At 36.1% G+C, this 110,817-nt stretch overlaps 4 protein-coding genes and 1 pseudogene across 4 annotated transcripts; 3 read left to right on the forward strand and 2 right to left on the reverse strand.

Annotated features, from left to right (window-relative positions):
• Window positions 1–4,263: 4,263 nt before the first annotated feature.
• Window positions 4,264–48,781, forward strand: LOC132551571 (E3 ubiquitin-protein ligase SMURF2-like). The gene is made up of 18 exons (XM_060215725.1): window positions 4,264–4,354; window positions 5,658–5,696; window positions 15,612–15,720; window positions 16,163–16,296; window positions 23,824–24,004; window positions 38,020–38,103; window positions 38,390–38,616; window positions 38,987–39,071; window positions 39,267–39,446; window positions 39,743–39,905; window positions 40,131–40,234; window positions 40,822–40,936; window positions 41,207–41,385; window positions 42,345–42,482; window positions 42,825–42,945; window positions 43,294–43,495; window positions 43,648–43,732; window positions 44,201–48,781. Exons 1-18 carry the CDS (start codon window positions 4,297–4,299, stop codon window positions 44,298–44,300), a joined length of 2,304 nt encoding a protein of 767 aa, XP_060071708.1. The 5' UTR covers window positions 4,264–4,296; the 3' UTR covers window positions 44,301–48,781.
• A 1,847-nt stretch (window positions 48,782–50,628) lies between these two features.
• LOC132551650 (anti-sigma-I factor RsgI2-like) lies at window positions 50,629–58,814 on the reverse strand (annotated as a pseudogene).
• Window positions 58,815–65,746: 6,932 nt separating this feature from the next.
• LOC132551645 (uncharacterized) lies at window positions 65,747–76,768 on the forward strand. The gene is made up of 6 exons (XM_060215821.1): window positions 65,747–65,933; window positions 71,170–71,275; window positions 72,669–72,865; window positions 73,998–74,016; window positions 75,687–75,714; window positions 75,951–76,768. The coding sequence occupies exons 1-6, from the start codon at window positions 65,861–65,863 to the stop codon at window positions 76,215–76,217; spliced, it is 690 nt and encodes a 229-aa protein (XP_060071804.1). The 5' UTR covers window positions 65,747–65,860; the 3' UTR covers window positions 76,218–76,768.
• A 2,702-nt stretch (window positions 76,769–79,470) lies between these two features.
• Window positions 79,471–98,410, forward strand: LOC132551572 (uncharacterized). The gene is made up of 7 exons (XM_060215726.1): window positions 79,471–79,525; window positions 87,695–87,800; window positions 95,772–95,926; window positions 96,483–96,507; window positions 97,532–97,559; window positions 97,762–98,155; window positions 98,346–98,410. The coding sequence occupies exons 1-7, from the start codon at window positions 79,471–79,473 to the stop codon at window positions 98,357–98,359; spliced, it is 777 nt and encodes a 258-aa protein (XP_060071709.1). The 3' UTR covers window positions 98,360–98,410.
• Window positions 98,411–103,040: 4,630 nt separating this feature from the next.
• Window positions 103,041–106,980, reverse strand: LOC132551672 (spermine oxidase-like). The gene is made up of 3 exons (XM_060215852.1): window positions 106,856–106,980; window positions 104,865–105,026; window positions 103,041–104,206 (listed from the first exon to the last, which is right to left on the reverse strand). Exons 1-3 carry the CDS (start codon window positions 106,978–106,980, stop codon window positions 103,042–103,044), a joined length of 1,452 nt encoding a protein of 483 aa, XP_060071835.1. The 3' UTR covers window position 103,041.
• Between the last annotated feature and the right edge of the window lie 3,837 nt (window positions 106,981–110,817).

A 110,817-nucleotide genomic window follows, 5' to 3' on the forward strand; every position in this document is an offset into this window, starting at 1 on the left:
ATAATGAGACCTACAACGAATGCGTGTTCATAAACACTGATCATAAATTTCTCAAAGCTTTCTGACAGTGGTAACCATGGTTATAAGTTATTATCATTCCGAAACGACATATATACATACATAACCAAATGCTAATGAATTGTAAATCATCGAAAGCATACATTCACAAATAAGCCCAATCAAGATATCATATCCGTGTTACCAAGACCCTCATCTCTGGCTTGGAACTGAACGACAAAATTACTACGACATCTAAACGACATGTGCATCGTAATTGTTCATATGTAACCGACAGAAATAACCTAACGGAATTAATAATGCCAATCGGCATCTAAGTAAACAGCATCCGTTGGTGATATTATTTACCAGTTATGATGTTTGTGTACCTTTCAGAATCGTCCATGTTGGCGCGAAAGTATGTATCAATCTTAGTGACACGAAAGCTTGGATAAATGTCACGCCTCCCCATTCTGTTAAGTGTTTCAATGACGCCGACTCAAAACGTCATAAACTGTGCATGCCTGGTTATGATGGCCCTCCCTGAGGTTAAAATCTTATAAAAAAAAAAAACAGGTTATACCAACTGACAATTACAGGAATGTCATATAGTTATGATAGAATGGCCAATGTGCCCTAAGCCAAAACTATTTATATAACCTGTTATGCCACGCTCTTGTCTTCCCAAAGTTAATCAAATTGGATATGAAGACAAAAAATAGGTCTCTCTCATATCGAAATCGCACTGACAATAAATACAAGAAGTCTAATGGGCCTGAAGCACTCACCGGGTATATCTTTTATTTCTTCAAATTCATTTAATGAACTTTTAAATTAGGGGTACACCTTTTATTATATAAATTAACAAACACAACTTCTAGATGGGCCTTAATGGTAAATCTGAGTATGAGAAGGCTAGAAGATATGTAAGTATGCAAACTTAGTAATAGTATTTACTGCTGAACATCATTCATACCAGAAACGTGTATAACACGTATATACGTCTCTGTTCATACCAATTGAAGCGTTTTAGTTCACGAGAAGAAGTAGTTTAAAGGTTTTCACACATTTGACCACTGTGACCCTGAATATCAGACAAAGTAATTTCTTTTCGCAAACTTTGTCGGGCTTCATCCTAGGTACATACCAGCCAAATATCATGCCTCTGGGCCTTTTAGTTCACGAAAAGAAGTCATTTTAATATTTGAACAAATCTGACCCCTGTGACCTTAAATATAGGTCAATGTCATTTCTTTTCACAAACTTTGTCGGGCTCCATCCTAGGAACCAGTCAAATATCAAAGCATTTGGTACATCGGTTATTAAGATGAAGTTGTTTAAAAGAAAAAGTTGACGACATAAACTCACGTGACCCTTATGATCTATAATAAAAAACGCACTCACTTAACACATTCTGTATGGTTTGAGGTGAAATAAGTTTGAAATCTAGTAAAGTGATCAGATGTTCCACTGTTACAATATCGATTTAAACTAAATTCCCTTGAAAGCCAATATTATTATGCGTTCAAATAGCATATTTGTCTTTAATTTTTCTGTATATTATGTACCACCACATTTAATGAACCCCCCCCCCCCCCCACACACACACACACACACACACACACCCTCCCAAAGAACCAGTAGATTTGCACGAGTTGGCTCTATTGCCCTCATTTAAATGGTAATTACGTTTTACGCGTGTGATTCGCTTAAGATCTTTAATTACTAGATTGGGGATTAGTTCCGTCATCGCTAACATAGCTATTAGCTAAGAGGTTAAACATTTCAATATATATTGAGGCGTCATTACGACAATATTCTATTTTTGTCGTTGATCCTAAGAAGCTCTCGAAAGAAAATTCCCTCACATGCCGCATAATTCCCCGCCAAAATCCTCATAAATACATCGAGTGATTTGTGATGACTCGGCGAGAGCATTTAGTGGAAGATAAACCAACATCCACATATGTATTTCCTTGCTTGAGATATAAAGCTTTTTCTGGTTTTCAGAAATAAATGTCACGTAAATCAATATTGTATAAGTGTGAAGAAAATTGGAAAATGGGCTTACATGCTTTCCATTACGGCGGATAAGCTTGATGAATGCCCGACCCCAACCCCACCGTGACACACACACGCATGGTCAATGCTTTCACTGAAGAAATTCGCAGAGCAACAAATCACGCGAATCATAAGTAGTCACTGAAACAATGTTGATGAGGACCTAGAATAATTTCAAGGGCAAATGAGAGAAATGTGAGGGAAAGCTCCCTACAACAGTGCCCCATAAAGGCCTTTGACAACTCTGATCTATTACATGGTATTCATCTGGCCCGAATTATATCATTGCTAACCTGAATGCATTTTATGACGAGAATATATATAAATATCAATTTATGAGGTTTAATTCAGCTGTTTTACGAAGTTTATATAACACTAAAGGGTGGATGGAGGGGGACACGAAGCCGAGATGGACAAGGAAAACGCCGAGTAAGCGGGGAGGATGTGTACGAGAGAATAAAGACGATAATGATTTAATCTCTAATGTCTGCGGCGTCCTGTTCAATTTCATACTGAAAGCATAGGATATAGGATGGGGAGGGACAGGAAACTAACATGTTAAGGGTTCGATGGGAACTGGGAGCCTCCCGCAGACACAAAAAACGGGTGTTTTAATCGTCGACAGAAAGCTCAGTGGTTCACCGAAGAAAACTGTTGTCATATCACGTGCCATATTACATTTAGCAATCTTAAAAGACTCTATTTTGAGAGGATAATGAACGATTCCAATTCTAATAAGAAATTAATAATTCCTTCGAACTTTGACAGTGAGAATGGCGTTTGTAATCTCCATGTCCACTCAACTCTTCACGATTCTAAGTCCTCTCCAATCATTTATTGTAGGAATATACCGAAAATTCGTAATACCGGTAAATGACAATTTTCGGTAAATGTACACATAATTTTTTGTGTTTTATAATTTGATAGGTTAAGCTTGACACTCCCCGATCATTACTTCCGGCTGGTACTTAATCCTAGCATCGGCAAATATTTAAATGCTGTATTATTTCCGGTTCTACTAATGCTACATCCTCCTCTGTCTGACACATGATGCTTTTTTAACAACCTGTTCCTATTTAGATCTCCCTTTTGAACAGTGCATTTTGGAGGCATGTATACACATATATGTTTACATATATTTTTTGTCATTGAAATGTCATGGATGAGGTACGCATTGAAGAAATAAGTATAACCTCGTTCATTATCATAAATGTACCCCGGGTAATATTCGGTGTCTACGAAGCATAGGCTTTAATTAATGTTGTGTTTACATATTTTCTTGAGAAAAGTATGAATTGAAAACAAAACACACATAAAAAATAATATCAGCATGCGATTTCTTTGTGTGGTACAAAACGGATCTACTTTAAAAATAGACTTTTAAAAATAACATTCTCGTCTCAATATGTACATCCAATATTGAAACTCATACTTTAATGAACATAATGGAATGTATTTTTTTTTTCGCGCGCTGCTTAGAAAAAATCCTATCGGGTGCAATGAAGTACAAACATATCAGGCGCAACGATGCTTCAAAACTTTAATCGTTTATTGTTATTTGAAAGATATTGGATACCGTCCCAAACACTTAATTTTCAAATTGTTTAAGCTTTTTAGACAACTTACAACCCAAGGATGATCCTTTAAGCGCTTGTGGCACTTTTTTTTGTATAAGCCATTTATTTTATGATTTTATACACACACGCAATTTTATCAAAAGGAAATCGCTCACTAATCGATATATAAATATAGTAAATTATAAAAGAAAATTATGAACCAAATACAGAACAAAATTACCGCTGACATTAACTTTCGTCATTTGGATAGCGTAAAGTAAATAGTAGTAATGTCACTTCCTCTGTTCCTTCCCGTTTAATCCCCTCCTCCCCCACCCCTATGCATCAAGAAGAGAGCATGATGACAACGTCACATCCGGTATGCGGGATCACTTTGTAAATAAAGAAAATGGTGCATATTTCTCATTCAGCATTTCAAAATTATTTTGAAAAGTTGGGTATTACGTTGAGAAAAATTGTTGTCGTTATGATGTGCAAAATCGTCATATGAAGTGTCATCAAATACTACGGATTGATGAAGATATCTTGATAATGATTACCCAATACCGGAAGTTGATCTGTTCTTGTCTAATTTGCATATGAGAGTCGAACTGGTGCTTTCTCCTCAAAGACAACAAATGAATGGATGATACTGTTTATATCATGAGTATGATACGGAGCAATGGCTAGCAACGGATCAAGGCGACATGGACAATCTACAATGAAAATTCGCTTAACAGGTATTGATCACAGGCCTATAAAATTGACCAATTTGTAAGAGAAAAACGCAGTTTTGTAACGCTGGTCCATTGTAAAGAACCAACCCAAAATAAATATGGCTGCCTTGTCCCAACCCGTCAATAGTGAAGAAATATGTTTAAATGGTCACGTTATCGGCACATTTCGTCAAACATTACAGTCTATTTCGATACGTTAGGTAGAGTCGTGACCATTCGATCAATTGTCAAGTTATTTTATGTATGAATATGCGAGGTTTGACGGTGGCTGACTGATAATAGAGGGAAATTGATATCCAGTGTTAATTTCTAACACTGTACTACAGGTCTGTAAGCTAACATAGAAGAAAGATTGAATATGTTTCAGTTGTGATACGTTTTAAAGGCTATTTTAATGTAAATATATTTCCTAAAATGTAGGTATTTATCTTAATGTTCACTTTCTTCCAAAATGTTACTCACACATTTCATGTCTTGTTCCATGGGTGAGTTGTTGCCATCACTGAATTTAATTATATCTCAGTCATCTGGTTCATTTTGAGCTGATTGTTAGTATAAGGATGTGAGGTACCTTCAAGTCGGCATGCCAATATGAAGATTGTATTACAATTATTGATTTGGACCCCATTCCACATGCGAGATATATAGTCTTCTAGGTATGCACAGTGTTGTCACTTTGACTGAATTTTTGTTCTTTATGTTGATGGATAATTATGTGTACAAATCTAATACAGATATTCCTGGTTGAACAAAAAAAGTTAACAGTTAAGTAGAATGGTAATGTATGTATTTTGTGAGATGGATAAGATATACATGCAGTGAATAGAACTCTCAATCTCACATTCTACCAAGTTAGACGAGGGCTAATTGATAACATGTTCAATTGCAAGACCATAAAGGATACAATTTTCAGGTTTCTCTGATATCAGTTCTTACCACATTTAAACCTTATGTCCCTCTGCATACAATAACATTATAAAACATAGCTTTTGTAAAATAGAATAAGCTTGTATCTGTTATGTATGAATTAACATGAATCTTGTCTTTAACTACTCTTATGATGAAGCCTCTGTGATAGAGGCAAAACTAGCAGACAGAATAAAAACCACACTTAACTGGTAACATTTGAGTATGTTGTGATTAATATCTTCATCAAACATATAATTTTAGTCTTTGTTTAATCGCCCTCCATACCCATGGTATCCTTATTCACAGAGAAGTACCCACCTAATACCCTCTTATTCACATCTGACGTTGGCTCCTTTCCTTTGAAGTAACTACTTTTATGCTACTTTTCTTTTTTCAGTACTATGTGCCAAAAACTTAGCCAAGAAGGATTTCTTTCGTAAGTACAGTCTGAGTTTTTTATATAATATATATATATATATATAATTGAGTGACTATTTGATAGGTTTATGTTAAACTAAGATGACCATAGTAAAATTCATGGGCTTTGGTGAAGAGTCAAAAAATGCCAGCAAGATATAGTGTTTTATTTAGGTATTATTTGCATCTAATAACATGTTCCGTATATTTACTTTCACCAGCATGTTAAATTCTTACAAAATATGATGCATATGTCATTGTCTTACCACAATTAATATCACAAAATAGAAGCTGTTACAGGAACTCTTAAACATGTTTATTTGTGTGGTGAATATTTTGTAGAGGTAATTTAATGTTAACATACTTGTGTTTGAAGATGAGGAGAATTCATATCTCCTGTGGGTTTCAGCTAAAATTATGTGAATAATAGTTTGACTGAGCATCATTATACCTTCCCATGAAAGGTGTGATATCCTCTCGAAAGTTTTGAATAAAACCAGTTATCTCAAGTTTTACTGTCAATTCAAATATCGGCAAACTGGATTAATTTTAAAGTTTTTTATACATATTAAAAGATATGTGAATTGTAAAGAGTTGGAGAGTTATTGCTTCATTTTCATGTTGTTTTGGGAGCATAATTTAAATGTGTCAGATTATTGTTTTTGACAATGTATATAAACAAATGCTTTTCCAATGCACCTGCTGCTGTAGCCAGAAGCTAGCGTTAGTATTGGTATATTGGGTCAAATAGTTTTATGTGCCCAAAGGGCAAACAATCTTATACAAGCATACATATCTGTCAGTTTGGATTCAGTTTGTTCCTTTAGCAACTTCTCAATAACCAAGGTTTAGAGTAAATAGCATACTGAAATCAAGAGCAAAGTTTGCTGTAAAGGATGACCTTGACCCACTTTCAAAGTCTCAAACAATTTTTTCTGATAAGAGAAATGGTCGTGATGCTCAGCTATAGCAGTGTTTGCAAGTGATTTTGTTTGAAAAAATATAATAATGAAAATGTCAGGGGTCTTGATACTTACTCACAACCGGAACATGCTGGTGTAATGACATTGACCCATTTTCAAGGTCATAGGTCATAGGTCAAATGTGATAAACGTTTTTAAAACCTCACAACAACTTCCAAGCAACCAAGGGGTCCAAAGTTGGACACATATGGCTTCTTGTCCTTTGTGCTATTTTTTTTTTGTTAGTTTGTTCACCAAATTTATCACCTGGTGAACCGCCATGGTCATTTTGATCTGTTTGTAGTAGTTGATAGCTACTGCTTTACCACTGAACAACATATTGGAGGCCTGTCACATGCCAATCGGAACAATTAGGGTTAAGAGTCTGGCCTAAAGACACAATCTCATCAGCACAGACTAGTATGTATCTCGGCTTCCTGTGAAACAAAAAACTGCCACAGGTTGGAGTGCAGAAGCACATACCTGGAATCGTTACCTAGTGTTACATAGGCTAACACCTGAACTGACTGAGCTATCATTACCCTATAATTTGTCAGATGTGAGGTATGAATAGTTTATAGTCACAATGATGTTCATTACTGATGATCATGAAAAAAAATCATGTGAATTATGTTGAGATGTAGAAATTGTGCGGTTTATAGCATTTAGGTCACCTGGCACAGTTGTAATCAGAGTTTAGCAGCTCTTGCACAGTCATGTGTTATGTTCTATAGAGACTATAGCTATATTTTGGCACCAAGTCTTGACAATGTTTGGATCTTTTAAGAACTCTATGCTATGTTGTACTGGTTTGATGTCATGTTGCAAGCAAATTCAGCATTGAGTTTCTTTCTATATACAAAATTAAGAGAGAGAAAAAGAATGAATGTGCAGCATGTATGATAATACTTGTAAATAAAACAATAGTACCAGTAATTGATATGTATGACATTTTCCATCATGTTTACATTTTTATATAAAACACATATTTAGAAATATTCAAAACTGTAAACTTATTCACTGATAGTTTTTCTGTGTACATGTATTAGTAGTATTAATACTTTGAGATAATGAAGTTTAATGAATGAAGGCTGATGATATAGTGTAATAACTGATCTCCAGATTGTCTTAAATAAAGATTTGTGTAAATCTCAGATTTCTGCTGGACATTTAGATTGCCATTTTGAAAAGGTAGTAAATGGAACACTGTTAACGTAAATAAAATATTGGGTACTCTGACACTGGTTGTTATAGACAGGTTATAACTACAGACAAGTGGTCAATAAGACAAGTTTGATTAAAAATTTGTCATCCAACTTCAAAGTATGCTAATTCTATTTGGAGAAACTTTAGTTGACACTAAAGCACTCAGAGGGTTAAATTGACAGATGATGAGTCACTAAGCCTTCATAGGTAGACCGTATTTACTACTGTACCATGATAATATACACCTTACACCTACAATATATACCTAGGTCACAAGTACCAAGTTAGGGGTCGTCCAAGATAGTAAAAATCTTTTAAGTCAGCACATAACATTTGTCCATTGACTGATATCGTGATATTGACCATACACCTGTGTATGTAGTATATACCCTGCAGAAATGTTTATCATTCATAGCGACTGTTTAAAAGATTGTGCATGCCTTTACATGGTCTTGTTAGGGACAGAGGTGTCCAGTTATTTCATGTCTTATATACAAATGTTCATCAATTCATGTTAAACACAGTGAAAGAGTCTAAAGGATTATTGGTGTAATAAATGAGTAGGACATGTCTGTAATTTTTTGTCTGTTTGCTTATACCTGTCAGCAGGTAAAGAATTTTCAAAACAGCTGGGTTTGTTCTTTTTTTAAGTAAAAATTTCATTTCAGCAATATCTTTGGTAATTTTACTTAAGATATAAAGAATACTTTTTTTCTTTAATTGAAATAATATTTCAATAAGTTGTATGATGAGCATTTAATTTTTTTGCCAACCGTCATCAGATGTGGGGCTTTTCAATTTACCCTATATCCATGGTATGTCATCTGTCAATCAACAGTTCTTGTTTTCACGGGTTCCTTTGAAGTACTGGTTGGATCTTTCTGAAGTAAGATCTCCACAGTTTCCTAGTTGTGCCATTTTGATATTGGGACTGATGGAAGAAAAATTCTGACAGTTGACCATCTTGTAATTTGACAGTGAATATACTGGCTGTATGGATCGTTCCCAAATTTGATGTATAGTTTCCCCTTGGTCCCTTGTTATGCCCTTGAGATTTTGTGACAGATCAATGAAACAAAACAGCTGATAGGCAGCCATATTGGATTTCATAATTAAAGATTATTATCACTATTTCTTTGGAGGAATTTTCAAATTTCATAGAATAAACAGCATAAACATGAAAGGAAAATACCAAATGACGCCCAATTAATGATGGGCACCAAGATTTTTCTGGGATTTCTTGTTATATCAAATCCATACCACACCAGGTCCTGATTAGTGTATATTACCTAGTATCTCTGAAGTATCTGTTTTGAACTTGACATTGTGGCAAGTAGTAGGAAAATAATGGTTATATGTAGAACACTGAGCCACCCGGCCACCCATGGAGGACATGGATAAACAGACACAACCTATGTGATATCTCTTTGTTAGACATGATTCGTGCAGTAAATATGTGTAAGGATCACAAATCTGTTCACAGTACATAAATCTGCTTGCTTTGACATCTACTTCACTTTTGTTGTTTTTCTAGGTTATCATAGTCTATTTAACTAGAACAAATAGTCCCAACGTTTACAACCCTTCCTTTTACTTCCAAGTCGTCGGCGTTTGTTGGGACAGTGCACCTTTAATGGGTATACAGGTGTATTGATCGGTTGACTGAACATACTGTATGATAATATTGGAAAAAGCTGAATGACAACTGTCAACAAACAATAATCAGTGGAATTTGAATGATAGTGACATGAGAATGTTTATTGATATTTTAGTCATAATCAGAGTCTGACTATTTCCTGTAGAATACACAAGGTCATTTAAACTAATCCACAGTGTGGTAACTGGTAAGACAGGCAAATATTATTTATGTGAAACTATGTTATTTTCCTTAAACCTGTAAAATTGATTTTGCCTACTCCAAAAACTGTCTGTCATTGGTGTATACATCAGTGATTGTCTGGACATTTTCAGCTGGTAATGCCTAAATATCTTGATGCCACTTAAGTGGAATAGTTCTCATATTTGTTCATGTAATATTTTTGTAAACATGTCCGAACCTAACAAGAGTTATCCCTCTTATGCACATATCTGTGACTTGTACTTCAAATGAAGAGGTTGAATAGGAATATTTAGGAAATATCGCTGGAATAAGATAGGAATATAACAGGGTGTACTCATTGCATCTACAATATAGGTCATGCATGTTTACACATTGTCTGTACTATAGCAGTGTCATGACAAGTACATGTACCAAGTGATTATGATTGTAAGACAATGTAAGCTGCACAAGTATTTACATCCTTTTACAAATGTTGAAAAAAGGCCACAAATTCAATTGAACCAAAATTTCTAACAAATATCTAATGAATATTGAAAACGTTTTAAGTGTTTAAATAATTTTACATTTGTAACATATACTACAAAGGAAGTATATAACTATTAAGTTTCTAATAAACATGAAATTTGCCAAATTCTCTTCATGAGCTACAGAATAAGTGAGTGAAACAGGCCCACTGTGCCTTATGTTTAATTTTGCTTTTGTTTGTTGCATATATTTGAAGATTTTGGATTTGAATATTTATATAATTATTATTATATCTGTGTACACAGTATTACATACAGTACTTTGATGTCATATCTTATCCTTCAAGTAAAAAAAAAACACCCACCATTTGTTTGTGCTACCATTTAAACAAGACCTGAGTAACTTTTCAGTTTTCATTAATCTGTTAAATTAGTATAGAAATCAACTTAGGTGTGATTTGCACCTTCATGGTGTAGAGAAGTTTTTAATTAATATGATTGATAATCATACCTCTTTGATTGATGAGAACTTCCAGACTTGAAATGTCATTATGTGCACATATACCTGTGCATACATGTTTACATTGCTCTCAAATGCATAAAATTTGCATTGGAATGCGATAGACAGATCATCATGATTTATTTATATCAAGTTACATGTGTTGCGTCAGTGTTTAGTAAGTGCAGAGTAAAATAATACAAGGGAAGTAACTCCTATAGCCGTGCTGGAATTTGAAGACTCTAATGATATGCTATTATTATTCAGATTGATTGTAAGAAATTACTGTAAATTTATATATCATATATGTAGATATTTACCAGATACATAAATAGAACAACCTACCATAGACAACAAGTACCAAAAATCATTTTTAAGTAATTATAGTTTAAACCGTAGGTGTTAGTTTGGTATGCAAATTGAATTTTGATTTAAACCGTCTGTATAGATGAGCATTTCACTTTTCAGCAGATATCCATATAAAATTCAGACTGTTCAATTTTATCGGTATGATTTTTTTTATTATTATAAAGTTCAAAATGTAAAATTTTACCTGTATGATTTGTTTTAGAATTTTTATACATGTAAAAGCTTCCACCATTCTCATGGTTTGTATTTGAACTCCTTAGTAATGTTGAAGTAGGTTTTCTCCACTCCAACCTCCCTCCTGCCCCCTCCCTTTATTTATAAACATTAGCCATGTAGGTATCTTTCCATTGTAATTATACCCTGGCCAGAATGGAAAAAATGTTTAATTTACACCCGTGCACCACCGATTGCAGATATGCATTGTATCATGTAGCATGAACCATTATTTGGTGGCAGCTACTCTCAGGGCCGAACAGTCCCTGTTGGAGCTCCAGGAGGAAGTTAGGGGACTATAAAAAGACCCCAGGTGGACCCTAAAGCTCCATCTGTCAATCATGTCTGTTGCATCTGTGATGTTCTGTTCTTAACACCATGGGAGCATCAGATGCATGCCTGTATCCTTGATATGTATCCAGTTAGCATTTGTTTTCAAAATTATGCACGTATCAAGAAACTATTTCAATATGTTTAGTACACGTGCATTGCATGACATGAAGGCTGCTACGTGATCGAATTAACAGCCTAGATTTGCTGTAGGTCGATGGGCTGAAATTTGAACCATTCCTATGTCACTTCTTTGCATTAGCCATGTGTGGTTTTACGTGTTCATTGTTTACTTGGGAAAATTTACGCCATACACTGACTCCATTTTTAATTTTAGATTGCTGCTTTTATTGCCAAAATGCATCGTTTGCAGTTTAGGTTTACAATGAATGCCTATATAACTAACAGTAGAAGAGATATGAAGTGCAATGATTTTGGCCAAGCTATGATGAATAAAATTTCAGGAGATGATTTTGATATAGGGATTTTTAATACTTATTTGTAAATAATTTTAATTTATTAATTGAAAGAATGATACTTGTTTAAAAATGTTGAAGTTTATTGATTTGTTTGTTTATCAGAAAGTAATTGATGTTTAGTCAGTATTTTCATTTTTGCGCGACTTACATAAACATGGCTTGTATATAAAATATTATAACACATATACATGGCTTATGTATACAATATTATGATACATATACATGACTTGTACCAACACTGTTATAATAGATATACATGACTTGTATATACAATATTATAATGCATATGTAAAGTGATCTTACCAGTATCTTTTAATAAATACTTACTAGAATAACACTTGTGGCAAGAGGGAGGAGTATCTGACAGACCGTTTAAGATAGTAATAATAATAATAATATATAATAGACAGGTTTCTTATGTCTATCATGTTCAGTTAGGAGTGATGCCATATGCCTGGGTCCTGTAAAAACATTGATGTCTGAAATTATCAGTTTTCACCTCAAAAGTAATACCCTGGCAGAAATAAGTTTTCAGGATCTACTTTGCAAATCATTTAATTGTACTCTAAACTAGAAACACGGACGTTTAGGTTTGTTGTCTGTTTCTTTGACTGATATATCTGAATGACTTGGGCACCTGTACAACTATGGAGAAGAGATGTTGCTACTGCATAAACGACTATAAATGTAATTATCTAGGACTGCTGCGGATGATTATTGATGATTATTACATGTTGTTTGGCCATCCCCCAAAGCAGGTGTAACCTTGTAGTATACAAAAAAAATAATCCCCGTAATAACTTTTACACTACATGGGCTAGACATGTACTGGATAATAATGTATAATGAATGCCAAGGACAAATTTATGAAGCATAAAGGGAGATAATAGAGGATATATAGGTGCAGTGGTATAGAAAGCTGGAGATTTTCCAATGTTCAAACTGTGAATGTGGAAAATTTAGCATATTGATTACTGAATTTGAATGTCATATTTTTTGTGGGGAGGTCAGTTGTAACTTTCGGGAAATTTCCATTTTAATTCCATTAATTAAAGTAGTGGACACTGGAAAATCTGTTTTTGAAAAAAAATCTGAATGGGAAAATCTCAAAATATTACAGATTTTCTTTTTTCTAATTACATAATATTAGAGTGGCTAATGAGACTAGTTATTGTTGAGGTCTACCTAAGACTTGAGAGTCTTATGTTACTGGGGTAAAAAGCCTGAAATTTAGAGATTAAAGGAAGTAAATGTTAGTAAATGTAGAATGGAGTATTTATAATAAAATATGTTTAGACACATTCCACATGATTCATGTATAATAAATAATGAATAAACCCTACATCATCTGTTTATACTGGGTAGATGTACATGCTGCTTTATAACACATGCATAATTACAGACTGATCGTATACAGCTGGGGACAGTAGCCTTGTTAAATAAATTACTCATTCCTATTAATTGAGTGACTAATTCATACACATGTACTTGTTGTTCTTTTGAAATGATCAGATTTATGAAAATTAAGAAATTTATTGAAATATGGGATTAATACACCTCTTTATCTAAATAATTAATTTTCTTCCTACCCCTTCATTTTTTAGATCTTGAAGGTTCTCTCCATCAAATTGATTTTCCTTAGTTACTTACTAGGTTTCAAAATTAAGGTCCTTAGCACCACTGAAAAAATTCAGTTTGTATTTAATGATGCTATTCACAAGTGTGTCTTTTGTAAATTTATAGCTGCTTTTGCTGTGAATTTTAAACTTAGTTTGAGTGTAATTTTATAGATAGGTGAATAGTGGATTTAGTCTATTTAAGGGATGTCATTCTACTTATCTGTCTCCCAGATTGTATATTCAAAATAAATACTAATGGTTATTGAGTGGTTAAATGACTTACAGGTATGAAAAAAAATTAGACTTGGTAATATTCTAACCCTCAAAGTAGCACAGGCCCTAGGATCACGAAGCAATCTGAAGTCTGAAACTTTGTGAAGTTTTGACTTTGCCAGTCATGGGTAACACTATGAAAAGAGATGCCATATATGTCATTGACTAAGTACAAACTTGAGTTTAAGATTGTGTCACGATCCCTGAGCCAGATTCTGTTGATCCCATGCATGAATGTATAAGTTGTGGGATATCTGTTTTTGATGTCCGTCATACCTGAGCATGAAATGGTGTCCCCCTGGTTATAATCTGCTTGTTTATCACCTGGACATCAGGCCACCATTGTTGTCCAGCCATTACATTTATGTCACACCTTAGATGTACATGGAAATTAAACTCTGTATCTCTGTATACATAATTGTGAATCTACAATATTTATTTAAAAAATAAACAGCAAGTAAAGCATATCATTCAATAAGAGAGGTTTGTAACTGAAAATAGACAGTAAACAATGGCACCCTAAACAAAGAAATGAAACTAATTACATGTTTTACAAATTATTTTTAAATTAATTAATCAGAAATCATCAGAAATGTTATTGTATTTATGTCACAATTCAATTGGAGAATGCTTAAGGCTGTATGCTACCTTCCATTGAGGTTTATCTCCTTTCAAAAAGTGTTCTTCACAAATCCAAGGAAGGATGTAAATTGAATACTCATAATCCCCTCACTACTGAAATTCAGAGGAGATGTAGGAACTCCATACATATGTCCCTCTGATCGTATGTTGTGGTATCATTACTGAAGAGATTTTAATCAAACACCCACATACATGTAGAGAACCACAATATCTCAGTTCAAATTTCAGGGTTGAAGGGTCAAGGTTAGAGTGGCTGTTACTATTTCTAGAAAATCATTGTTAGCACTCTAGGGGCTACATTACTTGAGGAAGATTAAGCATACTGTTCCCCTCTCATGATAGGCCATAATATCTCAGGTTAGTTAAAGTCTCCAGATTTTCAAGATTGTAGGTTCAAAGTCACCCTAAATACTTTCTTATCACTTTTAGTCATTGAAAGATTTTGATCAAATTGTACATATTTTATAACATTTTCTAAAGGTTGATAATGTCAATAGAATATTCTACAAACTGCGCATATTTATAAAGGACACTAAAACATTTCAGGGTTATAGGGTCAAGGTCACCATATCTATATTTCAAAAATCTTTTCAGCGCACTAGTGGCATCATTCCTTTTGGAATTTTGATCAAACTTCAGCCACTTGGCCAAATTTCAGCGTGCATTAGTCATGGTTGAATCTGGAAATCTGTATTATCTGTGATGCCTTGTGAGGAGTTAATTAAGGAATGAGTGATACCTATGATAATTACACATTTAAGTGTAAAAGATAAAGACTGTGATTTTAAGGACAACTGGATACTAGTTTTCTCAAAAGTAAAGTACTATTTAAACCAGACTGCGATAGCAGGTCTCAATATTACTTCTAAAATTTTATGGCTTTTATATAATTATGTTGTAAAAATATGCATGCTTTCTAACTCATATGATCATATTTCCATCATAGAGTAGCATAATATTTTGGTTTTTTTGGACAGAGGAGTTAAGTACTAGACTTTCAAAAACTCTTTTTCCTGTAATTATTGTTTGCATTTTCAGGACTTCCGGATCCGTTTGCTAAGATCAGTGTAGATGGCTCTGGGCAATGCCATTCAACAGATACCAGTAAAAACACACTTGACCCCAAGTGGAACCAGCATTATGACCTGTAAGTAGAAAGGATCAGTTGTGTAAGACAGGTGCAAATATTTTATTACCTTTATTTTTATATATCCTATCTACTACCAAAACAAAAGCCTCAGCTTTTGAGCAGTGATACAACTGATTAATAACAAAGTCCTTGTTTTCAGATTGTATTGAGAAACCATATTGCCAGGTGATCATGTGAAATCCAGATACATAAAGTTTTTTGTCACTAGAATGCCTCGTGATAGTATCTTTCAGATTTCTACCAATTCCAGAATAAATTCACCTGTATCTAATTACACTGAAGTAAATGTATAAATCACTGAGCATGTACAGTTTTCACCTATTTGTCATTATTGTCTGGCTTTGAATTTTTTGAATTCTGTTGATTACATTTATAAATGTTTTGTCCTTTGGTTATTCTGAACCCACTGATGACAGACCCTCTGGCCCCTTTATGACAGGTACATTGGAAGTAAAGATTCAGTAACTATCAGTATTTGGAACCACAAGAAGATCCACAAGAAACAAGGAGCAGGTTTTCTTGGTTGTGTGCGGATCAAGTCCAATGCCATCCAACAGCTCAAGGACACTGGATGTAAGTACATGATGTTTAACATGATTTGTGTGAAGAATAATAGTCTACATGCTTTCAAATTATTAATTCTTCCTATTATTTGTCTTAGAATACAGAATTAAGATACAGGATTAGGATAATTTTCAGTTATCTCCTCCTTCCCTAATTTCTCCTCCAACCTAAACCTTTCTAATCCTTCCTGTTTCAATCCTAACCTTTCTCCTTTTGCTGCTTCAATCCTAACCTTTCTCCTTTCTCTGTTTCAATCCTAACCTTTGTCCTTCCCCTGTGTCAATCCTAACATTTCTCAGTCCTCTGTTTCAATCCTAACCTTTCTTCTGTACCTGTTGTTTTTCTTAATCTTTCCCCAGTTAAATGCTAACCTTTCCCTTTCCTCTGTCTCAATCCTTTTCTTTCTCCTTCCCCGGTTTCAATCCTAACCTTTCTCCTCCCTCTGTTTCAATCCTAACCTTTTCTCCTTCCCCGGTTTCAATCCTAACCTTTCTGCTTCCTTAGGACCAGTTCTAACACTTTTCCTGCATTCATTTCTGTTTCTTTATCTAATATCCTATTCCTATCCTAACCTCTCTGCTCTGGTTTCAGTTCCCAGTGCCAGATTTTCTGTTTGATAAAGCACTCATAAAATTGTGTTCCATTGTAACTTATTGATGTATGTGTAGAAATACTGTGGATGGATGTTACAGTTAAGAAGGCTTTTGACATCTGTATAGCTGTCTTTGCTTTTAGTCAACAAAGGCAGTGTGCAGGTTATTACTTCTATTATGACTGTATTTGAAATGTTGATGTAGATGTAAATGTCCATTACGGACATTGCTGTCAAGGTGTTTACCTCAGTCATGGTAGCCGTCATAATGGTACGTAATAGACACTGTTATACAAGCTGGAAATTTAATGATAGCAGTCTGTCATTATTGTGGATATTAATCTGTTTATATTGACAAGAAACTAAACAATAAGTTGAACTTGACCCAGATACCAAGTTTGTCTTCATGCACATAATCATGTCTTATTGAAAATTTAAATTTTAGTGATGGAATTTTTTATTAATTTATCACTGTTTACAAAGGTCATATATTTGATGCCTCTGCTAGGATTCGAAGCTGGGACCGCTTGCTTACTAGTTCAACTTAACCAATCAAGCTACAGAAAAGTTTCTCTAATCAAGCGGTATATTGCATGTAGTATTTAACAAGGGTAACATACTCAACCCCCAGGAAGTTACATGCCCTCAAGCTACCTGGGTTTGCAGTGATGTCTGTGAAAGTATTGCTCAGTATTATTCCTGAGGCACCAATGTAACAGAGGTCATTATGTATTTCAATGCCTTCACTAGGATTCATTACTGGGACCTGTGGTTTATTTGCCTCAACCAATCAAGCTAAAGAGAAGTTCTCTCTTGCTGGGCGATATATTGCTGTTAGTATCTTACCAGTGTTATAATTATGTACTCCCCATCCAGGAAATTACATGTCCACAAGTTTCCAGTGTTTACAGGGTCCTTGTGAAAACAGCTAAGTATTATCCACAAGTCCCTACACCGGCGCTAATGTAACAGAGGTCATTACTTAGCCCAATGCCTCTGTTAGGATTTGAACCCAGGACCTCTGACTTACTAGTCAGATTCTGAACAAGCAAGTTTAGGAGATCTCTCTCTTTAATATGGGGACTACTTGGTACTATTTACCAGGGCTACATCATTATTCATAAAAAAAAATATTTCTGATACTAGATTCGCAGATTTGGTTGTTTTGGTAGATAGTTGTAACCCTAGAATTCAGCTTATCATAAAACTCTTTTTCAGTGAAAGTTCTATATGTTTCAAATACCTTTGTTCTGGAGATGAGAATGTTTTCTCAGTACTATAAAGAGCTGTAGACAGAGCCTGGCTGGACTTTATTATCTTACATCAATTTTAGAGTACTGTAATTACTTCTGCAGCATGAATGTAGACATACTGCTGACTAGGACATTTCTCTTTATCATAGCAAAGAGACTATTACTTATTTCCTTTTCTTTTTTATCTCTTCTTTTGTCAATATGAGAACTTGCCAAGATTTTGTATATAGCTTCATAACTTGGTTCTAGGAAATCTGACATTGATAAAGATTTCAGCCATTTGACCTCTCTGCCATTTCGCGGACTTCATTTTTTCATTAAATCATATTAGTGTGTTTCAGGTTAAGGTGAAGGTCACCCTTACCACCAGTTCCTGTTTGACCCTAGTGACAACTGATTTTAATAGACTTAACTTTATATAAAGAAGAGAAAGGAAGACATAGATATTCAACGTAATTCATTAGATTTGAGTTGATACTTCAGGTTGATATTGAAGTTGCCAACATCAAAATCTAAGTAAGTGTTTACAGGAAGTCATCTGACCATGACACTAATTTTACATGGTGACAATGGCATTCAAGTCCTGTAAACATTTTCCATTATGAAAAAAATTTGACATCACTTGTAAATACCATTGATTGTGTAACTGGAAAATATGGCTTTCATTTGTAACCCAATCATCGTTTGAAAGCTAAACATTTGCCAATGTCTGTGACAGATATACATACATATATCAGAAAAAAAGTAATTGATCACCATGTACTTAAAATGTTTGGAATGCGGCTGTTACAGACAAAATGTTTACCCTATGTGGGACTGTGTGAACTTGTTGTCAGTATGACATTTGACAGACAGGACCAGATAGGGAGGGGGTAATGTTTTCCTGCTTTGGTAGAATGTCGATGGGACCAGTTATTTGGCTACTTGGCTTGCTGTTTTGTGCACAAACCTCCATAAAAAAAATACAGCTGAAACATAAAAATTCTGTCCCTGAAATCTTTCGGTTAATTGCTGTCATCTTCCTAATTGTACACTCCGTTATTACACAGTCTCACACATGTTTCCAATAGAGCTATTGAGTGAAGGGAGGTCTGATGATAAATAGCATGTCTTGCGCCTTTTGCACAGTGCTTTCAATATACTCCAAATCTGATAGTGCTCTTTTAGTTTTGATTTTAAACTTTTGCAACTATGTGACATTTGTAGTGAAATTTATGGTCTCTGTAGCGACTTTTTCATACCTATTGGTAATATCGAAAAAGAAATATTTGACGGGAAAAAAATTCCAAATTATGCTTATCGAACATGTTTGGGGTTTACTGGGTACAATTAGTATGCCTCATCACCAGCTGAATGATATAGATAATCATCGATGTTATTTTACTGGCAGTAATTTGCAACTGGTGATTTTATCAATATCAACAAAATAGTTTTGTGTTGCTATGTTGTAATAAATAAAAGTTATGACCAGATTTATTAATATTCTGAAGGAATCCAGGTCTTACATGGTTGATACATGACACCTTAGACTGAAAAAAATTTTGACTAGGATATATATCTTCTCACTCGTTATATAAAGTTATGGTCCTTGGTTTACCAAAAATGATCTGCTGTTTACAATGGCCAACGTTTGTATGCATGTTTCTAGCCATTAGAATGGTTAAGTTTCCCATGTGGAAATTTTGTTGTGTATCCCATTTAACAGAAATTAGCCAAGTTGTGTATTTTAATTGTCTATAATATGTTCTATGTGGGTAAAATTATAAACCAACACTATGTATTTCTAATTCACATATCCCAGGTAAAACTACACCAAATAAATATATCCTGAAGTAACACAAAATGTTATCAGAAACATGACCAGAGCTTAAATACATAGGAATGTTTTATAATCAGGAGCCAATCAGATATTTCTATCCTTGTACTGAAGTAAAACTTCAGGGTTGATCTTGATACATATTACATTTGACAGCTACAACGTTTGGTGATATTCCTCACTGATTAATGACATTTTGATAGAATCACAAAGTAAACTGTATTGGAATTCATGCCTTTATAATTGAAAGACCAAAATTTTGTTTTGTAAGTCAAACAAAACAAGCACATGTTGTTATTGACTGGTTTGTTTTCTAGATGTTTTGGTAACTATAAATTTGGTAACATGACCTTCAGTGTTTCTGCCTTTGCTAATTCTGGGTGGGTTTGGTAATGTAATAGTGTTTGACAGGGGGATACCTGGTTTCATATTTTTACTATACAATGCAGTTGTGTGATAATAGTTTCAAATATCATTTATGTTTAAGTAGTTCTACCATCCATGACATTGATATTGTGACATAGTGACATTCATGAGGCCTTCTGCAGCTGGAAGTGTTAGGAGCTAATATGTTAGAAGCAAACACATTTAATGTAAAAAAAAAAAAAAACATTGTAGAAGAAAGCTAGGATTTATTACATTCATACAAGTTAGGAAGTCATCTACTGAGGGACTACTGAAACAGGTTGGACTGCACATGTGTGAATGCAGCAGTAATGCCCAATTATATGAAATGGTAAATGATGGAAAATAAAGTTTGTTTTTATTTATATGTATCAATATTTGTTTTATGCTGTTGCCATTTTGTTTTGAGAGGCATTACAAACATACCAGTTTATTTTGTTACATTACATCCTGTTTGGGGGTTTTATCAGGGATTTTAAACACAAATACAAAGGTTGACTGTACAAATATGTTGTAGTAGTTCAGGTTTCTAAAGACAATTAACCAATACTACTATGAGAATGTTGTCATACAATTTACATTGGAGATTGGTTCAGTCAGTGAAACTAAGTTACATATGAGATGGAACAAAACAATGGTACTAAATCATACTGAAGGAGAGGCCAAACATTGATACAGAGTTACATGGGAGTGGTGGGCCAAACAATGATACAGAGTTACATTGGAGTAGTGGGCCAAACATTGATACAGAGTTACATGGGAGTGGTGGGCCAAACAATGATGCAGAGTTACATGGGAGTGGTGGGCCAAACAATGATGCAGAGTTACATGGAAGTGGTGGGCCAAACAATGATACAGAGTTACATGGGAGTGGTGGGCCAAACATTGATACAGAGTTACATTGGAGTGGTGGGCCAAACATTGATACAGAGTTACATGGAAGCATTGGGTCAAACATTGATACAGAGTTACATGGGAGTGATGGGCCAAACATTAATACAGAGTTACATGGGAGCATTGGGCCAAACATTGATACAGATTTACATGGCCAAACAATGATACTGAGTTACATGGAAGTGGTGGGCCAAACATTGATACAGAGTTACATGGAAGTGGTGGGCCAAACAATGATACTGAGTTACATGGGAGCATTGGGCCAAACATTGATACAGAGTTACATGGAAGTGGTGGGCCAAACATTGATACAGAGTTACATGGAAGTGGTGGGCCAAACATTGATACTGAGTGACATGGGAGCATTGGGCCAAACATTGATACTGAGTTACATGAGAGTGGTGGGCCAAACAATGATACAGAGTTACATGGGAGCATTGGGCCAAACATTGATACAGAGTTACATGGAAGTGGTGGGCCAAACAATGATACAGAGTTACATGGGAGCATTGGGCCAAACATTGATACAGAGTTACATGGGAGTGGTGGGCTAAACAATGATACAGAGTTACATGGGAGTGGTGGGCCAAACATTGATACAGAGTTACATGGGAGCATTGGGCCAAACAATGTACAGAGTTATATGAGAGTGGTTGGCCAAACAATGATACAGAGTTACATGGGAGTGGTGGGCCAAACAATGATACAGAGTTACATGGGAGTGGTGGGCCAAACATTGATACAGAGTTACATGGAAGCATTGGGCCAAACATTGATACAGAGTTACATGGGAGTGGTGGGCCAAACAATGATACAGAATTATATGGGGGCAAGGGCCATACAATGGTACTAAGGAACACTGAAGGAGGGGCCAAACAAAAAGGACTCTAAGTAACATGGGGGCAAGGACCATACAATGGTTCTTAGTTACACTGAAGGAGGGGTCAAACAAGGGCACTAAGTTACATTGGGGCAAGGACCATACAATGGTTCTTAGTTACATTGAAGGAGGGGTCAAACAAGGACACTTAGTTACATTGGGGCAAGGACCATACAATGGTACTTAGTTACACTGAAGGAGGGGCCAAACAAGGACACTAAGTTACATTGGGCCAAGGACCATACAATGGTTCTTAGTTACACTGAAGGAGGGGTCAAACAAGGACACTAAGTTACATTGGGCCAAGGACCATACAATGGTTCTTAGTTACACTGAAGGAGGGGTCAAACAAGGACACTTAGTTACATTGGGCCAAGGATCATACAATGGTTCTTAGTTACACACTGAAGGAGGGGCCAAACAATTTTACTGAGTTACATTGAAGCAGGGACCAAACATTGATACTGAATTACACAGGAGGAGTGGGCCATACAATTTTACTGAGTTACATTGAATCAGGAACTACACAATTTCAATAAATTACTTTGGGTACATTTAGCCAAACAATGATATTGAGTTACATGGGATAGGGACCAAACAATATTACTATGTTACATTGAAGTGAGGACCAAACAACAACACCAATTTAAAGGCTTATATGTCTGAGAGACATGTTCAACTTTCGGTCAAGATTCAACAGATAAAGAATTATATTTTTGCTATTTATAGAGATGATTTTTTTTAAAGATAAAATGTCAAAATAAATGGGTGTTTATACATAGACTTGCTTGTGTGAAACTTGATACTTTGTGTTGTATTCTCAACAGGAAATTCAAACTGAATGAGTTCTTTATTTCTTTTCCTTGCGTGGTTTTAATTCATAGATGTAACTGATAATGTTCTCTGAAGACTTGAAGAAAGAACATAAAAACTGCCATAAAGATACTTGAATATTTTTACATTTAATATATTTTGTCTATTGTATCTCATTTTTTTTTTTTTTCCTTTTTTAAATTTTGAGGTGGTGAATGTAAAATCAGATCTATTACATAAAATGGTGTTGTGGAAAAAATGCTTCATGGACGAATAGATTTGTGGTTGTATATTTGAAGTCTGCGTGCACCCATTTCATGTATTTAATGTACAAAGTGAAATGTAGATATTGCTCTGACAGGGGTCAAGTGTCAGATGGGATATCTATTTAACCTGCGCTGGGGGTCGAACTTGACAGAAGTTACCTGGTGTGTGTGGGTCTACAGGTAGCATTATGCTTCACAGGGAGGAGGGGACAATTTGTCTTAGTGGGGCACCATTTATCTAGCTGTTAGCACTACAGTATGGACGGCTGTCATAGCTGAGGGAGAGGTTCACTTTATACACACGTAACGTGCAGCAACTCTCTATTAACCTGTGTTGTGTATGGACGGTGTGGTCTGTGCTACTACTACCTCAGTGACTACAGACTGTATATATATACACAGACTGTCACCATTGGATAAGCTAACGTGCAGTCTCTACATCCATACATATCATTTACTTGTAAACTGTCTGAGATTTCAGGATTAAACAGTTTGGTCAATTTATGTGCAGTGATGGAATGACTTCTCATAAGGATTATATGAAACACCAATGTCGGTTTGTGTCTCCATGCCTCTACGCTGTACTCAGCAACGACCTTCGCAAATTTCTGTTACAGTCCAGCGACTCGATTTACAGCGGAATAACAGTGATGATAATGACAATGTTCGAGGACAAATTGTTATCAGTCTCATCTCCCGAGACAGGGGCAGTTCTCTCACAGGATCGGGTCCCAACGTAACCGACGCCTCGGTCATCCCTTCATCCATCCCCAGTGATCCCAATGAACTACCTGAGGGGTGAGTACCAGTTTTTCTCTTCTTTTTTTTTTTTAGATTATTTGTTAATCAGGAATTTATATTCCAGCCTTATCAGTTCAACCTACCATAATAACAATTACTAGTATTCTAATAATTTTCTTTTCAACAATTAAACTTGTCAATTAACTCACATACCATGAGATTTATTTATGAAATCTGACGAAAATTAAATTAAGTATTGAATTGATTTTTTTTTAGTATATTTTCTGATATCAATTTTCAAAACTTAATCTTCTTGGCATGAGTATATTGAACAGTTCATCTACTGAAAATAAGATCATCTGTGAGAGTACTAGTCATTTTTATTAAGTTTACCGTGATAAAAGTATCCCAGTTGTCCACTTATTGTTAAGTCAGCAAATTTGTTCTGCTTAAGAGGTATGAAAGGGCATGTCAATTTGGGTAATTTAGAAATGTTTTGAATTTCACACATTTGGTTTCAGCTCATAGAGGAGATGAGTAAGGCAGATTGTTTATTATGTACTTATGTGTTCAGTTTGAAATGTTAATTCATATGCAGTCCTACTGCATCTGTCTCTCGGTCAAAAAGATTACATTAAATCAAACATGAAGTGGCATATCATTAGTGCCAACAATAGCTACCATTGTCTTCATGTGTCAGAAATTGTGACCATGGGATGATTAAACAATGGTTATTATTGACAAAACTGCTGTTGAAAGGTCATCTTGATGATATTACATCTAACAAAATTATCTTAAATTTTTATTTTGATATCCCCCTAAATCTCAAAAATAAAGAAATTGTGTGTGGCATTTAATGTAGGTCCATAACAGTTATTGATTGTTACAAGGACAGTTATAAAATACCTCACAAAGAATTTTAAGAAATATTCATTTAAGCTAAAATAAACACCCAGAAAAGAAGCTACCAGATAACATCAAGACAAATGGTTTCAGCTAACCATACAAACCGTTCTTACGAAGTGCATAAAATTTTCATTGCCTTATTATTAAGTTAGTTTCTTACCACAGAAGGTTAGATATAAATGAAAACCTTTATATTTCAGAATATTTCAAATGATGATTATTGCTCAATGTTTTAACATTAAATTTCATTTTAATTAACCAATGGATTTTATTACTAAGTTAAACATGAAAACTAAGTTTTAAAGAGAGTAACTTTTAGGAAGTTTTTGATTACTTTTATTGAAGTAGTTTTTGCTAGTTACTTATCTATTAGGTTTAAGAAGTTGGAATCGCTGATATGTCAATAAATGACAAGTGGTGTTAGTATTAATATAACAGTAATGTTATTGGACTGTAAAAGGGGTGTAGTGTATTTACACTATTAGGAGATATCATTGAATTATCTTGGTCAATTATCAATGGCAGTTGTATGGTGTACCAGAAAAAGGAGGGGTACATTCAATGTTGAATATATTAGTACACTACAAAATGCATTACAGAAGGAGGGAGCCCTGGAATAGTACATAATTGGTCCAGTTAGCTCCCTCAAAAACCATATTCCCTCTTTTGAAAAACATTATAAGAACAACTTTTACATGACTATGTTGTCCTCAGTTCAGCACTAGCATTTGTTCATAAAATGTGTAGTCAGATATGATGGAAATACTCAGTAATGATAGAAAATTTTCATAGAAATTGATACTTCTTCTCAACAAAGAAGATTAATAGTAATTTTTGTTTGTGAGATTTCATTTAAAAGTCTTGTTTAATTGATTTGATTTTAGTATGCAGTGTGTTTATTAGGTTAAATACATTATGATATATAAAAAAAAAACATACGATACATGATAATTTGCCAAGTGTGTAAGAATACCATTAAACACACATAGATGTCTGTCATCTCACCACAGCACTAATATCATAGATCTACACAATGTCGGTTTGGCAGTTTTTCTCTGACAACATATTCTAGATGTTTCAGGTATTACATATGGTGAATGTTTCCAGATGTTTTGAAATTTATTATTCATTTGTATTGACATGTTTTTAGTAGGATTATAATTTGTCTTGAGAGAATAGATGTTTTTAACACCATTTTTGATAACAGAAAAAGGTGTGATTTCTTGCTTTTATACAATATTGTTTGAACAAAAACATGCATAAATGAAAAAAATTGAAAAAACCAAAATCTCAAAATTTTAAAACCTTGTTACAAGGAGTATATACAGACAGCCACACAGTTTTCAGGAAAAACATAATTTAAACATTGCCAATAAAAAGATTTTCACAAAGGATGAACAGGAAAGGCACTTTCCAACACTATATAAATTTGTATCCTTTGAGTGTACATTTGCCATCCATGTGGGAGGTAGGAAGGAACGTGTTTGTAGATCATACTAACCTTTGTAAAAGAAACTTGGGTAAATAAATATGCCCTATGGGGTAGAAAGAAAAACATATTTATAAACAGGCTTCAAGATCAGATACACAACAGTAAGCTAACTGATATTGTGTCCTAAATAAATAAATGTGTCATTTTTGAATTAAAATCTGTGTGGGAGGGAGATACATAAATTAAACTTGATAAAAGTGTCAGGATTAGAAATAGAGGCCTGCAATGTTTTTATTTTAAGACTTTCTGGTGACTATAACATCATTGTAATACATATCAAGCTGGAACACAAAATCCTGTTTGTACAGTCGACAGATAATGCCAGCCACAACCTAGATATCTTTTCTGTCATCTTCAAAAAGTTAATTTGTTAGATGCACATAAATTTCACGCCTACATGGAGTACGTTACCTGTGTAAGCATTAATTGTGTTGAGATTGCAATCCTGAGGACATTTAATCATATAGGTCTATTTGACATTTCACGCTCATGACACGAGTGGCTCTTATACTGATAAGTGACAGTTTTTTGTTTTTCTTTTATTTTTGGCAATCTTTTATTTCTCATAGATTTAATTCTAGCTCAGTGAAAACAAATGAAACACCGTTGATTAAATGACTTTCATTGCTCTTTTCACCAATGGAATGATTTTTTTTCAACTTCCTGTTCAGTCCTTTAACTTGCAGCTGGGAATCTGTTTACAGTGATCTACCTGGTAAATTGTTGACAATGATATCCACTTAAACGTCCCCATCACGCCCACTACACTTTCTCGTTAGTGAACTTTTTACCTGTGTCATCAGTGCATAGTCCAACACACAGGTAGATCCTGCTTAGCTTGACTGTAGGTGGACATCTAAGAAATTGTCTGGAGATTTTGATGTATGGACATGGTACAGTAGATTTGGTCAGCGATAACTAATTGACCGTCAAGTTAACATCCATGTAGGAGTATAGTGTGTAAAACTGTATACAGAACTGTAATTGCCATGGTTACTGGTAATTGATGTTTTTGTTTACCACTAAGATATCAGCAGTAGGTGGACATTTGAGGTCTGTATCATGCCAGTAATTAATTATAAACCATTAAGCTCAGCCATGTATCAACACTGTGGATTGTCTTAAGTGTTCAGCCTAACTATATTTAGTAAACAGCACTTGAATTAATTCAAAAAAAAAAAAAAAAAAGTGTTGTTCAGTATATCAATCAATAGATAAAATGTATCGGAGATATTGGCATAAAAAATTGTAGATAAAATTTGTGTCTCAGTAAAAGCTGTCGGTTTGGATAGTTCAGTCAGTAAGAATATTGGCCCAAGTAAACTTGGTTGAAGATTGAGGTGTGTGCTTTATCGCTTCCTACCCATGGCAGTTTTTGCTTATCAAGAAGCTGAGAAACGAACTGGTCATTGCTGACATGATTTTGTCCTTGGGCAAGACACTTCATCGTATTGCTCTGAAGAGCATGCGATAGGCCTCCTGTATGTTGTCCGGCTACTACAAGTAGACCCCACCTGAAAATGGCCCTGATTGTTCATTAGGTGGGAAAAAAACCAGTAAAAAAAAAAGAGTGTAACACAGAGGCTAACTCTCTACTGACAACGCTGTTGTGAAAAAAGTTAAGGATGCTTTTTTTTTTTACCTTATGCTGATGTAGTGCAAGGATAGATGCTTTTGCAGACTTCAGTTCAATTTTGACTGTGTGTTACCGTACATGATGTCATGTTCTTTGTCCTTATTGTAATGTTATAATAACGGAGAAAAAAAACACAACTGTATCACAAAATCAGACATGGCCATATCTATATAACCAAACAACAAAGGAGCTATGTGATGATAATGCATCACATCTGTAAACAGGGAAATATGGTGCACTCTAAGGGCATGTGTCTTTCATAGAAATGCAACAGCCTTCAAATGATTTATCATGTGTCAGAGGGAGTATTTGTGTATTAGAATTATGTATAACTGTGAGAAAATACGAAGGGTAAGCTGAGTGCAATATTGAAAAAATGTCTTTGATAATCAAGAAGACCTGCCATCTGCATAATTGTGGATACAGTGGGGGAGTAAGGGGTGGGAGGGCTGATTAATAGTTAAAGATTTGTTGGTAGGGGTAGAGAATAGGAATATATTAAGGGACTGAGCAGAAAGTGTCCTGGAATTTTAGAGAATTCTCAGTAATGTAGATAGATGGGGAACGCTCTATCCTGGATTCATAAATGTTTCTTTTTACTTAAAGAAATTCCTTAAATTTGTATATTGAAAAGAATTATTGAGGTAAAGGGGAAATATTACTCCAACATGTTTTTGCTGAATTTTAATGTGAAGATAGTGTGGATTGGGTTTCTGGAGGTGGGTAGGGACAGAGATGGAGGAGGTGCTTTAGCATTATGTGAATGAAATCAGTGAGGGGAGGAGAGAGGTGGTGGGAGGGACAGATTGTGCATTGTACTGAAGGGGGTTTAGTAATGTTTAAGGAGGGTTAATGTAGGTCGGTTAGATAAAGAGATGGAGGGATTAAGGGGAGCGTGAGTGGAGTGTAAGTGATGATGATTTGATTCATGTTTGGCATGGAATTGGGTGAAGTGAGGGTGTGGTCTGAGGTGGACAAAAGGAGATGTGGTGGGTGGGGATGGGGGAGTAGAGGTGTAGGGGATAGATTAGAATTGGCTTGATTATTGGCATCAAGCAAGGAGATGTCAGGTCAGCATTTTGTAGGGACAGGAAGTTGAATGGAGGAGGTAGGTGGGGGATGGGGGTTGGGGGGGAATGGTAAAAAGGCTATAGTGGGGCAAGACAAAGGTGAACTATTCAGACAGGAAAAAGTGGCTTAGAGATCACAGGGTGTGGTGTGGGATCTTTGGAGTCTGAAAGAATAGTACAAGGCCAAGTGTTGGAATAAGGATACAGGTATATGCAATCTTCTTCCATCACACTGTAATACAGAGTGTACTGTAAATTAAAGAATGTTACATATCAACAAGTAAGAAAGAAAATGACATCTACTTTCAAGTCACTGATGGAAGTTTTTGAGGTCATTTTCCTTCATTAAAACTGGTTATGACCGACTTTTAGTAGTAGTCCCATTGATATTGACATACAAGTGTTATTACTGTACCATCAAAAACTATATATCTGTCAATCTTTTTCCGGGTCATATGTAAACCTTGACCTTGAATGTATACACTACAGGGTACACGACATGAACTTGTTTGTGGTTTGTAGCAGGTAGACGTTATATAACGACATACAGATATCGGTCAGATACTTACAGCATGCACTGTGAGAATAATGCTTTTTTTACAGTACTACTCTGTGATATAAGAAATAGTCTCAAGTTTCACTTGATTTAAAGTTGACAAAGACAACAAGTTAAATGGTAGTTACATATTGCGTGACCACATATATGTTGAGGATGGACAAATCGGTGCAGACCACTTATCACCGATTACTCCAACCACATATAAACAAAGGTGGGTGTCAACCAGAATATTCTTTCCTAGCAACCCACGACTTTCCCACACTATGCCTGTGGTCCTAGCACTAGTTCAAGTTTTCACCTGTTGAAATGCAGACTGTCACCTGTATCTCCATGATATATGAAGACACTCCCATATGTTAATTTTGATACTCTTTTCAACCTTGTGTTGTCCTAACTTTTGGTCAATAGTTGGCCAATGCATATCTTATTAGTGTGGCAATAAGCCTTGGTTAATATAAGCCTTGGTTAATATAAGACCATTTACATTTTTTGCAGTTTAGTAGAATTATTTTTAAAAATACTTCAGAGTCATATAATAAACCATGTACACTTGGCATTTGCTATAGGATAATGTTTAGGATTCTGAGTCTTATTGCATGATAAAGACTCCTGTACAAAAGGACCACCTCTGCCATTGTGGAAACCTGTACAAAAGGACCACCTCTGCCATTGTAAAAACCTGTACAAAAGGACCACTTCTGCCATTGTAAAAACCTGTACAGAAGGACAACCTCAGTTATTGTAAAAACCTGTGCAAAAGGATCACCTCTATTATTGTGTAAACCTGTACAAAAAGATGTTTGCTTTTGTGTAAACCTGTACAAAAAGACATTTGCTTTGTGTAAACTTGTACAGAAAGATATTTGCTTTTGTGTAAACTTGTACAGAAAGACGTTTGCTTTTGTATAAACTTGTAAAAAAAGATACCTGCTTTTGTATAAACCTGTACAAAAAGACGGTTGCTGTTGTGTAAAACTGAACAAAAGGACCACCTATGCCATTGCTAAACCCTGTGCAAAATGACCACCTCTGCTGTTGGTAAAACCTGTTGACTATAAAAATCTGTGTAAAAGAACCAACCATCTCTAGATCTGCTGTCGTAAAAACTGATACAAAAGGACCACTTCTGCTATTGTGAAATATGTGCAACTGGACCATATCTGCTGTTGTAAAAACTTGTATGAAATGGTCACCACTGCTATATTTTAAATCTTAACAAAAGGACAGCCTCTTATTTTGTAAAACCTTGTACATAAGGACCATCTGTTCTGTTGTAAAAACCTGTACAAAAAGAACACCTCAGCATAAAGTACAGTTTATTAAATGTCTACTTAATGTTTGCTAATTTTTTATTTGGTTCCTACCAAAGACAAGAACAACAGCATTTTCATGCAGTATGACCTTTTTGTCCTGAATGCCTGAGCCAAGTGGTGTTTATGTGGACTGTGGCACTGAATGATTTGTGTGGAAATTTTATCAGACTGACAATTCTAGCTTGTAGACATTTCACACATAGATCTGTTGTAAGCACCAATGTGTGGTAAGCCCTTAAAGATCTGAAAGCAGAGACATATTCAGAGCTTTTTTTATTACAGAGACAAAAACTTTTCTTTTTAAATAAAAATTGAAAACTTTCAAGTTTTAAATGTGTTTTTGTTAGACATTTTTGGACCATGAAGGTTTATGTTTATGTACATATATGCTAGTATGGAAGCTTAATAAATTTGAAGAAAAAAATGGTTTAAAGTTTCACTAGAGTTTGTATGATAATACTCGACATATATTGTTTTCATTAAATGAGTTAAATTTGTTTAAAAGCCTTTCAGGTCTCATTTTGACATTTTCCCTTCACTGTTTCTGCCAAACACAGTTTAATTATATGACCATTTCAGTGTCCGCCCACCCTAAACTGGAAATCCAACCTCCTGTAAATGTTTCCATGAAATACAAGCTGTTGGATTTAGTCTGTATAACACCAGACAACTCAAACCTTGCCTGGAAATCTAAAATCCTGTACCTACTACTTACCACATGACAGTCTCATTTATCATGTGAATTATTGTTTAAAAAATCCGTGCTGATATACATATGATTATAACTATGTAATTTACATCAAAATTCTAACATGTCTACTTCATGGAAATTCATTTTCACACTTTCTAAATTTGTGAGGATTTTTTAAAAATCTAAATCTGATTTTTACTGCAATGCAGATAATTCAAAACTGAAGTAAAGGTATACCTGGAAAATTCATATTTACAAATATGCATGTACATGTATGATACTACAACCTTTTTTCATTTTACAAATTTGATCAAGGGAGATAACCCTGACCCAATCCAATGGTGAGGTAATTTATCACTGTAACTACTTATCAGTCCTGTACAATATGGTCACCTGCCTTCCATCATTTCTGTTTTAGTTTGTCTGTGTAATCTGTAAACCTGTATTTTGAACAGAAATATTTGGTCTATTGTCTGGTTAACACAGGTATCAGAATACAGGTGTTGATATTCAATTAAAAATGATTATCAGTAAATTCAGATTACTTTTGTTTATACTTCTGAAGCAATTACATGTACATGTAATGATTCTCTCAGACTCTTTCATCTCCCATCACCTGCCTCTGTCTTTGGTACATCAGAGGAGAACAATCAGTTTGGTGTACAGGTGTTTTACATACATCTACAGAGCTATGACCTAAATTTCACGGCTTGTTTATATATATCAAAGGGGCTACTACTCAGTTCATTAATAACCTGAAATGTGTCTGGTACACTGACTGTACATGCCACATTATCTTAAATCATACTGACTTCTATGTTGAATGAATCTCCGCAGAAAATCTGCTTTGGTTCTTAAATAATGACATAATAATATTTTTGAGAATGTTTAATTGTATGAGATATGAGGAAGGTAGATTTGACTTTGTTACCAATAAGGTCAGTGGTGAAAAGATTAGATTACCAATATGAAAGAATGAGTGGAGAAAGCAGCACACATTAATATCATATCGACCAAAGACAAAGAGATCTTTTATGTAGCTTGATCATAAATCAAGTAGATTTGATGATAAGACCACAGTGAAATCAGGTGAACAACATCCATTATTGAGAAGTATTAAGATACTATTACTGCTAGAACAATGTAGATGGCATTTCGATGTTTGACCTAATTTTTTATGCTCCCTCACCAAAAGCTGACCCAATTCTGACTAGGTTATGAGCGTTTAATAGTCTTTAACAATGAATGACAGTACTTGTTACAAATCACCTGATAATATTAACCACAAGAAACTGCAGGTAAGCCCCAGACAATGAATTTTATGAGATGGTATGAGTACCTAACAACAGCTACCACTAGACATGGTATGTTAGTAAGTACGGTATTACCAGACATCCTCGTAATCCCTCTGCAACACTGTGACTTTGTAAGTGAGATCTCCATTCAGACGACTAGTGTAAGACATTTTTTGGCAGTTGAGACAGGGGGATGTGTTTTGGTTTTGTAGTAAGTTATTTACTGTAGTAATATAGGGGGTGTAATAACGTCCATGTGCCAAGTCTCAACCGCTCCCAATTTGCTTCACTGTGGTGCTTAATATTGCTACTACATCTGTGAATCTTGCAGCCAAACTATCCCATGTTACAAACGTCTTCATCTCTACATAACTATACAGCCGCACTGATGTTCCTGTTATTAGCGTCATGTACTTACACAATTCTTACTACAGACTTGGGAGCCAAGGACTTTGTAGTAGAGGCAGGCAAATTAATGTCGAACCAAACATGAATCCCTTTTCCTTGTGCAGATGTAAAAATATAAACAATGTCTTGCTCGTACACATGTTATGTTGCTTGCGGTAACAGGTTTAATCGGGAAGCCAAAGTTTCTATACGTTTTCAAATGTGTCCAAATAACTTCAAAGCTAATTGCAGAGGTGACGTATACAATAAATTTGCCCTTAGTGATGTTGATTTTTATACACACAAAACTGTTACCAGGTGATCTTTGCACATCGGTCATAAAAATCTTCTTCATCACGTAAGCTTAGAGTAGTCTTTTACCACAAAGATTGAGGAAGTGTGTCGGTATGAGGAAGTACAGATAATGTGTTGTTCGTAGTTTCAAATCAAACTACAAAGAGATTTTAATATCTTGGAAGCTCAAGTAGTATGGTTTATAACTCCATAAAGTCTAATTGCTATATTGTATAACATGTTAATTACAAACGTATAATTTGTTAAAGGGTTTTACCGTACCTTTAATTCCGGCTTATTCAAACAAAAAATAATAATTGTTTCATGTACATAATGATGCTCTTAATACAGTTTTACTGTACATAAATTCATCTCAATAAGTGACAGATTTACAACATGCATAGTCTTATTATAGATATTTTACAGTACATTCGTTGATAATCTTTGTCAGATGTTTCTCTCGTAGCATATTTAAAGTACAGGAAATATAGCTTACATATGAGACCAACTTTTCTCTCCCAGTATGATATAATACCTTAGTTCAGTGTCAGAATTGTTCCATTTTCTACTTTACATGAACTGATTAGTACTTCAGATTTATCAGACACATTCCGAGATGGAGAGTGGCACACTGAGGTGATATTAATTTACTCATTGGAGAAATTTTGTTCAAAGGAGGTTGATCATCATTTTAAACACTTGTCAAACAAAGGTGTTTTCTACTACAACAATCTTTGAGAAATATTCCGATAGTGAAAGCATTACTTGTGAGTGAAAGATATTGCAAGTATGTAGGTTGACAACATCATACTAAGGAAAGTATCCCTCAGATATATTGTAAATGTAGCTACTTATCAAAACTGCTGTATAACAATATATGTATATATAGATAATATGATAAAAAAACTATGGCATAATTTGTTAATGAAATTATTATTATCGAATTGATTGAATAATTAATCATCGTTGGTTTTTAGGCTAAACAATCCTAGCTTACTGATTGGTGAAAATATTCCAGTAATTTTACTAGTGACCCCTAGCGACAGTCTTATGCCATGAAACAATGCCAACATCTTCCAAAAAAGTGTCATTCATGCTTACTGTCACTATGAGACAATGAAGTATTATACTAAAAACCAAAATTGAGAGACGAGGTGGTCAGGAAGATATCCTGATTGACATTTGTGTGAATCATGAACTGGCATTGCTCTGGTTTGTGGAGGATTCTCCAAGGCGGAACAATATGGTGAAACACACAGAATTATCATTGACATCTATCTAAAAGTCAGCAACAGACGATAATCAGGCGATTGGTAATTTGCCATCTTGCTAGTTAGTTAGTTAGTGTGCATTAATATATACAGTAATAATTTTATTTGTTTTTGTTGATATTAGATTTCTGCATACCAGATAATTCCAACAGTCAGTTGTGGCTGCCTCGCAAAATCTGTGATCTTATAGCTACATAATATGCACACTCACACCATTTTGGACCTTTAATTTTTCATGAAAAATTGCACACTTTACATGCAGGTTTTTACAGTCGCTAGATAAATCATTTCTTATCTGTTGTTGTTTTTGATTTAATATCCAATGCAAATGCTGGTGGAGAAATCTCTTGATTTGGAACTTTAAATTGTTTTTGTTCATTGTACATTTTTCACAAATTTCTCTGAATTAATGGAAAATGTCTTCAAAATCAGTTAGTCATCTTCTATAAAAGTTTTTTATTGTTTTGCATATGATGGATTATATCTCACATTTAAAGTTAAAAATAGATAGATTACAAACAAGTTTAGCCTTTCAGTAATTTCAGTAACATACTGGTGTTTTATTATAAAAGAAATTACAAACCTTGTTTTCAGTGAAAGTATTCCCTGAAGATTTCAACAAGTTTGACATGTGCTAATATAGATTGCTAATTTGTAATAGTTTTGTTCCAATTTCTATTCATCTCCTTGGCTATGGGATCAATACCAAAACCAAGTGTGACTGATTTTTTGGTAGACAGTCTGTTGTAAATAAGTGAGTTGGGGGAGGAGAGGAGGTTTGTTTCAAATATTACAGCCATAAATAGCAGTATGCTGTGTCACTCTTGTGGTGTTTTGATGTAACGGAGGTACAGTTATAGGGTTTGTATACTGCTGAATTCAGACCCACTTTCCTTGCCTGATTTAGAGTGACCTGTATACAGTACTATTATACCCTATAGCTTAGCTCTCAAAACATGCCAGAAAGTAAAAAACACTTCTGTTTCTACCTTATGTGCATGTCAAATGAACATTACAGGCAATTCAGTATGAATTAGACTTTTGTTTTCTGAAACTCGGGAGAGATGTCGATGAAAGCGATAAAATTAGATGGTGAAAATGATACACCAGTACAAAAAGCCTTTTTATTTGATAAGGGGAGACAACAACACATCTCGATTACAGTTAACGGGGTTCTATTATTTATTTTCATTTAAACGGTGAACACTGGGATTTATTATCTACATCCATAGGTAGAAACCCACTTACTGATTTCTTTGTGCATTAATGATTGTACACAATTTGATTGGAATATGTTTATCATTTTAAATTGTGTACGCTCTGTTATATCAGATTCATTACATATCACACACTTACTTATGTACCGTAATTATCAACAAAATTAATTCAGTGGAAGTTATACTGATGTATAACAAGGTGTTTACACACTCTCTTCACTTAGGTCAGAGCACTGCTTGATACTTTTATTCTGACTATAATAGGTAAAAGTCTAGTTACTGTGCTGAATGGCCTGTCAGGCTGTTTTCAAGTATAAAATGACGTGTAAAATATAACTCCAATATATTTCAGAAGCATCAGATATGTTCCAAATAAGTTGATACTTTGAGTTGCTATGGAATCAGTGTGACAAGATCAGTATTAAATGTCTGTGATACGGTTGTAATATTGACGGTAATATATTTACTGTCGCTGTTTGCTGTTTTGGTGTGGGATAAATTAATATAATTGAGTGTTTCCCTATGTATGTTAGGAGGGTATATGGTGAGGCCTTGACCTTGTGGTGTCTGTGACAGCTGCTGAAGCTGAGAGGCCATAATTACTGTTACATTGTTTACAGTTGTGTATGTATATAAAACAAGGACCTCCAGACTCTAATTTGTATGGATACAAGGACAAGTTAATTTACTTATAACATCTAGATAAACAGTTTTATAACGTACACAACTGCATATAACTTTGATGGAAATATCCATTGTTGATATATGACAAAAATTTAGTTTTAGAAAAAAAACATTTCTTTAGTACTTATTTCATTACTGCTTTAAGCTTACGATTCTTGAAGATTTGGGTTCTAGGTGTCTCAGAATAGTGTTAAAGTTTCAAAGCTCTGTCAACTTAATAGCTCAGGGAACATGGGTTTGTAGCAGATGCTTTACAAGATAAAAGATTTGGTAAAATTATAGCAGATCACCATTGAAGCAAAGAAAAGTAGTTCTAAGAAACAGTTCGCAGAATGTAGTAGCTAAGTCTGTGTTTATAGGTAAGGTGTATATCTTTACTAGTAGTGTGTGATGGTTCTCTTCCAGGTCAATAATGCTGAAAGCAAGAAAACATGTTTGACCCAGATATTCCTGTATTCTTTGTGATGTGCTATTAAATATGCACAATGTCTTGTATATACACACTTCTACCCTTGTATGCCAATAATATGGAAGCACCTCAGTCCAGACTCTTTGATCCTTATTAACTCTGAGGATAGACAAAACTTTCAGGATTAATAGAAAGTACTATTATAGTTATTGTATATGTTACCCAGTCATATAGTGTGCTCCAAGGACTATGATATAGAGCACACAGCAACTGTCACATCTAGCAGTAATTACCCGGACTTACTATCAATAGAGATTTATATCTGGTGTCAATAATGATGTAACACAAGGGTTTCACACTTTAAAGTGTTGAATGTGCACATTGGTAAATATTGATGTATTGATCAGTTCTTTTTCACCATCTTATATTTAATGTTCCTTTTTCTCTTAAATGAATTTTCATTTCATACATGATTTTATGAAATGAGTCTTAAACATACATTTTTATAGGTTTGAAAGAAAAACGTGGACGAAATCAGTCAAAGTCTGCCAAAATGTTTTTGCCATTTTTAGCTTATGATATAACATCTCTCTATAATATAATGTCAATTGATTTCTGGTTAGCTCTGCCAATGCAAAACACTCCAGGTAATATCACAACAGTGACATATATAAAAATATTACAGGAGTGAATTCACTGGATAGGAAGTTGATTGTTTGATAAATAGCAGTTATTTATTTCATCTGTCTGTAGTGTATTCTTAGTGTGGCCATTTTTGTGAGGGTCTTGAATTCTCAAAATTTGGGTTATTCTTTTTTGTGATGTTTCTTTTATTTTATATTTTGTAGATGGGAAGAGAGACGTACAGCAAGTGGGCGTGTACATTATGTTAATCATCTGACACGTAGCACCCAGTGGGCACGTCCGACAAGGTATGTCGTTTCTCATTCATATATGACAGATATAGCAATAATAATGATCAATGCCCCTCCTCAATAACAATTTTCTTTTAACAATAAAGCCGAAAAATTTGAAAATTAAGTGTCAGAATTTCGTCAATTTTTCTTTTCTTGGGTTTGACAAATATCTGGAATAATTACAAATAAACAGATCTGTAAATTCACAAATACGGTCTAAAATCTTTAGTAGTGATGTGGAATTTCTTCATTTGGTTGTTAGTTATAACTTCTAGTGTTTATATTTTGTGTTTTTTTTCAGGCCAGCATCTGAGTTTGTACGAAACAATGCTGTTTCCAGTGCACACAGCCGGCAGCAGTCAACAAACAGCGGTAGTCATGAGAACAACACTAGTAGCTCGTCTAACAATAATAATGACGATAGTGAAACATCCAACCCTCCCCTACCACGCCGACGATCTACACGACACCGTAATTACCTCAACCGGTCTCACCTCCACAACGCTGTCGACCTGCCCAGTGGCTATGGTAAATATGAAGGACAAGAACAATGTGATCAGATATTTTGTAGATATTTATGTTCTTTAAAACAAAGTAATACACAAACACACTTAAGCAATAATTTCATTTTAACTCTTTCACACTTAAAGTATTACATTAAAACATGATTGCATTTATAGTAAGTATTGTGGATTTGCCAAAAACATATAATGCATTAACAGCTTATTGGGCCAAATTAACCATGTTTTAAAAACTAATGTAGAATAGGAATTAGCTGAATTGTTGGATAACATAGCATAATATATTTGTAACATTTCCAATATTTTCTACCATCTTAGAGGACAAATTTAACTAAAGCAGCAATGAAAGTAATAAACATTATGTTTTCCTTCTTCAGAACAACGAACAACTCAGCAAGGTCAGGTTTACTTTTTACACACGCGGACAGGAGTTAGCACGTGGCATGACCCAAGAGTTCCAAGGTAAGTGGTCGTCTGTACCATCATACGACTTGTTCATTGTTAATTAAAATGTTATATCATATGTGAATTCATCCCCAGTACAATCATTTTAACAGTTTAAACAGTAGAATAAAAAAAACTTTTAAAAATCTGGTAATCTGTACATCGTACACCTACAGGCTTGTTATTGTAGTACTTTGTTTTTCCTCCTTATAGGGACCTGTCCAGTTCGGAGATCCGAGAGGAAGACCTCGGTCAGCTACCAGCTGGATGGGAGACCCGTCACACAGGGAATGGCCGTGTGTACTTTGTAGACCACAACAACAGGACAACACAATTCACAGATCCTCGGCTCTCTGCAAACATCCATCTACTTCAGACGACTACTCGATCCACGTAAGTTATTCCCTCCATCTCACAGCTTAGTCATCAAAGTCTTCAAGATTAGTTTCTAAGGTTTCCGTACCATCAGGGTCCATTCTTAGTAAGTTTTGTTGAGTCATATTGAATGATAGGGTATCAGTGTTTGTCTTTGTGATCAGTTGCAGTGAAGTCATAAGAAACATTCTTTAGCCATTTTCCCTCCAAATATTGTTTACAAATTTGAGAAAGTAAGATTGAGGAGAAATGTTTGATTGAACTTGTTTAATATTGTGTGTATCTAAAGCTGTTAATATTGAATATTTCTGCAGGAGTAGTAACAACAGATGTAATGATAAAGAGAACGAGTCGCCTGTGCCTAAATACAAACGAGATCTTGTCCAGAAAATGAAAATACTGCGACAAGAGTTTTCCTCACTACAGACTCAGACAGGCCACTGTCGAATGGAGGTGTCGCGTGAAGAAATATTTGAGGTAATAAACTTTCTTCATATAACACATATGCACCGGATCTCTTTCTGATATCTTACCAAATAGCTGCACTAATACTCAGTTATTGTTGTAAAAAAAATTAGGTCACATGTTCTTGAGCTGTACCTACATTCTAAGTATAATGTATGTTGTACATTTGGCTTGATCTTCTGTAATTTACAGAAATTCTGATACTGGTATATTCTAATGTAAATATTCTATCGCCAGGATTCCTACCGACAAGTGATGAAGCTCCGAGCCAAAGATCTAAGGAAGCGGTTGATGGTGAAGTTTCGAGGGGAGGAGGGTCTAGATTATGGAGGTGTAGCCAGGTACAAACCAGCAGGGTCTCTCTGTTACCATCAGTGACATGTCCAGTATTATTTGCACTAGAAATAGTCATACATTGGTACTATTCACGATTGAAACATTGTAGCAGAAATGTTGCAGGTTTCTGTTATACACATATCATATACTCTTTTGTGTGCCCTAAACATGGATATCATGTAATCTTTTGTGTGCCCTGAACATGGATATCAGGTACTCTTTTGTGTGCCAGAACATGGATATCATGTACTCTTTTTTGTGCCCTGGTTATGGAAGTAAAATGCTAATTGTTTTCAGCACAGATATAGCATGTTTATTGACAAAAAATGGTCCTTGATGGCCCTGCTAAAGCACATCAAGGAATCTTTACAGGCCCCAGTTATGTATGTGGATCACAACCTACAGGCCTTGATTATATGTATCAAAACATCAAATACCTCTCACTTCCTGCATATTTAGTTAGGTTACCCGCATTAAACAATAAAACACTAAATGCCCTTGGCTTGCTTCTATAAAGAGCATTGAAATAGAACAATATGGCAATAGAAATAGATACGGTCACTGATGTTAATTTGAGGTGTTTTGGTTACAGGGAGTGGCTGTACCTTCTGTCCCATGAGATGCTAAATCCATATTACGGCCTGTTCCAGTACGCAAGAGATGATGTCTATACACTCCAAATTAATGCTGACTCAGGTGTCAACCCTGTAAGATTTTAATTGATTTTTGTTCCTTCACATTCACATATTTGTTCTAAATTCGTACAAGTAGGTGAAGTTTCAGAAAGCTTCCAAACATAGATTTATCATGTGTAATGTTGTTACATATGTATTTTATCTGACTTTTAGAAATTTCATTGTTCATAACAATTTCTTTTTTTGTTTCATTAAATTTGATGAAAAGTCGAGAAGTCTATAAAAACAAAAATTAAAAAAATCAGTGTCAGCAAAATGCTTTTTATTTTTTAATATTTCCAGGAACATTTATCTTATTTCCATTTTGTGGGCCGCATTATTGGCATGGCAATATTCCACGGCCACTACCTCGATGGAGGATTCACTCTGCCTTTCTACAAACAACTTCTCCAGAAGGCTGTCACTCTTGATGACTTGGAGAATGTCGACCCAGAGCTGCACCGCAGTCTAGTGTGGCTACTGTAAGTTAAGGGAGACAACTGTCTCAAAATAGTTGCATTGAAGATCTGGAGATAAAAAAATTTAATTGCCGTTTAGTGAAAGTTTTGTTCATTGGGATTATGGATCAAATTTGTCTTTGTTTTGATAAAGATGCTTAAAAGGTTTTCTTTGAAGATCACAATAATCCTGTTGCTGTTGATTTCATTCCAAAACAATGCTCTTCAAACTTTATACCTGAAAATTAATGACATAGTCTTAAGCCCTATTCAGTTAAATGTATATATACAACTTGTTAGTTATCATAGAACACAATCACCATCACAAAGTGAGACATAGTTGTTACTTGTCTGTTTGCAGCATCAACATTTGTGTTGAACTCAAAGTTCTACAAAACCTGTTTTGTAGTCATATATAAGCAAGAACATCTCAGCACATAGTTTCAATAATGATTTCAGTCTTTACTTGGTGATTAATCCTTTTGTTTTGTTTTGTTTAGCTCATAATTGAGGTTAATTTCTTTCTAAATACATATGTTGTCATAATGAAACTTAGAATTTGTATCTACACATGGCCAACCCAACCTACATTTTAGATTCTGAATTTATTTTCTGTTGGATTTTGGTAATTGTATTATGTTCTAGTATTTCATCACTATGATATACAAAGTCGAAGTGTGTGGCCAGTCAAACTTTGGTCAATCATGTTACAGCTTCTTAATTTGTAAAAAATTTGATTTCTTAATGTAGCTTTGAAAAAATGAAATCATATAGTTTTGGCAATTTTGAGAAATACAGTTATTAGAACAATAAGTATAGATGTAACTTGGTTGCATAATTGTGTTGAGAAGCGGGCAATACACAAGACTTATAATTGTGTTCTTCTTGTAAAAATGTTTTTAAAACATAGTGGTACTCTTAATAAGTGAAATGCCTTTATATTTACACGAAATATGAAAGTTTTATTTTTGTTTTCGTAACAGAGAAAACAACATAGAATCAGTGCTGGATCACAACTTCTGTGTGGAACATAACTCCTTTGGGCAGTTCACAGAGTATGAACTAAAGCCTGGTGGCAATGACATCCCTGTGACAGAGGATAACAAAAAGGAATATGTTAAGTAAGTTGGCATTTATTGTAGCCAACCTTGGTTTTGGTATGATGTAACTATATCAATGGTTTTGGTGTTAAGTTAAAGAAATCATTAAAATACAATCTCAATAATATAAATAGGAAAGTGAGATCAACATGGATCTTCATTTTTTTCCCACGTGTAGAAATTTTGTAGAACAATACACAAAATTATGTTATGGTGGATTTAGGTTCCTGCGCTTCAATATTTCAAACTGAGTGGTGTCATCAGTCTGTATCTAAGCTAACATGTGATATTCTGTTTTTGATCATCAATATTTTGAGTGATTATATTTACAGCAATCAATACATTGATCATGTTTTATTTCAGATTGTATGTACACTGGAGGTTCATGAGGGGGATTGAAGCCCAGTTTCTTGCCTTACAGAAAGGATTCAATGAAGTTATTCCACAACATTTACTAAGACCTTTTGATGAACGTGAATTAGAGGTTTGTTGAAACAGCATTTTTCAAGCAAAAGTCGAGTCATGTCAAGAGCTGTCATTGTGCTCTTGAGCAGTAGACAAATAGCAATTTGGGATCGGATGGTGATGGGAGGGGAAGGGGGGGGGCAGACATCTCAACAGACTTGGTTCATATTTTATAGTATTATAATATCATGTTTTACATTTGAATGGCTTTCGATTTGCAATAGGAGTCAGAGTTAGAGAAAAGGAAATTTTAGTTTTTTATTTATGCGTGCGTGCGTGTGTGCGTGTTTGCGTGGTATAAAAGGGAGATGTCCAAGTCCACCACATGTATGAACAAACTGTAGAAAATTTGATATTTACATTATAGTTAATGATTGGAGGCCTTGGAAAGATAGATCTTCAGGACTGGAAAAACCACACTCGCCTAAAACACTGTACTCAGGACACTAATGTAACCAAATGGTTCTGGCGCGCAGTTGAAGGTTTTGATGATGAAATGCGAGCAAGACTTCTCCAGTTTGTTACAGGCAGCTCAAGAGTGCCACTTCAAGGCTTCAAGGCATTACAAGGTAGGAATGATTTGTTTTTGTTTAACTAGAAGCTAAAACACTCAATGAAAAGTCTGCCTCTGTAATATAAAGGCAGAATTGAAAAAATGGCCACATTATGATTGGTTTCAACAGCTGTGCTTGCATTCATATCATTCTTTTTTCAATCTCAGGATCCACTGGTGCTGCAGGTCCACGATTGTTTACCATACATTTGGTGGAGACCAACACAGACAATCTACCCAAAGCCCACACATGGTAAGTACATAAAGGCAGCTAGGTTGGTATAGATCTCAACTTATTCACACCCTTCAATATATTATGGAGATGTCATTAATTACAATGTCTGTATGTAAGAACACAGTGATAACCATGAAGGGCTGATAGATAGGAATTTTGTACAGCTTGAAATCAGAATTTATTTAGAGGTGTTGAAACACTCCATTATAAGAACATTGCAGATAGGAAAATTTGAAACTGTAAGAAGCATGGGTAAAAGATCGATGAACAACTGGTGCTTAAGGAAATCTATATACCAATATATTTCAGTTTGATAGTTTTGTCAATAAATACCTGTTATACAGTAAATATTCATTTTTAAAGTTATATAGATAAATGTCTATTATGTAATGAATTGTTAACTTGGAGATTTCTTTCTACAATATTTTATCAGCCATTGAGATGTCTTTGAGCACTTCGTATTGTTTTTTTTTATATGTGTTGCAGTTTCAATAGGATTGACTTGCCTCCATATGAATCATATGAGAAATTACTATCCAAACTGACTTGTGCTGTAGAAGAGACATGTGGCTTTGCTGTGGAATAACAGTGATGTGAGATTCCTGCAGAATTTAGGTGTCAGAAGTTGTGACCTAGATCACAAACATCAAACTGTGAGAAAAAAATCCATTTGTGGTTCCTGTGAAATATTCTTTGTCACCATGGAATGCTTTGTGTGAAAGAGGGGTTTCAGTTGATGGTAGAACAGCGTTGTCTACAAAAGTCATGTGTAAGAGGAGATTGCAGACATGAATATTAAAGAGAGAATGGAGGTGTCAGCGTCATGGAGAGTGCAGACGTTGATGTCTCAGATCATTCTTGTCAGGAAGTCAGGAATCTGGATATCATCCTGGTGTGAAGATTGGTGAAGAATTTTTTTTTTTTTCCAGATTGAGAGAGAATTCATGAATCACAGTAGTGTTATTGGACAGTTCTGGCGAGTTCAGAGTCAAACTTTGTCTTATGAAAAGATTTCTGAAGAATTATTTTTAAATATTGCTCTATACATCCTCATTTGCATGTCAAGAAAAAATCATTTTGTAAGGTGCTATTTCTGTCTTTGTATATTTTAGATCTTGGTAAACAAATGAAATGAACAGGAAAAAGTTATACGAATTGTGCAGAGAGATGTGAAACATTTTAGTAGATGATTTGTTTATTGTCAAATGAATGCAAGATCATTGTAATGTCCTCACAATTGACAGATTTAGACTACCTAATACCATACAACGGATCATTTTTCACACTTTTCTCTGAAAGTCTCATTTTTATTAATTTTCCCAAATTTGAAATAATGTCCAATTAAATTGGTTTAATTGAAATAAAGTGATATCAGAAAATTTTACTGAAATAAGTGAAGTTACCTCCAATGAACATATGCTGCCATTGTTCGTGATATTTGTAAGAAACACTTATGGCCTGGTTCTCTCTTAAGTGTATTCAAATCTTAAAACAGGCTGATAGTTGCCTCACTAATGGTCTGAATGTATCAACAATAACTTTGTGTTTGCTTACTGAAAACCAGATAATTTACTCGATGTTTTATTAATCCAGCAGAGACATAAGAAGTTTCAGTTATTTCAGTAAACATCAACAAGACAGGATTCAGACAAACTCCTTACATTTCCTGAATATCGCATGCAATACACTGTTTTTAGTTCACTGTCCAGATCACCAATCAGTGTTGACTCACATATCCAGGACATGGTAGGTCAGTAGTGTAGAGCTGTCCGAATAAATAGATGTAGTTTTCACATCACAGACCAAACATTTTGTTTTTAACAAATATATACTACAATTTATGACATCAGTGCTGGATTCACATTTGTTTTACTGTAGATGGACACATGTGCTCATAAGATATGTTTATTTACAGTTGTTTGTCTAAATATCTTGTCATTGCAAGAGCAGATGGCTCTCTTGTATATGTGTTGTGTGTTGACATTTTACTTTTACGAATGAATTGTATCCATTTTTAGTGAAATTTTATCTGGTTAAAAAAATTTTCAGGTTTAAAAGGGTATGACAACGTAGAGTGAGAGTGTAGGATAGGAATGTAAGATTTTCTGCATGGAATTAATTTGCAATAGAAATGAGACATAGAATGAGATGAGAGCATGTACTAGTTATTAAGCTCAATGGACTATAGATAGTAAGCTTGTAAAGTTAACCTAGTTAGTTGGCTTTCCAAACACAGAGGATGAGTTAGTTATTTCAAGTTCACTTACCAAGGTTTAAAAGCTTTCCAAGCCCTCTGAGGTATTAAGCTTTGTGAGTAACTTATCAACAGTTTTAAGTCAAAGTTTTCTTGGTTTGTGAGCTTATTAAGTCCACTGGAAGAGCAAGTGTGCTAGGCTCTTTAGGTAAGTAAGTTTTGTAGGATGTTGATTCTTGTCACGTTTCTTGGGTTTGTAAGCTTACCAACCCCTATCAGTTTGTGAGGTTGTGCATCATTTTCTTGGCCAGTCCATTCATACAGAAGTGATAAACTATATTTAATTTGTGGAACGTTTAGACATTTGAGTTGTGAGAGTTGATCATTGTCCTTCTGTGAAGGAATTATGTGACAAGATCATCCATTGTTTTAGATACATCTGTGTCAGACTTTTCATCAGAAATCTTGTACATAACATCACAAGTGTGTGACCTTACTACACTTTTCATTGAGAGATTTGTATTCGGGGATGTGTGTGTGTACATAAAGATATATATATATATAATTGTAGGTATAAAATGTATATGTATGTAGAGATATCATGACATGTAAGATTCTATATATAGACAGGGCTGTCAGTGTGTGATGAAACACTCTTTTTAGCATGTTTCTACACTCATACATGGCTCTGGTTTTGCTTTGTACAGATTCGTGCTGCTGGACAAGCCGATACAATCTTCACCATTTTTAACTGTAAAGCTCATTGTATTTGTCAGACTAAAATTTTCATTTTTGTCTTTTGTTTTTTCCAGAAAAATATTTTTGAAGTAAAAAAGAGAGGGTGAGGGAGAGGAGAGTGGATTTCCATTATAGGGCAATGAATAGAAATCCTGATTGCTACAGAATTTGTATTTTCAAATGTAGATGGGTTTGCCATTGTGGTAAAGTGTCTTTTATTTTGACTCAAAATTGAATGTTTAAAATTCAGAGAAAAGAAGCAGAAGTATTTCATGAAAAAGGGAAATACTGGGATAAAGTTTAGAACCACAATGAAAATGAAAATTGGAACTGACAAAAATGATGGTCTTTATGGTAGCAAACTGCAATGGTACTTGGCTTTTATTTATTATTTCTTTGTATATTCAAAAAAATATTTGTTGTAATTTTTTTTTTTTTTTTTTATTGTTACTGATTAATACTATGAATTAGCTATTAATCACATTTAATATTTATCATCTGTTCAATACTTTGATTTTAGTCAGCTTTTTATCTAAAACAAGAATATTGTATATACTAAAATCTGTTAGATTTACTGCCTTAACAACTTTTAATAACCATCATACACAACCAGAATATAAATTTGATGAGAAACCATCCAAGTCACAGTAATTATTGTTTACTCCTGTAAGGTCCTTTACTTGTAATATTTATCTCATTTTTGTGAGTTCTCGGATACTTTTTTCAGGTTTTATATAAGCTCTCTGTACAATTGACTTCAGTTTATACATCTTGTGTAGCTATATCATTACTCAGTGCTAGAGAATTGCAGTTTTATACATATGATATTTGCACGATTACATTAACTGAAAATTCAGGAAACACATGTATGTAGAATCCAGTTCAGTATTATCCATGATAAAATGGAAGTTTTACCAAAATCATATATATATCTGGTTTTACAGTCTGACATAAAAATCTTAACAACAAGGAAGTGTTGTAACCAGACTCAATCTGTAATATTTGTAAAATTAATGTTAGTGCATCTAATCAGATAAAAAATGAAAGTTGACTTTTCAAGTACAAGTATTGCTTTAGTTGGTAATGATATTAGGTCAGTTCTCTCACAGTAGCCTTGTTTATGAGGAGTACAAGGAAGATGCTTAGTCAAAAATCATCACTGCTCCATGACACCTCTACTTTGTTAGTGTATGTGATCCCTGATACACTTGGTTGAGCATGAGTGACTACACTTTTTGTCAGAACGGTTGTATATGGACAGACTTTTGTACTTAATACAGTCTTATTTTATGTAAATTGTTTTAGATGAATTTGTTCAAGAGAATATAATTTCAGTCATTTTTTTTAAACAATTTTTATCTATAAAAAATAAACTATAAACTGATAAAACTAAACAAAAATTGATAATTACCGGTCAAAATCTGCTGATGTTTGTAAAAAATTTAAAGATATTTCTGCGGTTTTGTAACTAGAATGTCTACAGTTTGATATGGTCTCCTATATAGTGTAAATGGTGCATCAGGTGCGAGACTCTTTATTCTTACATCAAACAACTTGTAACAGATCTTGTTTGGAGAGTCTGTATATTCACTGTGTAAAACCATATTCATCATGGAACGAGATTGTTTCTAATAGTAGCTAACTGTTCTCACACATTATATTTTATAACTGAAAAGGATATGGATTAACCAACTCTTGTAATAATATATATATATATAGGAACAAAAAGACAAATCAACAGGATTCTGATATCCCTGTAATTATACCCGGATCAATTTAGCCAACAAGTTAATAACTCCAGAAATATTGGGGTGAAATGCCTTAAAAGTTTAAATCTATGTCCTTACTTAAAGTCTACGAACAGCACATGTATAAAGCAGTCCTCATCAAATTTTCTTCATGTAATCCTTTTTCTCATCACATACATGTATTAAAGTTCCATTTTAATTTCTGAAATCCTACTGTTTCCTTAAAAATGGGAACAAATTTCAAACAGCTGTCTAGCAAAACAATTTAAGGAAGTTGACCTTCATTTTATTCTACATAACGACAAGTTTTAGAAGGGGGTGCGTTACTGTACATTGTATATCATTATGTTCATTTCATGAAATAAATATGTATGTGAAGAAGTGAAAGGAATTGTTTTGTTTGTTTACATATTGCACAAGAAAGAAGTAGCATCACAATTTTGTAATAGATTTCAACTTGCTATAAAGACATCAACATCATACACAACCACAAGAATTCTGTATCAAGTTTCATTCTCTTGTCTACCCTAAGTTATAGTGATGAACCATTCAACCGAAATCTCTTAGTGGAGGCCCTCTACCATAAATATATGATGGGGATCCACTCAGAAATCAGTTATGAAATTGATTTTGTGGACATAAATAATGTCTTCCCTTATTTGTCGAGAATAAATTTCCCATTCATTACAGAATATTTACAAATGAAAAGGAAACTATGTAGATATTTACCTATAACTTTGAATGGATGTATGTAAACATAACTCATCATTTAACCTCCATCATCTTAGAGACCTTGATCACTGATCTTGAATTGTGTACATATTTCATTCCTTAAACATTTTAACTGCTAAAAAGGTGAAAATTTAACTCCGTTGTAAAACCCTGCAGTTTCACTTTCATACACATTGACTGATATTATACTGACCAGAATTGGAAACTATGGAATCTAAGGACAGGGCGGACTCTTCTACATCTTATCTCCGTCTTATCCCTACCAAAACAATCAACTACTTTTAAAGTAAATTTTTCACTTTCTGAGAGTAATATCTCTGCAGCTCTAACTTATGGCCTTTACACCTGGCAACTTATTCAATATTCAAGATCTTGTTCTCAGTATCTTGATTTTCATGCAAGATGTGGACAATTTACAGACAAACTCACATTGCATGGTTTAGAGCAATGGAGGTGATGAAAATGATGGGGAAGTTTTACAGGTGTCATAATTATCTCGTTAAGAAATGTAAGTTTTCTTTAATTGATATGAAGCTGGACATGTTTAATGCTGTTAGTATACCTGTTGATTCCATTGTTGTTTACTATATACCAATTGAGGAACTTGACATGTTGCTTACTCGAAGTGAGGAAGATTTACATGACGAGTGTAGTCAATGGGACAGAAGACGCTTAGTCTTCCAGAACACCTGGTCTTATACTTGCAATTTTCTGGGGTCTTCGTGAGAATCTTTCTTTCGTTCATATTTTCCCCTAGTTTTATTTACTTCGATTTTCTGTTGATATTTTCTTGTTTTATAACCAGGTGATTTGCCGTTAGATTTTATGGCATTATGACATAAAGTATTTATCAGAAGTAACCGGGTGTTATACCTTTCAAAACTTATGTCCGGCAAAAGATTTATCAAAGGAAAAACAAGCAGATGAGTCAGCTCAAATACATTTTACCTTCATTCCAAAGGAAGGCATAATTACCATGGAGATCCATGGTGAATACAGCTACAGTGGTGATCCGCTCTATGCTCTACCTTAAAGTTACGTGAACATCTACTGTGTAATCTATTATAAAGTCACTATGTAGATTCACTCTGAAATCCCCTGTAGAATTACTATGGAGGTTCACTCTTTTATAAAGTAATCGTGAGGATCCACTCTGTACTCTAAAATAATGGGTATTCACTCTTAATAGGATCGACAATTACCAGAACAATTACGTCAAAATCTGTATGTCCTTTCAATCGATGGGCATTCATCTCTTCCCTAAAGTTAATTTGGAGACTCACTGTGATATCTACGATAAAGTTGTTGTTGAGATCCGCTCTGAATTTGAAATCTGCACCAGCAGTGTATAAATCCATTCAAACCAACTCTTGTATAAAGTTATTGAAGTATTCAGCACAGCAATTACCATGACTTTACCATTGTTTGTTTATTTTACAGTGTTCGTACAATTCAATAAATTGATAGATATTACAGAGCACGTCCATCTATGTTCAAATTAGTTAACCTTTTCTCTGTTCAAAATAAGAAAAAAAATCATTAACTTAGCAAATCTTCTAGTTGTTGCTTCTAAGATTAGATCAAATGTCACAGCAAATCCTATTGTCCATCCTCCATAATATGTATTACTCTAATCAGTTAATTTTTATTTTATTTTGATATGTTGTAATTGTTTATGTTGATTAGCTGAAGGCCAGTAAAACTGTAAAACCATACTATCAGATTACTATTTGAATATTAAACACAAAATGTTAAGATATTATCAACTGACTGTCGAGGTTAACTCAATCTCAACCATAAACTCTAGAAAATAGCACCGAATGTTACCATTCATTAAGTATATTGAGGAGAGATCAATTTGGACTGTTTGAGATCAAGTCTGGGCCATTTGTTGGAATAACGAAGATATTCTAAACACCATTAGGTAAAAGTAACAATATCTTCTTAACATTGTGCATGACTTAAGGCTAACTTACATTGTCCCAAGCGAAACCGATGAACATGCTATAGATGAACTAATTTGAAATACAATTTTTAAGAACTAATGTATTATTTTCGATCTATAACTGGATATTGAGCACAAACAACCTGTTTGAAAAAGACGCTGATTCAAGTTAAAAGTTACCAAAGCAAGTTTTATTTCCGACCTTGGTACTGAGAACAAGCGGGGACGTTCTGTGCGTAGTCACAGGCATTAGTCTTCTCATTGAAGACCAGTCGAGGTGGACAAGGTTCTCGCACTGCCTGGCCATAGGAACATTGATAGTAGTACCCACAGTCTTTCGGGTCGAGGAAGTAACCATCCACTTTGCCAAAACAGACGTTACCATTTGGATTTGGAAATACTGAAAAACAGAGATGGACACTTTTGTTCATGGCAGCTTATCTCCTTGCCTAAACAGATATTTTCATTCCCATTTATAGATACATGTTTTTATTCTAACCTGCCTACAATCTTCAGCGACAGCTATCTCCGTGTATTTACTGTAAATAGAACGAACAAACATGATACACATGTCATCTTACATACTGGAAATATATGACGATTTTTTTTTCAAATGACAAGTAAAACCTTTGGGTCTAAACAGCTCTACGTCTCCCGATTTTGGGTCTAAACAGCTCTACGTCTCCCGATAATAAGTAAAACCTTTGGGTCTAAACAGCTCTACGTCTCCCGATTTTGGGTCTAAACAGCTCTACGTCTCCCGATAATAAGTAAAACCTTTGGGTCTAAACAGCTCTACGTCTCCCGATTTTGGGTCTAAACAGCTCTACGTCTCCCGATAATAAGTAAAACCTTTGGGTCTAAACAGCTCTACGTCTCCCGATTTTGGGTCTAAACAGCTCTACGTCTCCCGATAATAAGTAAAACCTTTGGGTCTAAACAGCTCTACGTCTCCCGATAATAAGTAAAACCTTTGGGTCTAAACAGCTCTACGTCTCCCGATTTTGGGTCTAAACAGCTCTACGTCTCCCGAATTCGAGTCTAAACAGCTCTACGTCTCCCGATAATAAGTAAAACCTTTGGGTCTAAACAGCTCTACGTCTCCCGATAATAAGTAAAACCTTTGGTCTAAACAGCTCTACGTCTCCCGATTTTGGGTCTAAACAGCTCTACGTCTCCCGATAATAAGTAAAACCTTTGGGTCTAAACAGCTCTACGTCTCCCGATGATAAGTAAAACCTTTGGGTCTAAACAGCTCTACGTCTCCCGATGATAAGTAAAACCTTTGGGTCTAAACAGCTCTACGTCTCCCGATGATAAGTAAAACCTTTAGGCCTAAACTACTCTACGTCTCCTTTTCTGAATGCTATCATAAACCAACAGATGTTTCTTTGTAGTTTTATCATCAAGTTGTGTTCAGTAGTCAAAATCAAATAGTATTCTTTCCGGAAATTATCGAACAGGAAAAACTATATACATCGATTCACAGACTCTTCTGACAAAGACTGGCAGCTTTTATTACTAGTATTGTGCAATTTGTACCAATATCGTGTATTTTTTGTGTTCAGTTCTTAATTTATTTAAGATACAACTCTATCATTATGTCAGAAAAAAATGTAGCTCGCCGTACAGAAAACGGAAGGAGTAGGTGATACACATAGGAATTTCAAAGGACCAGACAACATATTATCTATTCATGAAACACAATCGTGAAAATTCCTCTACATAAGATAAGACGTTCGGCAAAATTTGTCTCGTGCTTAAAGCGGTCAGCAACGCAAAGAACGAGTGAGGATTTAGAAACATTTTCGAAGAGATGAGATTCTATTTGACCAGAAATAAATTCATAACCAAAAAACATTTGTAAATTGATGTGTTTAGTGCAGCCCCTACATACTATGAGGTGGCTACCAGAAATAAAGATCAGTTGATATCACCGTCGATTACTTATAAATGATATGTAACAGGACCCGATCGAGACATGAGGATGCTACATTACCAGGTCGCCCAGATTGAGAGCCACTTTAAATATACCTATTTTAACGGCTTATCCGTCTTTTTGTAAAAAGTAAATATTGCGCTAGAATTTGATTTCGTTGAAATATTAATGTCGACAGAAGCGTGGTACAATATATACATGTTCTACAAGTGACTTGTACAAGGCACACGAGTCTATAAACATTTCAGTTTATGGTTGATGTGTTCGATTTCAATGTTTACCATCGATAATATCATTTTTTCGTAATAACATAAGCAGCGACGGAACAAATCACATAATTGGAGTGTTTTGTTACGAAACACCAGGAAAGAAGTCTTGGATTCACTTTCATGTAATTTTGCAATCGTCTCTTCCAGCAAAACAGCAAAGCCCAATGTCAACGGTACACTGTACAGTAACCTCGGTACATGCATATATCTTTTCTCCGGAAAACCAGTCCGTGTTAATAGAATCTAGGGTTTTGGTTTTCAACAGATAAATCTAAAGAGGGAAGGAAGGCAGGAAAGGAAAACAAGAAAGTACCGTTATGACAACAAAATCTTCATTCAAACTCAAATCGATGAAACTATAAGTTCAAAAGTTTATAAAACAAAGCGTTTTGATAAGTCCTGTTTGTAGTTGGCACTGAACCGATGATAAAATCTACATAATCTATTTTTCCCTTCTACTTTCTATCTTCTCATCTTCTATGCCTTGATTTACACGTACAACTCGTCAACGAATTACATATTTTCATGTTTAAAGTATAAATATGTCACGTTCACTTGTAGTATATATATATATATTGTAATTTATTTATAGAGAAGAGTTGCTAGAGCTTGTCGTTTTTTATCCATTTATCTGTTTCTGATAACAAAATCTGTTTAATTCGATGAAACGGAGACGAAATATGAAACTAATGTCTCTGAACCGGACTAGGGGTAACCATTGAATAAAATGATTATCGACACAAGGGTAAACACAGAGAACACGTGTAAAATATATGGAATCATTTACCTGGCGAATTTGTCGGAGCTCTTGTTGTTGTTGGAATGGGGGCGTTAGTTGGCCGTGCAGTGTTCGTTAAGAGCGGGAAAAGGAACCCTGCTGGTCGAAATGTTTGGGATTGGGTAACAGCTGCATTTGTTGTTGGTCTGGGAGTCTGTAGAGGAACGTATGTGACGGGAGCATTTGTTTGCAAGGGAGCATACGTTTGAAATGGAGAGTTTGTGGGCACATTTGTTACAGGAAGGAATGTTGGTTGCGGTGCGTTTGTAAAAGATGGACGTCCAGTTTGCAGAGGAGCATTCGTAGCGGGTGCGTTCGTGTTTATTGTTGCTTTGGTGGTAATTATTGGCGCCACAGTCACAATAGGACGTTGTGTTGTTGATACCTGGGAAATAGCCGAATGTCTTCCATTGCAGTTAACATTCTGAGAGTAGTCACAAGACTTTGTCTGGGTACTGAACAGAAGACCAGGGGCACATGACACTGGCGTGGGGTCTCTTTCTCCTGTGCAAATATAATACTTGGAGCACTCGTCTGGATTGGCGTAAAATCCAATATTACCAACGACACAGGTAAAGGGCGTCACAGCAGAGACGTAATGGCGAGTCACAAATGCTATGGAAACAATTCAGAGGGAAAAATAGACAACGGTTATTGTTAATTATCATGTGGTGAAACATTAATGAGACATAAACAGCAAAAATTTCGGCGCCAACGAAAACGTCTGGACAACTTTCACTACCGAGACAATGATGTGACGTCATAAAATCATGACTTGTTTATGACGTCACAACACATTTATAATACACGTCGATATTAATGACATGACCTTGCGACATAACACAACAGGTCAGTTTTGTAATAAATATTGTTTTGAATGAATACAATGAGATCAATATAAGTTTGTCGGAAGGGGCAAACATTTCAATGACCCTGGTATATTACAGATATATCCAGTTAGAATCTTTATCATCGTTAATCATATCCATGTACGAGTCCAAGACACGGACGGAAAACATTGTGGAGATCTGGACCTTCAGAAGGTGGAAAGTATAATAGGAAGGCTTCTCTTGAACTGAAAAGTTAAGATGTAGGAAGTTTCATTTATTGTTCGGAATGCGTCTAACTTCGAGTAATAACTTCACCGACAGACCTCACTGTTGGTAAAAGCTTTATACGTCACAATGGGTATTAGAGCGGGCAGAGTTTTTTCTTTTCTTTTTTAAATACAGAATGTAATTGAAAGTAAAAAAAATAAAATCAGTTTGTTAATGGTTTCGTAGATTTTGGTAATTGAGTTTTGTAAAGGGACAAACCCACGACCTTGTTACCATCGATTTCCATATATCCGTGTATCCTGTGCTGAATTCATTATGAAAAGCAATGAAGGATTGACATACATAACAATCTTCTGAAAATATTAAAACCGGTACCCGTTAAGATACTGAATCCCTCGCCTATTAGCGACAAGACTAGAAAAATTGTATAAAAGATACACAAGTGAAAGCACCGTTTTATAATTTAAAGTTAGGTACAGTAGAGCCAAACAACGAATTTAACTGCGTCATACAGCTGTTTCATAATCCTAGGACTCGTCAATGATGCCCAGGGCCTAAATTTGGAAGCCTAGTAGGCGACCGAGGAAAATCCGAAGTGAAAGAAATGTCAAAATCTAAACGAGGAAGTGTAGATTAGAAGGAAACAACCGGTTTCATTTGAACATTTGTATATAACTTTATCTTTTAGATTGCTGCATATCATTCATAACCTAACGTTGTGTTTACATGCTCTGAAAAATATGATGTTGTCGTTAACTCCTACATGTTTGTCGACTTTCACAACTGGTAACTTTATTTTATTACAGTCGTCAAAAATTGGCATCATGATTATACAAGTTTATCGTAAAATATGGGCACATGTGTATAGTTAAAATGATTTTGGACAAATTTTAAAAGGCAAATTTATAACCTTACCAGTCAGCATTACTAGAATACAGGAAGGATGATACATCTGGATAAAGAAGAGATATAGATATATAAATATGGTCTAAATAAACGTATCTAAAAATCACAAAGATTTAAATTCCACGCAAAATTAATTGCACACGTTTCTAAAATGGCACGTAAATCAAACAGTACGGCTGTCTCAGGATATAAAATGACGAACCTACAGACGTTTTATTAAAATGAGACTCAATATGAAAGTTCATTATAAAGAGGAATATCACATATCCAAATTAAACGATTGATACTTAAATATTCTTACATTTTAAGGTTTTCTGTCCAAAATACTGCTGTCCAGATAGATTGACCTCGTGTCCTCCACTGACCCTTAATATGACAATATGACACCTTATCTTTCACTGCCTACTCATGTAGACCATGGCTTCCTGAAACAAAGTATCGTCATCTTCGAAAAATCTCAATTTAAATTTCTGTGTACAGTTTCTTACAATTTTCCTGTAGGTCATAGAAACTTATAATTTTCATGTTCTTGAATACTATCACTAAACACTTTTTCAAATATGACTTAATCGTATTGATGAAATAAAAATTTTATTTTAAGAAAGCTGATTTTTGCCGTAAAGTTAATAGGACTTTGAATATGACTATCGTAGGGTTATCTCTTTAAGATTGCCACAATAGGATGTGATCAGCGAAAATATCAGACACACATGGCTAGAAGGACTGGGTCACCGAGTCCTTATCGTGCGCTTTTGATGACGTCATAATCAATTCCTGTCTTCCAGAGAGCAGGCTAATAGAACAAGCGAGCGATCACCAGACAGGATTCAAATGAACAAAAAAAAAAAAAAAACATCTTCTAATAACTGACGAATCAAAATATTATTGACTAATTTTTTTTCGTGTTGTTTTTAATTATAAATTCAACTAAATTCCAAAAAGACTGGCCAAAAAGTGACATTTCACCCAAATAAAATCGTTAAAAAATTATGTTTGCCACAAGAATTCGAGATTACTTGTTACAGTTTTGGTAAATATTGATTTATGTCGATACAGAATATCGGGGTGGTTATGAAATAGAAACGCACGTGCTGTTTATTACAATGGACAACGTCAGGGAAAATTACATCTCGCCAGTAATTCCGTTACTGGTCTCAATAGCCTCCTGTGTTAGCTATCATTTAATTCAGAATGTAAAAACGTTATGTGAGTTGACTCTGTCGTTCATACACCGTCCATGGAAAAAATGGCTCTGGAGACCCAGGGATAGTTTCGCATTCTCCCAGCTTTACATCACACTTTACACCAGCCAACATTCAATCATGGCGTCCTCCATATAACTGAACGATTCCCATTGAAACTTTGACATATGCTGTTTATCTGCAGTGTTAATGATCCATCATCAATATTCTTTAACGACATTCTTAACAAAGTTGGTAATGATTTGCTGGAATTTGTAAAGCATTGCAATCGTATACGTCAAAATGGAAATTAGGAGAAAATGTCAATCTTATATCGTTGTTGTATATATGATGACATATTGACAAGAACGTCTTAGACTACCAAGACTTCTGCAGCGCTCTTCGCCACACTGGTACTTAAATTTATATCTACTTCGACAATGGGAAAAACCTTCGAGTACAGACTATGACATGTTGTCTTACAGTGCATTCAGGGAAAGTAAAAGGACACGATTCTTCTTTAAACATAATGAACATATGTTTATTAAATCTACGGTAGATTCCTGATACAGATTTGGGTGATAAGACATGTCAATGAATTACGGTATGTGTTTAAGTAACTGTACAAAGTGTACAGGCGGATCTAGCCTGTGTTGACTAAGCACCGAAGTGAGAAGTACAGCATAGAGCTATTGGCTCGAATCAGTAAGGGACTTTGTATGTATCGGTAGAGACCACATCAAAATCAATATAGATTTTTCTATCTGAAAATAATTTGATAAAATCTTTTGTTTTAAAAGAATATTGATTAATCAATCGCATATACTGAACACCTTTTCAGCCTAGCTCTAGTTTTCCACCGTTTTATTCCAATTCTCAGTGGGACATGTATACTGAAAATGTTCACCGTTCGGTATCATAGGTAGCAATGGAGATAGATGTTCCAAAATCAGTACTACGGAAAGTCTGAATTACTGTGTATCGTGATGCCAAATCCGGTCATTTCTATTTCTCTGGTTAAAACAGAAACTTTTCTCTGTGGTCAGGTGGCTGATGCTTCTCCAATAGCTCAGATCACACCATTGTCCATGTATGGAATGCTGTGATTGGTGGCTTTGTTCAATTGAATCAGAGTTAAACGGCACTGTGCAGACTCCTACCCAGTATACTAAACAGGTAGGATCAACGGAAACTTTCTCCATAATTAGGGCTACGGTCAAAGGTCAACGTCACATGTTCAAACATTTGGTACCACCACCGAAAAGACCTTGTCACAAGAAACACACATGCCAAATATGAAAGCCCTATCTCTTACGATGGAATAGTTATGGCCAATGCTGGTCAAATGTCACGGTAAAGGTCACATGGTCAAAATTTTTGGCACCACCGGAAAAGGCTTGCCACAAGAAACACACGTACCAAATATGAAGTCCTATCTCTGGCGGTTCAATAGTTATGGGCAAGGTTAAATTTGACAACAGACGAACAGACAGCACAAAAACAATATGTCCGATCCGTGTGCATAATAGAGATCACTTACGTACTTACCAAAAACATTGTACTGTAAGGACTCTATAGGATTACGTTGGTAAGGTAGATTCGGCGTAGTCATTTTAATATGTTACATTTGTCCTGAATTAACACACCGATAGATTTCCCTGCTTCTTCTGCAATCCCCTCATTGCTTCCGTCTGTGTTTAAGCGACACGTTTTATTCACGGTCGTCGGAATTCAGTCATCGTGATAATTTTCATTGAAAAAGTTGAAAAGTTGTAACTGAAAATGAAACAACATAACTAACTACATCATCACAACTATCACTACTTAAAGCTGTTATATGACCTGTTTACATATTTCAGTACACCAACTGAAAATCAAAATGGCGGTCACTTCTCAATTAACATGCCATGTCACCGCGCTGACATTGGTTATAACAAAGCAAAACTAAAAGTCCCTTTATCAAACCCTATTGTTTCTGTCCGTCCGTTTTATCAAACCCTATTGTTTCTGTCCGTCCGTTTTATCAAACCCTATTGTTTCTGTCCGTCCGTTTTATGGCTGTAACACAACAAATATGATTTTATTTTTGGTGGTGGTGGCGGTGGGAGAGAGAGATTCCTCGAGTTACAAGTCCAATTCGAAAGGAAGCTACATACCAGAACAGAGTAACTGAGCGAGCATTCTCCTGGGAGTAGCCATTGAATGCTCAATCCGAACGTAGACAAAAGTGTTGTTGCCTTAGGAGGAGGTCTGTAAATGTTCTCTACAAATAAAGGAACGTCCAAATTTGCACCTTGTCTCGCAGTCAGTTATCTGACATGGTACCAAGTGATACACCAAGGCCAAAAAGGATCGGTCTTGGAAGCTTGTAACAGTAACTGAAATTTAGATTACTTTCAACTACAAAACTTTCTTTTAAAAACCGTCTAGAAGTGGTTTCTCCGTATCTCAAAACGCCAAAAAATAGGAAAGGTAACCTAGACCTTGTTTGTTAAAGTAAAAACGTAAACCAACTAGGAGCAGTTCAGAATGTCAAAGCGGAATTGCAAAGATACTAATGCTATAAAAAAACTGTTATAGAAATTGAAATACTAGGTATCCACCTGGTTTTTCAGTCTTTTGAAGTAAAATAGTTAGGAAGCAAGACAGATTTACTGAAGAAATTATTCCAACGATGCGCTAGTTCTCCATTTACGCCGATACTGGTTTCTGCTTTCGAAGAAAATGTGTGACTTGCAGGTCCGCATGGGGTGGTGATTCTCTTAACCTATTCATCTGCCAATGAAAGTGAGCATCAAATATATGTTCAGCGTGAATGACAAAATTATTTCGCGGGATTGAATGTTAAACGTCTTATTAGCTCTATAACGCTACTTATCCTAGATCTCTCTTTATTCATTATGTCCATGTTTATAGAATAGTTCATTGTTCTTAGTACCATAGATTGCTGTTCCTGTACCAAGAGAAAGTAAAAATAACCCTAAAACCAATTAGTTCCGCGGATTTCTCGGACGGAAAATTCATAATTAGAAATCATCCACGCTTATACAACTTAATCAAAATCTGTCTGTGGGGTTTGTTGTAGTAAAACGTGAGATAAGTGACCGTTGCAGAGAAAGATGCGCCCTTTATTCACAACGCTGTTATATGTGTGTGGTGTATATGACGGATTTGGTCAGTACATTTCTGATTATTCAAAGACAAAATATCAATGGTTAAAAGTGGCCTATCCAGCTACATTAATATGCTCTGTAATGACACATAATGAGATTGAAAAAGCATTAGTCTATTTTAGTACATTTTCTTATCAGTATATGTGCTTCTATAAAAGGATACCTCATGCATGTTAACAGAAAATGTGTCGTACATTCTTAGGGTGGACAAGGTGTAAAGAAATAGTAACTGTGGTGTATTGTCGTCATTTTGTAAGGCTCGTAAACAAAAGTATTACAGGGACATTTATCAAAACATAATATCAACGACGTTTTCATTTCAAAATAGTGCGTCTCTTGTCAGCTACTCTTTAAGTATTACAAACAACACCCATCGGCGAAGATTGTTCAACGATCTACAACGACCGATGTGTCCAGTAAACATTGGCCTATCGAAGACATCTCTGAACAGGCAGACAGTATTACGGTTGCTTCAGATATGACTATACAGGTCATCTGATTATCAACTCCACTTCTTGTTAAACATTTCCACACCGGTTATGCCCAAAAGCTTCACTTATTTAAAACGTCTCTTTGCCCCCATCGGCTGTCAAGCTTATCTCTATACCATCTGACAGAGCGAAACGAAGGGCAGTAACTCTGTGAGATCTCAGAATGCTCCATGCCAGCAGTGGACTCGATATATATAAATTCCATTGGTTGGTTGTAGAAAATATGGAAAAGAAAGGTAGATGACTACCACGTGACTAAACGTACCTACAACAGCATCAGTTATATCATTATGGCGTATGACAGATGTCTATATGGTGGTTTAAACAACGCTATTGGTTAATCATGTTGTAAAATATTCCTACTTTGAAATAAAACAGTGTAAAATCGACGATTTGATAGGTAATTCCCCAATTTCAATAGCATCATTGTATATGCATTAAAGTTAACGCCTTTATTGTCTTCACTACAGACATAATGTACTCGCCTTGTTCAAACAATACTCCATCGATTGAACAGACATGTTGCTATTGAACGCTTTGTGACCACGTCACTAGAAATACTAGGAAGTTCACAGTGACCTGACCTTGTGTTAATTGTCTGTATTAGATTTGCCTTGTCGAGTTGTCATGTTTATACTAGAAGTCTGAAATATATCACACTTTATGTGAAAACCATGTTTATTCGGGACAATGGTTCATCTCGGGTTTGAAACCTGAAACCAACCTATATTTTCACCTTCCTTTGAATTGTTATTTTTTCCCGTTTTCACCTTTATTAGTTTTAAATCTGATAATCACCGTGTACTTATCAATACAGTGACTAAGGTAATACAGATTCTAAGTGTGTTCCATATAATCTACCAACGCCTTTCAAGGTACACACACACACACTATTAGCCCGTCAGTGTGTACGGTGAATACTAGGTACGCATACGGGTGAGTGAGTAGACGTTCCATGTCAAATGTTTATTTAAACCATGTTTTACGGTAAACCCGAGAACAAGTTTACAAAGAAAGTATTAGTTGTCACTTGTCCCGCAGACACATGTGTTGGCCATACTTATGACAGACGAGCGATGAAGTCAAACGAAGGATTATGATAGTCTGCTGGACACAGCTGTGAGCTGTTTGGGCGATAAATTTATATCGAGATAAATCTTGTGTTAGAGGTACCAGAATAAATATGGAGATACAAATTCTTATTTAACACATGAAGTACATTTTGCTTAAATTATGCACACTTTTTTGTAATACATCCGAATGGTATGAAGGTGGACTCTTTCGGAACGTGTCGTGTCAGGGCCTTACCGACAACTGTGTTGTCCCGGAACGCACCAGGATGTTCCCGTATTTCATACATAATACACAAGATAAATTTAGGATTAGTGCAAAATCAAAGAAAGCTAAAAAAGCCATGTCTGCAATAGAATCGTTGTTTATCGGTAGTGGGAATATGTTGTTTGACCTTATGCCGCCACAGAGCAATAACCCCAACCCTCTCCTCCCCTCCCATTTCCCAGCCAAACGTCTTGATGCACATCCACCCAAAAACTAACTCAGTGATACCATGCAGTAAGCATAGTCTCTAGAATGCATTTGCTTGGGCAAGAGTTCTCCTACATCAAAGTGTATATACATTGGGGTAACTCTGTATTGCTTGGTGCGCGTTACAATTGTAGTTATCCCTATGTCGAAACATTTTGATGCAGGTGCAGGAAATTGATAACAATTTTCTTGTTTATTTTTGATAACCATATATTTCAATAAAACACTCAAAAGGACAACCTCATACACATCGTTAGAACAGCGGCAAGTTTAACTGAACAACCATATTACACCGGAAGCAGTAGGCGGCGCTAAGTGGGGGTCATAGACAACGTGAACACAACAACTAATTCCAATGGCTTGTGCTGATTATATTTATTTTCAAATTTACAAATACATGTATCACGTGACATAGCATCTTGATGTATGACATGACTCTTTACACTTAAACCACGTTTATAGAAAAATGTAAGCAAACGTCGCGCACTTACAACCGCCATAGGTAATAACGAGACCGTATCGACTCAATAGCTATGTGTAAAATATCGATGAATATAAGGACAAGAAATGGTAAGTTTCATCTGCAGACTACCGAACGCTATTGCAAATATACGAGTTTGTTCTTTATATAATAAATCTTATCCGTACAAGCACTCAAGGATCCAGATTTAACACTGCTTACAAATTAGGAAATTCGTCAGAATTATACCAACCTAGTTCAAAATTGACAATGGATTGGGTACTTTGGTATTATCATGGTGCACATCTTGAGTTTGTTTGCCAAGTAATGTATTTAACATGTGATCTATCAACCAAGACGTGTAACCCGCTTCATATGTAGAAAACGAGTTCCAAAATCCGGGAAGATTAAACTTTTATATTTGCAAACAAACTGTGTAAATACGGGTGTCATTTTCATTTCCACCCCAAATAATTAATGTTTTGGCGATTACAGTACACTCGTTTATCTTAATTACAGTTTCAAACAGAATCAAATTACAAAATGAAGAATATGCAATGCAGTACACTTAACGATAGAACATTTTATACATCCGCCGAGTGACTAGCTAAAAATCTGACATATTTATCCAAGTCCCCTAAAGTCTGCTCCAAAGGTTTTTAGCGATGTTAATCAAAAGTTTGGTAAATGTCCTATAAAATATAATTTCTACTGTTTTACGGATGAATGAACACGTCGTAACAATGCATTTAATGTAGAAGAAATACGTTTACCTTAAATACAGATAACCTTGTCATGGTTTGCGCACATACTGAATGACTAGAATTTCTTTTTCAGAGCTTCATATAGGTTTATTAAGATGGCCATATTCTACATTTCAGCTGTTTTCGTGAAACCAGTTTCTATTCATGTTCAGAACGAGAATAAATTGGCCGTTTTATTTACAGTGACTCTGTAATCTTATTCAATCTCATATGTCGCACTTGGGTCATTTCTGAATGACGGTCCTGACGTCTTTCGTGTCTGCAGTCGTTAGTTGTCTAGGGAAAGATATCGCTCGGCTAGAGAAAACTTTCCTTTAGCTCGATCGGTTCAGCGTCAATCTAATAAGCCAGACGTCTCAGGTTCGGAACCCTAGCATTGAAATAAGTATTGACCTCTGTTACGTAATGACAAATGATAAGTAGATAACTAGCAAACATACTACGTCACCCAGAGAGGCGATTTTGCGGTCGATTTATTTATTTATCAAATTAATAAATTTTCAGTAATTTGTTTTCTAAAAATATTAAATTTATTTATTTCAGTCATGTCCAAATGATAGCATTTACAATCTGACCTGGACAAGTACCATGCGAAACTCAGAATACACGAAATTTGTACTTCAGTATTTGCATGGTGCTGTTATGGCCATAAGTTATTGCGAGTCCTTCGCAAAATTGAGCGAACTGTTGAATTCGGCATCGAGGCGAGTATTCCGAGTTTCGCGTGGTACTTGTCCAGGTCAGATTGTATTCATAAAACAGTGACTTTCTAGCTTAAAGTGAGTATCTACGTTTTGTTACCGTCAACGTTCGCCATCTTGAAAAGACCATTCCTTACATGACAATGTAGATTTTGTGGCCGGCTCTCACATGTACATCATGTTATCTACGAGTTCCATACAGGGGAGATAACTAATTTGACGTTTCGGTAGTTATATCTTCGGGTGCTTTTAATTAAGTGAAAAACATCAACTAGAAGTTAATCAATTTCGTATTCAATTACATAACAGGGCGATATACGAGGTATGTCCTTTTTAGACATAACAAAGCCAGGATGGTGTGATTTTTTTCAATGCTGAAACACTATAAACTTTAAAAGGAAAATTATATCTGCCCTAGCCACAGAACCGATAGCTTTTCTGGAGGTAAATAATAATTAAATCAATTAATTAAAATATCGCCTTCAGTATACTTTTGAACACATGACCAATATCATATTAAAGGACAATCTTCAGAATGCTATGTGAGAAGATAAGAAAGCGAAATATCTTTTTTTCCTGGGGGAATACATTAATTAAGCTTGGCAAATTAAAGGTATGTTCTCGTTAAAACGAAAGCTTGCACCTGAGGCTGTCTGAGCGAGGTGAGGGAAGTCCTAGTGAAGGTCAAAGCAAACACGGGAAAATAGTCAACAAACAGTATACATGCCGTGAGACATATTAATTTCACAGATTAAAAAAAATCAATTATAATATATTTAAAAGAAAAAAGCAGTTGAAAATCCGCCACGTTGTAAATCTTATTTTTACATCAAAGTTATGCTATTGTGATTACATTGGCATTAACACATTTCACATTTTTAGTATCACAATGTATTGTGTCTTCGCTCACCGGTATTACCCGTTCATCTACCTTCAGACCAAGCTATTTTTAGTTGTAACGTAGTCATTCAATAGTCACTTACCTGGCGAGCTTTCCTTAATGACACCGACACGGTTCAGCGCACATGTATGGCTAAATAGTGTTTAATACGTACAGGTACATCCTGCTTGCAGGATTTTAACACAAAACTATCATTCGGTGATAAGACTAGTGAAAGGACGATTAGTTCGATAGGTTTAATTTCGATTGAAAAAAGAATTTGAAATATAACCTCGAAATTTTCGTTTTTTTAAATCCATGTCCGTAACAGGCAAAGAGGAAACGCTAGTTCGACCAGGCAGCCTGTCTAATTGTCAGCGAACTTCAGTGTATGTGTGTTTGCACGGCTTCAGTCACGCCCAGCTGTGTTCAAGAAACACAAACGTGTATATACCCGGTGTTCGAGCTGTGGGACATTGAAAAGACCAGGATGTGTTTTACCTGAAACGGTAAAAGAAGCAATTTGGAAGGTTTTCGCCCCGATTTTCGAGGATATCTCAGGAAGTTTGATTAAAACACATCGGGGGAGAAAGGTTTACACTCAGTGTAAAAGTGGTTGGTGACATTTTCTAAAGTATCCAAAAATGGCACCGGAAGTGAAGCAGTGCACGCCCAACACGGGTCTGGTATTCCTTCTTGTTCTCGGCTTTATACCAGGTGAATAACTTTGGTTCTATTTATAATTTGAAAATGTATGGTTTATTTGAAAATTTTAATGATATTAGCACATAGTTGTCCCTTGTGCTGATACGTTTATGTATTTATGCACTGTGTATTATATATGCGTATATCGAGTGTACTGAAGAAAAAGGAAACCCATAAGCTTTGCCTGTTTCTTTGACAGTTGGTTACATTTTAAAGTGGAATGTACGTTAAGTTGTATAAAATGTGAAATTCGTTGTATTAGGGAAATGTCAGTTCTAAATGGGGACATTTTTCCATTCTAGTAGTGTAGACTTTATCTTAAAGACTGATAATGGTACGCATGACTGGTTTTCAATGACCATTACCTGAACTTCTCTGTTTATTCACCCTGAACTGTGCAAGCTGTGTACGTATCGTATAGTAAGTTCGGTACTCACTGCGTATGTATTGCGCTTATTGTAAAAATACCGGTTTTAAACTCTCTATTTCGGGCTGATATGACAGTGAAGTCTTTTTAAACACTGTCGACGTTGTACACTAAAATTTCGGAATTACGTAATACAATGTTCTTAGTTATCACTAACACACCTTTAATTAACGCTACGGGCGTGTCATACTTATGTGTGTATAATGCTTCAGACAGGTGTGTAATGGTATAGGCTGTAATGTAAATGATAATGAGTGTTTGCATAAGACCTGTTTGGTTTATTTTGCGTATGATTAATGTTAAACATTGTTAAGGATGTATATCCACGTGGTTAAACAGTGAGAAATAATCAATATTTTGTATATTAGTACTATAAACACACCAAAACGCATCCGAAACTATAAAAATCCTCTGAATAACCTACGTAATCTTACAACTTCCATAAACAATATTGAATCCCTCCCCGCTCTCCCTACCTTATTGCCTTCCATGAATCCCTCCCCGCTCTCCCGACCTTACTACCTTCCATGAATCCCTCCCCGCTCTCCCGACCTTACTACCTTCCATGAACCCCGCCCCGCTCTCCCGACCTTACTACCTTCCATGAATCCCTCCCCGCTCTCCTGACCTTACTACCTTCCACGAACCTCTCCCCGCTCTCCCTACCTTACTACTTTCTATCATCCTCTCCCCGCTCTCCCGACCTTACTACCTTCCACGAACCTCTCCCCGCTCTCCCGACCTTACTACCTCCCATGAGCCTCTCCCCGCTCTCCCGACCTTACTACCTCCCATGATTCTGTCGGCGGTCTCCAGTTCTTACTGACTGCCCTGCACCCCTCCCCGCTCTCCCTACCTTATTGCCTTCCATGAACCTCCCCCCGCTCTCCCGACCTTACTACCTTCCATGATCCTCTCCCCGCTCTCCCGATCTTACTACCTTCCACGAACCTCTCCCCGCTCTCCCGACCTTACTACCTTCCATTAGACTCTCCCCGCTCTCCCGACCTTACTACCTTCCATGATCCTCTCCCCGCTCTCCCGATCTTACTGCCGTCCATGATCCTCTCCACGCTCTCCCGACCTTACTACCTTCCATGAATCCCTCCCCGCTCTCCCGACCTTACTACCTTCCATGATCCTCTCCCCGCTCTCCCGACCTTACTACCTTCCACGATCCTCTCCCCGCTCTCCCGATCTTACTGCCTTCCATGAACCCCTCCCCGCTCTCCCGACCTTACTACCTTCCATGAACCTCTCCCCGCTCTCCCAACCCTACTTCCTTCCACGAACCTCTCCCCACTCTCCCGACCTTACCACCTTCCATGAACCCCTCCCCGCTCTCCCGACCTTACTGTCTTCCATGAACCGCTCCCCGACCTTGCTTCCTTCCATGAACCCCTCCCCGCTCCCCCGACCTTACTACATTCCATGAATCCCTCCCCGCTCTCCCGACCTTGCTACCTTCCATGAACCCCTTCCTGCTCTCCCGACCTTACTACCTTCCATGAACCCCTCCCCTCTCTCCCAGACCTTACTGTCTTCCATGAACCCTCCCCGCTCTCCCGACCTTATCACCTTTCAGTAGCAGCAACCTCAATCTCTCTGTTCAGTATACATACACACTTTCCTACCACCACCATCACGACTGATAGAAAAACTTTCTCTCTATCTGGCTTTCTAATCCCTTCTATAGTCCACTGATACAATCACCACTATACAGACCTCGTTTTTCACTTCCTCTTAGAGATAGCTCTGGGGACCCCTCTATTTCACAGCAGATCTTATGAGCACCCCAAGCACCGCATTCACTCCTTCAACACGTACACACATGCGGGTCGACCAGAGGACTCTCTTTTGATATAGCGATGCTACCAAGGTTAAGGTGAATGACAGTCGTTGCCTAAATGGGAAATAAATGTTGTGAATTTTGTACATCGTCCCAAAGCTGTCAAGTTTAATGCAAATATACAGAAAAGTGTAAAACAATGTCACTGTTTTGATTATTACGGCGACTACCAAAGATCTGAACAGGAGTATCGTATGTCAACCCAATAGAAAAATCATATGTAAACTTGTGTTATGATAATAACACTTCTACAGCCCACTTCATGATAAATGTACTTCAATGTTTAACAGTAGTACTGTTTAAATTTTTCCACAATTTAAGACGTACTGCGAGACCAAATTAATTTTTAAGTTTGGTTAAACATTAAAAACGTTTTGAAATATTTAAGTATTATTTGAATTTGATACTCGTATTACGTAAATTGATTCAAAACGGTCGCTTGAGTTATTATTCGTTTCAAAGTAAGAGATATACGGCCTTATTGTCTCGGTGAAAAAGGGTGGTTTTACCTCATCGGGGTGTCACATGACATAACTCTAAAGTCTTCCTGGTATCTGGTTTCTTATGTCCATGTATGTACGGCTTTAAGACCATGGGCGTTTCATTTGTACAATGATTGAATACATTGTATACACTTTTAGCGTATACATGAATACACGTCCTCGAATATAATTGTACCCAGGATATATACATCGAGAATGTAAAAAGGGGCACCTGAATCAAGACTCGAAGGCCGCTAGATTATTTTTACTTCCTCAACAGATTTGTAAGGATTAATATAAGCTGTATATATGATGGTTTTTCTCTAGTCTACACAGCTGCAATTTGCCGATGGATGCATATGCCGTCCTATAGACCGGCGTCCTTTGACCGACGATGTACATATATTCAGCTTCTAAAATTAATTAAAAGTATACAAAAAGAAAGAAAATTGTAAATTTAGCACGGTCAAACCACAAAACTCGGGTCATTGTTTAATTGAATCATCGGGAAGAATATTAATATAGAAATCTTATATTTCGATAACGACACGGCTGTGGCGAAATATGTTCCATTAATTATTTCAGTTGAATCGTAAAGACCGAATCATATTCCGGCCGACTGAGCGTTAGACGAGGTAAAGTTTCCTAAATGGGTAACATACGTGCCCTTTATTCTACAACAGTTGTAAAACGTCAGTGAATGGTTTGTAACCAAGTATGCGAATGTACTTTTGACTGTAAAATTAATGTTCTGTGTGAGATTCAAGCATTGTTCACGTTTCGAGCGAAATTACTGTAGATTTCACGGCTGTAGGTTTAAAGGAATATGGGGGTTGGCGGGTTCATCAAATTCGCATCACTATAGACAGAAATAATTGCAGATATGTTTATGTAGCCATGTTGGTATTTTCTATGTGGTTTTTTTATTAACAAAGATGACACTAAGGAGTATACATAGTTGTCATGGTATACTTGGCCATTAGCTGTCGTCAACAAATATTGAAAAACTTTCTCCTTGTTTCATTCAGTATCTACGTTCACTTAAAGAGTCTAGGATTATATTGGCCGTACTGAAATAAGGTCATGTGACACGTCAGTTGCCCTGTATTATTTGATAACGTATTTTCACCGTCGATCTTTTTTGACACAGGACTGTTTCCCAATGTTTATTGGAATGTATCGAAATAGTTCTTAACCTTACATTTTGATTTAGTTAACAACACGGCCTTTCCCAATTATCGCGTATTCATGTTGTGGTATATGCCCTATTCGCAGAGTTATTCCCCCTTTGTTCATTCTTGCAGTATTTTGTCTGTGGGGCTACCTCTTTGTTACTTCACCGCCATTTATCAGGTTTATCCGCTTGAGTATCTCGAAAAAATGTCTAGATATAAAATCATTCGTGTGTACGATCATTTCCGGGAAGGGAGACCATTCACACTGTTTGATCGTTTCACTTGACCCCCTGTAGGTGGCCATAAAACATACTTTTCCCATATTCATTTCAGTGCACGGAAAGAAAGAAATGAGTTAAATCAACTCTGGAGTATGTTTATATACATTTGTTAAATGAATGCAACAAAAAAAGAAACACCACTACAAGAAATAAAAGAACGAGTACAGCGCATGTCTTACGTGTATTACCTGTGTGACACATACTGATGGATAGGTTCGAATCTTTGCGTGAAGATTTAACCCAGTATCATTCAGGAAATATTATAAATACAGCGTTATTTTTGTTATACATTACATGTGTGATATGTGACATCTACAGTATTAATATTTTATATACATTACAGGTGTGTTTTATGATAACTTCATAACTTATGACAAACCTTGATATAGTGTCAGTTGCGTTATACCGAAACTTGCACGTGTGCTATGTAAAAAAAACTACAATTGTATTACTCCTCACAAGTGTGATTCGTAACAACTACAGCTTGTATTTTTCATACAGCTGTGATATGTGACCACTACAGTTTGTAATAAACATTGCAGGTGTGCTATGTGACAACTACAATTTTTATTATACGTTGCAGCTGTGCTATGTGACAAGTACAATTTTTATTATACATTGCAGGTGTGCTTTGTGACAACTACAATTTTTATTATACGTTGCAGGTGTGCTATGTAACAACTACAATTTTTATTATACATTTCAGCTGTGCTATGTGACAAGTACAATTTGTATTATACATTGCAGGTGTGCTTTGTGACAACAACAATTTGTATTATACGTTGCAGGTGTGCTATGTGACAACAACAATTTGTATTATACGTTGCAGGTGTGCTATGTGACAACTACAATTTTTATCATACGTTGCAGGTGTGCTATGTGACAACTACATTTTTTATTATACGTTGCAGATGTGCTATGTGACAACTACAATTTGTATTATACATTGCAGGTGTGCTTTGTGACAACTACAATTTGTATTATACATTGCAGGTGTGCTTTGTGACAACTACAATTTTTATTATACATTGCAGGTGTGCTCTGTGACAACTACACCCTTTCTGGCCTCGTGGCTTCCAGTATAGCCTCTGTGTTCTTCCTAATAATGTTAGTTGTCGTCCTCACAATGGGTATCATTTGGTAAGTGTAGTTTTACATTGATCAGTATTTATTTGCGTCAGTTTCTATTTATCAGTTTGTGTACCATGTTCCTGTTGATAAAGCTTACTTTTGGAGGGCTATTATAAGGAGGATATAAATGAGTAATTTGTTAATTGAAAAACAAAAACAAACATTCAGGAAAGGATAAAGAAATGCAACTTCTTCAATAGTAAAATACTTTGTATTGAATATAAATAGCCGTTTAAAAAATAGGAGTGTCTGGGCACCTTCCCTAACCCCCACCCCCACCCTACCCCCCGAAAAATTGTTGAAATTTGTTATCGGTGGCAAAAAAACTTATCCACGTCTATGCGCCCAAATTACCAATATACCGTGACTGTACAAATGCATACGTTCTTTTCCATTCAAACTATTATCGATTTCTGTCTATCACCAAGACGTATAACGTGTGAACGCCAATACATTTGCAATCAATAATTGTTTTGATAAACATTGAATATTAATGCCAGTAACACAACTTGGTGGAGGACGGGCTGTCCTAATGCTCATGGGAGGTAGCATTCAACAGCAGGTTGCTGCTCACTTCGGAGTTCACAAATCGACTATAAGTCGGTGAGTTTTACGTCTAAACGTCACGGGAAGAGGTAATGACAGACCGAGATCCAGTCGTTCACGTGTGACGTCGCGACATCAAGATCGGTTTATTAGGTTTGTCAACTTGCGTGACAGAAGATTAACAACACGAAATACCATTGGTAGTGGAATTCGTTAAACTCACCCAAAAACTGTGGTAAATAGACGGCGAAAAGCAAATTATGCATACATCGCTAGTACGTTGGTTTGCCACTTACACCTCAACGTCGAGCACGTCATATGCGATGGTTGACGGAACATGTGACCAGACGTTTCTCAAGAGACGTTGGAGGTCCATGCTGTTCACGGATAAATCTCGATTGACGTAATTTCGATCAGATGGCGTCAATGTGTTTACCGGCGTCGAGGAGAGTGTCTGGCAGACAATTATTTTGGAGGATGAGAAAACGGTGTGGATCGGTTATGATTTAGGGAGAAGAATTCACCATAGTTCAGACACATTTAGTGATAATTGGTGTTAATTTAACAACTTCCACTCGATAAGAGCTACCATTAGTTCAGCTTCGTGTACATTAGGGTACCCTAATTCATGCCGGCCTGAATTCATTTGTTAAAATCTCAGAAAATTAGAAGGCAGATGGTCCAATATTCGAAGTTAACTATTTTATTTAAGATTTAGGCGTATTGCTTATAAACGTTATAATTCATTATAAAGTTGCGTTTCTTTTTCCTCTTGTCATATTTAACAGTCTGTATAGTACATGTAAAGAATGGTCACAATGTTAATAAATTTTGTTTTAATTATCTTTCACTTCAGGCATAGATGGTTTCCGCGATACCAATTAGCTCGTAGCAAAGTGAAAATTCCCCGCCACATAAGATTCGCAAAATTGCGTGGAAGTCGGGTCGAGATAATTGAACCGGAAAGTAGATCACTCCATTTGACGTCATATCCGCCATCCATGAGGTCGACAAAGCTCATGGTCCCGACTACTACAACCTATCAAAAAGCAGGTAAGAACAGTCATGCTGTTTGCCTTCATTTTTTAGAACTTTTTAAAGTGCAACAATAAAAAATGAAAATAATGGAAGAAAAAAACATGGATATATGTTTACTCTATTTGACGTTGATAATTATTTTTCGTGTTTTAGTACATGCGGTCTATTTTAGTAAAATATTGAAAATCAGTCGAAAAAAGAATATGACACGGACAGCCTCATAACCTCCCTGTACATTTGTATAATCAATTGAGTCAACAGTTGTTAATCAGTTGAGTTTGAAGCGACGGTTATAACTCTACTAACCATAATCACTAAATAACTAAACTGAATTTTGTCTTAGTTTTAAATATTGACCTTAATCTTTGGTAAGGTCTCTGATTTAATCAAATGTTATTTTTCATTACGTGTTAATTAACAAAATGCCATGATAATAACTCTAAGGTAGCTCTGAATAGCGATGTTTTGTTTGTTTACGATAAGTTAGATAATTAGAAGATACACAATTTGAGTGTTAAGGTATTAGTCTAGATGCAGCATAGGAGGTAACGTGACATAACTTGTAATAACTGAACTGAACAATATGTCGAGACAGTTTAAGGATGCTTATGTAATATTAATGAGACAGAATGTTCGCATTGACACGTGATTCATATCCCTGCTTCAATTATTCAAGAAAACGTACATTCCAGTTGTAATATTGAGTGTAGCTATCGAGATGTAAAGCACGTGAACAGGAAATTGGACAGGAAGTGACGTGACAATCGGAAACGAAATGCAAATAAAATGAATTGGCCTAGGAAACTTTTTTTTTTAAAACAAAAAACAAATCTGCGATGTAAGGAAATATAAACGATTAATCTTTAAAATTTCCTGACACATTTTGAATTCACGTAATTAGACGAGATTGGACATCAATATTTAGAGGAAAATACCTGAAAATCGTATGTCAAATAATTCATTTAATATGATCATCACTTTGCGGCCTCCTCAGTATTAACTACTCAAACTGTTACAGTTGCATTCGGCTACAGAGAGACAAAAATTCGTGATGATTAAAGCATTTCTGTTTGGATTTTCGTACTTGTCATTTTTTCCGTTCATGTGGTATAAAACTAAAACATTGTTTTTCATTGGTGTTTTTCAGATTCGTGGATCAAGCAACAGTAAGTATATATGTTTTAGCTATATTAATATCCGAACATACTTTTGTTCCAAACCCTAGGCTGAAATGCCAAAATTGACAATTGCATAGGGGGGGAGGGGGTGAGGGGTGGGGGGGGGGGGGGGGGCGGCGTTACTTAAAGGCTTCGTTGAAGTTTTCTTATCCATCTTTGTACAGGTCTCCGATAAAGTCGGCATTTTAGTTTTTGATCACACCCCAGTAGAAGCTATATCTACTTAATCCAAAATCCCGATTAAGTCTAGACCTTTGTCTTTGTCCTCATCCCCTATATAGTCTCGATCTTTGTCTTGGCCCCCGATTAAATCTAGACATTTGTCCTCATCCCCTATATATAGTCTCGATTTTTGTCCACCATCCCGATTAAGTCTAGACATTTGTCCTCATCCCTATATAGTCTCGATTTTTGTCCATCATCCCGATTAAGTCTAGACATTTGTCCTCATCCCTATATTGTCTCGATTTTTGTCCTGGCTCCCGATTAAGTCTAGATTAGATCGCTGTCGCCTATTTATTGTAGATAAGTTTAGGTATTTATCTTGATTAAGTCTTGATTTTTGTCTCCGACCACATCCCCGATTTAGCCTTTAGTTTTGTCCTTGTCCTAATCCCCATTAAGTCTGGATGCTTGTCCTTGTCCTAATCCCCATTAAGTCTGGATGCTTGTACTTGTCCTAATCCCCGTTAAGTCTGGATGCTTGTCCTTGTCCTAATCCCCATTAAGTCTGGATGCTTGTCTGAGACCAGATCCTCGATTCGCTCTAGATCTTTGTCCAGGTCCCCAATTTAGTCTTGTATCTTTGTTCAGATTATCGATAAGTATAAATGTTTGTCTTTGTCCATACCTCCGATTTAGTTTCGATTTTCGGTTTGGTCCAGATCCTCGATTTGCTCTAGATCTCCGTCTTTGACTAAATCACTGCTTTAGTCTCGATTTATATCCTGATCCAAGCTTCGGTCTAGAGCTTTGGTTAGATCCTGGATTTAGTCTAGCTTTTTCTTTGACCAGACCCCCGAGTAGATATAGTCTGATTTTTTGTCATTGTTCAGGTCCTCGATTTAGTTTAGATCTTTATTTCTGTCCTATCCAAACCCCCTAATGATATACTGATTATTTACTGGCTTCTGACTTAATTTTTCCGTCTAACTTAATTAATATTCCACACCTGTAATTAATACCATTTAAAAACCAACCAAAGAAACATACTATTTAGCTGGAAAATGCTTTATAAATCAATTTAATTTTGTCAGTGCGTTTTGAGCATGCTTCAGTGTTAATGAATACCGGATGGTAAACACAGTATGTGAAATGAAGTTACTTATTCCAAAACCACTGGTATTATGCTTAAAGATACTGCACAAGAAATTATACCAATTAGTCCTCGACGTAGAACAAAGTGGCATAAGTGAAATGTATATGTTTATGTGACATCGGATGTAGGTACTTGTATGTAGATGTTAAACAGCCCTAGAGGTAAGTAATTAATTTGTTAATTGAAGTTATACCTGTACACCTATGGTTTTGAACGTTTTTTTTTAATTTTCACTTTATATAAACAATCCGTCATGGCTTTAATTATTGTCTATTGTGAGAGTATAACGTATTCATTTGTCTCATTTTTTGTGTTATTTTCAATCTCTGATACTTTCCAGGGGACGATACGAAGAACCTGCTCCAAAGGTAATTTACTAAACGATGCATAACGTTAAACTTTTTAAATTTCATTTTTCGGTTTACTTGAATTTCTGATAAACATAGTATACAAGATGATGTAGCGAGTTCATAGTAATATGATAAAACACCGACAAGGGCAATAACTCTATTAATAACATTTTTGTGTTTCAAAAATATCAAGGTTTATCTATAAGGAAATTATGAAATGATCAGAATAACAAAATGGCAAAATTTTATATCAGGAATCTGTAATGAATTTTGGGGAAGAAGAAGGAGACGTCATTGTAACGGAAATAGGACCGGAGGTGGAAACTCCAAAGTCTCGACTCACTACGACAATCCAAGTTGATCCCGACAAGAACACAAATAACAACGCTACGGATGACGAGATCTCTCGTCTCAACAGACGTCAAAGTGACCTCGCAAATACGCAAGGCGTGTTCAACTTCGATGACGAGGAAACCGTTTTGGATACCAACATCGGGAACGAGGGCACCGTGCTGTATTAATATATTAGATATTGCAGTTTTACTATTTCGTACAACATGCTGGTTTGGTAGTTTATACATGAAATGCCGTAGTGTATCATTTGTGTTGATCATTTTCTGACACACCACTAGATTACATGTTATATCTGAAGAATTTCTATACCGTTTGAAATTGTATACACTCAGATTTTTTTAACCTACTGAACGTCCTTGTTTCTAGAACACTTGTTTGGATAATGCAGAGAAATTAATTCATTTTAATCAAGTGCCCTTGCTGTATCGTTATCAGCGTTTTATTAGTTTCTTGATTAACAACCAATTTCTGACATGATGAAGTAGTGCTTATTTTGTAAAAGGTGATGACCTAGAAATTTATTTTCTATATAGCTTAATGTAATAGAGTGTTGAAACTTGAAATTACTGTGGTGCATAAACTTCTGTTACAGAAAACACAATAACTTGTTACATTTTGTACATTTTTTTTCAGATTTATTGCAAATAATTTTGTTATGTTTGATACCTTCATATTTCAGATTTATAAGAAATAATTTGTTACATTTTGAAGAATTATTTTTGTTAATGTATTTTACACCATGAGCAATACGCATTTCTCAGCTGTAAATCAGGACAAACATTTATTTATCTTGAACTCCAAGAATGGTTTAAAAAAAGAGCAAGCATACAGATAGATTTGTGTTTATTAAGAGCACGATTTCAGACATTGATAACACACTTAATCAAGAATACATCGATGTTGTTTTATGACAAATTATTTTCCTGTCATTAAAGGGTTGATTTCTATTCCTGTCTCACTAATACACTAAGTTTCATTCATCAGCATATTGATAAGCAAGCAATTCATAGGAAAAACCCTACACGAATGCTAAAATGTTCATATTTTTTATGTGGTTCTTAAGAAGAATTTTAATCATATAGATAGATTAAATTGAAACAATATATAGTGAATGTTTTTGTCCCATCAAAGTTCATTTTTTTCCAAGAAATGATTAGTGTATGCATGTGATGGGATTTTTTTTCTAACTTGTGCTTCTGGAAGATGACTTGTTCACTTGGTTTCACAAATATTGATAACAAATATTGTTCCCTTTTATTATGTTTGTGCTGTTGTTTATTTCAAAGTTTTGATATATCTTTACATACAATATTCTTATGTAATCCTTTGAAAGAGTTTTGCCAGATAACCAGAATGAAGGGAGATAACTATTTTTCAAACGAGATATACATTCTTGTCCTGCAACTGGCGCTGCCATTGTCGGAATACATCTGCCACATATATTTTTGCTGTGTTCTGCAGTGACGGAAAACAGCCGTATTTCAGCACGTGCGTTAATTCTACAGAATTACTTTCTTACGTTTGATAAAGAAAATAACTCGGTTGAAATAAGCCATTTAGATGTTGTTATGAACTGGGTAATTTAAGAAAATTCATAAAATCACTGTCATAGTCGTTGCAGTTTTTGAACTATATTTCTGTGCGGAGCAATTATTTTTAAGTACATCATCAGGCAAAATTCAGCATAGCGTCGGCGTCAGGTAAACAAAATTAAGAGTTTTGATTGTCTAATTTTCAATCAATGTTGCAGGATAAATAGTATATAAGGTCATTGTCTTAAAATATAACCTTTGTACCTATATGTTTCTCCAAGTACCAACATAAGAACTCGGTTCAGAAGGGGAATTCGTCTATTTCGAGGGACAGATCGATTATAATATTTTTATAATTATCATCGCATATACTTAATTAATTATTATGATAAGAATGGAGATAAAGATATATAAGTAATGTTTAGGTTTGGGTGGTCATTATCTGATTTCTAGCCGACTGACATTCTTGTGAGGATAACATGCGTGCTTTGAATGAAATCGGGCGAGAGATGATAGATGGTGTTCTATGTTATATATAACATAGATATTGATGTACAATCATCATATTCATGTAAATAGATATATCAATGTATATCTCACTGAAATCTAACTTGCATAATACTATTAATCAATGTATTTTGAAGTTTAGTACCAGATTTATATTTTATAGACAGCTTTTTTAGGCTAAGATTTACAAATAAAAAGCATGTATATGTCTTTATATTTTTGTTCAGTCTTGTATGTTAATTGGTTGATTCTCCAATCTACCTCATCAAATGTTGAGCTGTTCAACCGTCCGTTTGTCTGTCCTAAAGCATTTCTTTATATCACTATTAATAAGTACCAGATTACTAGATCTCAAAACGCGTACAACCGCTCCCTCCAAGCCCACTACTTTTCCTTCTTTCCCCTTTTCCGTTTATCATTTCTTGAATACGGATCATCCTGAGAAAGATCTAGCAATAACATTCAGAAAAACAGCGATTACAAACTATCAAATTCCAAGATTGTTTTCGGTCAGTTTTATTTAGCAGACAAAAAAAATGACCAAAGGTAACTTATACTTAAAGTTTTAGAAATATCTTCGGAACACTGATAATCCAACGATTCTAATTTCAAACCGGCAAAATCCAAGATGGCCGCCGTCTCAAATTTTTTTTCCGAACAGATTATCTTCCTTTATGCTCGATCATAGTGAAAAGAACGTGTTCAGTGGTAGCTGACGTAGAGATTATGTCACCACATGAAAATAATCTCAAAAGTGGACCATGACATTCATAGGGCAATGTATGTCACCTGGATTTGTCAGGACTATATAGAATTACAAAATCTTGGTTAAAGGAAAATTGAGGGACGTTCTAATAAATTTCTTTTTATTATAAAAAACCGGCTTTTAAAATGAAGGATTGTGTTTTCACATTAGTAAAACAAACAATTTGGATTATAACTTTAAGGCATAATTTGTCAACAGGTGACATTACCTATTACAAAAACTACAAATTATATGTCTGTCAGTGTGCTAGTGAACGTCGTTCCTGTGATAACTGTAAATCGTAAGTTAACCCATATACATGTAAGAATAAACGTATTACTCATTATATGTGCATTACCATAACCCACATGTCCTGACGTCAAATTATCGTTTAGGTTGACAAGTATATGGCCGCGTCCCTCGACCGTGACCATCAACCAGTCAAATACGCCGTTACAAAACGTACGCGGCAATCCAGGCTCGCTTTCGTGTGCACCCACAGCTAGGAGTTTCGTTTCGTATACAGCACTGGACAAAACTAAAGTCACATGGTTTCTTACAAACCCACCTGGTTTTAAATCGCTTTAATTTAGGAAATTCTTGATTGATTTGAAGGACAACAATCAAAACAAAGAAATGGATTACAGGAAAATGATTGTGGAAATGGTCGTATTTATTCTGCTTCCACCAGGTAAGTTTATATACTTATAAATGCTTTTGTCGATAACACTCCAGGCGCTCTATAGAATACATAACAATAAATAACATCTGTTGTTTTGTTTGTGTACGCTGTATGTATCCCTGTGGCCAGATGTCGCAAACGTCGTTAAATATCGTCTCGTGTACAATTAATTATATGTCATTCTGATGGATACATGATATAATGATAATGAATATATATGTACATTGTCTTTGCGATTGAAATGGAGACTCGGAAGTTCCAAACGTGAACATCAACGAGAAAATAGCAATAACATGGGAGTCCCTTATCCATTGAAACTCCTACCTCTTCAATACATGATCTTCGTTACATTTATAAAAATATACACAAATAATGGACAATTTTGAATAATTTATAATGTTAAACGGGTTGGGCAAAAGAAATAATTTGAAATATAATTTGATATATCATCTGAATATCAGCAGTAGAAACTGCTCACATTGAAATTTTTCGATAATCCGGAAACTCGCTTTGTAGACACTTTGTTCATGAACAATATCACATCTGGAATTTCATCTGTATTACTCCGGAAACATATTTGTCATACATACATCTCATATCACCGTAACATACTGATCAACTTCTACCTGTGTGTATATATATCTTCATCCACTTGAGGACTAGCTCGTTCAGGCCCGAGGGAGACCTAAATTAATTTTATCAGAAATAAAACACCGATGATCTCCAGGTTCATCTCAATATTTATTCATTATGGCCTTCGGCTCATCAACGTATCTCGTCATTTATCCTTGATTGTTTAATGTGTGTAAACAAGACTGGTTTAACGGTGGAATTTCGTTTTTCCGGATAATTTCGAGTAAGGAATAAAATACTACTAATTGGTTATCTATTCGGAATAACGAATTTTCATTAATTTGTCATCAAAAAGGAAGTTCATTCCCAGTTGTGGATTCGGATTAATATCATATTCTGCTATGTTTTGTTTTGTTTTTTTCTTTTCTTCGGATCAAATTAACAAATAGCTTGACATTAGTATTGATTTCACTTAAAATGTCACATTGTCAAAAAATCATTGAAAACACTTCATTTCACCCTTTCAATTAATCGCATTGCTTTTAAAAGATTCGAGATAAAGAAATTAAAAAAGGAAAGTTATATTTTTCTCCATATTTCATCACTCCAGGAATTGATGTCATTCATAGCTCAACAGCTCGCATTTTCCGACTCACAACTCGATACTCAATAAAATAATCCAACAGTGCGCCCTGAAAAGGAAATCAATGTCTGGAATCACCATCTTCCTTAGTGTAGCTATTCAACGCTGTTCAGGATTTTTAAGACTGCTCATAATGAAGTGGTAATATTTTATAGATATTTCTGTAGAATTTACTGTTGTCTTGATACCATAGTTCATAGCGACTGTCCTTGTAAATGATACTTGATCATTTCTAAATGAAGTACCGTTACCTTGGAGACGAAGGATTTCAACTGAAACAAGATCGTGAGTTTCCATTCAAATAACGGAAAACTCGATGTCAACATACTTAATTTGGAAACTGTGACCAATTTGTTGTTAGGAAGTCATAACTTTATAGACTTCAAAGACCCTTGCCCCTTCCCCCTCCCCCACCCCTACACACACACACACACACACACACACACACACACATACACACAAACAAACACTTTTTCTTCAATTTATATCAAATGCTTTTCTGAATAACGTTTATTTCAACTTGAAATAAACATCTTGGTAATGGATTTAAAGATACACAAGGTAAATACAAACAATATTGTGTAATGAATTAATGTCAACCCCGTGGTGACTTAATCATGGCTGTGTTTTACTTAAAGTCAACGGAAAACGTACTCACGTGACCTGTCTTGTGGTTTAATAAATACGTCCAATTTCATTTTCTATGAGTAAACATCCAGTTGTCTCGAATAGGATAACCATTAAAGTGCGGTAAGTGTTCTCAAATAGGATAACTATTGAAGTGCGGTAAGTGTTCCCAAAAACTTGTTATGTATATATATAATACGCTACACACTGGGCCAGGTTTAGCGTTTTTACGAGGACGCTTGACGAAGGAGAATTGTGTATAAAATCTGTAATTTTTACATCATCATGACATTTTTTTTTTAAATTGGCGCACGTCAAGACTCGCCGTATCTCAGTCGGTTCGAGTGTTGTCCCTCGTAACCTCAGATGAAGATCCGAGGTGCGTGCGTGGCGCTGAGGAATATGAGAAACAGACTGGTATGTACCAGCGTAATTGTATCCTTGGGCATGATACTTTACCCAAATTTATCTGCATGGCATGCGACGGGCATTTCGTTTCTTATTCAGCGGGGTAGCTGAAAGCTATCCTATAAGGAAAAACTGCCTCAAAATGGCCCTGACTTTTCACGGGGCGATAAATCTAAGAAAACAAACGCGTATTAACTAAATCTGTACAGTCGATCATCTTTACCGATACAGGGAAATGTTTTCAACGTAAACAGAAAATAATAAAAATTATCATAATTTATTGTATTCTATGTGTTGTCATGCACTTCACTGTCGGTTCAAACGCTGACCTTAAACACTGCGCATTCATCTGAATTTTAAATGACTTGGGCTGTTTGAGAACACGGAATCTATAATGAGAAAGTGAAAGGTTACCGAGAGTTTTATTGTCTAAAAAAGGTGTTTTATATGAGTGGAGCTATAAGACGACAAATTAAAGCTTGGTATGAAAGTTCAGTGGGAGTAGAATAGAACAAGAAGGACAATTAGACAATTTTTGCAATTTTTCAGAAAGTCGTCTTCTGTGTTGCAGCATGTCAGAGGTTATACAGTGAATATAACAAAGAAAATCCGACATGTCCGGTGCTCGCGCTGTCGGTCACATCAACGCCAATGGTGACAATGAAAACTCTTTGGCAATTTAAAATTTGCGACGGCGGAGAGCAAAATTGCCAAAATATTCTGAATAAACAGGAATGATTGATCTGGTGTGAATGTTCACCATACCAGTAAAAGTAGCGATGATGTAAGGCTGTATGTAAACTAAAAGAAATCACTTTAGTGCAAACACTGCAAAACTTTACATATCCACAAAACTCAAACCATCTTTTCTATCTTGTCAAATTTGACATCCGATCGATAGAACTCAGAAAACATACGTTTGTAAAGGCTTTTTAACGTGCCTCCTCCCACGGGAAGCAATACCCCTCAAAGATCGTCAGTGTATTTAAACCTTAATACTGGTAAACAGTTTTGTGCCATAAACACATGCTCTATAGATGAGCTCTGTTGACTGGGGAGTGGAAAAGCATTCAAACCAATATATACACTTATCAAAAAGTCTGTAGTTGATGAAGACGCCAGACAGGTTTGTGATGGTTGGAGAATGAAAAAGAAGAAATTAAATATTTGGTTTTCAAGTCGATTTAAATTATTGCAGTGTTTAAAAACCATTGTATGGTGGGTTAATATGAAAAGATTTTTTTCTGAATCACAAATATGTTTAACATCACGAAACTGCCTTTATTTTTCCAGTTTCTGAATATTTTAGTTACGGATTTGGAACATATTCAGTTATGGGTTTCAATAACAAAGCAAATGATAAGAATCCCCAGGCGATTAAAATGCCGTTGCATATCTCGTACATAACGTTCGACTGTTGACCATCGCTGTCAGCAACTAGTTGTCAGAACAGTCGTGTAAAACCAGCCCTAAGTATACCACGATACTTTATATATTATAGTGTTATTCTATGTATTGTCATTTTTGGCCTCGCTACACTGATATCAGTTGTGTATTTATCAGCTCATGAACTGCAGACGACCTAAAACATAAAAACAAATGGAGATTTATTTCCCTCATGCATATGAAAGTTTAAACATTGACTACAAAAACGATAAAGTATAAGCATTGAACAGCTTCCATTCCTGTGCAATATGAATGCCAATGTTATGAAAGCAATGTCATTTTGTTGGATTTTATATGACCATAACTGCCATCTGAAAGCAGCCCAATCTTTAGAATCTACTTGCAACTGCTGCAACGATATACAGTGACATACAACGGTAAATTTCCGTTACAATGATACAAGTTCAAGTTGTCGTTATAACGAATTATGTCAATATACATTATATGTGTTCTTGTGAGATATGACGATATAGCGAAAATATTTTTAACGAAATAATATTACTGTTCTAACTAGCCATTTAGTATTTCTCTGTAAAACCAACGCACATTTAAGGAACTTACTATGTCTCAAATTTATCATATGTGAAAAGACCAACAACAAAAAGTTTATATATATCATAGTTAATGGCCAACACACCTGTAGTAGAGTTTATCGTAAGACTCTGATTTCATGGTTGAGCGACTATCAGCCAAAAAAAAAACAACATAGCACTAATTAAAATGTGACAAATCCGTTCCCCCGGGGAGCCGGCTGTCACCCCGCCCTGACGGTAATGATGATAAATGGGGGATTGGAGGAAGGATAACCTTACTACCTCGGTCCATATCCATCTGTAACACCAACGCCTACAGTTTAGATATATAAACCCTTGTAGAATTAAAGACGGAGAAATGCAATTCTCCATTTCTCGTTCGTTCGGAACTCCTTCAGTTTTATCTGTAAATAGCCCCATTTGCCATAGCTCGCATCGATTGGTCCGACTTTAAGCTATATACGGCCTAGCTTTAGGCTAGCAATAAGTTTGACGACCAATTTGTAATAAGAAGATAATGATTTTTATGTCACTATTATAAATCATTGGATCCGAAGATTCCCATTCTGTAAACATAGATATAAGACATAACTGACTGATCGTAAACTTCAGGATTGAGATTGTTACTTATAGGAAGGAAACAACTAGACTCATACAGTTTATTACTAACTTTTCTCGTTAACCTAGTGGTGTGTACTTTTAAACTGTAATCGCGGATATTTCCCGGAACTTTACCACGATTAACTGTCGGTCTCCTGAAGGAAAGCGGATACGTTTAAACAACACTAAAAGTACATAACACTCTTCGTTATCACCAGCCTTTTCAGAGACTGTCGGAACTGGTTTTGGGATATATATAAAGAGCTTTTTAGGAAGCGGGCGTAACTCTTTGCGATATTTTTTGTAAACCGATATACATTGATAAATTCTTTATTTAAGTCAGAAGAAGAAACAAAATCTTCAAGATTTCTTCCTCATTGTCGAGAACGGTCTCGAACCTACGTCATGATTGACATCACCGAATTGTTTGGGGATTGAGTTAATGGTGAAACCAGCCTCTGAGACCTGACATCAACCTCGTTATTAATGTGGTCCTGATGCACGATGTTTTATCTTGTATAGACAAAACATATCTCATTAATCTGTAATAGAAAATCGTTCCGCTTATTGGCAGCGCTTTTAATACTAAAGACAAGACACAATAACCAGACAAACATGTGATTTTATCAGAACCCTTGTGTTGACTACCTTCATGTTATATACTTGTCATGACATTGCCAAAATCTTTATAAAAGATTTATCGGATTAGTAACAGGCCTACTTTATGACATTTCTGTCAGTCTCGTTGGCTATACCTTTATGCTTAACGTTGTATTGAAATTTAAAGACAAACGTTTTCATGGAATTATATGGAAACAGAAAAATGCCAACCTGGGGGCGAGAAAGTTGAAATTTCACACGTGTTTTGGCTGGCAAAATGGGACTCAATTTCTAAAGTAGCAATATACCGCCCGGTTGAGCGTAAGACTGAGCCAGAGGTCCCGGGTTCGAATCCTTGCGGCAGCATTGAAATAAATAATGATCTCTGTAACAAGAAGATAAACTTAATACGTTGTGAAAATCAGTCATTTTGTGTTACAATACATAGCTATGAACTCGATTCCCGAGAATATACATTTGAGAAAGAACGTGCGGTTTCCGGTAATCCGGTGCCCTATGTAGCGTCTGTTATCCGTCTACGATTTACACGCTCCTGTGAAATAAATGGCCTGGAATCAGTATAATCCATTTTTCAGCTTCTGTGTTCGATGAAATGCGAAAATGCCGAGCAAGATATAACTGATAGTCAGACTCCCAGACGGAATCTAATGTCACTTATAACTATCGGCTCCTTCCAGACGGCCTAATACATCAGGTTTATAAGAATGAATCTAACACACGAATGTACCGTACCGCAATTAGATCGATATATAGTGTTGGTTTTCCTTTACAGTCTGTCTGAACTTCCTCAACAGGAAAAAATGTTTGTCAACGATATACAATTATTTTACCGATGGTGACACATGTGCATTTCATCAGTCGGAAACTAGCTAGCAACGGCACCAATTCAATTTGAATAAAAGAAATCGTCTCCGCTTTCGAAAGACATGTAGGTGTACATAATGTTGTCGTACTTATTGTCTGTAAATTCAAGTACATTACTTGTAGCAACTTGGGAATTCGATCGTTTTGTAAATAGTATCACGGACCGTGGGAGTACACTTGATGATCAGATGAATGTATTCACAAAGATCTTTAACTTAATATTCCATGCTGAATAGTCACGTACCGTCACCAAATTACTTTTAATCATCTCGAAACTGTATCAAGTCATGTCGGCCACTGTCGGTCCGACCGTCGGATCATTTCAGTCCGAAACCAGACCGTCTTTTGTAGTTCCGAAGGCGATTCGACCTCCCAACATATACCAGCGTTACATTAATTTCAGTCATCCGTTGTCTAAATTAATTTTTGTATACACTAATCATGAATATATTGCGAATGAACTGTCAACTTGTCAGACTGTAACAATAGTTATCATATTGATTGTGTGTACTGATATCTTAACATTTATATAATTTCTCCTATGTATCATCCTAAGTTGTTTTTTAGGAATAAGGTTTTAAGTTGAAGTTTCCGCCGTTTTGCTTATTTATAAGGTATCAAAAGTGTTCTTTCAGTGTTACATCTTTTTAAATCTCGTTCTTTGAGTGTACGACAAGTCACCTTATCATTCACAAGCTTTTAAAGAACATTTTTGAGAAATGAATATCATGTGTCAGAATGAGATATGTAATTATTTATCATATTATTTTTGTGATTAATGATATGATGTTTAAAACAAAGATATAAGAAAATGTTAAGTGATTCATCATCAATATGTTATATATACACACTTAAAACAAAGCATAGTTAGGTATTTACCAACATACCATATCCACACCACCATGTCCACCACCATGTCCCACCATGTCCGCAGTGATTGACGTGCGCGGTCATCAATGTCCATCACTCTCTATAACCCAACACAACCAGGCGCTATTACATCTGTGTATTGATTGAAGAACAGTGATTTATGGTCACTAAGGCTGATCCTCCCATCGTAATATCGTTTATATAGCAAACCTTTCCCATATCTCATATAATGTGTCCATTCCTTTGAGGGTATTGCTCCCTTCATGAACATTTAGGGATAAACGATGTTTGTTTTCATCGTATGACATAAATATCTGACTTCCAGAAATCCCGGTATACTAAGGGAAACTTTCCCCGCAGTTGAACTTTGACCCGTCAAACGCCTCTGTTAAAAAGGCCGAAAATGAATATAAAAGTATGGGTTAAATTTTGAAGTTTAAGCTGAAATACATGTGTGAATTGACCACTAGACGAGAACAAGAATTTGGCGTGAGGGTGAAAACGTGATAAATTCATATGATATAGACTACAAATGTGACGTCGGGAATCGGAGTGGTACTAATTCTGTCGCTAGTATGTACGACGTTGATTCGGGCAACGGACACACTTTCTTCAACTTCATGTCGAGGCGAATGAAATGAATGCAAGTACAGGTTACTTTCGTTTTGAACACGGTTGATTAAGCAAAGCACAATGCTTCTTGGATATCGAAGAGAACTAAAATATGGATATTGCGAAGCTAACATTTTAAATCATGGATGGCGTAGTCGCATAAGTATAATTTTCTCGGCAGGACGAATAAAAGAGCACCGAACTGTAAACAAAATAGTAAACAAACAATGCTTGGGTGGTTTACAGCAATCTGCTGAAGCCAGATGTTAGTATTATGTTACTGGGTTTCAGTTTATTGAACAACGTGTTGGTTAGCCTTCGATATCTTATCATGTAGACCATATTCTCTGACGTAATCAATACCGTGTTCTTTTGATACAGGGGTATGGTGCTATGACAAGGCACTTTTGGGGATAATCGCTTCCTCTGTTGTGGCTGGTGTTTTCTTCATCCTCATTGTTGTCATGGCAATAATGGTCACCATTTGGTAAGTATTGACGCCGTGCTTCATATTTCACCGCAGACGGTTTTACAATACTTGATAAAAATTACTATTGTTTTAAATATGTAACCCATATCTTATATCGACATGTAAGATGTGTTTTCGTTTTATTAGGGGCCATATTCTTATAATTAACATAACCAAAGTATGAATCAAAACAGACGGATCTTTTTAATTCTTCTCTTTGGCTTAAATTTGATATGCAAATATGAACCGTGCTTTATATCAATATAGTTGATTGAAGAATAATTGTATGTAATTAAATGCAATTTATCATCTTGTGACATCTACATACATATACATCGATAAATCTCTTTGACATGGATTGATTCCTATAAATTAATTCGTTTATGGTTGATTTATTGCTGAACGTAAGTGGTAAACAATGTTTAATAAGGGTTGTGTCGTCTGATTGAGACAGAATGTTTGGTTTTACACAAGCGGAGAAAACTATAGAAATAATGTTCTGTATTTTTATTTGACTGGAATCTATATGTAAATTGTATGGAACGTTTCAAAGTTCTTTTCTCGTTTTTATAGCTTCATGATGAAGACAAAGTTAAGACATTCGAAAACGTCGATAATTTCATTTATCTTTGAAATGATTAAACACGGCCTGATCTTAAATAATACGAATCGCCAAGCGGTTTCATATTGACTAACGTTAGATAAAAAAATGTCGAATCCAGGAATGTAGGAACAGAATGCTAAGGAACTCTTGACGTCGTCACAAAGGGACACGAATATACAAACAGAACGATAAGTGACTCATTGGTGTCGCTGCGCGGAAATAAGAATGTACAAATAGAACGATAAGGAACTCCTTGTCGTCGTCTCGAGGGAACAAGAATGTACAAATAGAACGATAAGGAACTCCTTGACGTCGTCTCGAGGGAACAAGAATGTTAAACACAACACTAGGGAATTCTTGACGTCGTCGCAATGGGACACGAACGTACTAACATAATGATAAGGACTCATTGGTGTCGTTGCGAGGGGACACGAACGTACATACAGAACGATGAGGAACTCATTGGTGTCGTTGCGAGGGGACACAGGCGTACAAACAAAATGATAAGGAACTCATTGGTGTCGTTGCGAGGAGTCACAAGCGTACAAACAAAATGATAAGGAACTCATTGGTGTCGTTGCGAGGGAACACGAACGTATTTACAGAATGATAAAGAACTCATTGGTGTCGTTGCGAGGGGACACGAACGTACAAACAGAACGATAAGTGACTCATTGGTGTCGCTGCGCGGAAATAAGAACGTACAAATAGAACGATAAGGAACTCCTTGTCGTCGTCTCGAGGGAACAAGAATGTACAAATAGAACGATAAGGAACTCCTTGACGTCGTCTCGAGGGAACAAGAATGTTAAACACAACACTAGGGAATTCTTGACGTCGTCGCAATGGGACACGAACGTACTAACATAATGATAAGGACTCATTGGTGTCCTTGCGAGGGGACACGAACGTACATACAGAACGATGAGGAACTCATTGGTGTCGTTACGAGGGGACACAGGCGTACAAACAAAATGATAAGGAACTCATTGGTGTCGTTGCGAGGAGTCACAACCGTACAAACAAAATGATAAGGAACTCATTGGTGTCGTTGCGAGGGAACACGAACGTATTTACAGAATGATAAAGAACTCATTGGTGTCGTTGCGAGGGGACACGAACGTACAAACAGAATGATAAGGAACACATTGGTGTCGCTGCGAGGGGACACGAACGTATTTACAGAATGATAAGGAACACATTGGTGTTGCTGCGAAGGGACACAAGCGTACAAACAAATGATAAGAAACTCATTGGTGTCGTTGCGAGGGAACACGAACGTATTTACAGAATGATAAAGAACTCATTGGTGTCGTTGCGAGGGGACACAAGCGTACAAACAGAATGATAAGGAACACATTGGTGTCGTTGCGAGGGGACACAGGCGTACAAACAAAATGATAAGGAACTCATTGGTGTCGTTGCGAGGAGTCACAAGCGTACAAACAAAATGATAAGGAACTCATTGGTGTCGTTGCGAGGGAACACGAACGTATTTACAGAATGATAAAGAACTCATTGGTGTCGTTGCGAGGGGACACGAACGTACAAACAGAACGATAAGTGACTCATTGGTGTCGCTGCGCGGAAATAAGAATGTACAAATAGAACGATAAGGAACTCCTTGTCGTCGTCTCGAGGGAACAAGAATGTACAAATAGAACGATAAGGAACTCCTTGACGTCGTCTCGAGGGAACAAGAATGTTAAACACAACACTAGGGAATTCTTGACGTCGTCGCAATGGGACACGAACGTACTAACATAATGATAAGGACTCATTGGTGTCCTTGCGAGGGGACACGAACGTACATACAGAACGATGAGGAACTCATTGGTGTCGTTACGAGGGGACACAGGCGTACAAACAAAATGATAAGGAACTCATTGGTGTCGTTGCGAGGAGTCACAAGCGTACAAACAAAATGATAAGGAACTCATTGGTGTCGTTGCGAGGGAACACGAACGTATTTACAGAATGATAAAGAACTCATTGGTGTCGTTGCGAGGGGACACGAACGTACAAACAGAATGATAAGGAACACATTGGTGTCGCTGCGAGGGGACACGAACGTATTTACAGAATGATAAGGAACACATTGGTGTTGCTGCGAAGGGACACAAGCGTACAAACAAAATGATAAGAAACTCATTGGTGTCGTTGCGAGGGAACACGAACGTATTTACAGAATGATAAAGAACTCATTGGTGTCGTTGCGAGGGGACACGAACGTACAAACAGAATGATAAGGAACACATTGGTGTCGCTGCGAGGGGACACGAACGTACAAACAGAATGATAAGGAACACATTGGTGTTGCTGCGAAGGGACAAAAGCGTACAAACAAAATGATAAGAAACTCATTGGTGTCGTTGCGAGGGAACACGAACGTATTTACAGAATGATAAAGTACTCATTGGTGTCGTTGCGAGGGGACACAAGCGTACAAACAGAACGATAAGGAACTTATTGGTGTCGCTGCGAGGGGACACGAACGTACAAACAGAATGATAAGGAACACATTGGTGTTGCTGCGAAGGGACACAAGCGTACAAACAAAATGATAAGAAACTCATTGGTGTCGTTGCGAGGGGACACAAGCGTACAAACAAAATGATAAGGAACACATTGGTGTCGTTGCGAGGGGACACAAACGTACAAACAAAATGATAAGGAACTCATTGGTGTCGTTGCGAGGGGACACAAGCGTACAAACAAAATGATAAGGAACTCATTGGTGTCGTTGCGAGGGGACACAAGCGTACAAACAAAATGATAAGAAACTCATTGGTGTCGTTGCGAGGGGACACAAACGTACAAACAGAATGATAAGGAACACATTGGTGTCGTTGCGAGGGGACACGAACGTACAAACAGAATGATAAGGAACACATTGGTGTCGCTGCGAAGGGACACAAGCGTACAAACAAAATGATAAGAAACTCATTGGTGTCGTTGCGAGGGGACACAAGCGTACAAACAAAATGATAAGAAACTCATTGGTGTCGTTGCGAGGGGACACGAACGTAAAACAGAACGATGAGGAACTCATTGGTGTCGTTGCGAGGGGACACAAGCGTACAAACAAAATGATAAGGAACTCATTGGTGTCGTTGCGAGGGGACACAAGCGTACAAACAAAATGATAAGAAACTCATTGGTGTCGTTGCGAGGGAACACGAACGTATTTACAGAATGATAAAGAACTCATTGGTGTCGTTGCGAGGGGACACAAGCGTACAAACAGAATGATAAGGAACACATTGGTGTCGTTGCGAGGGGACACGAACGTACAAACAGAATGATAAGGAACACATTGGTGTTGCTGCGAAGGGACACAAGCGTACAAACAAAATGATAAGAAACTCATTGGTGTCGTTGCGAGGGGACACAAGCGTACAAACAAAATGATAAGAAACTCATTGGTGTCGTTGCGAGGGGACACGAACGTAAAACAGAACGATGAGGAACTCATTGGTGTCGTTGCGAGGGGACACAAGCGTACAAACAGAACGATAAGGAACTTATTGGTGTCGCTGCGAGGGGACACGAACGTACAAACAGAATGATAAGGAACACATTGGTGTTGCTGCGAAGGGACACAAGCGTACAAACAAAATGATAAGAAACTCATTGGTGTCGTTGCGAGGGGACACAAGCGTACAAACAAAATGATAAGAAACTCATTGGTGTCGTTGCGAGGGGACACGAACGTAAAACAGAACGATGAGGAACTCATTGGTGTCGTTGCGAGGGGACACAAGCGTACAAACAAAATGATAAGGAACTCATTGGTGTCGTTGCGAGGGGACACAAGCGTACAAACAAAATGATAAGAAACTCATTGGTGTCGTTGCGAGGGAACACGAACGTATTTACAGAATGATAAAGAACTCATTGGTGTCGTTGCGAGGGGACACAAGCGTACAAACAGAATGATAAGGAACACATTGGTGTCGTTGCGAGGGGACACGAACGTACAAACAGAATGATAAGGAACACATTGGTGTCGCTGCGAGGGGACACGAACGTACAAACAGAATGATAAGGAACACATTGGTGTTGCTGCGAAGGGACAAAAGCGTACAAACAAAATGATAAGAAACTCATTGGTGTCGTTGCGAGGGAACACGAACGTATTTACAGAATGATAAAGAACTCATTGGTGTCGTTGCGAGGGGACACAGGCGTACAAACAAAATGATAAGGAACTCATTGGTGTCGTTGCGAGGGGACACAAGCGTACAAACAAAATGATAAGGAACTCATTGGTGTCGTTGCGAGGGGACACAAGCGTACAAACAAAATGATAAGAAACTCATTGGTGTCGTTGCGAGGGAACACGAACGTATTTACAGAATGATAAAGAACTCATTGGTGTCGTTGCGAGGGGACACAAGCGTACAAACAGAATGATAAGGAACACATTGGTGTCGTTGCGAGGGGACACGAACGTACAAACAGAATGATAAGGAACACATTGGTGTTGCTGCGAAGGGACACAAGCGTACAAACAAAATGATAAGAAACTCATTGGTGTCGTTGCGAGGGGACACAAGCGTACAAACAAAATGATAAGGAACACATTGGTGTCGTTGCGAGGGGACACAAGCGTACAAACAAAATGATAAGGAACACATTGGTGTCGTTGCGAGGGGACACAGGCGTACAAACAAAATGATAAGGAACTCATTGGTGTCGTTGCGAGGGGACACAAGCGTACAAACAAAATGATAAGGAACTCATTGGTGTCGTTGCGAGGGGACACAAGCGTACAAACAAAATGATAAGAAACTCATTGGTGTCGTTGCGAGGGAACACGAACGTATTTACAGAATGATAAAGAACTCATTGGTGTCGTTGCGAGGTGACACAAGCGTACAAACAGAATGATAAGGAACACATTGGTGTCGTTGCGAGTGGACACGAACGTACAAACAGAATGATAAGGAACACATTGGTGTCGCTGCGAAGGGACACAAGCGTACAAACAAAATGATAAGAAACTCATTGGTGTCGTTGCGAGGGGACACAAGCGTACAAACAAAATGATAAGAAACTCATTGGTGTCGTTGCGAGGGGACACGAACGTAAAACAGAACGATGAGGAACTCATTGGTGTCGTTGCGAGGGGACACAAGCGTACAAACAAAATGATAAGGAACTCATTGGTGTCGTTGCGAGGGGACACAAGCGTACAAACAAAATGATAAGAAACTCATTGGTGTCGTTGCGAGGGAACACGAACGTATTTACAGAATGATAAAGAACTCATTGGTGTCGTTGCGAGGGGACACAAGCGTACAAACAGAATGATAAGGAACACATTGGTGTCGTTGCGAGGGGACACGAACGTACAAACAGAATGATAAGGAACACATTGGTGTTGCTGCGAAGGGACACAAGCGTACAAACAAAATGATAAGAAACTCATTGGTGTCGTTGCGAGGGGACACAAGCGTACAAACAAAATGATAAGAAACTCATTGGTGTCGTTGCGAGGGGACACGAACGTAAAACAGAACGATGAGGAACTCATTGGTGTCGTTGCGAGGGGACACAAGCGTACAAACAGAACGATAAGGAACTTATTGGTGTCGCTGCGAGGGGACACGAACGTACAAACAGAATGATAAGGAACACATTGGTGTTGCTGCGAAGGGACACAAGCGTACAAACAAAATGATAAGAAACTCATTGGTGTCGTTGCGAGGGGACACAAGCGTACAAACAAAATGATAAGAAACTCATTGGTGTCGTTGCGAGGGGACACGAACGTAAAACAGAACGATGAGGAACTCATTGGTGTCGTTGCGAGGGGACACAAGCGTACAAACAAAATGATACGGAACACATTGGTGTCGTTGCGAGGGGACACAAGCGTACAAACAAAATGATAAGAAACTCATTGGTGTCGTTGCGAGGGAACACGAACGTATTTACAGAATGATAAAGAACTCATTGGTGTCGTTGCGAGGGGACACAAGCGTACAAACAGAATGATAAGGAACACATTGGTGTCGTTGCGAGGGGACACGAACGTACAAACAGAATGATAAGGAACACATTGGTGTCGCTGCGAGGGGACACGAACGTACAAACAGAATGATAAGGAACACATTGGTGTTGCTGCGAAGGGACAAAAGCGTACAAACAAAATGATAAGAAACTCATTGGTGTCGTTGCGAGGGAACACGAACGTATTTACAGAATGATAAAGAACTCATTGGTGTCGTTGCGAGGGGACACAAGCGTACAAACAGAACGATAAGGAACTTATTGGTGTCGCTGCGAGGGGACACGAACGTACAAACAGAATGATAAGGAACACATTGGTGTTGCTGCGAAGGGACACAAGCGTACAAACAAAATGATAAGAAACTCATTGGTGTCGTTGCGAGGGGACACAAGCGTACAAACAAAATGATAAGAAACTCATTGGTGTCGTTGCGAGGGGACACGAACGTAAAACAGAACGATGAGGAACTCATTGGTGTCGTTGCGAGGGGACACAAGCGTACAAACAGAACGATAAGGAACTTATTGGTGTCGCTGCGAGGGGACACGAACGTACAAACAGAATGATAAGGAACACATTGGTGTTGCTGCGAAGGGACACAAGCGTACAAACAAAATGATAAGAAACTCATTGGTGTCGTTGCGAGGGGATACAAGCGTACAAACAAAATGATAAGAAACTCATTGGTGTCGTTGCGAGGGGACACGAACGTAAAACAGAGCGATGAGGAACTCATTGGTGTCGTTGCGAGGGGACACAAGCGTACAAACAAAATGATAAGAAACTCATTGGTGTCGTTGCGAGGGGACACAAGCGCACAAGCAAAATGATAAGGAACTCATTGGTGTCGTTGCGAGGGGACACGAACGTAAAACAGAACTATAGGGATTATGTCTAATGTATTAGACACTATATATGTTGGACTGGATGGAAACGTCATAGGTTTTGATATGTAATAAGATTTCAATCGGTCCACTGTCCATCCTTTTGCTACACTCTAAAATGTCTGATAAATGTCATGTCGAAATTTGTGTGATGTGAATAATAACAATAAGGATTTTTTTTACAAATTATCTCAATCAGAATTTAATTTCACAGTATTTAAACCAATAGAAAAAATTGGGGAATGTATCTTTTATGGCAGCATTTCTAAATTTGAAATAAAAACGTGAGAACATCTAAAACGTTGAGACAGATGTTTTATATTATGAATTAGTGCTGTAACTGAATGGCAATTTGGAATCAATATACACTGATAGCCGCGTATGTGAATGATATAATATCCTTTGAGATTTAAGTATATTCCTTTTTTATCAATTTATTCATTTTTGTCACCTTTTGCAATATTGAATTTTCATTTAATTAGGGAAGACATTGAGATAGCGAAGGGCAAGGTAAAGATTCCTCGACACAGGTACAACCGCTTCAGAGTTCACACTCCGGACAGTTCGATCTCCGCTGACCACACCATTGAAATGACCGGTGTGCCCATTTGGGCCGGAATTACACCTTCGTGGAGAGGTAAGGGTTCCATCAAGAAAATACATTATGGAAAATAGCATAAATGAGTATCGGGATGGTTTTGGTTGCTCAAATTGCACATTCATTCTTTTTTCTGATGAAAAGTTGTTTTGTCTTGTGGTAGTGCAAAGACGCATAAGGTGCAAGGATTTAAAAAAAGTTATTTATGAAAATAAATTTGGCAAGTTCTTAGGACAAAAAACAAACAACTGCAAATCGGTAATAAGGTAACTACAGGACTGATTATTTTTCATTACAAATTAACCTAAGCACTGTTGTTTATAATTTTTCTTGTGGACTTTGCAATACACTTTTTAAAAAAATAAACTTTGCGTTGCGTAGACAAGGGGAGATAATATCAGAGGTAATTCCTGCTAATACGCTGTTCTACTTAAATATGTAGTTGAAAAGGAACAACCTGTTTTACGATAGACATTCAAAATCTGAAAAAGAATTGAAAAAAGACAAAAATCACGGACTTAGACGTACATATATACACAAGTCCGGGATAAAGCTGCTTGTAAAATGATTACATGTTTGTTGTTTCTTTATACAGAAGCAGAACCAATACAAATACCTAGGTGAGTTTGGTCATCAAACGTCTCAAGCGCATCTCATTGCTTACAAGTTTAATCAATTGAAAATCTGTGCAGTGTCCTTTGTCATCTTTCCATTTTATCACCTTTAACCGAAAATATTTCGGTATATCTAAACTTGAATTGGTCCAACTTATAACAATGAAACTGTTACATACATTAATGTCCATTGTAACCGTCTTAGATAGAGACAGTTCTATTTCTCTGATCTGGATACTGTACTTACGTATCCATGTCTCCAACCTCGCCATTAACATAACCTTGTCTATGAACCATCCTCAATACCCCAGGGGTTACGATCACTTTCGCTCTCTACCCCTGGAACATGTCATGGGAAAATTGAAGCACAAGCAAAGTAATTTGATTGGTTCCAGCAGAAAAAAAAAACAATCACACGTTGGCACGCCCCCTTTGAAGATTATAAAGGGGCGTCAACCAACTTCAAAGTCATTACAGTATACCATTATCGGACCCCGAGATTCGATTGATGTACACTAAAGGATCGAACTAGTCTTTCCGTCTTGTCCACAAGGTATCGCACTTCACTTGCCATGACATGTTCCAGTGGAGACAAAGAGTGATTTCGTATCACTGTCTTTGACCTAGATACTGTAGTAACGCTGTAACTGACCTAGATACTGTTGTATCGTTATCTCTGACCTAGATACTGTTGTAACGTTGTGACTGACGTAGATACTATTGTATCGTTATCTCTGACCTAGATACTGTTGTAACGTTGTCACTGATGTAGATACTGTTGTAACATTTTGACTGACCCAGATATTCGCGTATACTTTTACCTCTGACCTAGATACTGATTTATCCATACCTCCTACTTAGGCACTGCCGTATCCTTCCCTCTGACCTATACACTGAGGTATCATATCCTCTGACCTAGATACTGATTTTTTAGCATAGATATTGACATGTCTTTTTCGCTGACCTAGTTACTGACGAGTCCTTGTTTCTGACCTAGATAGTAACGGATCCTTCTATGTTATTTTGCCAGTGATCACAGCCATCCAGAAGATCAAGTGGTATGTATGATTTTCTGTTTCTATTTTCTATTATTTTTTTCCGGACTAAATCCCTCACTTGTTTGCCATCTCTCTTGGGTATAAAAGCCTTCTACATGTAATTGAACAAAGGGAAAAAACTCTTACAATAATTAAAAAAAAAAGAAAACACGAGAAATGATGTCTAAACGAATGCATACTGGACTTCGTTTTGTGTTTATAGGAGAGAGAATTCTATTTCACGCAAAGAATGTCGAATGGATCACAATCAGATCCTGCTGTGATTATCTCAGAAGCCAACGACGACAGCGACCAACAAACCGGATATGATCATCAAATGGCATCCAAACGGACTTCCGGTTCAACAAATAGACTTTCCTCAAATCGTCATTCTGGTTCAACTCAACGGGTGTCCGGTGCTACCTTGAATACCACACTGCCATCTAGTGCTAGAAATAGCCACGGGGCATACTCAACAGCAGCGCGGGTGTCTAATTCCAATTTGTCACGTACGCATTCAGAAGTACTTTTGGTTCCCGGAAGTGAAATGACTATGGACAGCCATCGCGCTGGATCTATCGCAACTTTGGACCGTATGACAGGAACAGACGAAAAAGGTAACAATTTCCTATTCATTATCATTTTCATGGTAAAAGAAACATGCTTGTTACTATGTTTTCAAAGGAGGGTGATCTCGACTTGCTCAAATCGTAATACAGTTTCAAATTAATTTCTTAATGCATTATTAATGCAGACTTCATACTGATGGTAAACTATGATTATTTTGATTTGTGCTTTATTTTGTAGTGACATCATTCTAAGGAGTCATTCTTCAGAAATATGACAGAACACACTTTGTCTCTTTATCTGCCTCAGCAAGACAGTGCTACTACAAGCGAACAGAGATCGTGTTAATAACAATCAAAGTTTGTCGAGTTCGCAGGAAGGAGGAGGATTTGGGTGTTGGATGTGAAATGTTACTGCGGAATGCATGTTACATTGTTTATGAGGACTCGCCTCTTTTCCAGATAGGCTAAACTGTTATGTAAAGTGCCAATTGGTTCATGTTCAGAAACATCTAGAAAATGAAAATTCGGAATACAAGATTAATGACCATCTTTGAATAAGGAGAGTAAAAGACGATAATTCCTATAAAGGACTTCCATAGGTAGCCTGTTTTATATCTACCGTAGACTGACGTCTCAGTAAAGCATTCAGAACGATTATCCGGATTAATGTTGAGAGATGGTCACTTTCGTCGTGTTCGGATTATTGAAACAAGGTTTCAGTTTTGGTACCTAAATGACCATATCAACAGCGTTCCGTCTTCGACTTTAAACGGACATCACGATAAAAGCATTTATTTTCCTATTGATTGTACATATCGTATGTGATAAACGTTTCTATGCTATCCCGATATTCACAGTCGATTTCTTATGTCCAAATTGACGACTTCTTTGGTTCAGGAAACCCCTCTCAAAGTGAGCCGCTGATGTTACGTAATAATTTTGAAAATAAGGCAAACACGAACACCTAATGGCGGACTGAAATGTCAGTGACAGTAGTGACACAGAAAGTAAAATGGAGTTTTTCATCATCGGGTTTTGTTACAGGTATGGTTAATGTTATTTGATAGCTCTAAGTCAATGCAGAATTACGAATTAAATGACGTTAATGGCGCGACCGAATAAAGGCAGGAAGCTATATTTTATACATGCGACGGTGCGCATGCGTTATCATATATGACGCAAAAAATTTACATAACTGAATTTATGAATTACCTCTTTGTGAGCATATTTCAGCGAAAACCAGCTGACATTGTTCATAAGGTTATACAGTTGATATAAACACAACATCTACATGATGAAAATATATCAGTAAAACAATTTTACGGTGATGTTGCTTTAATGATGATCAGACTAGCATTACAAACATGTTACTCTCCGAGTGATAATGATCTGAAAAAAAATTGACAAATTAGTATCAAACTACTGCACTTAATCGGAATGCAACTGAGATAAGGAGAAGAAAGGGGAGAGTGCATTTGCTTGTTTGTTTTGTTTGTTTGTTTACTAGATTTATTGTCCCGTCAACTGCCAGGTTCATTTTGAGGTGGTGTCATCACATAGTAGCATGTGGCTACCTCACTAAACAAATTACAGAAGGTCGGAAAATACCCTCCAAAACAATTTTGGTAAAGTGTCCGCTCAAACACAAAGCTTAGATTTCCGTGAAACGGTAACAGTCCTGGAGTAAGGATCGCCGAACCACGCCACGTTCAACGTTTAGCTGGCTTAGCTATGATGGCCTCTTCTAAAACGAAAGAATGAAAAATAGTACCAGCATATGAACAAATGTTGCGACTGATCAAAGTTCATTGTTTCAAAATGTTTTCACGTATTTGAGTAGAAATGCATATTTTCAGTCTCACTTGACAAACGAGCTTAAATTGGTTCCACATGATTGGACTGACAAGTAAGATTTTTCAAAAATTATTTCAAATTACATCATCCGACACCGAAATGGAGAAAATGGGACATTTGTGTGATTAACTTCAAATCGATATTGTAAAAGCTTGGGTGGAACCTGTCGTTTGAACCAACATTAACTTGACTTTTTGTCTCTTGTCAATATATCAATTAATCTGTTTGGTTATTAAGTTAGTATACCTATATATATATATACATTTTGTATTTATCAGCTATTATCATAGTTCATTATCCATTAAATATTAAGATATACTTACACAATATTTATAATCATTTTTTAAAGAAAAAAATTAAGTCATATTGCGTGTCAAAGACTCGTGCCGTATATCGGAGATGTAACTAAACTGAAATATCTAAATATCTATATTTATGTTGTGGAGACGTAAAGAAACCGGAATAGAGCTTAAAAAAAACAAGAATCATTTGTTTTTTGCCGTACTTGTTGAAAATTACAGGTGTGCTTGTATTTTCAAGCGAATGTTTGGATAAGTAATTTAGTAAATGCCATTTTATAAAACGACCATCGATTAAATCAATGTTAGGGGAACATCTTAATCCACCTCGTGGAGTAATGAATATTAACTCTCGTGAAAATTCAGTAGTTACATTTGAAACCTCTCAATTCGTACCTGTATTTGTATTGTCATATGAATAACATCGTATTTATTTCATTGTCAACACTTAAGTTTTCATCAAGGTCATGTACATGTTTAATGTTTGCACATACGTATGAATGATGTTTAAGCGTACATATGCGTTTAAAAGTGTTCTATATATATAACGAGTGTTCCTCGTAACAGTCTTCCTCATTAGTATACATGCAACAGCTATAAGCCTAACGCACTCATCTTAAAATTAGCAAACTTCATTACAAGTATTTTCCCTTGTAACATGGTGTTTATTTGAAATATGCATTGTAACAAAGAATTTCTGATAAAGACATCTTTATCATGGAGTTGTCTGTCCATTTTTCTGAGGTTTCTCTAACAGGGAATTTGTTTATTTTTATTAGCGAATAAATCTTTATCTTGATAAGTTTCCTGGCAAGAAAGAGTCTTGTGTACGTCTAACTCGACACTAAATTATTCTTATTCCAAACTAATCTGTATGTGATTAAATGCCTATCTTACTTTGTATATCTTTCCAATAAAATTTATGTTTAAATCAATATCACCCGATGTCTTCCTCGTTCACATTTCGCCTCAGAAAAATACATCCAGTCCATTGTCCAGATCCAATGTGGCCGTCTGTCAGCAGTTTTGTTTTCTTAATCATTTAAAACAGTCAAAACTATGAATCATGGATAATTTACATATGAATTTTGAAAAACTGCTCAAGAAATTGAAGTCTTTTTTATTGTCAAAATTCAAGATGGTCGCTTGTTCGCCATTTTGCTTTCTTGATCAATCCCAAAATCGAAAGAACACAAGGGGCAAAGGGATACATTTATATTAAAAATTTGAGAAAGGTCCATTCAGTGCATTGAACGTCTAAAGAAACACAGACAAGAAACTTTCGACTTTAAAATCCAAGATGACCATCTGATCAGTTACAAAATCAAAAGCGGCTCTATGGACCTTAGGAACCTTCATATGAAATTTGAGGAAAATCCCCCAACACTCGTCAAGAAATAGCGATAACAATAAATGTTTAAGGACGGATCACGGAAGCAGTGCGATTTGAATACCCCTCAGATAGTGGGCTTAAAGCCCAACATTATCACCGCGTGTTATATATACATTGTATATATGTTTTTACGAAGGAGCGATAACTCTTAATAGAGACCTACGTCTTCGGCCGTGTATAGTGAAAGTCATGACATGCCCAGTTATCTCCCTTATATCAAATGAACGCGACAAACATTTTCAGCAGCACAGGGATTTATCAAGACCAATACAGTCCATGTTTATGGATCATGGGTCGAGAATTTGTGCCAAATCCCTGTGTACAACAGTGTTTCGATTATGCGATATCGTAATGAAAGGCGAGCGTTAAGGAATAAGATTGTCCGTCATGTTGCTCTATTGAACAAGTGAAAGTGTGTGAAAGTAGTCCTCTTATATGACTTTCATATATTTTTTCCTATGAAATTACCACCTACATACGCATCGCTTGATCCACGATATATCAGGACTTCACTACTCACAGATAGACGAGAAGGAAAGCCCCAACAAAACGTAATCAGAAGTGGGCGTTGTCAACCTCTAGTAGCTTGAAGGAGCGAAGAAAAACAATGAATTCGTCTGCTGCTTTGAAACGCGTACGTGTTAAAGTAAATGTTTTTTATTACCGTGGACACGTGCAGTATATGTCAAAATTAGTCGCGATTACAGACAAATTGTTTGTTTCCCAAGATGGCTGTTTTTGGATAAGGTCCATGCAATATTAGCAATGGCAATTGAAATCTTCGAAATTCAGAATCGATTTCTGCACATTAAAGCATCGCCATATCATCTTACATTTGATGTTGTTGTTACGCAAAACAAAAAACAAAAAAAAAAACCGTAGAACTTCGGATAACAATCGTTTATGAGCATATTCGCTCGCTAACTCTAGCGAAAGCACATTCGCTAGATATTCATGCAAATAACACCCGCGTGGAGCTTTACAACGGGTAAATTAAGACATAGCGCGCCCAATTTTCGTTCTAGATATCATTTCGTTATGTTGAAACATGTTTGCGTACGGTTTTTTTTTATTTTCTCACTTTCTGATTGAGCAAAGTGATTCAATTCGACTGGAAGATCTTCAGTCTGGTAAAGTATGGAAACATTCTTTTCTTCGATTCAGAACTGTACTAACATAGTATTAATAACATTGTGAATACGTTGTTATACGTTGCACATCAAAGAAGAAGGATGCCGTTTTATAAGTAAAATTGATGAGGATGTGAAATTCAAGCACTCAGGGCTGGTTATATTCCCATAATTACCATTATAGAATCATACACAGTGATTAAAGATCCCGATCGTTGACATGATTTTCATATACAAAACCATATGACATAGCACTGTTCAAATTTTGATTGCATGGTTAGTTATATATTCTACAAGGCGTTCAGCTTCTCTCTTTCCGGAATCGAATGCTCCATGTGTTGTAGAATACCACCGTGAATGTGTAGCTTCTCCTGCGAACAAAACGATTGGTTTCTCGTCGTCATTGTACAGTGGTTCCGATAGCGTAGTGATATCGGCGGGAGTGGACTCCATGTTAATATAAGAGTAGGACCCGAGGGTGAGGGGATCGCAGCACCAAGAACTCCTCAATATACTGGTGGGTTCGGGAACGTCCGGGTTTTTCAGAAATTGACGCAAGACATCTGTACACGTTTTACTGACTTCCGCATCCTGTAGTTGTTCCATGTGAAGTGCAGCGCTGCTACTGATCCAAGCAACCAGAACTGTCGGGTTATCCAGTACTTCGTCAAAACTGAAAATCCGTTTGTACCACTCCGACTTCTCGTCGACATCAGCATATTTACCGGACCAAGCTAGTTTAATACTAGCTGATCCCGGTTTCCAAAATGGATTTTCGTAGTAGAGGAAAACTTTGTTGACTCTTCCAAATCCCATTTTTCTAATGGATTCACATTTACCTGCCGGAAGCTGTGGTCTGAAGAAAGATTTCTCTTCAACTGCTTTCTTCAGCACGCCAAGAGAACACGTGACTATTAAATGATCACATGTGTAAAATTTGTTCTCTCCACCAATCAACTTACATGAAACTTTAATAAGACTGGGTCCATGTTTTGATTGGTCCCAATCTATATTCGTCACCAATGTTCCTAGTTTGATTGTATCTGTTTCAAAATCATTTGTCAAGGTTTTTACTACCTCTAAGAATCCTTTCGGTATTTTAACATCCCCACCAGGTATTTCTTCATAAGCTCCGTCATACTGTAGCGACATTAGACTCAGGTTGTCCCCAGTATGAAAACCCAGGTAATTTAACATGGTGTTGGCCATAAGCTGAAGTTCTCCTCTATCCTCCAAGGGATATTTGTCGATTTCGGCTTCTAGTCGTTCTCTGAAAAAATCGCCTACGCTAGAGCTTGTCTGGATGTTTCGATCGAAATAAATGCCAGTTTCTTCTTCTAACTTCAAGAATTGTTTCCAGAGCTTATCGCCGAGATTTTTGTCCATTCGTCTACCGTCTTCTGTGTAAAAATGACCTTCCATCCTACAGGTGAAAAATGTTAAGTTAAAAATTAAAAAAACGAACAGCGTAAATTATATCAACATTTCTTTCACTCCTTAACGAGTTTATCTCCGATTACTTCGGTGTTAATACCGATGTTCACAAAACAACAATGGCAATGTTTTAAGGAACACAGCTCCTCTGTTCGAATTCTCAGAAACGATCATGTTAAATGATTTAAACTATGTCATTTCTATTACATTACGTTTTCTACTGGGCATACTTATGTCAAGGTATGTAAGACTGGGTGTAGTTTAAATCTCTGTCGTAGAAAAAAAACCATCTATTGATGCCCTAAACATGGAAAACTGATACCATTATTCAAACGATATAGCACATAAAAGTTTGCACGCTGTACTATGAAAATATCGTTTCAGAAGTATATGTGAATTCACATTCAAGAACCATCACTTCAACTTGTCCAGAGGTTTAGGTTTGCTAAGAACCATCAACGTGTGTCACGCTCAGAGTAGTAGGTTTCCTTACCAAACAGGGACCGACATATTCAGCACTATCTCTGTGAAGCTGCAGTAATTGTAAATTGTCGGCATATGAACAGGCCGCTGTAACATGGCGTTTCTAACGAAGAAAAAAATTAAGTACATATTCATGTAGTAAGCAGCTTTCTTGGTATACTCACCTGTCGAGATGAACAAGCGGTTCCAGGAGACCTTTATCCAGAGCTAGTTTGTATACAGGGTTGTGAGCTCTACCATGGATCCAATTAGCACCCAACTCCACGATGGCATTGTCACCGGAAGCCTTTTTACCAAATTCCGTTGAATGTATCCTTCCGCCAATTCTAAAAGAAATATGAATGCTTTAATATGACATACCAAAAACTCTCGTCGGACAATTCAACTCGGAGATGCTGTTCTTGTTTCTGTGACGGATAGTGTCACATTTCATTTCTGCACGTGTTTCACATGCCATACCATGTTACAAGGACTGTTAAATGGTAACTTAGTAATTATAACAATCAATTATTGTTTATTGGGTCTGAATACTCACAAGCCTGAACATTGGAATAACCATGCTCGATACTCCAAGGGTTAACATCACTTTCGCTCTCTGCACCATTGGGACATCTCACTTAAAAATTGAAAGCACAAGGAGAGTAATTTGATTTGACTTGCGTAAGCAAAACTGACCAATCACAAAATAATACGCTCTTTCGAAGATTACAAAGGAGCGACACTCAACTTCACAGCCTGCACAACAAACTGTTATGCAACATCAAGATTTATTTGATGTACATCAAAGGATCAAACTAGTCTTCTTGTCTTATCCAAATAGTGTCGCACATAGAACCCTCCATTTTGCCGTGAAACAATTTAAAAGGTGCAGAGAGAGATTGTGATCATAACGCATGGAGTATCGAGGATGTAGGAAAACACACCACTTCCATATGTTTTTATGTGTAGAGAATATTAGACAGATATCAGTCAGCTGTCTTTATGTTTAAAAAATGGAGTAATTTGTGTTATTTTTTTTAAGACCTGGATATAAAGCTAATTGACAATTATGTTGTGTGAATAAAGTTCTAGCTTTGATTTTTTTCACTTCGTTATTGATTTTAATTCATTTTAATTAGCATTCATTTATAAACATAGTTACACCATAGTTACAAATAGTACATCTATATATACAAACGTACTCTTTAAGTTTGTAATTATGACAACATATCTGGATTACTTCAAACTGACTTCCTTAACAGGTTGGGCAGATTGGAATAATGGGAGTACTTGGTTATTGAAAAAGGGGAATAACTCGAAATAAAAACATATATCTAAATTTAATGCCTTAATAGCCAATGCGATACTGATTATATTATAAAAATCACTTCTGTTCTCTAACTTTGTGCTATAAATACTAATTATGTCACTGATTTTGTTCTCCATTGACTACACCGTATGGCCATTCGGGAGTATATGCACTTGGTGCGTATGTCATAGGATTTTTAGCGAGAAAACCACTTGGGTGATAAAGTTTGCATTTTTGCAAAAAGCCAGACAGCCGAGTTATCATAGCCACTTTTTATGTAGAAATGTTGTATTGTTTATTGTGCCATGTAAAAAATATGTTGACTTTTTCATTTACAAATATTTAAAAGTACTTTATTTGTTTCCATTTCAAAGTACTTGCCCATTGGAGTAAACGATTTATTACTCGAAATCAGTAACTGTCACTCAAACTACTACTCATATGCTGGGTTTGTTCATAGACTGATTAAGTATTCTATCAAGTAAATCTCCACACCATAACAACAATATCAAATTCATTGAAAGCCGACAAAAATATATACAACAGTCCTTAAACGAGCGATCTGTTGTTAGTGGGCAGAACCGAATCAAGTTCGCCCCGGCCCGCGTTGCGTCAAAGCGGTTGTAAACAAGCATGGTTAGGTCAGAGACGTGTGCTTTATATACGTCACTAGTAAGGTCGTGAACTTTGAATTAGACGACCTGGCATGGAAAGGTTTTAAAGCGAATAAGATATAAGTATTATCGTTATATCTGACTAACTGTTACATATGATATTGCTCTGATGGATCCATACTTCAAAGGAGCATGTGGGACACTTTTCGCACATGGAACAGTTTACGCTCGCGACACTAAAATATGAACTAACCTCCTACTAGCTTCCAACACTACGACGTCTACAATTCCGTTTGCTTTGAGGTAGTGGGCAGAAGATATCCCTGCTATCCCTGCCCCCAGCACCAAGACCCGGTGGTGGGGCACTCTCGTGGTCATGGTGTCCCGATTTCAGTGTGTTCAGTCTATGATCAACTGAAGTCCCGTAGGCGTGGCGTACCATAGGCCTACTCAAAGTTCGTTGCGGGTACGAACTAGATAAAGCGGACACCGACATTAAATATCAAGTAAACACGTACTTTGTCTATTTTTTCTTTAAAAAAGTTTATCAACTTTTATATCCAAGTTGACACCACGTGTACAGGGAGTTTAAAATAATCAAGTAACTGAAAGACGGAGACAATTCCCAAAATATTAAAATCTCAGTGTGATAAAAAAAAATTACAGATATCAAAACAACCCGATGAAAACAAAAAGCCTATTGGCATGTATAGTCAACTTCAAATACGAATTACATCAGCAGTGAACTCTCCTTAACACAAATATTTTGTAATTGTGCATTAGTTTACATCAGTTCACATTACCCCACGTATCGCTCTGCATGGAAGCGAAACTTCAGTACTAGGAAATCCAATCTGGTGGCTTAGGTAAAAGTCGGCACATATTCTGATCTCCCAGAGTCACTGCCTTCGTTTCTCTGGTATTGCAGATTTCAAAATGGTAAAGATTTTAGGCCAAATGGGAGCCCGAAATGTTCGGCACACAGCTATCATTTTCTGTTCAAAGGATTCCCAATCATGACTCATATGTTCAGCAAGCAGGTACAATATCTCTAGCAGGAAGGTACCTATATATGGTTTTATAGGTACAATATCTCTAGCAGGTAGGTACCTATATATGGTTTTATACAATATCTCTAGCAGGTAGGTACCTATATCTGGTTTTATAGGTACAATATCTCTAGCAGGTAGGTACCTATATATGGTTTTATAGGTACAATATATCTAGCAGGTAGGTACAATATCTCTAGCAGGTAGGTACCTATATATGGTTTTATAGGTACAATATATCTAGCAGGTAGTTACTTGTATATGGTTTTATAGGTACAATATCTCTAGCAGGTAGGTACCTGTATATGGTTTTATAGGTACAATATCTCTAGCAGGTAGGTACCTGTATATGGTTTTATAGGTACAATATCTCTAGCAGGTAGGTACCTGTATATGGTTTTATAGGTACAATATCTCTAGCAGGTAGGTACAATATCTCTAGCAAGTAGGTACCTGTATATGGTTTTATAGGTACAATATCTCTAACAGATAGGTAAAATATTAATATCTCTAACAGGTAGGTACCTGTATATGGTTTTATAGGTACAATATCTCTAGCAGGTACGTACCTGTATATGGTTTTATAGATACAATATATCTAGCAGGTAGTTACTTGTATATGGTTTTATAGGTACAATATCTCTAGCAGGTAGGTACCTGTATATGGTTTTTAGGTACAATATATTTAGCAGGTAGGTACCTGTATATGGTTTTATAGGTACAATATCTCTAGTAGATACATACCTGTATATGGTTTTATAGGTACAATATCTCTAGCAGGTAGGTACATTATCTCTAGCAGGTAGGTACCTATATATGGTTTTATAGGTACAATATCTCTAGCAGGTAGGTACCTGTATATGGTTTTATAGGTACAATATCTCTAGCAGATAGGTACAATATTAATATCTCTAACAGGTAGGTACCTGTATATGGTTTTATAGGTACAATATCTCTAGCAGGTAGGTACATTATCTCTAGCAGGTAGGTACAATATCTCTAGCAGGTAGGTACCTTTATATGGTTTTATAGGTACATTATCTCTAGCATGTAGGTACCTGTATATGGTTTTATAGGTACAATATCTCTAGCATGTAGGTACCTGTATATGGTTTTATAGGTACAATATCTCTAGCAGGTAGGTACCTGTATATGGTTTCATAGGTACAATATATCTAGCAGGTAGGTACCTGTATATGGTATAAGTTGGGGATCTCATCTTTTCAAATGACACGACACATGAACTGTCCAGAAGGGAGGGAAGGCCTCCAAATAGGTACATTCTAATAGCTAGTTTTCTTTATTCCTTCATCTTCGGTAAGCTTGTCTATGGTTAAAGGGTGATTATTACAACTGCATCTGTATCATGATCCATGGATGGATCTTGGGGAAAGTTGACCCTAAGGCTAATCCTAGTAGCATAGCATAACATATGAACCATGTTTCCATGTGTGAGGTTGGACTCCATGGCTATATCTAATAGCTTAACTCAGTCTTTTTGTAAACTGCTACCTGTATATAGTTCTAAAATTTCATGTCATAATCCTTGGATCATTAAAGGATCATATGAGCTGAAAATTGGGATACACCGTTATTTGTTTATTTTGCTGAAATACAATTTTGTAATAATATAAGTAATTAAAAAGTCAAACTCAATGGAAACGTGCAAGAGTTTTTAATATACCACTACAACTACTACAGTGTGAGTTACTAATTTGATGTAACAGACTGAACATTTTCTCTGTTCTCCCCTCCTAGTTACGTTTCAGTGTCAACATGCCATAGGTTAACAATCTTATGTCTCTTTCAAATTCACCATCATTTTTACCAAAATTTTCAATAAAATATTCATAAGATTTTAATTTTGTTCTGTTTCAAGTATATCTATTCTTGAATCAATAAATTTCATTAACATGTTGAAAATTTGGTAAGCCGAAAAAGTTTTGTTGTGGTTAAATTTCCCAGACATGTGACCACTGTGACCCGTGGCTACCAGAAGGAACAGGAAAATGGCTGCCACACCATTAAACAGTCCATAAGAGGAAAGATATAAACACAAGGAATTTTCCATAAAAACGTAATTACTTAACTTTACTTACAACTCTATATACAAGCTATACATTACATATTTATCTATATTAATATACTTATCTTTTGCACAAATATTCAGATATTGGTTATGTTACAATTCAAAAGCCAATGACTGCGCCAAAGTTACAAATAAATTCACTATAATTTGTTCAATACTCTCAAGTAGGTATTAGTTCATGCTTAAACATAGTAGAAAATTAAAATGTAACATTTCTATGAGATGTTAAAGTAATTCTGGTTGTCATTACTCCTCTTACACTTGGTTGTCATGGAAACGATGAATTATACTTAGTTTCCATGAAAACACTGGAGTTTCCTGGTTACACATGTTAAACAAGCAAGCACAGATAAACTAATGTTGCTATAGATGATTATCTATGATCATAATATATAATATAGGTTATCACAATCTACCAAACAAATTGAAAGATTTACAAAAAGTAATCATTTTTTAACAATTCAAATATTTGTTAATAATGAAAACTGATTGGCTACATTAGAATAATCAAGATCTTACACTGAAATGTCTAACTAATACAAAATTTGTCAAATGTTGTTGTAAAATATGAAAGTAAAATTGATTGCATCACAAGGAGATCTTACAAAGATGTCCATCAAATACGTAATGAACAAAATCATGTTGAAAAAGTCCACTCAGATGTAATCATTCAATTACCATAGATTTACATAAATGTAAGACTCCTGTTTATAACATTAAGTCTAGACAATGAACTGCATTTCCATTGTGTTTATGGTGGTATGAATGCAACGGGATACAGGAAAACTGTTTGAGTGTGTAACAGTTCTATAAAATTTACTAGCACTGAAGAAAATATGCTGTAGTGTAACATTGTTCTCACTACCTCCATATATCTGTTCAACTGTTTTTTTTTTAAAGAATATTTAGATTAAGTTATCTTCTAGTCTATTCAAATTATGATAAATTGTAATCTTGAAGTCAGACTTGCTTCAAATTTATACAAGACTTAAGACTTTCATAAAGTTCTATGCAAAATATAAACTGTACATAAAGAAAATAACAACAAGAACCAAATGTGGTTTGTTTCTTATCTAC

The sequence above is a fragment of the Ylistrum balloti genome, unplaced genomic scaffold (assembly GCF_031769215.1).
Source record: "Ylistrum balloti isolate Yb309-2 unplaced genomic scaffold, AGI_CSIRO_Ybal_v1 Utg370208, whole genome shotgun sequence".
Lineage (NCBI taxonomy): Eukaryota > Metazoa > Mollusca > Bivalvia > Pectinida > Pectinidae > Ylistrum > Ylistrum balloti.

Excerpts from the sequence above, each read along its gene's own strand:
- LOC132551645 (XM_060215821.1), top strand. The coding sequence starts at position 65,861 with ATGGCACCGGAAGTGAAGCAGTGCACGCCCAACACGGGTCTGGTATTC. Across the intron at positions 65,934-71,169 it reads TGTTCTCGGCTTTATACCAG|GTGTGCTCTGTGACAACTAC; the intron begins GTGAATAACTTT and ends TATACATTGCAG. Across the intron at positions 75,715-75,950 it reads ACGAAGAACCTGCTCCAAAG|GAATCTGTAATGAATTTTGG; the intron begins GTAATTTACTAA and ends ATTTTATATCAG.
- LOC132551572 (XM_060215726.1), top strand. The coding sequence starts at position 79,471 with ATGGATTACAGGAAAATGATTGTGGAAATGGTCGTATTTATTCTGCTT. Across the intron at positions 96,508-97,531 it reads GAACCAATACAAATACCTAG|TGATCACAGCCATCCAGAAG; the intron begins GTGAGTTTGGTC and ends TTATTTTGCCAG. Across the intron at positions 97,560-97,761 it reads GCCATCCAGAAGATCAAGTG|GAGAGAGAATTCTATTTCAC; the intron begins GTATGTATGATT and ends TTGTGTTTATAG.
- LOC132551672 (XM_060215852.1), bottom strand. The coding sequence starts at position 106,980 with ATGACCACGAGAGTGCCCCACCACCGGGTCTTGGTGCTGGGGGCAGGG. Across the intron at positions 105,027-106,855 it reads GTGTTGGAAGCTAGTAGGAG|AATTGGCGGAAGGATACATT; the intron begins GTTAGTTCATAT and ends TATTTCTTTTAG. Across the intron at positions 104,207-104,864 it reads CCGCTTGTTCATCTCGACAG|GATGGAAGGTCATTTTTACA; the intron begins GTGAGTATACCA and ends TTTCACCTGTAG.
- LOC132551571 (XM_060215725.1), top strand. The coding sequence starts at position 4,297 with ATGGCTAGCAACGGATCAAGGCGACATGGACAATCTACAATGAAAATT. Across the intron at positions 38,104-38,389 it reads CAGTGGGCACGTCCGACAAG|GCCAGCATCTGAGTTTGTAC; the intron begins GTATGTCGTTTC and ends GTTTTTTTTCAG. Across the intron at positions 38,617-38,986 it reads CGACCTGCCCAGTGGCTATG|AACAACGAACAACTCAGCAA; the intron begins GTAAATATGAAG and ends TTCCTTCTTCAG.